General features: G+C 41.3%; 10 protein-coding genes and 1 long non-coding RNA gene across 22 annotated transcripts in view; 7 read left to right on the forward strand and 4 right to left on the reverse strand.

The window, feature by feature from the left end:
* Positions 1-13,927: 13,927 nt before the first annotated feature.
* On the forward strand, positions 13,928-18,906 carry LOC118364418 (uncharacterized). 2 transcript variants are annotated; one of them, XM_052489564.1, is made up of 2 exons: positions 13,928-14,303; positions 16,816-18,906. In XM_052489564.1, the coding sequence occupies exon 2, from the start codon at positions 16,885-16,887 to the stop codon at positions 18,067-18,069; it is 1,185 nt and encodes a 394-aa protein (XP_052345524.1). In that variant the 5' UTR covers positions 13,928-14,303; positions 16,816-16,884; the 3' UTR covers positions 18,070-18,906. The 2 variants fall into 2 exon arrangements, with proteins under 2 accessions (XP_052345524.1, XP_035601834.1); XM_035745941.2 differs by lacking the exon at positions 13,928-14,303 and adding an exon at positions 14,568-14,883.
* Positions 18,907-19,264: 358 nt separating this feature from the next.
* On the forward strand, positions 19,265-35,188 carry LOC118364419 (protein rapunzel-like). The gene is made up of 3 exons (XM_035745942.2): positions 19,265-19,407; positions 33,114-33,203; positions 33,703-35,188. Exon 3 carries the CDS (start codon positions 33,753-33,755, stop codon positions 34,926-34,928), a length of 1,176 nt encoding a protein of 391 aa, XP_035601835.1. The 5' UTR covers positions 19,265-19,407; positions 33,114-33,203; positions 33,703-33,752; the 3' UTR covers positions 34,929-35,188.
* On the reverse strand, positions 25,646-30,011 carry LOC118364421 (uncharacterized). Its single transcript, XR_008087911.1, has 3 exons — positions 29,710-30,011; positions 29,389-29,481; positions 25,646-29,276 (listed from the first exon to the last, which is right to left on the reverse strand). It is a non-coding gene; the product is annotated as an uncharacterized LOC118364421 (long non-coding RNA).
* Positions 35,189-56,630: 21,442 nt separating the features above from the next.
* Positions 56,631-74,063, reverse strand: LOC118364424 (uncharacterized). 7 transcript variants are annotated; one of them, XM_052489566.1, is made up of 8 exons: positions 73,913-74,063; positions 73,212-73,265; positions 58,601-58,799; positions 58,374-58,487; positions 58,063-58,119; positions 57,656-57,880; positions 57,234-57,356; positions 56,631-57,084 (listed from the first exon to the last, which is right to left on the reverse strand). In XM_052489566.1, exons 3-8 carry the CDS (start codon positions 58,772-58,774, stop codon positions 57,019-57,021), a joined length of 759 nt encoding a protein of 252 aa, XP_052345526.1. In that variant the 5' UTR covers positions 58,775-58,799; positions 73,212-73,265; positions 73,913-74,063; the 3' UTR covers positions 56,631-57,018. The 7 variants fall into 7 exon arrangements, with proteins under 7 accessions (XP_052345526.1, XP_052345527.1, XP_052345531.1 ...); XM_052489567.1 differs by lacking the exon at positions 73,212-73,265 and having other exon boundaries at positions 73,913-74,036; XM_052489571.1 differs by lacking the exons at positions 57,656-57,880; positions 58,063-58,119; positions 58,374-58,487; positions 58,601-58,799; positions 73,212-73,265 and adding exons at positions 71,549-71,773; positions 71,956-72,012; positions 72,265-72,378; positions 72,492-72,689 and having other exon boundaries at positions 73,913-73,927.
* On the reverse strand, positions 60,103-75,154 carry LOC118364423 (1-phosphatidylinositol phosphodiesterase). Of its 4 annotated transcripts, XM_035745946.2 has the most exons (4): positions 69,257-69,275; positions 62,238-62,290; positions 62,009-62,096; positions 60,103-61,243 (listed from the first exon to the last, which is right to left on the reverse strand). In XM_035745946.2, exons 3-4 carry the CDS (start codon positions 62,086-62,088, stop codon positions 60,403-60,405), a joined length of 921 nt encoding a protein of 306 aa, XP_035601839.1. In that variant the 5' UTR covers positions 62,089-62,096; positions 62,238-62,290; positions 69,257-69,275; the 3' UTR covers positions 60,103-60,402. The 4 variants fall into 4 exon arrangements, with proteins under 4 accessions (XP_035601839.1, XP_052345525.1, XP_035601838.1 ...); XM_052489565.1 differs by lacking the exons at positions 62,238-62,290; positions 69,257-69,275 and adding an exon at positions 75,096-75,154; XM_035745945.2 differs by lacking the exons at positions 62,009-62,096; positions 62,238-62,290; positions 69,257-69,275 and adding an exon at positions 61,561-61,884.
* A 3,928-nt stretch (positions 75,155-79,082) lies between these two features.
* Positions 79,083-84,772, forward strand: LOC118364422 (ubiquilin-4-like). Its single transcript, XM_035745944.2, has 11 exons — positions 79,083-79,447; positions 80,403-80,554; positions 80,657-80,808; positions 80,942-81,204; positions 81,539-81,697; positions 81,797-82,022; positions 82,187-82,326; positions 82,455-82,538; positions 82,694-82,809; positions 83,064-83,241; positions 83,478-84,772. The coding sequence occupies exons 1-11, from the start codon at positions 79,301-79,303 to the stop codon at positions 83,628-83,630; spliced, it is 1,770 nt and encodes a 589-aa protein (XP_035601837.2). The 5' UTR covers positions 79,083-79,300; the 3' UTR covers positions 83,631-84,772.
* A 1,038-nt stretch (positions 84,773-85,810) lies between these two features.
* Positions 85,811-87,528, forward strand: LOC118364427 (ragulator complex protein LAMTOR2). Its single transcript, XM_035745955.2, has 4 exons — positions 85,811-86,102; positions 86,271-86,433; positions 86,696-86,785; positions 86,971-87,528. Exons 1-4 carry the CDS (start codon positions 86,035-86,037, stop codon positions 87,025-87,027), a joined length of 378 nt encoding a protein of 125 aa, XP_035601848.1. The 5' UTR covers positions 85,811-86,034; the 3' UTR covers positions 87,028-87,528.
* Positions 87,529-88,118: 590 nt separating this feature from the next.
* LOC118364426 (ras-related protein Rab-25) lies at positions 88,119-93,758 on the forward strand. Its single transcript, XM_035745954.2, has 5 exons — positions 88,119-88,267; positions 91,304-91,499; positions 92,183-92,376; positions 92,851-92,931; positions 93,210-93,758. Exons 1-5 carry the CDS (start codon positions 88,231-88,233, stop codon positions 93,335-93,337), a joined length of 636 nt encoding a protein of 211 aa, XP_035601847.1. The 5' UTR covers positions 88,119-88,230; the 3' UTR covers positions 93,338-93,758.
* Positions 93,759-95,938: 2,180 nt separating this feature from the next.
* LOC118364428 (ras-related protein Rab-11A-like) lies at positions 95,939-104,748 on the forward strand. Its single transcript, XM_035745957.2, has 5 exons — positions 95,939-96,272; positions 99,406-99,601; positions 100,058-100,251; positions 101,194-101,274; positions 103,027-104,748. Exons 1-5 carry the CDS (start codon positions 96,233-96,235, stop codon positions 103,164-103,166), a joined length of 651 nt encoding a protein of 216 aa, XP_035601850.1. The 5' UTR covers positions 95,939-96,232; the 3' UTR covers positions 103,167-104,748.
* Positions 104,749-110,631: 5,883 nt separating this feature from the next.
* On the reverse strand, positions 110,632-117,953 carry LOC118364429 (RNA-binding protein MEX3A). Its single transcript, XM_035745958.2, has 2 exons — positions 117,461-117,953; positions 110,632-113,787 (listed from the first exon to the last, which is right to left on the reverse strand). Exons 1-2 carry the CDS (start codon positions 117,882-117,884, stop codon positions 112,661-112,663), a joined length of 1,551 nt encoding a protein of 516 aa, XP_035601851.2. The 5' UTR covers positions 117,885-117,953; the 3' UTR covers positions 110,632-112,660.
* Positions 117,954-132,584: 14,631 nt separating this feature from the next.
* LOC118364431 (lamin-A-like) overlaps positions 132,585-144,179 on the forward strand; it is a 30,199-nt gene continuing 18,604 nt past the window's right edge. The window contains exons 1-3 of one of the 2 annotated variants that reach the window (XM_035745960.2): positions 132,585-132,750; positions 138,187-138,322; positions 140,279-140,661. In XM_035745960.2, coding sequence (XP_035601853.1) covers positions 132,674-132,750; positions 138,187-138,322; positions 140,279-140,661 — 596 coding nt within the window. In that variant the 5' untranslated portion in view covers positions 132,585-132,673. Of the gene's footprint in view, positions 132,751-137,705; positions 137,762-138,186; positions 138,323-140,278; positions 140,662-144,179 lie in introns of those variants that run through there. The other variant, XM_052489573.1, reaches the window with a different exon arrangement.

The following is a 144,179-nucleotide window of genomic DNA, read 5'->3' on the forward strand; positions in this document are numbered from 1 at the left end:
GTCTGGTGTGGACTGTTCTGCTGTGGTGTCGAAACTTTTGTCAGGTGCTGGGGTGGGCTGTTCTGCTGGCTTCTCTGTGGGGGTGGCCACCTCTCTAGTGGGTTGTTCTCTGTCACACGCCATCCCCCTCAACCTCTCCTCCGTCCCCCTCAACCTCTCCTCCGTCCCCCTCACCCTCTCCTCCATCCCCCTCAACCTCTCCTCCACCAGCAGTCCGATCCTCTCCTCTAATGCTCTGTTCTTCTCCTGATTCTGCTCTTTCTCCTGTTGAAGTTGTCTCACCACAGTCCAGAGTGCAGATATGTCTCTGTCCACCTCCAGCTCTCCGGGTCTGGTTAAGGGGGTGTTGTTGTGCTGGACTGTTGTCTGGGTCTGTGCTGACTGAAGTGTAATCACCTGCTGTTCCAGCTCCACCTGTCTTACCTCCAGCTGGGTGAATTTGTCCTTCATTTCAATGAGGGAGTGGTAGTCCGTGCTGGGAGGTTGACTCTCCGCTGGGGGTTGCTCGTCTGTGGTGTTACATAATGAAGAGCTCTGGTTTGACCCGCTCGGGGTGGGGGTATCTTTATCAAGGGAGAGCTTCTCCTGTTGGGCTAATTCTTTGATTAGGTGAAAGTCCAGCTGAAGCTGTTTGTGGTTACTTTGTACGATCACTGTTCCGGACTTATAGATATTTATATTACATGACTCAGAGTCCTCGTTATCAAGTATTCTGAGTTTCCACCCCTCGGTAATCCCCGCTCTCGTAACAGAGGGGTAGTGTGCTAATATAGCACTGTGCCATGCCCGGGGATGGTTTGTGTGGAAGATAAGGTTGCTGATGTTCCCATTTTTGTAATAGTCAGCAAAAAGTGTCTCTTGATTTTCCATAAGGAGCTTCATTTTGTAATCTTTTCTTGACTTCTCATTCTTTACATACATCTCTCTCTCTCTCTCTCTCTCTCTCTCTCTCTCTCTCTCTCTCTCTCTCTCTCTGTCTGTCTGTCTGTCTGTCTGTCTGTCTCTCTCTCTCTCTCTCTCTCTCTCTCTCTCTCTCTCTCTCTCTCTCTCTCTCTCTCTCTCTCTCAATTAAATGTAATTAAATTCAAGTCAATTCAGTGGGTTCTATTGTACATTAACAAAGCAAGTGAAATAGATCATAAGCAAAAGTGAAATAAACAAGATAAAATGAACAGTTAACATTACACTCACAATAGATCCAAAGGAATAGAGCCATATCAAATGTCATATTATGGCTATATACAGTGTTGTAACGATGTGCAAATAGTTCAAGTATAAATAGGAAATTAATTGAAAATAAACCACTGCGACTTGTATGCTCTAGTCGGCTGGCCCTTGCTACATATTCGTCGCCAGACCCACTGGCTCCAGGTCATCTACAAGTCCATGCTAGGTAAAGCTCCGCCTTATCTCAGTTCACTGGTCACGATGACAACACCCATCCGTAGCACGCGCTCCAGCAGGTGTATCTCACTGATCATCCCTAAAGTCAACACCTCATTTGGCCGCCTTTCGTTCCAGTTCTCTGCTGTCTGTGACTGGAACGAATTGCAAAAATCGCTGAAGTTGGAGACTTTTATCTCCCTCACCAACTTCAAACATCTGCTATCTGAGCAGCTCACCGATCGCTGCAGCTGTACATAGTCTATCGGTAAATAGCCCACCCATTTTTACCTACCTCATCCCCATACTGTTTTTATTTATTTACTTTTCTGCTCTTTTGCACACCAATATCTCTACCTGTACATGACCATCTGATCATTTATCACTCCAGTGTTAATCTGCAAAATTGTATTTATTCGCCTACCTCCTCATGCCTTTTGCACACAATGTATATAGACTCCCCTTTTTTCCTTTTTTTTCCTACTGTGTTACTGACTTGTTAATTGTTTACTCCATGTGTAACTCTGTGTTGTCTGTTCACACTGCTATGCTTTATCTTGGCCAGGTCGCAGTTGCAAATGAAAACTTGTTCTCAACTAGCCTACCAGGTTAAATAAAGGTGAAAAAAAAAACAGTTCAGTTTCATAGTTAAGGGTATGAGTTCCATAAGAAGGGTCTCATTGATCATACATTTACCACCATTGAAAAACAGGTGGTGTTGAAAAGAGATAGAATGCTGCAGACCGATGGGTGTCAAATATTCACCATGAAAGAGCACTTCTCTTCAAACACACCATAAAACCTGTCCTGCAGACCACTGGTGAAATGCATCGTCACAACAGGATAAATAATACCACAAAGTTGAATTCCATTGCCAACTTTTTCCCAGGAGGACGGGAAATTGGAGTTAACAGGGCATCCCTGGACTAAATTTTGCTCTTTATGCAGCCTAGCATGGTAGGCTAAAGTATAGTATATAAGTATGGAAATAATTGCAACGTCTCAATTCATAGGCTGGTGGGGTTTATGTTTTATTTTTTTAAATACAGGAGTGAAGCCATGTTGTCACTGCCAATGATCTGTTTATCACTGCTGTATGTTAGTAGTTAGTGCAGCTCTTATTACATAAACCATACAGCATAGGCCCATGGAACGTGTTGTATTCATTAGTGGTTCTGTGTCTGCTTTTCCTGGGTAACGTCTATGGATCCATGGAGCTCTACTCTTGCATTAAGAGCTTTCCCTGTGATAGCACGTCAATTCCAACTGCCAATATGGAACAATCAAAGCTTCTGTTTGCGAGCCTGATCTATTGAGGGAGTCTGCTTTGTGGTGAAGGAGCCAAGGCTACCTTGTTCATCTGATTTCTCCATAATGAACGAGAAAGGTTGAATGGTGACATGGAGCCGGTGCTACTCTGAAGACAGAGGGCGCTATCACCAAACAGATCAACAGTCTTCTCATTGGTCTTTTCTAAGACTCCCTCAGAATGACAGATTTTGCATGGTGATTCTCCACAATCTGCAGCTGTCTCAAAGCAGTTAGGGATTAACATTTGAGGGTTTTTACCACATATTGTGCATGAGCATGTTTGATTTTTTTTATACCAGATTATTTGCAATATGTGCTAAAATGTTAAGCTTTTCAAACCCTTAAAATAATACTACACTGAACATATTTTTCAAAGCTCCTTGATTTTTACTTTCACTTTCATAAAGTATTCAACGATTCCTGTAATTCAACAGGACCACGTGTAGCTGATGTAAGCAGTGGCACTGCTGAATGTCAGAGTATTGATCCCTGTCTTCCATCTCCAAATCGCCCCAAGATACGGATGAAATAGAAAAGAAGCGACGGCTGACATTTCCATTGGAATCTATGCCTATACACTTCTACTCTGTGACAATCAGCATTGAGGAGACAGGACACGAAACACATCATGTTGTTTGCACAGAATGGCTGAGCCCCCTAATGTTAGGAGACATTAACAAACAATCAGCAACAGGTTTGTTAGATTTAATATTTTAACCTGCTCAGGAATTCTAATAAACCCTATCTATTAGATCCAAAGGCCTGTTTGGAGACATGTTCTTCTCCTACTAGCCACGCAGAGATCGCAGCCACGCAGAGATCGCAGCCACGCAGAGATCGCAGCCACGCAGAGATCGCAGCCACGCAGAGATCGCAGCCAGGCAGAGATCGCAGCCACGCAGAGATCGCAGCCACGCAGAGATCGCAGCCAGGCAGAGATCGCAGCCAATATCAATATTTCATAAACAAATGAGTGATATGATGGAGGACAGCATCAGAGTGGCCCTGCAGTGTCTGGATCAATGGCAGGATGGTTCTGCCTGGCTGTCTCTGCCAATCCCAGCCCAGGATAATGTTATTAACAATCAGTCCGAGTGGACCATCGACCAGCCCACTGCTCTTTAAGAGGGCTAATCTGATAAAAATCATCAAAACATTTGTTCAGTGACGAACAGCAGCAGGTCCAGCCCAGCACTCAGGATCGACTCTCTAAAAGGTCTCTCTCCTGGCTGGAGGTTCTGCTTTTAGAGGTTGGGGCTGTAGTTACTTACGCACTTCTCTAGGAGTAGTGGTATATGGGACTCTTTGAAATAGTGTGTGTAATGTTAGTAGAACACATCTTTATCGTGAAAAACCATGGGGAAAGTGTTTCCAGTGAATACAAAACATGTGTTCTTGCCATCTGTACTGCATCAAACAGTTCCCTCATGTTGGACAACACTTCCGGTCTCCCCCCATGCCTCAGTGCCGTCCCTTTAAGGCCCCATGAAGTTTGTGTTCCCAGAAAAGACTAGATTTCCCCCAGCCAAATTCCTCTCCTCATAGCTGTTCATACAGCACATCAGAATCTCAGCAGATTTGTCTGTAATCTCTCTCTCTCTTTCTCTATGCCACCTCACTCTCTCTCTCTCTCTCTCTCTCTCTCTCTCTCTCTCTCTCTCTCTCTCTCTCTCTCTCTCTCTCTCTCTCTCTCTCTCTCTCTCCATGTTCTCTCTCTCCCAATTCAATTTCATTCAAGGGCTTTATTGGCATGGGAAACACATAACATTGCCAAAGCAAGTGAAGTATATAATCACTCTCTCGCTCACTAGCTCTCTCTCTCTCTCTCTCTCTCTCTCTCTCTCTCTCTCTCTCTCTCTCTCTCTCTCTCTCTCTCTCTCTCTCTCTCTCTCTCTCTCTCTCTCTCTCTCTCTCTCTCTCTGTCTCAGAGATAAGAGCCAGAATTTATTGTTTGCCCTCCTCCCCCATACTTACCCACCTCCCTAAACTACACACAGAGTAGTTCCAATTCAGTTAGAGGACTCATCCACTGTAACCTTGTATGAGCTGGGAGTTAGGGGCTATGGAGTGTGCGTGGGGAGGTGGCTAAGAGGCCTTCCCCCTGGGGAGTATAGGGAGTGTGAGCGAAAGCGTGAGAAAGAGGAAATGGAGGAAGGGAAATCAGGAAACCCCACATCAGCGATCTATGATAGTCAACGCACAGGAAGTAATAGTTTGGAATCTACATAGAATCCCCATCTAAACAATCCACGTCATAACTGGCTGTGTGGCTTCATAGGCAGTAGACTTTAAGGGAAAATGTCACATGTTCAACCTCAGTCTGGGTGGTTCCCTGTAGCAGGACTATAAATAGTCCTCTAGGCTTCCTTTTATTTGTCTGTCCATACAACCATTAGCGAATTAAAGTTGTACTGTAATCTGTCTATTGATCTGTGCTGTGAAACATGTGCTCTCTCTGTTCTCTCTCTCTGTTCTCTCTTTTTCTCTTTTCTCTCTCTTTAGCTCTCTCTCTCTCTTTACTCTCACTCACCCCCACACGGACTCACATCTCACTCTCTTACATGCACATATACCTTACAATCAGTCACTCCAGAACTTCAGCATGGATAAAATACAATTTACTGTATACTCTTCAAATTGTTTCAATTTCTTACCTTGTCCTTTGAGAATGATACCAATGATCCACATTTGCAACTTGTATGGTGTAAAATTGTCTGTCTGCAAAACAAATTAACATTCTGTAACACAACACTGGTACAAGTACAACTATATATACCTATTTAGCAGACTTTGGTGGACACTCATGGTTACCCTATGTGACCTCTCTATTAAACCCAAACTGCTACAGACCTATATCTATCCTTCCCTGCCTTTCTTAAAAGCCAAGTTAACAAACAGTTGTGAATCATGCAGCGCCTTTTGTCACCGTTGCAGATTTTAGAGAAACAACAAATGTCAGTACATATAAGTGTCTTATATTGGCTAAAATATTAAATTCTTATTAATATAACTGCACTGTCCAATTTACAGTAGCTATTACTGGGGGAAAATGCCATGCTATTGTTTGAGGAGAGCTCCTAACAACAAAACACTTTTTTTCACCGTGATAGGTTTGATAAATTCACCTCTGAAGGTGAAATGCGTACTTACATTCTGAAATCTTGCTCTGATTTATCATCCAAAGGGTCCCTGAGATAACATGAAGTGTCTTTTTGTTTGATAAAATCGTTTTACATATCCTAAAAAGGTCCATATAGCATGCATGATCGATTTTGCTAACCTTTTGCGACAGCATGCCTTTTCCTTTTGGACAACAATTATAAGATTATTCAGTCATGAAGTTATGAAAACGGGTTGTTTTGCAAATGTTGAACTAATAATATGGCTACTAATAAGGAAAAGCAAAATCAAAGTCCAAGTATGCAGGTTTGACGATATTCTTCCTGAAAAATGTAATATGAATGCCAATGTCTCCTTCACGATTTGCCCAAATGTACCTGGGTGACTTCACACTAAAGGTCATGTAGTTGCCTCATGCTTCAAGTTATCCATCTGAAACTTTGCACATACACTGCTGCTTTCTTGTGGGCACCATCGGAATTACAACTAGAGTGATGGCTAGAAATGGAACCTTTCTCTTGCATTTCAAAGATGGTGGTAGAAATAAAACGGTTGTTTTTATCTTTGTATTTTCTTATACCAGATCTATTGTGTTATATTCTCCTACATTCAATTCACATTTCCACAAACTTCAAAATGTTTCCTTTGAAATGGTACCAAGAATATGCATATCCTTGCTTCAGGGCCTGAGCTACAGGCAGATAGATTTGCTATGTCATTTTAGGCAAAAAAAAAATTAAAAAGGGGGCTATCCCTAAATGCTGTGGCAGTCCTCTCTTCCTATGAATGGTATTAGTTGTCTGGCTGGCAGAGTGGGCCTGTGTGTGGAAGAATGGGGTCCACAGCAGGAGGCCATGGCCAATGACACTGGAACAATGAGGCATGTGAAGGAATCACGTCACTGTTTGGCTGACCACCTCCCCCACTCAAATACTGATGAGGCCAGATTCTAAAGAGAGCTACACTGCCTCACTGGGTTGTGTGCAACTCAATCAAGCAAATAGACCTCAGAATATGTTTTGAGACACAATAGAATGAACAATCTGGTTACAATGAAACAGTTTATTGGGATGTAGCTGTTGTCCACATTTTCTAACATTGCTCCCACCTGCGTGCATCAGAGACATTTTAATGTATGAGCCGCTCTGCTGAAACTTCCAGTAAAATCCAATCCTGAAATTGGGGGGTAAAAACATATGCTTAAACAAGATTTACAACAGTCAGAGTAATTTAATTTAAAAATTTGTATGAAGGTGGTTCGCTTGGTTTTTTAAGGGCAAGAATGACCTTTCGGATGAATTTGTCTGCAATCAATAAGCTGCCCTATCCCAGCCTCTGATCCATTATCTGCTTCCTCTGATCTACCCTGAGTTTGTATCGATCCGTGGGAGTGGCTGATGGCTCGGGCCTGTTTGTGTGGTTGTGAGACAGACTTAGCGTCCCTCACCACAAGAGTGTGGCTGTGTGCATACAGATCCGTGGCTTCCCACTGGGCACAGACATCAATTCAACGTCTATTCCACATTGGTTCAATGTAATTACATTGAAATGGTGTGGAAACAACGTTGACTCAACCAGTGTGTGGCCAGTGGGTTACGACTCAGATTGGTCAAAGTTCTGTTAGAGCGCAGCATTTATGGATGATTAACCTACTCTATTTAATAACACATGACAGAGGGAAAGGGAGAGTGAGAAATTGTATTTGTTAGTGGCGTTAATCATTATCAAATAGTTCGTTGCCATAGCAGCATTGTTTACCTTGTGTCCACAGAACATATTGAAACTGAAAAAGGTCCAAAGTAAAAGCAATGTTTTCTGTAACACACAACATTTTAATGCATTGTAGCCTATAATTATTTGAATAATGTTGCCTCACTGTGAGTACAGTTTGTTCAACACCATTCCTCAGCCGTAGTGCAGTGAAGTATCGGCACAAAGGAGTGGTCCTCGTTTTTTTGTCACTTTCATTTAGTTTCCTGTGGGACCTCCCTCATTCACCAGAGGAAGCCTTAAATCAACCAAGTGGTGCTGAATCTCCTGAATCCAAGTTGTCTGTCATCATGTTACGTGTTCTGTGACCTGGAAACATCTGCAGGACAGAGGACAGCGAGACGCTATCCTTGCAGCTGAAGACAGAGCAGTACACTTCAACTTTAACCTATACTTTTCTTGGTACATTGAGATATCACAGTTTATGCTCATATTAGCACTCACACACAGTGCCTTTGGAAAGTGACTTATTGACTTATTTCACAATGTGTTGTGTTACAGCCTGAATTCAAATTCAACAAAATATTTTAAGAAATCTCACCCATCCACACAAAATACCCTATAATGACAGTGGTTTTTTTTTTTACATTTATTAAAATGAAATGAAGAAATATCACATTTACATAAGTATTCACATTGCTTACTCAATACTTTGTAGAAGCAGTGATTGCATCTGTGAGTCTTTCTGGGTAAGTCTCTAAGAGATTTCCACAACTGGATTGTTCAACATTTTCCCATTATTCTTTAAAACATTCTTCAAGCTCTGTCAAACTGGTTGTTGATCATTGCTAGACAGCCAGATTCAGGTCTTGCAATAGATTCTCAAGTAGATTTAAGTCAAAACTATAACTTGTATACTCAGGATCATTCACACTCTTCTTGGTAAGCTACTCCACTGTAGATTTGGACTTGCATTTTAAGTTATTGTGCTGCTGAAAGGTGAATTAATCTCCCAGTGTCTGGTGGAAAGCAGACAAAACCAGGTTTTCCTTTAGGATTTTGCCTGTGCTTAGCTCCATTCCATTTATTTTTTATCCTGAAAAACTCCCAGTCCTTAATGATTACAAGCATACCCATAACATGATGCAGCCACCACTATGATTGAAAACATGGAGAGTGGTAGTCAGTGGTGTTTTGTATTTGATTTGCCCCAAACATAACACTTGGCACATTTTTTGCTGTATTACTTTAGTGCCATGTTGCAAATATGATACATGTTTTGGAATATTTTTTATTCTGTACAGGCTTCCTTCTTTTCTCTTTGTCAGTTAGGTTAGTTAGTACTGTGGAGTAACTACAATGTTGTTGACCCATCCTCAGTTTTCTCCTATCACAGCCATTAAACTCTGTAACTATTTTAATGTCACCATTGTCATCATTGTGAAATTCCTGAACGGTTTCCTTCCACTCCGGAAACTGAGTTAGGAAGGATGCCTGTATCTCTGTAGTGACTGCATGTATTGATACATCATCCAAAGTGTAAATGGATATTCAATGCTGCCTTTTTTACCATCTATCAATAGGTTCCTTTCTTTGTGAGGCATTGGAAAACCTCCCTGGTCCTTATGGTTGAATCTGTGTTAGAAATTCACTGCTGATGAGGGACTTTTACAGATCATTTTATGTGTAGGGTACAGAGATGAAGTAGTCTTTCAAAAAGCATGGAAAACACTATTATTGCACACAGAGTGAGTCCATGCAAGTTATTATGGGATTTGTTAAGCACATTTTTACTCCAGAACCTATTCAGGCTTGCCATAACAGAGGAGTTGAATACTGATTGACTCAAGACATTTCAGCTTTTCACTTTTTTATTAATATGTAAAAAAAAAAGTTCTAAAAACATAATTTCCCCTTTACATGATGAGGTATTTTGTGTAGGCCAGTAACATTTTTTTTTAAATTCAGGCTGTAACACAACAACACGTGGACAACGTCAAGGGGTGTGAAAACGTTCTGTAGGCACTGTATGTTGTTGACACAGGCATATGTTGAGGCACCTACAGTATCTGGCTTTGATCCAACCTTGGAGCCTCAGGCTTTATCTCACGTCTCATAGCACTCACTATGCCTGAGAAGCACTTTCATGGCTGTTGATCAACCCTTTCTCTAATGGACTGTCATTCCAACCCACATTTGTGTTCCCATGGGAGTTACTCAAATCCGGGATGACGGGTGCTAAATCCTCTCTTAAAGGTAACAACTTTTTGTTTGCAGAGCAATCCCTCATTCCAAGTAACACAACTGTGGCCATGCAGAATAAAGGATGGTTTATTTTTATATTAACAGCAAACAGTTCTGACCTACAACTGCATTTTCATGTGTTTCTCAAAGGCCAGTTTTGTTGTCACTATAGGCTGCTTAGTCATAGTAAATAACTGTATAATCTTTCTAAATGTCCTGCAAATTAAAAACCAGTGAAGTCAGGGGCAACAATAATCCACAAACCAGACTATTCATGACATGAAAGGCTCTTCCAGTTTACCCTCAACCAACCATATTCAAGACAAACTATTTATAGAACAAGTACATCATGTCTATCCCCATTATTCCCCAAACACCGCCCTGCGTCAATTTAATCCCTTCTCTGGCAAAGTGGCACCTTCTGTTTTAGAAGAGACACTGGGGGGCTTTCCAGTGAACTAAAGTGACATCTTGTGGCAAAGAGGAAACACTAGAGCTGGACTCCAAGGTCAGAAAGATCAAGTGTGGTCAATAGCATTGAGCTAATCTTCTATTTCAACAGCCATTCAACATGATAAGAGACAACCGTTTTTGATAACCTTTCATTTGAGGAAATATAATGTACATGCTAATCAAGTCCACACACGTCTCAATATTAGGAAGGTGTTCCTAATGTTTGCTATACTCAGTGCATGTAGCCTATTGTCTATTTTTAGTTGAACCCTGGGTTGAATTGAAACAATGGCTATTGATGTCTTCACAAATGTTTTATATGCCTAAATATTGATGATATATGACTTAGAAAGTATGGTTACATTTCATTTGCTCTGTTAAACCTACCCTTTGAAATTACTTTGATAGCAACAGGGAATCTATTTAGTTATTAAACAGGGAAGCTATTTAATTATCATTCTCACGATAGCACTGGTAATAGTCAGTGACAAATATAAGCAGGGCTTGGATATAATCTTGGATGGGAGACCAAATTAATATCTGTACGTAGATCAATTCTCCAGTAGGGGGTGCTGCCCAGCCTATTGTTTTTCTTTTCTGATAGTCGATATACAGTAACGTTGAAGACCTGAACATTGTTTCGAAGGTACATATTCAACGTATTTGTCTATGTTGGAAATTGCTTACCATGATGACATAATCCTGTATTTGATATTTCCATGTCACAATAGCTTGACAAATGATCTTGAAACAAAGTTGATTCAACCAGTTTGTGCCTAGTGGGGTGTAGGATCTTAATTTGACCAGTTCCTTCTCAAGAATAAATAATCCTGCAGCAGCAGGATTTGATTATTTTAAAACAAAAGGGATGATTTCTAACTGGAAATTAGTTTTGATATGCTACAGTAGGCTATAGTTTAGGTGTAGCCTATGGATGCATTTCAGATTCACTTGTATGTAGTGGAAACCAATATCTATCTTGTCTTATTAAGTTATATAAAATAATGGTTGTTAATGTGTATAGCTGCATTTCAGATACATTTTTGTACATTTGAATGTAGCAGTTGTAGGAACTACAATAGTAGGACATTTATTCTGTCTGGTGCTTTAGCGTTTGATCGAGCGAGAGAGAAAGAAAACTGTGAGTTTTCAGTGAATTTATGTAAATCACGAGGCTCATTTGAATGCGGTGAAGGAATATTCTCAGCGACAACAAAGTGATCAAATTAAAATACCACACCTGTACATGACATAAGTGACCTAATAACTAAGCAGTACGCCATGAAATTATATTATATTGTGATACCACAGTTTATGCTCATGTTAGCACTCACATATGTTCATGATGCAGACATATGATGTTGATGCACCTACAGTATCTGGCTGTGACCAAACCTTGGAGCCTCCAGCTGAATCTCACGTCTTATAATGTAGCACCCACTATGTCTGAGAAGCAATTTCATTTTTGTTGCTCAACCCTGTTTCCAGTAAACTGTCATTCCAACCCACATTTGTTTTCCCATGGGAGTTGTTCAAATCCAGGAATGACGGGTGCTAAGTCCTCTCTTAACATTAACAAATGATAGACAAAGGACATCCTGTCTATCCCCATTATGCAAAAATATGTATAATTATTGCCCAAACAGGCCCCTGCCCCCTCTGGCAAAGTGGTACATTATGTCTTGGATGACATCTTGTGGCAAGGAGGAAACACTAGAGACCAAGGTCAGAAAGTGTGGTCAATAGTATTGAGGTAATCTTCTATTTCAACAGCCATTCAACATGAGAAGACACAACTGTTTTTGTTTACCTTTTGTCGTGGAAATTCTTACACAGGGACACTCAAAGTCAATCTTAATGAATCATTGTTTATTGCCAGCGTGCTGGAGAGGCTCCAACCAACTCAATGCACCATAGTACACATGTCAATCAGGAACTCTGCCTGGGAAGTCACAGCCGTTGTCGTATATATGACTATACACAGACAAGTTATATTTGTATGATTTAGCATAATGAATGAATCATTACCGTTTTGTTTCATCCATGTGAACGGCCAATACTGGTTCATAACACGTGACAGACCAATACCTCACGAGACTTCATTCTCTCTATGCTGAGACCTTGAAACGGAGATATCTTTCGTTCGTTCTCAAAACATGATCTGGGCGTACTGCCAAATTGCAGCTACTGATAGTGAGGATTTGTACAGTCAGCCACTTCTGTGCCATGAACACAGAAATTAGTTATTTAGAACAGCACATGAATAGAACACAGAAATGTGTTATAAGAATAGCACAAACATAAACATTTCCCTTACACTTTCATTTGACATAAAATACTGCACATCCTAATCAAGTCTGGAATTATTAGAGATAGAGCAGCTAAAGCAGCTAAAACATTGGACGTGAGCTTTTAGTTATCTAGACTAAACCGGCATAGAATGATCATCAAAGAGAAGACAAAGAAGTTCAAAGTGTGCCATAATGTCTGCAGATTCACTATGCACATAAAATAATAAGAGAAACAATGCTTATTCCACCTGTTTATTAACATTAAAGCTGTTGAACAGGAATGTTAAGTTGATATGGCTATTAGCTGAGTAAAACCAGACAAAACATCAGCTAACAATACACTGACCTGTCTGGCACACCTTGTTCACCTGGTTGTCATTATTTTAATGACTTTACCATTGTTCCACCATGTCTGCTTAAATCCCCTACAAAGGCCATGATTTATAATGAGGCCCTATTTTCCATTGATAACATTTTATGTGAGATGGAATCTTTCTGAAGTTTCCAGTCTGTTGTTTTTTGTTCTCTTTTCTTCAGAAATGAACTACAAAACCTGTTGGCAAATGGGTAATGGGGGATGAATGAATTTGGATTTTCACACACTGGATAGTGAACTGTAATTTTTTTGACAGGATAGGGGACATCTCAAATGACGTACTGTGGAATATTTGGGAAGTAGGATTCAGGAAGTATGCTTTGCTTCATCACACTGATGCCTCCTAGTCAGCGTGTCTCCCACCGTCAGTCAATACCACCCATCACGCCACCTACCTGCGAAACATATCCTCCCCTTTCCGATGGTAATGACTTAGCATAGTGTGACATCTGAAAGCGGGACGATACAGGGAGACCCAAAAAACACTGGGGGTAGCCGGCGAGCTCGCCAACTCCTCCTCAATATGACTGACCGTCCTAACTTCCTGACAGATATCCCCTCCTCTTCCTCTATCTCCTCCTCTTTAGGGTTCAACTGGACTGATTGGTCATATCAGGCAGTGTGTGTCACGGTCAGAGTTGAAGCACAAAGACAGTGGGTGAGCGCTGTCTCCCATGGTGTGGATACAGAGACACAGAGGTCCTTTCACTGCTCTGCTCAGCACTGTGACGGAGTGACTCTGAGAGCACTGCAGCTCCAGGGTGTATTTCAACTCCATTATTACGCGTCAATCCAAATGTCCAATAACTTGCCTTCAATGACAATGCATTTCCAAGGTTCAAATATTTCAAAATGTCACACGTTTTAGCTCTGATGTCCCTTATGTGTGCTATTTTGAAAATACCAAAAACTGCCTCTGTTTAGGGAACTGCAATTGCTTATCTGTCTAGCTTACTTTACAGAACTCAGTGGCCTTGTTTAGCAGGCAAGAGGCAAGAAGCAGTGGCCATAGCAACCTCAGTGGAGACAGAACAAGCCGGGTTTTGTATTTGTGGCAAAGGGCTGCTTGGCGTTCCCTGTTTCTGCTCTCCTGCACACTTGCACGGTTGGACGCACACATGCACACGCACACACACAATCCTCCAGACCCTGTGTATATGGCAGTGTGGTGTCCTTGCATGGGCAATGTTTACAGGATGTTATCTGTCTCAGTGCCTGCCCCTCGTCCCTCTGAGTGGGTTCCCGTTGGAATGCAGAGAGGGGATGGAGGAGTTCCAAAGGGGGAGTGACGAGAGAGAGAGAGAGAGAGAGACTACATATACATCCCAACACTAGGAGGCTGGTGTTCATAGGCACAGCTGGACTGTTGGATAACTGGACTTCACCCCCCTGTGTACCTTATTGGACTATTAGAGGTGAGTTTCTTCCTCTTTTCTTTATCGTGCTCCATTTTGTCTGTCTCTCCAGGAAGTTTGAATTACCATCAAGGGTGTCAAGTTTTGTTTACACAGATTTTCTATTCTTTGATGGCCTGATCTTGTTTGAGAAGTATAGAGTACCCCTGAGACCTATATGAAAAAGTGAGGAACTGGTTTTGAAAGATCATTCTTTTTGTGCACTGACAAGACAAACAGGTGAAATTGAAGTGCAATTTGAGATGTTGGGAAAGCATTGTTAACGGATGTAGTCTTGCTGGTATCTCATGACTCAAGGATGTGGTCTCCATAAGAGCTCTATAGGCTGGTTTCTTCCCCAAGTGGCAAGGAAAATAATGGGTAGCAATACAATTTTACTCAGCACTCCTATGTTCAAAGTATTTGAGAGAAGTTGAGTGATATTGAAAAGAAGGCAAAATGCCTCCCGTTGGTTACAAAAATAGTTTGGGCTCGCCTTTTTCTTCCTCTTAATTGTACCCTTGGACTACCATTCTCACAGTCAACCATTTTTGTTTCGCTAGTGAAGACTTGACATATCCTAAACCAGGACAATTGCTCAGTAAGTATTTTCCTTCACTATTTTTTTATTAGAATGCCTTCAGTTCAATGTGGTGATGAGTTACAAGTGAATTCTACAAAATATTTCAAAATTCAAATTATTTAATGTACTCATAACAATTTTCTTTAACATGTTATAACTTAAAAATGGGATAGCAATAACTAGTGATGTTAGCTTATTTAATAGGACTAACGTAATTAGTACAGTGGTAGTCCTTGGGAAAGCATGTAAAATGACACCATTCATCCTGCCATGCAGCAATACCTGGTAATCCCACGGTCTATGGGTGTACACAGGAATCTGTATTTTGTGTTTTTCCTCTAATGTAAATGACTGATGCTACATTGCACATAGACTTGCTGTGAATTCAATGACCCAATTGCTTTCAATGAACTGACATTTTAGTGTGTGGGAGAAGAAAAAAAAATTCAGTACAGAACAAGTGCAGTGGTGGATTTTATTTTCCTTGGATCTGGGTGTGCCTTTTTTCTGTATTGGATATTGTCTCAGGGGAATGAGATATGTTTGAGTTCATCTCTTTTGTGTATTTTACATTGAAAATAATATGTCCACAAAGTAAATCCCCCTTTTCCCCTGGTTGTGGACATCTGTGTTTGATTTGGGTCTTGGCTATTGTTAGGCTTGTCAATTCAACTCCAAAAAGCCAGCACTGCAGTGTTGCGCAACTCTCCACGTCATAAAGCGAGAGTACACACACTGCTTTTGATATTTGCTCTGAGTCCCCATAAACATTCAGTATGTTAAGTTTAAATCATGGTTTGAAGTGAGTCAGTGCCACCGAAGCTGTGATCGAGTCCTGTCATAGACCTGTCATAAACCTGAGACTCTGGGTGTGGCATGAAACTAGACTCTTGCATGTCCCAACATGTTCTCCATCTGTTTTATTGCTGAGAGTAGCTTGTTCTATTTGACTCCAACTGTCTGATGTAATCTGTGTTAGATGCTGTTGTGTTTTTTGTGCTAGATACTATCAGTGGTGGAAAAAGTACCAAATTGTCATACTTGAGTAAAAGTAAAGATACCTTAATAGAAAATTACTTGAGTAAAAGCGAAAGTCAACCAGTAAAATACAAGTATTTGGTTTTTAAAATACTTAAGTATCAAAAGTAAATGTAATTGCTAAAATATACTTAAGTATCAAAAATAATTTCAGATTCCTTATATTAAGCAATCCAGATGGCACCATTATCTGTTTTTTAAATGTATTTACGGATAGCCAGAGACACACTCCAACACTCAGACATAATTTACAAACAAAACATGTGTGTTTAGTGAGTCCGCAAGATCAGAGGCAGTAGGGATGACCAGGGATGTTCTCTGACCATTTCCCTGTCCTGCATTCAAAATGTAACAAATACTTTTGGGTGTCAGGGTAAATGTATGGAGTAAAACGTATATTATTTTCTTTAGGAATGTAGTAAAGTAAAAGTTAAAGTAAAAGTTGTCAAAAATATAAATAGTAAAGTACAAATACCCAAGAAAATGACTTAAGTAGTACTTTCAAGTATTTTTACTTAAGTACTTTACACCACTGATGACGATGATGATCGAAATGTAACAAATACTTTTGGGTGTCAGGGAAAATGTATGGAGTAAAAAGTATATTATTCTCTTTAGGAATATAGTAAAGTAAAAGTTAAAATAAAAGTTGTCAAAAATATAAATAGTAAAGTACAAATACCCAAGAAAATTACTTAAGTAGTACTTTCAAGTATTTTTGCTTCAGTAATTTACACCACTGAAGACGATGATGATCGAGTCATCTCCAACACAAACTTCTTCAAACTAATAGCTAGCTAATCCTTAGAAATAAAAAAGACCAAATCTGATGTTGCTGCCTTAACACATGTATTATTTCACCTCAACAAACATTCACAAGGGTTTTATCGTTTGTTCCTCTTTCTCTTTCAGACATCAACATAGTCAAAGAGTCTTTGAAGACCTAGTTGGCCATTGTTACTTTGTGACAAAGCCCTCAAAATGACCAGTGTGGCAGAATGGCTCGTGCAGAACAGGGGCAAGATCGAGAAGGGGGTGGAGATCATGGGACAGGCCTCCGCAGTCCTGGCAGCCACTGTGGGTCAGCTCCATCCCGTCCTGGAGGCCGTGTTTGTAGCCTCCTCTGAGATCCTCAGCAACCCGGAAGGGCAGGATGCACGTTACCTGACTGAGCAGTTCAGCATGGTCAACCAAAAACTGGAAGGCATCCAGGCTGAGATCGAACAAATCGCCCTGGAGCTGCAGAGGACCTCCTTGAATAAGCAGAACTTTGACCGTGAGGCACAAATGCTCAGCCAGTACGAAAAGTTCCAGGACTTTGTCAACGCCAAGCCCAAGTTCAAAGAGAAGAAGATGGAGAAGTTCCTCAGCCATTATGAGAACACGGAAACGGACTTGAACCTGGACGCGCTCTATAATGTCGTTACCGGGGACAATACCTCAGGTGACCCCATGCTGGAGACAGTGGTTTCCACAGAACAAAGGAGTAGAAGGGCGGTAGAAGATTTCTGTGCCAGGCTTAAGAAGCTCTTTGTGGTGGGCATCATTGCTGTCATGGGTTATGCCAGCCTCAAGGAAGGGGTTGTGGGGGATGAGATGGTGAAGAAGTGGCAGGAGCGTATGGAAGATGTTGAGAACCGCATGAAAGCAGCGGTGGATGATTGCACAGAAAACTTCGCTGATCAAGCCAAACTGGACATGGAAAACCAGCTTCAGGAGAAACCTTGCAGTGTTGACCTTGACTTCACCAAATCCCTATTGGACACACTTGTTAAGAAATATGACTGGGTTAGCTGGTCTATCAGGGTCTTCAATGACAAGGAGCGAATTGTTTTTTTCAACTGGCTAGCTGGAAAGAAGTACCATGGCAGGGGAGGAGGAGCTAATTACTTTGATGTGTTGACCAAGAACAACATCAAAGTGGTGATCTCTTTCAGTGTACAGCCTAAGCCTATCAACAAGGGTCAGATTCAGCAAGAAATTGAGGGGCAGAAACTGAAGGGGAACATGATGGATGTGGCTCAGGTCCTCAGCAGAAGTCTCCCCAACTGCTTGGTGCATGCTGTCAGCCACTATAAGGAAGTGGTGGAGACCAACAACTTCCAAGAGGATTGTTACTACTATGGAAAACACAAAAAAGCGTACTTATGCATTCATCCTGAGTAGCTTTTTTTAAAACAGTGCAATGCAAAATAGAGTAGACATAATGGGGAAAACTACAAATGCAATTCATGAATGTTTATAACTGAGCTTAGAGATGTTTTTATTGATATCTCAAACCTAGTTGACGCTTTAGTTAGTGATTGTGTGAAATATAATCTCTTGTTACAGACTGCAAGATGTTTATTTGTTTATCGACCTTGTATATTTTTGTGTAGTTAGTTATCATTTACCAGGGGTGTCAAATACATGGCCCGCGGGGTCAGATTTTTTTTGGGAAAAGCAATGGATAGTGGACTGTCTTGTGCAAAATTTCAAGGCAAAGAAATATAACCAATTTTCAGTATGGCGCCTCGATCTCTTTGAAGATTGAATGTGGCCCCCTGGGCAAAATTAGTTTGACACACCTGGTTTAAACTATCAGGATTTGCACATGTGTATTAATGGACATATATGAGACATTTTATGCCAGGCTGTGGCTATCTACTCAACAACAGTGACAACGCATGAGAACCTGGTACTTCCTCCCACCAAATAGAAGAGTAGGATACCTTGTTTAACCTGCATTCCATTGTTTCATGATGACCATACTGTAAATTAGCACACCAGCCAGCGTAATAATGTGTTATGTAAGCTTACTGCAAACAACTATTTCTCCTCATCAATGTACTGAGGACTTACTCAAGCTCCTTTGAAAAATGCTGTTGATAGACACACCACACGGTCCAAATCTATAGCCTTACCACATTACATCTCTGTCTATATTCACACATTTGATATCCTTTATACAGCTATAAAATGTTTATGGTCTTCTTTATTCATAATAAACCACAATTTAAAGGACATTGTTATCACTGGTCATCATTATGCAATAGTAAATTATGACTTGTATATTCTATCTCCACCTGCAGCTGAGGAAATGAGCCTAATTGGCATGATAACATAATTTTAGAGGGTACTTTATGTAAAAATGTTTAAGCAGAGGTACGGAGTCATAAACATTGATAGTGATAATGTATGACAGTTTATTTACATTACTCCCTAAACAATCATCAGCCCCAGCAATATAAGCACAGTTACCATCAGCAGATGTTTTAATAGCATTGGTCAAATTCTATTGTCAGTTATTTGTCAAAGGAGTGTAAGTTAGTATAGTTTCCATGTTGACCAGGAAAATAAGCTGACATTTGTTCAACAACTTGTTTAACCACCACCCAAGTTTAGCTCTCTCTCTATGGGTGTGTCACTTTAACTGTAATATGATAACCATATGACCAATAGGAAGAGAAAAACAGATCATACAAATTATTTGCTTTTCTTCCTCAAACTACAGCGAATGAAAAGGTGAGTTTTTAGACAAACATTATTGCATATGAACATTTCAATGTTTCTTCAATAGGCTTATACAGTTATTGGGATGTTTTCCAAAAGTTTTCGCAGCTGTTTTCATTAGTTAAGCAATTCTTTAACGAGTCGTCTGGTAAACTTAGCTATGACATTTTGAGATCCGACGACATCTTTGAATACATTACTTTATAATGTCATGTGCGCATTTAAATAATATCCATTTTTTTAATGTAAATTGCGCAAAACACAATGTGAACTTCTGTCAATACAGTAGATGGGCGTTGGTAGCCTAGAATATGTGACATAATGTGCTGGCTTTTTCCAGGAAGTGATTCTCGTGGTCATAATTATATATTGTCATGATTAAAGTACTGCAGTGGCAACAGAGCTGAATTTAATCAATTGACGTATTGTTGCAAGGCCTTATCATATTAATCCACGAGGTATGCTGGCTGTATAGGGAGTTAAACAAGATACTGAAATAAAGCAATTAGAGCCCTTGTTGAACGAGCTAATCGATGCATTTCCCGTTAAGAGGCCACATGAACAGCTTTTAACAACAACAACTGTAATATGATTGCACTTCTCAGCTTGCAAAGATCTATGTCCATTTGTTAAATGCAGCCAGTCATGGCCGGTCAGTGTTTATGTGGGCAAACTTCACAGGATGATTTGACCACCTCCCTCAACTAGTCCTTAATCTACATAGATACTGTAGCTTACTGCTCGTTTGGGCCACTCAAATGTTGCCATTTATTCTTGCAGCTTGAAATCATTTTTATTTAATTTAGGACTCAAACCATGAAAAGAAGAAACTACCAAATATCTATCTTGATGGCCAGATATTGATATAGAAATGGATAAGTTATGATGTTGACATTATTACTTCAGTAGGCCTAACAGTAGGCTCTTCAGTGGACATCAGTTAATGTACATTTTAAGGTTGACTGGCCTGCTTGTTATTTGGTGAATTGTTTGGCCTGAGATATGCCTCCCTTGTAGAGCTACAGATATAGCCCTTTTGACTCTGTACCCACTGGGCACAGATGTAAATTCAGCGTATTTTCATTGAAATGACGTGGAAACAACTTTGATTCAACCTGTGTGTTGGCCTAATTCTTTCACATCTGAAAATGTACAATCACCATCACTTTACCCTGGATAATTTGTCTGCTTTAGTGCGGTAGAGATACTTCACATACACTCAGACCACGAGACAACCCCTGGGAGTTAGGGTTTTAGTGGAGAGCTGAAATGTCTCATATTTTTTTAGCATGGCAGCGTGGGTGGCTAAATCAAATGAGATGGATGTTTTTCTATCCTAATGCATGCCATTTCACTTCCATCCATCATTGAACAGGCTTCTATTGCAGATGTTCTATCAATGAGAGCTGTGTCTTTTTCAAAGCCATTTGCACCATCATGTTTATGATAGCTGCTGATCTAATAGTATCCGGCCATCTGCTGGATTATAAATTCGAATCAATTACATTTGACAGGGCTGTCAACTTTTGAAGAAAGCGTGGAGTGAGATTTGCAATGCAAATTTAATTTCCCCCTGGGACAACCCCTAGCTGAGGGGTCTGTGGGTCCTTAGGCCTATGACCAGAGTGCAAAATTAAAACCACAGGTCAGGATGCTTTGAACATGAAATGAACACTCAAAAGAACACTTTTTGGGGGCTGAAATTGTAACGATATTTAGTTGGTTTGACACTTTATTCAGACAGTAATGAAATGAGATGGGAGAAACAGTGGGAAGGTTGGAAGCAGGGATTGATCCCTGTTCTCAGGTGGAAAGTTGTATGTGACACGTGCCGATGAGTGTTATCACTTTTCAAATGCTCTGCACAAGAAATACTTATATTAATGGTTGATGGCAGTGGGTAACCAAATCATAGATTGCAGTATACAGTTGAAGTCGGAAGTTTACGTACACTTAGGTTGGAGTAATTAAAACTATTTTTTTCAACCACTCCACAAGTTTCTTGTTGACAAACTATAGTTTTGTGGACGGCTACCCAAAACGTTTGGCCCAAGTTAAACAATTTAAAGGCAATGCTACCAAATACTAATTGAGTATATGTAACTTCTGACCCACTGGGAAGGTGATGAAAGAAATGAAAGCTGAAATAAATCATTCTCTCTACTATTATTCTGACATTTCGAATTCTTAAAATATAGTGGTGATCCTAACTGACCCAAAACAGGGAATTCTTACTTGGATTAAATGTCAGGAATTGTGAAAAACCGAGTTTAAATGTATTTGTCTAAGGTTTATGTAAACTTCCGACTTGAACTGTACTTGTCCATAGACTGCTTTCAAGTTAAGGACACAAACATTTTGTATTTTGTAATTAGGGCTGGAAGAAAATGCTGCTTGCTTTCCAGGAGGGTAGGCCACTCCTGATCTATGCTTCCCAAGTGCTGAAAATGTTGTTGTTATAACAATGCATTTCTCAATCACCCAACCTTCAAGAAAAATCTAATGAATGTCAATATTTGGGTGGTTTATGTCTACTAGTTGAAGATCCTTGCCATCGTCTTACTCTACCTAGACAAAATATGTGCACAATACTAAAATGAAATTCTATTTGTGACTTATTCCAAACTTATTCCAAACTGTCCATGAATGGCTGCAAAAATACATAGTCTCATATAATTCATTTTCAAAGACACAAATAGGCATATCAGATTTCATATGTGTGATTACACTGGCAAAATTGGAAGAAGTGGAATAATAAAATAACTATGGGGGAAAACAGTGTTCATGCTGACAAGCACACTAATTTCCCTATATTTTACCCCATTATGAAGAATGAGAATTGTTCCACTGATCAGACTAAATAAAGTAAATAGATAATACAATCTCCTGAAGACACAATTACATAAATCTGCCCCTACACCCTCCCTTACCAAATCATGTGTATATTTATGAGTTCACAATCTGTTTGACAAAATTATTTTCATAGTTACAAATCAGGTCACCCTACCAAACCTCTCTGCTAAAACAAGTGGACTAATACAAGTGTGGATTAAATTGACTTTAGTACGTGCTGTCAAAAGGCTGCATTCTGCAATAGAGCTCACCAGCTTGTAGACCTAAAACCCAGAAATGAGTTACCTCTGTTTCGTTCAGCCATCCCTATTGGGAAAAAAAATATGGTGAAAGAGTTTTTGAATAAACCCCCAAAATAAGGTCTGAGGTTAACACAGGCTTATGAGATCTTATGCATTTTATTCTATGAGATAATAGTAGTCAGTTAACATGACCTTTATGAATGAATCCAAAATGTTTTTTTTTTAAATCACAAAAAGTCATGTTGGCTGATGAATGTTATTTCATAGAACAAAACATATTAGAGCTCGTAAGTCTTTGTTTACCAAAGACCTTATTTTCGGCATTTATCCCAAAACCCTACAAAAACGCCATTAATCTTTCCCATGGGCTTTGTCCGACCAACTATGGGGGAGTTGGTGCCGAAAAAAAGATGGCATTACTATTTCCCCCTTATAGGGACGGGAATAATAACAACATCATTTTGTTGACATTGTACATAAACCAGAGCTATCATGCCGCTCTTTGTACACTTTTACAAACTCTGCGGAGAACGCTCTCTCTCCCCATTCAACTCTGCTCTAATCTTGAGGGGAATTTCTTTAAAGCCCGCATCCAATCCCCTTGATCCCTTATATAACTAGACCAATCATATGCTTCAATGTGCCGCAGTTCACAGTGCTGTGACAAGACAATGGGCGGATTCGATTATGCTGAGCCGCGGGGCACCGGGCAAAGGTCCGTCTCGTCAATGGCCGAAAGCAGGAAGGGAAGAGCGCTATTCTCAAATAGAACAGTAATATGTGCCACTCGGTCATTTTGTCAACAAGGCAGCATGGTGCATCTTCCAGAAACATACATCTATTTTCCATAAAATCCATGTTAGAAAATTCAAACTATTTTTCATTGGGGAGGCAGATAACGCGTTTTTATCAAAAGTAAATCACTTTTGCATGGGTAAACACACAATCCTACTAATTCCTACACGTGCATAATTATGTCACTTTTGCTTTGAGCCAACTTAACCATGGGCTTTGAACAGGGCACCTGGCTCACTCCCTGGAGGCAGCCCGTTCTCTTATCGAATGCAATCAACTTTGAGCCGATGCAAAACACACCTATATGGGGGGTGATTCATGCCAGAATTAAGTGTAATGAAGCTAATAATACCTCTCACCAAGTCAGCTAATGTCTTCCTAGCGCCGTGCTGTAAAATAACACCATGAATTAATATGGACTGTCAATGGAGACAAGTTTGTTTCTAACACATTCATGTCACAGGACATGTACACATACATAGTGTTCACGTCATGTCACGTGTCAGTTTGCGTGTACTTTTATTAAGAATGAGCATACCATGAACGCCTTAAAAACGTCTACATTTGTTACGCGTTATGTGTTAGTTTAAGTGTCTGTTTGGTTCATCAATTTCATTTGTCGATTTAGCTAAAATAGGCCTATCACCTCAATGCAAAAATTACAAGGCTAGTTGATATCGCAGCCACCATTACTGTGTAGATATTCCTATTTCTTGCATCCATACGAAATCAAGGGCTTCTTAGTAGCCTAGTGGTTAAAGTGTTGGGCCAGTAACCTAAAGGTTGCTGGATTTAATACCAAGGCTGACAAGATTAACTTTTTTGCCGTTTTGCCCGAGCAAGGCAGTTAACCCACTGTTCCCCATGCGACTGAATACGCGTATTTCGATTAAGGCAGCCTCCCGCACCTCTCTGATTCAGTGGGGTTGGGTTAAATGTGGAAGACACATTTCAGTTGAATGAATTCAGTTGTACAACTAACTAGATATCCCCTTTAATTATCTTTGTTGGAGGTAGCCTAGGTCTCTAGTGGTGCATTGAAAACAACTTCCGACTTCAGTGCGTTCAAGACAACTGGGAACTCTGGAAAAAAAACAAGCTGACGAGGATTTGTGTTTTGTTTTGAACAGTCATCCAACTCGGAATCTCTGGCATCTTTCTCTGACCTGAAAATCACTGATGTCATGATTTGACCTTGTTTCCCCCCCACTTCCCAGTTTACCGGAATAACAGACACAATCACTGTCACCATGCAATCCTTCGTCTATACATTTCTGTTGAGATGTCTTATGATTAATAGCAGGGTTCGATTTGAGGGGGTATGTGTGGATATCGGCCTTGTTATAGATGTGCAAAAAGCATATGCTGCCACATTTACATTACATTTAAGTCATTTAGCAGACGCTCTTATCCAGAGCGACTTACAAATTGGTGCATTCACCTTATGACATCCAGTGGAACATCCACTTTACAATAGTGCATCTAAATCTTTTAAGGGGGTGAGAAGGATTACTTTATCCTATCCTAGGTAGTCCTTAAAGAGGTGGGGTTTCAGGTGTCTCCGGAAGGTGGTGATTGACTCCGCTGTCCTGCCGTCGTGAGGGAGTTTGTTCCACCATTGGGGGGCCAGAGCAGCGAACAGTTTTGACTGGGCTGAGCGGGAACTGTACTTCCTCAGTGGTAGGGAGGCGAGCAGGCCAGAGGTGGATGAACGCAGTGCCCTTGTTTGGGTGTAGGGCCTGATCAGAGCCTGGAGGTACTGAGGTGCCGTTCCCCTCACAGCTCCGTAGGCAAGCACCATGGTCTTGTAGCGGATGCGAGCTTCAACTGGAAGCCAGTGGAGAGAGCGGAGGAGCGGGGTGACGTGAGAGAACTTGGGAAGGTTGAACACCAGACGGGCTGCGGCGTTCTGGATGAGTTGTAGGGGTTTAATGGCACAGGCAGGGAGCCCAGCCAACAGCGAGTTGCAGTAATCCAGACGGGAGATGACAAGTGCCTGGATTAGGACCTGCGCCGCTTCCTGTGTGAGGCAGGGTCGTACTCTGCGGATGTTGTAGAGCATGAACCTACAGGAACGGGCCACCGCCTTGATGCCACTTGTTTGCTTAGCCATAGGAAAAGCAACGGACCAGATTTTATAAAGCGATCTAGGCTATAACAATGATAGACTCCACGATTATTTCCGCAGTCTACTAGGCTATCGAAGGTCTTGCGCAGCCTAAACATCCCAGGAAAATGTGGTTGGTTTATTAAATGCTCTGCAATGTAGTGCTATGCCTAATGCAAAATACCAAAATGTTAGAATTGGTATGGGTCTATACATTGACCAAACAGCTTAACAGATAAAAGCATGAATTATTCAGGAGAATCCCATTGAATCAGGCTATTCATTTCAGTGCAGTTGCGTTCTTATGCATATCCTTAGACTAAACGGAACCGAAAACACCCCAGCCTGTTTTGATCACAGATCATGATGAAGCCTGAACATTTAGGCTGTTTGTCATTGATTTAGCCCAGAATTGCCTACAGCTTTGCTGAATTGACAAACAAAATCCTGACTAGGATCCCGATTTATACATTTTTAAAACCTTTATTTAACTAGGCAAGTCATCTACACTCAAATCATTTCAGTCCTCAATTATGAAAAAAAAAAATCATAGCTCATTAGTGTACCCTTGTGGTTGAATATATATATTGTATGTCTTAAGATACAATTAATAATGTTGAACTAAGAAATACCATACGTTACAATTTACAGTACCGAACACGTTATGAAGCTGCTGTGAAAACCATTCTAGCAATATTTTAGATTTAAATACACTGCTCAAAAAAATAAAGGGAACACTTAAACAACACAATGTAACTCCAAGTCAATCACACTTCTGTGAAATCAAACTGTCCACTTAGGAAGCAACACTGATTGACAATAAATTTAATATGCTGTTGTGCAAATGGAATAGACAACAGGTGGAAATTATAGGCAATTCGCAAGACACCCCCAATAAAGGAGTGGTTCTGCAGATGGTGACCACAGACCACTTCTCAGTTCCTATGCTTCCTGGCTGATGTTTTGGTCACTTTTGAATGCTGGTGGTGCTTTCACTCTAGTGGTAGCATGAGACGGAGTCTACAACCCACACAAGTGGCTCAGGTAGTGCAGCTCATCCAGGATGGCACATCAATGCAAGCTGTGGCAAGAAGGTTTGCTGTGTCTGTCAGCGTAGTGTCCAGAGCATGGAGGCGCTACCAGGAGACAGGCCAGTACATCAGGAGACGTGGAGGAGGCCATAGGAGGGCAACAACCCAACAGCAGGACCGCTACCTCCGACCTTTGTGCAAGGAGGAGCAGGAGGAGCACTGCCAGAGCCCCGCAAAATGACCTCCAGCAGGCCACAAATGTGCATGTGTCTGCTCAAACGGTCAGAAACAGACTCCATGAGGGTGGTATGAGGGCCCAATGTCCACAGGTGGGGGTTATGCTTACAGCCCAACACCGTGCAGGACGTTTGGCATTTGCCAGAGAACACCAAGATTGGCAAATTCGCCACTGGCGCCCTGTAATCTTCACAGATGAAAGCAGGTTCACACTGAGCACGTGACAGATGTGACAGAGTCTGGAGACGCTGTGGAGAATGTTCTGCTGCCTGCAACATCCTCCAGCATGACCGGGTTTGGCGGTGGGTCAGTCATGGTGTGAGGTGGCATTTCTTTGGGGGGCCGCACAGCCCTCCATGTGCTCGCCAGAGGTAGCCTGACTGCCATTAGGTACCGAGATGAAATCCTCAGACCCCTTGTGAGACCATATGCTGGTGCGGTTGGCCCTGGGTTCCTCCTAATGCAAGACAATGCTAGACATCATGCTGGAGTGTGTCAGCAGTTCCTGCAAGAGGAAGGCATTGATGCTATGGACTGGCCCGCCCGTTCCCCAGACCTGAATCCAATTGAGCACATCTGGGACATCATGTCTCGCTCCATCGACCAACGCCACGTTGCATCACAGACTGTCCAGGAGTTGGCGGATGCTTTAGTCCAGGTCTGGGAGGAGATCCCTCAGGAGACCATCCGCCACCTCATCAGGAGCATGCCCAGGCGTTGTAGGGAGGTCATACAGACGACTGAGCCTCATTTGGACTTGTTTTAAGGACATTACATCAAAGTTGGATCAGCCTGTAGTGTGGTTTTCCACTTTAATTTTGAGTGTCACTCCAAATCCAGACCTCCATGGGTTGATAAATTTGATTTCCATTGATCATTTTTGTGTGATTCTGTTGTCAGCACATTCAACTATGTAAAGAAAAAAGTATTTAATAAGAATATTTAATTCATTCAGATCTAGGATGTGTTATTTTAGTGTTCCCTTTATTTTTATTTGAGCAGTGTATATAGCTCTTGATAGTATCACTGATATTTAATAAGCTTACATATTGGCCTCACTGCCTTCGTCACAGCTTTTGTGAATTTTTTTAAATCAGCACCCTTATGTAGACCTAGCCCCACCCACATCCGTTCCACGCATGGAAAGGGGTTGGAGGCAACGGAAAAACAAATAAGTCCTACCAAATATAACAATATGCATTTCACAAACACTACAAAAGTGTATAAATAAGATGCTTTAAACACGTCCATAAAACCACAATGAGGACATAGCAAATTTTCATTAATCATTGGGTACATCGTACGAAAAACATCAGAGTAATCTTAAATAGGCACATAATTCATGTTCAAATTCACAACATAACATACATAGGCATTTCATCATTAAGTCCTTTAGGAAATAATGTCTGGAGGGTGAAAATCCAAAAACATTCTCTTTTGCTCAGAGTATTATTAATATCACCTCCCCTGTCTGATATCTTAACTTTCTCTATGCCACAAAATCTAAAGGTAGAAATGTCATGTTTAGGTCATTAGAATGTACTGCGACTGGATAATCCCTGTCGTTTCTCCTGATTGAACTTTTATGTTCACTAATTCTCTGTTTGAGGGAGCGGGAGGTTTTACCGACATAGCAGAGCCCACATGGACATTTAATAATGTAAATAACTTGGGTGGTAGAACACGTAATGATGTCATTTATTTGGAACCGTTTTCCTGTGTGTGGGTGGCAGAAATATTCACACTTCATCATATTGTTGCACTGTGCGCATCCTCTGCATTTATAGCTACCATTTGGTAGAGCGTAAAAGAGCCTGGCTGATTTTCTTTTGTGGCTGGCAGTTGGCATGAACCAATTTACCGCTTAAATTGCGACCTCTCCTATACACAATAAGTGGTGGATTTTTAAATTCAGCCTGCAAAGCCGGGTCCGATTGATAAAATATGCCAGTGTTTCTTGACCACACCTCCCACTTTTCGCGAATTCAAAGTATATGTGGTTGTGAACATTACGGAGTGTTCTTTAGCTTTAGCGGGTCTTTGTTGTAACAGTTCATCTTGTGTTTTCCCAATGCCAAATTAAGAGCTTCATCCACACATTGTGGCGAATAGCCTCTTCTTAGAAACCTAATGCGCATCTCCTCTGCTTTTTCTAGATAGTCCTCTGTGGAGTGGCATATAACAGCGCAGTCTGAAAAACTGTGTGGGATCAACACTCAGTTTTCTATAGAAACGTTCATTACTGAGTTGTCTTTGAATTTCTTCTTTACATTTTTCATGTAATGAAAAGTTGGAGGGTGGTTGATAATGGAGAACATCAGGTGGATCCATGTCTGGGTGTTAGACATAGATCCTGAGAGAAACTCCAGCGTGGGGTCATGACCACTGGAGTCATACACCCAGTATCTACGTGGAAGTGGAGGTTACTTAACGTGACCCAGTGGTTAACCTTGAGATTGACTATATGGCGAAAAAGCACCAAGCTTTCCCAGGTCTCGCCTTCCTTTCGTCCTTCTTCCAACCCAAGTCATTCACCCAGATGTCGAAGCACTTGGTCCCCTTGATTCTTCTCAGGTGGCTTTCCTTCTCATGTGCCCTGTCCATGTTCAGTCTCACCTTGATTGAGAATATAAATAAATGCAATTATATTTCATATTATTACAAATACATCTCTTATATATCTCTTGGAAGTCCAGAAAATAAATTAACAGCGGACACTAATTTTTACCTGGTCAAAAACCTCAGTCCGTGCCTGAAGGTGGCCTTCGAAGGCGTTCTGATCTGGTTCGACAACTTCCACATCAGGTGGAGTATCAGTGACCTCAAAGTACGTTATACGAAAACAGCAAAAGAAAAACACTAAGTCAATAAAAGAAGAATATACTACAGTATATGCAATAATGTTATATACAATTGTATTGTGGTGAAGAAATATAATACACCTAGAATGTACCACATTTTCCTAAGCTAACAAAACCAGGCTCTATTACGCTGCTAGCTGGTGCTCATAAATGTATAAAACATGTACTTTATACATTTGTCAAATTACCTGTAGTCATGGGGGGGGACACAGTATGGATGAATGATGAGTAGTCGACCGGATATAAATAGCACTCCTAAAGAAGATGCATTCAAGTTCAAGTTAGCTACCAACTTCAAAGAGGGAACTTTAGCTAGCATAAAACCCACATGGCAAACTGAGATTCGGCAAATAACATATAAAGATTGGCTTATTTGACGCCAAACCAAAAGCATTAGTTACTAATAACATAAATTGCTAATGTACGATGTAAAAGGTGGATTTTATGATGTAATGTCAACTTTACACATTTCTATCCCGGGACCAATCAATTTTCAACTCATCCACAGCAATTCTCCATAGATCTGCTGTGGATTACCCAGAATCCCATACCTTTATCACTGAGTGTATTAGACAATGTAAACACACTAATCCACCAGGAGGTGGCATAATACCCATTTTATGCAGGAATTTAACAATTTAATTACACCATTACACTACAACCATGACATTAAACTGACATTGACTGAAACCAACTAGGCTAGAGCTAACTACTATAGTGCTTAGCCAAGCAAAATTTGGTTAGCATCAAGCTAGCGAACTGTTAAATGCTATTTTTGTACAAATATTAACACTAACACATTTTACCATGCCATCACATATTTACGTATATTACCTAAAGTAAACGGAGCCTTTGTTCATATAAAATAAAACAAATTGTATCTAAAACGTTGAACAAAAACTTTCTGTACTTTGGACGCCATGTTAATCCCTTCTCATTCATGTAAACCATTAGCAACCTTCCCTAACTCCATTAACTTAATTACAATGGGGGAAATACCAACCAGTTTTTCTGCCTTCAAACATCACCAAAACCTGCCTTCAAATATCACCAAACGCATGGACTATATAGTTAACCATGTTACCTCAAAATGTTGAGTCATATTGCATTTTTGCACATTTTTGCACATACCTGAATTAATAGGGTAAAATGATGAGACGGAAAAACTTTCATTTTCAGAACTAGTCATTCTCCATAATGAAGAAGAAATGTTAAATATCTCACTAACTCACTTCATTGACGTCACAGCTCCCCTAGCAGCAGTAATTATATACATACATTAAATGAAAATACCTGGGAGGCAAAATAACAAAATAAAACATCAAAAATATGACCGCGTGGCATATGCTTGAGTATCACCTTGACATCTCTGATCTGCTTGCCTCAATAAATCAATGCTAGAACATCGGTAGCCAGGATTAGCTATTTCAAATCAAACTTTGTCACATGCGCCGAATACAACAAGTGTAGACCTTACCTTGAAATGCTTACTTACAAGCCCTTAACCTACAGTGCAGTTCAAGAAGAGTTTATGAAAATATTTACCAAACAAACTAAAGTAAAACATAAAATAACAAATAATAAAAAGTAACACAATAACATAATAACCAGACTATATACAGGGGGTACCGGTACTGAGTCAATGTGTGGGGGTACAGGTTAGTTGAGGTAATTTGTACATGTAGGTAGGGGTGAAGTGACTATGCATTGTACAAAACAGCGAATAGCAGCATTGTACAAAACAAATGGAGGGGGGTTCAATATAGCAGCAGCAGTGTATCTAGTCTCCTAATAAATGCATAACGGTGCAAGTTAGACAGACACACAAATCATTTCTGCCGCTTGTAAAACAAAACCAAAAAAACATTTTATGTCTGTGTCACCGCCAAGCTCTCAAATACCGCGCCAGTCTCTCACTTTATGAACGGTCACTGCAATCCAGATTCCTTGGGACGTCCTTACCCTAAACTAACACTAAACTTAACTCATTTACATTTATACTTGATAGAGGTGTGGACATCCCAAGGAGCCCGAATAGCACGGACCGTCTCGGAAAGTCTATGAGCTGCTCTATTCGACTGAAGGGACCTTTTGCACAAAACATCCATTCAACTATTAATATAAATGTTGCTGAGGCTGTTTTATTTTTTATTTTATATTAGTAACATTTTACATTCATCTAATGTCTGCCATATGTGTGTGGCGTGAGAAAATGGTCAAATGCGTGTGTCTCACATCCAAGGCGTTGTCAGCTTTGAATCATTGATGATGATTTAATAGAGTTAAAATCTCTTATTTTTTAAATTAACTAGGCAAGTCAGTTAAGAACAAATTCTTATTTACAATGACAGCCTCGGAACAGTGGGTTAACTGCCTTGTTCAGCGGCAGTTCGACAGTTGTTTTACCTTGTCAGCTCGGTGATTCGATCTAGCAACCTTTGGGTTACTGGACCAACACTAACAGCTTGGCTACCTGCCGCCCCAGGTAGCCTAGTGGCTGTATTGAGATTGTTCTAGAGTTCTTGGATTTTCTTAGACAATTCTCTCTCAGTAGTCTCTGTTTTCTATGGGCAAAAGACTGTGCCTCCCCTGACAGCTGTAGGTGAATAGATCAGGTTGAGAAGAGAGTGACATCTTCACTGATCTTATGCAGTGTAAACCCACTTGGGACAGACCTCAGCAGCAGACAAAGGCAGACTGAGACGCTGACAGAATAGTTTCCATTGTCTTGTTGCTGTGGTTACTGGCATTACTGTGGGAAATGCACTCCTGCTCAGCAAGTTTAATCTCCAACAGACAGTTTATCACTCCCACACCCTCTGTGGCATTGGTTGGACTGGCTGAGCGAGCGTGGTGGGGATGGTGGTGGTAGTTGAAGGGCCAAAGGAGAATGTATTCGGTTTTTATTAATAAACTGTGAGCTTATAACATTGTACTTTGACCTGGAAGTAATTTTATGCCAATTGTCAAATACAATTCACCATGATTTATTTCAGCAGCGGTGTATACTTTATACTGTATAATAAATGTTCTTTAACTTTTTCTGTAACACATATAATGATAGTATTAAATCTAAAATGGCCTCCAGGCTGAAATTAGTATTATTTCCTGCTTGCATTATGTTATTCCAATGGTAGATACTGTATGTGATTTCCTCAAATGTACACTGTTACAATGCACTTAGCACCACCCCTTCAGTCACAGTCTACTCTAGTACATCATAGTGTTTGAAGTTACTAATTGGCTTTCTGTTTGCTGTGCATGCTTCATACTGTAGATCAGAGTATCATTAGTTGGTTGTTTTTTCCCCATTTGGCACTTTGTTGATGTGTTATACAACACACTTGAATTGAGTGTATAATGCAGACAATAAATGGTAAATACTTAAAACATTTCTATAACATAAAACCATTAAACCACTACCTTGAAATACACATTTGAAACTCCATAGAGTATCTACCCCTATGTGTCATCCCTCACTGGTGAATTCTCTTTGCATTGTTGCCTTATTGCTCACTGGGTGTGTCCAGCTGTAATCCCAGCAGGCTTGGTTACTGAAATGTACACTGATCCCTCTCTCTTTCTTTATCAGTTCTCACTGTGAGGCCAGCAGAGATCCACTCTAGTTGAGAGTTTGAGCAGGGAAGCAAGCTACAGTCCAACAATAGCGGAACAGCTCTACGTAAGTTCAGAAAATAATATACTGTACGGAGGGAGGGAGGTAATCAACTATATGGGCCTAGCTTTTAAGACTTTGGTATTGCTGTTGAACTTTTCCTTCATTTTAACTAAGGCCTTGAACAATTGGCCCAGTGTTGTCTGGGTTTTGGGAGGGATTGTCTGTGTCCCATCGTGCTCTAACGACTCCTGTTGCGGGCCGAGCGCAATGCACGCTGACACAGTCGCCAGGTGTACAATGTTTCCTCCTACACATTGGTGCAGTTGGCTTCCTGTTTAAACGAGCATTGTGTCAAGAAGCAGTGCGGCTTGGCGGGGTTGAGTTTCGGAGGACGCATGGCACCTGGCCTTTGCCTCTCCCGAGTCCGTATGGGAGTTGCAGCGATGGGACAAGACTGTAACTACCAATTGGATATCACGAAATTAGGGGAGAAAAAGGGGTAAAAAAAATGTATAACAGTTCCGACCATCCTTTTGACCATGCCCTTATGCTCTTTTTTCAGATGTTGTACTGGTATTTGTTGTGCACTGAATAATAACAATACCAGCAAAGATGGCCAGCCAGCTACAGAAGATTGTATCAGAGAAGAAGAACATGGTAGAGACTGTAATGGAAGTGTTTGAACAGGGAGCTGAGGTGGTGGCCAGTATTGCAGGTGACCTCTTCCCTATTTTCGCCATCGCTGCTCCCATCGTGAAATTGGCCCTGGACAATGTGGAGAGTAAGGAAGCTATGTTCATGAAGGAGCAGTTCCAAAAGGTTCGTGAACACCTGGAGGTGATTTCAGAGGAGATGCAGCGAATTAACGAGGAAATCAAGAAGAGCGGTGCGGACGCTGCCTACTTTTCTGTAGAGGAGAACATATCTAACCAGTTCCGCAAGTACATGGACATCCTCAATGCCAAACCCAAGTTTCGTGAGGTCAAAAAGAAGCTTTTCATGGAGCATTTCGTCAAAACAGGTTGCGACAAAAACCTACATACCCTCTACAGTGCCGTGACGGGAGACAACTTCTCTGGAGAGTCAGTGTTGGAGATTACTCTTAACTATGAGGAGAAAAGTCGACGAGCCATGGAAGACTTCTGTGCCAGGTTGAAGAACCTCTTTTGCATAGGCCTCATCGCTCTGATGGGTTACACCGCACTAAAGGACTGTGATGACGAAGCGAAGCTTCTTCAAGACTGGGGTGAAAAGATGAAGGAGGTACAGGTGAAAATGAATGCTGTCATCGAGGACTGCATCACCAGCTTCTCCAAGCAGGCTGAACTGGATTCCCGGAGGTTGGTTAGGGACCATTCTGACCTGAGCAACCAGCAGCTGGCTGACGCCATTTTGGAGAAGCTTAAAAAAAAGTATGACTGGGTGTGCTGGTCTGTCCGTATATTCAGCTCCCCTTCGGGCCTGTTCTCAAACAAAAATAACATCCAGTGCCCCACAGGAAAAAATCGCTTTCAGGTGCCAGCGACAGACAAGAAGCTGAACATCATGGTGTCCTACAGTGCCTCACCCGAGCCTCTGAACAAGGCCCACATCCAGCAGCTGATCCAGGGTCAGAAGAAACTCACCGTAGTGGGTACAGCTGAGCTCCTGTTTGAGCAGTTGCCAGGTGCATGTGCAGTCCACACGGTCAAGACTTGCAAAGACCTGGCCTGTGTCTGGAGCTTTGCCGAAGAGCTACACTACTGGGAGGAGCACAAGAACTTCTATGTTTGCGTTCACTGCAATTGACGTTAATAATTAACCATAGATACCAAGATTATAATAATTCCAATTTGGTCTTTGCACTAAGACTGACATTCCCAAGTACTTTCTCTCTTTCTCAGTTGAATTCTGATCCTCAGCTATAGCAATGAGGAGGAACACTGGCTAACACTTATTATAAAGCATGATACTTACCAAAGACTGTTTTACCTGTTAATCTATTCTTTGTAATGTAAACTCTGTGTTGCCTCTGATAATGTAAATTAAACTTTGGGTCTTGATACATATTCTAAATTGATCAAATCATAGAGTTTTTAGGAAGTGTGTAAATATAAAAGCCTGATGTTTGTATTGTCTGTAAGAAATCCCTCAACATTTTACATAACTACAACTGCATTTTCCCTCTTTATATGCAGTTGAAGTCGGAAGTTTACATACACTTAGGTTGGAGTCATTAAAACTATTTTTTCAACGACTCAGATAGGATATCTACTTCGTGCATGACACAAGTCATTTTTCCAACAATTGTTTACACACAGATTATTTCACTTTCACATAATTCACTGTATCACAATTCCAGTGAGTCAGAAGTTTACTAAGTAGACTAATTTGACTGTGCCTTTAAACAGCTTAGAAAATTCCAGGAAATTATGTCATGGCTTCTGATAGGCTAATTGACATAATTTGAGTCCATTGGAGGTGTGCCTGTGGATGTATTTCAAGGCCTACCCTCAAACTCAGTGTCTCTTTGCCTGACACCATGGGAAAATCTAAAGAAATCAGCCCTCATAAAACAATTGTAGACCTCCACAAGTCTGGTTCATCCTTGGGAGCAATTTCCAAATGCTTGAAGGTACCACATTCTTCTGTAAAAACAATAGTACGCAAGTATAAACACCATGGGACCACGCAGCTGTCACACCGCTCAGGAAGAAGACACTTTCTGTCTCCTAGAGATTAACGGACTTTGGTGCGAAAAGTGCAAATAAATCCCAGAACAACAGCACAGTAAAATAACCTTGTGAAGATGCTGGAGGAAACGGGTACAAAAGTATCTATATCCACAGTAAAGTGAGTCCTGTATCGACATAAACTGAAAGGCCGCTCAGTAAGGAAGAAGCCACTGCTCCAAAACTGCCATAAAAAAAGCCAGACCATGGTTTGCAACTGCACATGGAGAAAAATATTGTACTTTTTGGAAAAATGTCCTCTGGTCTGATGAAACAAAAATAGATCTGTTTGGAGGAAAAAGGGGGATGCTTGCAAGCTGAAGAATACCATCCCAACAGTGAAGCACGGGGGAAGTAGCATCATGTTGTGGGGGTGCTTTGCTGAAGGAGGGACTGGTGCACTTCACAAAATAGATGGCATCATGAGGTAGGAAAATCATGTGAATATATTGAAGCAACATCTCAAGACATCAGTCAGGAAGTTAAAGCTTGGTTGCAAATGGGTCTTCCAAATGGACAATGACCCTAAGCATACTTCTAAAGTTGTGGCAAAATGGCTTAAGGACAACAAAGTCAAGGTATTGGAGTGGCCATCACAAAGCCCTGACATCAATCCCATAGAAAATTTGTGGTCAGAACTGAAAAAGCGTGTGCGAGCAAGGAGGCCTACAAACCTGACTAAGTTACACCAGCTCTGTCAGGAGGAATGGGCCAAAATTCACCCAACTTATTGTGGGAAGCTTGTGGAAGGCTACCCAAAATGTTTGACCCAAGTTAAACAATTTAAAGGCAATGCTACCAAATACTAATTGAGTCTATGTAAACTTCTGGCCCACTAGGAATGTGATGAAAGCTGAAATAAATCATTCTCTACTATTATTTGGACATTTCACATTCTTAAATTAAAGTGGTGATCCTAACTGACCTAAGACAGGGATTTTTTACTAGGATTAAATGTCAGTAATTGTGAAACACTGAGTTTAAATGTATTTGGCTAAGGTGTATGTAAACTTCCAACTTCAACTGTATAAAACAGCACCTTAGAGTGAACTTTCACTTGCAGATTCAATTTCAACTGCTGCAATTTACATTCATATGGCACAGTGGAGGCTGCTGAGGGGAGGACGGCTCATAATAAGGGCTGTAACGGTGCAAAGGGAATGGCATCAAACTATGTGTTTGATGTATTTGACACTATTCTACTCATTCCTTTCTAGCCAATCCCACGAGCCCCTTCCTCCCCAATTAAGGTGCCACAAACCTCCTGTGATATGACTACAACTCAACTGACATTTTATCATTCCTGTCTCTGTTATTTTGACACATACTGCTTCACTGAACGTGCTCCCATTCCATGTGATTTGATCAACCAACCCACTACACAGGCATGCTAAGACATATTATTGCTGTGAAGGTGGAGGAAGATATGCTTGTTTACTCATGAATGCCTAGCATAGATATGCTCGTCACATCTTTTTACCTGTTGTGATGTGCAACAGAAATGGTGGTATCACAGGTCATCTCGACTCAGTCCATAATTCCACAACCCTATGAACTACTTACATTTAGTATCATAATGTTTAACCCATTCCACTTTCCATGCATTCATTCTATTTTGCACCTTTATTTTCTGAGAAATGTTACTTGTTTTATATATTATCTTTTACAAAACATGTGGTAGATGACATCTGGATAGGCGCTATATACACTACCAGTCAAAAGTTTTAGAACACCTACTTTTAGAACACCTACTCATTCAAGGGTTTTTCTTTATTTTGTAAATATTTTCTACATAGTAGAATAATCATGAAGACATCACAACTATGAAATTACACATGGAATCATGTAGTAACCAAAAAAGTGTTAAACAAATCCAAATATAGTTTAGATTTTAGATTCTTCAAAGTAGCCACCCTTTGCCTTGGTGACAGCTTTGCACTTATCCTCTGCAGCAGAGGTAATTCTGGGTCTTCCTTTCCAGTGGTGGTTGTCATGACAGCCAGCTTCATCACACTGTAGTGCTTGATGGTTTTTGCATCTGCACTTGAAACTTTCAAAGTTCTTGAAATTATCTGGTTTGATTGACCATGTCTTAAAGTAATGATGGACTGCCGTTTCTCTTTGCTTATTTGAGCTGTTCTTGCCATAATGCACTTGGTCTTTTACCAAATAGGGCTTCTGTATACCACCCCTACCTTGTCACAACACAACTGATTGGCTCAAACGCATTAAGAAGCAAAGAAATTCCACAAATGACCTTTTAACAAGGCACACCTGTTCATTTAAATGCATCCCAGGTGACTACCTCATGAACCTGGTTGAGAGAATGACAAGAGTGTGCGAAGCTGTCATCAAGGCAAAGGGTGGCTACTTTGAAGAATCTCAAATATAAACTATATATAAAAAATGTTTACACTTTTTTGGTTACTACATTATTCCAAATGTGTTATTTCATAGTTTTGATGTCATCACTATTATTCTACAATGTAGAAAATAGTAAAAATAAAGAAAAACCCTTGGATGAGTGGGTGTGTCCATACTTTTGACTGCAATCAATAATTATGAAGTGGGGGTTTGATGTCTATGGCCTGCATATTACAAACTAGCCATTGCCAATCACTTCATCCTTTTTAAAGGGGATGAAAAGAACACAAGTCATGGCACCCCCTTAAACTAAGTAATAAGGAAAAAAAATAATATATTTTTTACCCCTTTTTCATGGTATCCAATTGTTGTAGTAGCTACTATCTTGTCTCATCGCTACAACTCCCATACAGGCTCGGGAGAGACAAAGGTTGAAAGTCATGCGTCCTCCGATACACAACCCAACCAGCCACACTGCTTCTCTAACCACAGCACCCGTAACCACTGCGCCACCCGGGAGGCACAAGGACTCCATATTCAATGTTATAAACTGGCTGGTTTGAGCGCTAACTGAAACTAACTGAAACTAAAGTGCATTTCTAATTAAAATAAAAAATGAATAGAAATAAAAACTCATAGAAAATCACAAAACTATAATAAGTTTATTTTCTATTAAAAAAATCCATGATTAAGCATGAGTACAAATAGTCTCTTGAATTCAACAATGCTGGACAGTATTTGCTGGACATTGATGTTTTTGTAATTTTTTTGTTTTTTTAAATGTACCCCTTTTTCTCCCCAATTTCGTGGTATCCAATTGTTTTAGTAGCTACTATCTTGTCTCATCGCTACAACTCCCGTACGGGCTCGGGAGAGAAGAAGGTTGAAAGTCATGCGTCCTCCGATACACAACCCAACCAGCCGCACTGCTTCTTAACTGCTTCTTAATCCAACCCGGAAGCCAGCTGCACCAATGTGCCGGAGGAAACACTGTGCACCTGGCAACCTTGGTTAGCGCGCACTGTGCCCGGCCCGCCACAGGAGCCGCTGGAGTGCGATGAGACAAGGATATCCCTACCGACCAAGCCCTCCCTAACCCGGACGACGCTAGGCCAATTGTGCGTCGCCCCACGGACCTCCTGGCCGTGGCCGGTACAGTAGCACAGTAGCAGTGCTGCACAGTAGCATTGATGTTTTTGTTAAGATATTGGCCAAATCAGAGAGACCTGCAGACAGGCTAATAATGAACTCCACATATCAAGATGTTTGATCATGATATTCTTTGATAGGAATAATCCAAATGTGGGTATGTGTAATCAGAACTGACAGTTTGGGTAAATGGACTGGTCCTTCTAAGGCCAGTGGGCCTGTCTAAATGAGGGGAATTGTGCAGAATTATCATTATTTGCCTAATAATACGGGCCTCAAGGGAAGAAATGGGCCGGTGTGTGGGTGTCATGCCTGGGACAATTTCTGGTGTGTAATCCAACATGACATAATCCAGAGCAATGTAATATCATGATGGACATTCTGGAGCACCTCAAGGCTTCTGTTGAAGGCCCATCTCTTTTCCCCTCTGAATCCTGGTTAATTTCTATTTTACCTGTTAGACAGTAATTTGGAATCTTCTCTATTGATCTGGACTTTTTTCACTTTTTGTCCTTACTGTTTTGTGTCTACCTAGACTCATTGTTAATTTCTCCTTCCCGTGAACAATCTAAAATCAAAAACAGTGTTGATTAGACTGACTTAATGGCTGCCTTTTGATTTCTGTGTCCATATTGTGAAACCATTCTCATCGTTTCTTCAACAACTTTTTGAACAATCTGAATGGAATTGTGACATAATATTCATAAATTCTTTAACCTCTATGGGATCTGTGTCCCCCCCGCAAGACGGTTGAGCTAACGTGCGCTAATGTGATTAGCATGACGTTATAAGTAACAAGAACATCTCCCAGGACATAGACATATCTGATATGGGCAGAAATCTTAAATTCTTGTTAATCCAACTGCACTGTTCAATTTACAGTAGCTATTACAGTAAAATAATACTATGCTATTGTTTGAGGAGAGTGCACAGTTATGTACTTGAAAATGTATCAATAAAACAATTAAGCACATTTGGGCAGAGTTGATATAACATTTTGAACAGTAATGCAATGGTTCATTGGATCAGTATAAAACTTTGCACATACACTGCTGTCATCTAGTGGCCAAAATCTAAAGTGTGCATAAACTGCAATAATTAATGGTGGTCTTTCTCTTGCACTTCAAAGATTATGAAAAAAAAATATGAATGTTTTTTCTTGGTATTATCTTTTACCAAATCTAATGTATTATATTCTCCTACATTAATTTCACATTTCCACAAACTTAAAAGTGTTTCCTTTCAAATGGTATCAAGAATATGCATATCCTTGCTTTAGGTGCTGAGCTACAGGCAGATAGATTTGTGTATGTCATTTTAGGATAAAATTGAAAAAAGGGTCCGATCCTTTTTAAGTAACAATGGGGACGATCAACTCCAGTCCTCGGGGGCCAGAGTGGTGCCACACTTTTCCCTCATCCCTAGCAAACACAGCTGATTAAACTAATTTCATTCTAAACTGAAGATCATGATTAGTTGACGATTGGAGTCAGGTGTGATAGCTGCGTCAAAAGTGTGACACCAATCAGGCCTCCAAGGTCTGGAGTTGCCCATCCCTGACCTAACACAAAGTGTCCTCTGCATTCATGGGATGGCTTCACTCTCATGCTAGACTTTGTCTATATTCAAGAGAGGGCTGACCATGCAAGACTGGTGAATAGGCTGAGAGGTGCTTTCAATCGGACCAAAATTACTCTTCCATAGATATGATTTGTCCACACAGTCCGTAATTGAGCTGGCCCATTAGGTGACCTCAGGAACGCAGAAAAACATCACAAGGTAACGAAAAGATGTGTCCGCCATGCAGGGATATATTGTGCTGGCACTTATCTACCTTAACGTCACCCTGTCTCTTGTTTCATCTCCGTGGAAATGACTTTATTTTCTCCTGGAAAATAGAAACCCGTAAATGGTTATCAGATGGTGGCCTCCAGACATTCACTGGCAGCATCACAAGGCCCTCACAGAGGTACTGCACAGAGAAACTAGGAAGTTAAGCATTTTGAAGCTGTATCACAAGGTTATGAGACTAAGTACAGCCAAGTTTAAACCCTTTGCAGAGAATATATTGAGTTTTCACTATGAGGAACCTGACAGTCTATTTATGTAAGGAGGAATACAGATAACCCATGTGAGAAGCTTCAAAGGGAACTGATTACGTTTAAATGTAAGTTTGCCTAAGTTACAGTCTATCCTTTGCATCCTTTGAATATTACAACATGTTTACAGAATATAGTTGAGTTATTTTTCTCCAATCCTTCATTCATTGATTGCACTTTTTTTCCTTCTTTTTTTTTGCTCTCTTTATTCTGGCCACCATGGTTAGAAGTGCCCATTATTATGGCTACCATGGTTAGAAGTGCCCATTATTATGGCTACCATGGTTAGAAGTGCCCATTATTATGGCTACCATGCATGGTTAGAAGTGCCCATTATTATGGCTACCATGGTTAGAAGTGCCCATTATTATGGCTACCATGGTTAGAAGTGCCCATTATTATGGCTACCATGGTTAGAAGTGCCCATTATTATGGCTACCATGCATGGTTAGAAGTGCCCATTATTATGGCTACCATGCATGGTTAGAAGTGCCCATTATTATGGCTACCATGGTTAGAAGTGCCCATTATTATGGCTACCATGGTTAGAAGTGCCCATTATTATGGCTACCATGCATGGTTAGAAGTGCCCATTATTATGGCTACCATGGTTAGAAGTGCCCATTATTATGGCTACCATGGTTAGAAGTGCCCATTATTATGGCCACCATGGTTAGAAGTGCCCATTATTATGGCTACCATGGTTAGAAGTGCCCATTATTATGGCTACCATGGTTAGAAGTGCCCATTATTATGGCCACCATGGTTAGAAGTTCCCATTATTATGGCCACCATGGTTAGAAGTTCCCATTATTATGGTTAGAAGTGTCCATTATTATGGCTACCATGGTTAGAAGTGCCCATTATTATGGCTACCATGGTTAGAAGTGACTGAAATAGGGGCCTCCCGAGTGGTGCAGTGGTCTAAGGCACTGCATTGCAGTGCTAGCTGTGCCACTAGAGAGTCTGGGTTCAAGTCCAGGCTCTGTCGCAGCCGGCCGCTACCAGGAGACCCATGGGGCGGCGTACAATTGGCCCAGCGCCGTCCGGGTTATAGGAGAGTTTCCCCGACAGGGATGTCTCATCGCGCACTAGCGACTCCAGTGCGTGATTAAATGTGATTTAATTCTGCACACACCTGAGTTGAAAAGGACTGCAGTAGATCTTCAGAGTCTGAAAGTGTTATGATTTGCACATGTGAAATGTTATTTGTGTGGTTTTGGAACATGTGATCACTTAACCTTTCTCATTGGAAACCCTTTGATTTTGGAACACTTCACATATGAGAATATTTCACATGAAGTTTCACGTGGATTTTTTTCACATGAAATTTCACAGGTGATACCCTGCAAACAAAAAGGAGTCGCTAGGATGTCCCATGAATGTCACATAGTCTTCAACTTATGTATTTGACATACATTGTGTATGTTTATTTATACAGTAATTATTATTCAACATGTCCTCGCCTTGAACTTACAACCTCTTGGTTCACGGCATTCTGATCTTCCTGCTACGCCACCATGTCTGTGTCAATAACTAATTTCACCTGTATTCCTACACTTTGGACTTCAAAGTAAATCCCAGCTTTGTTAAAAATACACTCAAGAAAAACTATTATATTTATCATAGTGATTCAAGAGTAACATCAATACATAATAAAAAGGCCCACCACAGTTACAACTAAAAGAACACATGAAAAAATCACATCTGAAAAGAACACGTAAAAAAGCAAGTGGTTTTCAGACATGTGAACAAATCACCTGAAAATGTTCACAAGTCAGACATGTGGTTTTTGGACACGTGACATTTCACATGAATTTTTTTACATGTGAACAAATCACATGAAAAACAGCAGGTCTTTTCCCAACATTTCACATTGTGATATTAAAAATGTAATGTGTGATCTTGTAACTGGCAGGATTAGAACCCAGATTTCCCACGGGAGAAGCCGACATCATTAGACCAAGAGGGCCTACACTAATTATTTATTCGCAGGTGGGGCTACCTCATTACATGACTATAAGCAACCATGACCAACTCATGTCCGCTACACTTTAACATGTGCATTTTCACATTTGAATGTCTTCTATCTCTGACTCAGATCAGGCCCCTCTGTTTATTAACACTGTTGCTGATAAGCATGCTCCATATACAAAACTAAGAGTAACGGATTGAACAAACCCTTGGTTCATGCATGAATTGTCTGAAAAATTACAGGAAAGAAATGCCGCTTGGGCTAAGGCTAGATTGACTGATACTATGTCTGACTGGCAGCCCTTCAGACATTTGAGAAATAGATGTCTGGTCAGAAAAGCAAAGTCAATATACTTTTTGAACGGTGTATCTGAGAATGGTGGGAATCCAGTGAACTTCTGGAAAGTAGTCAAATCTCTGAAACAACGTAACTACTGTCTAATTTCCAAGTTCTTGCCTTTCCACCGTTTTAGAATCCCTGGCCAAGTTTCAGCTAAGAACTTTTTTCTCTTCTACATTCTATTCTAAATGTGCACCAGTCTAGTTTTAGACCTGGCTAAACCACCGTTTAGTGCTGCGCTTTTTCTAGATTATGTGTTAAATAGCTTAGATTGTAAAAACCATTGTGCTGCCTTATCCGTAGACCTTTCCAAGGCCTTTGACACGGTTGATCGTTACATTCTCATTCAAAGGCTGACTGAAATAGGCCTGGATCAGGCTTCTTGCAAATTGATTGAGAATGATCTGTCAGATAGGACAGAATGCATGATTTCTGATGCCGTCAAGTCTAGATTCCTGGATATTACAAAAGGAGTACAACAGGGGTCTGGACTGGGACCTGTTCTCTTTACTATTCATGTACATAATATTGGTGTCAGGATTTGGCCAGGGTTGTTCCGGTTTTTGGTCACTAGATGCCCCCATTGTGCTTTTTGACCTTTTGTTTTCCCTTGATCCCCATTATTATTTGCACCTGTGCCTCGTTTCCGCTGATTGTATTTAAACCCTTAGTTTTCCCTCAGTTCTTTGCTCTGTGTTTGTATGTTAGCACCCAGCCCTAGTATTCTGTGAACTCTTGTTGATCCCGGTGGACTCTCTTGTGGAATTCTTTTTTTTGTTCTTGTTTATTTATTTTTGAGTATCTTTTGAGGCTTTTTATGCTATACCTACCACCTTGTGGATTTACCTTTTTGTCTTGGAGGATTACCTTTGTTCTTGTGGAATTCCTTTTGAGGTTGTGGAGTTTCATGTTTTCCTGAAGGACTTCACTTTTTACTTCATTAAATACACCGTCTCAAGTACTGCTGTGTCTGCCTCATCTTCTGGGTTCTGCCGACTATTCGTGGCTCAGTTGGTTAAGTGACTGTTTCTCACTCCGGAGACCCGGGTTCGTAACCGGGCCCTGACAATTGGTCTATCTGTTAAAACGTGTCATATTAATCTGTATGCAGACGATGCTGTTGCATTTATGTATGCCTTTCCCCAACTGTTGACCAGGCTATGTTATAGCTACAATCTGAATTTGTTGCTTTACGGAAAACCCTGGTTGGTTTAAAACGACTTATTGTGGGAAAAATTTAAATGTGTTCTCTACTTCTTGCAAAATTGTTTCAGATGGACTACATATGTATTCATTGGTTCTCTTAAACCTTTGGATGCCGTCTACCATAGCCCTTTATCACGGGTGACCGTTTTAATACTCACCACTGCATCCTGTAGCAAATGTTTGCCTGGTCCTCATTAAAGTCCTGTATACTTCATTATTCCTTTTTTCTTTACAAAGCCCTATTAACACAAGCTTACGACTTACCTAACTTCTCTGTTAAAATATAGGTAAATCCGCTTTTAGTTTTAAAGCACCTCATTGCTGGAAGCAACTACAAAATACATTACAATTGGATGTTCTGGTGCTTATTGGGGACGTTCTTATTTGAGGAATGTAACAGATTTTCTGGAATATTTGTATTATGCTGTATTTTACTTGTTTTATACTGTGTTTTTTTTTGTCTCATGAAATTGTATATGCAGGGCTCCCTTATGAAAGAGACCTTGGTCTCAATGGTGACTCCCTGCTTAAATAAAGGTAAAATACACAACAATGAGGTAAAATTCCAAATTTGCTCAAATGTAGTTGAAATTTTCAGATTTTGTATAGAAAAAGCATTAAAAGAAAATTGACGTCTTGATTTTGTACAAAGTAATGGTTCTCAAAATCAGGTAAATTGATAAACACTTTTTTTAACCTCAATGTCAACTTGCTTTGACATCGTATTGTTGTCAGCTGTATAGATGATGGATTTTGGATGTTTTCAGTGTATTTTGAACGCTTTCAGACAATGCAATAAAGAAAGAGCACTAAAATGACAAAAGTTAACTTGCGTTAACTGATTTACTTTAACATGTTAAACGGTATAAATAAGGAGCGCTAGCTTCTCTGTTCTTTTCACCGACCTTCTTCCAACGACCGCTGACCAACGTATGAGGAAGAGACTTTGTGCGCCTGCAGCAGTAACACCCCAAATTGATGGCTCAAATAGGAAATAATTATTTTTAACACATTTGAATTATTATGCTTAGGTAGGCTAAGTTACCTTTTTACCGAATGGCATTGCAGAATTAGCTATTTCATATCTAGAAACATTGCTACTGCTATGTTTACACTACCTTTTCACATGTAAGGAGAATAACACTATTTCGCCACCACATGTGAACTTGAAATTCCACGTGTGAAAGTTAGATTTTGACGTGGAGTTTTCTTACATGTGAAACTGCTGCAAATCAGATTTTCACATGTGAATGGTTTCCAACTTCCATTTCCATATGTGAAAGTGAGATTGATGTGGTGTTCTTACATGTGAAACTGCACATGGGATTTTTACATGGGATTGTTTTTTACATGTCAAAATCCAATTCCATGTGTGACATTTTCAAATGTCGAGTTTTCTTACACGTGAAACTGCAAATTGTATTTTCACAAATGATTGTTTTTCATATCAGAACATGCAATTCCGCATGTGAAAGGGAGATTCTCACATGTTAAGTTTTCTTACATGTGATACTGCAAATGTGAGTTTTACATGTGATTGATTTTAAAATGTGAAACAGCAAATTTTACATGTGCAACTGCATTGAACATGTGAGATAAAAACATGCTTTTTTCTCACATATGAAAAGGTGATGTTAACATGTTAACATATGACATTTAAGATTAATAACATGTGAAAACAGCTATTTCACATTTTTTGTAAGGCCAACATTAGACAACTATACAGAAAAAACTCAAATTGTTTAAATAAGAAACTGAAATCCATGTTGAGAGAATAGTGAGATTAACCAATTACTAAAATAGCGGTGCAGATGGCATACCTAGTCAGTTGCACAACTGAATGCATTTAACACAATCCCTCTAAATCAGAGGTGCAGGGGGCTGCCTTAATTGGCATCCACATCAGTGCCCGGGGAACAGTTGTTGGGGGTTAACTACTTTACTCAAGGGTAGAACAACAGATTTTTTTCCACCTTGCCGGCTCAGGGATTCAAACCAGTGACCTTTCGGTTACTGGCTCAACACTCTAGGCTACCCCACAACTGCTAGGCTACCTGCTGCCCCGTTAGTTAATCAAATAAAACAACAGTTTTCTCATTGTTGTTGCTCTAAATTGGCAACTCAGCTCAAATGCGCATGTGCCAATTGAATCACAACAATAAATGAGTTGTTGGTGGTATTCGATTAACAAGTATGGACTTCAGCAAACAAGAAAGCCACGCAAATACAGAGGACAAATATGGTGGGCATTTCATTTTTTTAAAGTATTGGATCTATGTAATCGGAGCTAGATTCCACAAAGCCTGGTCTCGGCTCCACGTCATTGGGGAAGTTCATCAGAAATTTCCTTCACCATGTAATGGAGTTTAGTCTGCTAAGCATACCACAAATACAGAGGTTGTGAGTTCAAATCTAAGTGATCATGTCAAATGTAATTATATTGATTAGAGATGTTTTCACAATTTTAGCTGAACAGCGTACCACTTACCTTAAAAACCACAGTGGAGTAAAGTAGTTTTAAGTAGAAATACTTGAAAGTACTACTTAAGTAGTTTTTTTTAGGTATCTGCACTTCACTTTACTATTTATATTTTTGCCAACTTTTACTTCACTACATTCCTAAAGAAAATAATGTACTTTTTACTACATGTTCCCTGACACCCAAAAGTACTCGTTATATTTTGACAGGAAAATGGTCCAATGTACACACTTATCAAGAGAACATCCCTGGTCATCCCTACTGCCTCTCATCTAGCGGATTCAATAAACACAAATGCTTTGTTTGTAAATGATGTTGGAGTGTGCCCCTAGCGATACGTCAATAAAAAACACCAAAAATAATTTGCCGTCTGGTTTGCTTAATATAAAGGAATCTGAAATGATTTATACTTTAACTTTCTTTTTGCAATTCCATTTATTTTTTATAATTATGTATATTTAAAACCAAATACTTTTACTCGAGTAGTATTTTACTGGGTGACTTACACTTTTACTTGAGTCATTTTCTATTAAGGTATCTTTACTTTTACTCAAGTATGACAATTGAGTACTTTATCCACCACTGAAAACCCCCATACCATTTCATTACGTCCCTTGAAAAAAAACCATGTGAAATAGCTGTTTTCACATGTTATGCTGAAATTGTCACGTGAAAACAAGAAAAACATGAGGTCAGTTGTTCACATGAAACCACATTTTCACATGTATTAAACACGTTAACACCACCTTTTCACATGAGGAGAATTTCTCATGTGAAAATCAAATTCTTACATATGGAATTGCATTTTCATGTGTAAAAAACATTTACGTTTGATGGTTTGATGGTATCACATGTTGAAATTTTGCATCCCCATGCTGTGACATTTATTTCACATGCAGTCATGTTTTCACATGTGCAGTTTCGTCACCAGTGCCTATGGTATCCCTATTCTCAGATTGACTCCTTCTTGCATACCAATCTCCCAACATTGCTAGACTCAACACACTTACCTGGAACTGCCTCAAAGACATTTCCCACAATGGAATAGTATTGTGTATTAAAGTAAGCATTGGTAACAAAAGATACCCTGAGGCTTATTTCAGTGGCTTTCATACTTACATGTTTTCACGTTCAGTGCAAACACTACGCATTGAATGTTGTCAGTCTATTGTGTCCTAGCTACAACGGCAGCTCAATAACCTTCAGCTCATGAAAGCACAAACATCTGAAGGAGACCATGACTGCACTAAAAGTCAATATAGTGTCCTTCCTTGGTAGCTTTGACTCAATGCCAAGGTATTTTTCTTAGAAATACATGTAACCGCCCACAGCCTTACTTTGACAAAATGTGAGAGGTTGAACACAGAGGCAGACACATTTCACATTTGGGGACTGGTACTTGATGATTTTAATCCCTCCAGATAATTGTGTCTGAAGAATAAAGAAGACAAACCGTTCTTTGAAAAAGTGATTGAGACACACAGACATACCTGAGGTCACGCCTAAAACCACACTCAAACACTTATTATAAATGTATTGTCTTTGGATTTTCAACCAACAACACTGGATCCAATGGAGGCACCTGCTACAGACACACTAGATACATTTGAAGGTGTGTGAAGAAATTTGCTCCAGATTGTGCAATTTGTGACAGGTGTATCTGACACATTCAGGGTTGTTGGTTACATTTTTGGAGAAATATGGGCTTGAATCATTTTTTCTTGGATAATATATCTTAACAGACTTGAGTTTTATGATACATTTGACTGTTTATAAAACTGAGCGGACATGCAATGTTTCTCAATATTGGTTGTCAGCCATATCTGAATCATTTCAGACTGCATTACTGCTGGCAACAGAACAGAAGTTTCCTACCAGAGTTTGACTGACAGCTGACTCAGGCACCGGGAAGATTAGTTGGCATGATAACCTCAAAGCAGTTTCTAAAATGGAGACAGATGTTGTAACTGCAGGCAACAGATATTAGCGAGTGTGTTGCCCTTTTAATTTGGGTTTGGGTTAGGGGTTAAAACTGAATTGAAATAAACTAATCACAGATAGCTTTAAAAAAAATCTAGGAGTGTGTATCAGAAAACCGGTCAGTATCTGGTATGACCACCATTTGCCTCATACAGCGCGACACACCTCCTTCGCATAGAGTTCATCAGGCTGTTGATTGTGGCCTGTGAAATGTTGTCCCACTCCTCTTCAATGGCTGTGTGAAGTTTCTGGATATTGGCGGGACTCTGGAACATGCTGTTGTACACGTCGATCCAGAGCATCCCAAACGTACTCAATGGCTGACATGTCTAGTTCTCTCACGTCACCCCGCTCCTCCGCTCTCTCCACTGGCTTCCAGTTGAAGCTCGCATCCGCTACAAGACCATGGTGCTTGCCTACGGAGCTGTGAGGGGAACGGCACCTCAGTACCTCCAGGCTCTGATCAGGCCCTACACCCAAACAAGGGCACTGCGTTCATCCACCTCTGGCCTGCTCGCCTCCCTACCACTGAGGAAGTACAGTTCCCGCTCAGCCCAGTCAAAACTGTTCGCTGCTCTGGCTCCCCAATGGTGGAACAAACTCCCTCACGACGCCAGGACAGCGGAGTCAATCACCACCTTCCGGAGACACCTGAAACCCCACCTCTTTAAGGAATACCTAGGATAGGATAAAGTAATCCTTCTCACCCCCCTTAAAAGATTTAGATGCACTATTGTAAAGTGGCTGTTCCACTGGATGTCATAAGGTGAATGCACCAATTTGTAAGTCGCTCTGGATAAGAGCGTCTGCTAAATGACTTAAATGTAAATGTAAATGTATGCAGGCCATGGAAGAACTGGAACATTTTCAGCCGCCAGGAATTGTGTACAGATCCCTGTGACAATGGGCCGTGCATTATCATGTGGTGGCGGCGGATGAATGGCACGACAACAGGCTTCAGGATCTCATCACGGTATCTCTGTGCATTCAAATTGCCATTGATAAAATACAATTGTGTTAATTGTCCATAGCTTATGCCTGCCCATACCATAACCCCACCTCCACCATGGGGCAATCTGCTCACAACGTTGACATCAGTAAAATGTTCGCCTACACGACGGCATACACGTGGTCTGCCAAATTCTCTAAAACTGCCTCGTCTTATGTTAGAGAAATGAACATTAAATTATCTGGCAACAGTTCTGGTGGACATTCCTGGATTCTCTTGGCAAAGGAGAAATGCTCACTAACAGGGACGTGAACATATGTGTGACCAAATTTGAGAGAAATAAGCTTTTTGATACAGTCAAAGCTTATTTCTATTAAATTTGGTGCACAAATGTATTCACATCCCTGTTAGTGAGCATTTCTCCTTTTTTAAATTTTACTAGGCAAGTCAGTTAAGAACAAATTCTTATTTTCAATGACAGCCTAGGAACAGTGGGTTAACTGCCTTGTTCAGGGTTAGAATGACAGATTTTTACCTTGTCAGCTCAGGGATTCAATCTTGCAACTTTTCAGTTACTAGTCCAACGCTCTAACCACTAGGCTACCTGGATGTATTCTTTTTGCCAAGAGAATCAACTTTTTTGCCAAGAGAATCCACTTTTCACTTGCATATATGCATTATGATTGTTTAAACAGTTGATGTTTTGTGCAGTACAGTACAATAATGTACAATACAGTACTGGGTGATAGGCTGTGTGTGTGCGTGTGATTTAATGTGAGTGCGTGTGATTTAATGTGAGTTTGTGTGATTTAATGTGAGTGCATGTGATTTAATGTGAGTGCATGTGATTTAATGTGAGTGCATGTGATTTAATGTGAGTGCATGTGATTTAATGTGAGTGCATGTGATTTAATGTGAGTGCATGTGATTTAATGTGAGTGCATGTGATTTAATGTGAGTGCATGTGATTTAATGTGAGTGCATGTGATTTAATGTGAGTGCATGTGATTTAATGTGAGTGTGATTTAATGTGAGTGCGTGTGATTTAATGTGAGTGCGTGATTTAATGTGAGTGCGAGTGATTTAATGTGAGTGCGTGTGATTTAATGTGAGTGCGTGTGATTTAATGTGAGTGCGTATGATTTAATGTGAGTGCGTGTGATTTAATGTGAGTGCGTAAGATTTTTCTATTTATTTATTTATTTATTTGAATTTTACCCCTTTTTCTCCCCAATTTTGTGGTATCCAATTGTTTTTTAGAAGCTACTATCTTGTCTCATCACTACAACTCCAGTACGGGCTCGGGAGAGACGAAGGTTGAAAGTCATGGGTCCTCCGATACACAACTCAACCAAGCCACTCTGCTTCTTAACACAGAGCCATCCAACCCGGAAGCCAGCCGCACCAATGTGTTGAGGGAAACACTGTGCACCTGGAAACCTTGGTTAGCGCGCACTGCACCCGGCCCGCCACAGGAGTCGCTGGTGCGCGATGAGACAAGGATTTCCCTACACGAGGAGGAGGGAAGTACATGAAGTGGAGTGAGGAGGAACATTTATTATTTATATTAACTTATACAAAGATCAGCTCTGTGATAATAAATATATGAGACAACATATTTATTGTATTTGAATACGTCTGGTCTAGGCCTTCTGGGAGGAAAGGGTTTACCTTAATCCTAAACTCAACCCAAACAAATGAAAACTGGAATTATTTGAAAGAAATCATTCATACGGTGTCTTATCCATGGTTATTTTTCATTTGGTTTCCAAGGTGTAATATTCAAGGCACGTGGAAGGTTTATTTATGTACATTTGACCAGTATTGTCTTTGCAGAATAATCCTGCAGCAACAGGATTTGAACGTTCAGTCCATAATGTTGCTTGATGGGTAGTTAGGCTATTAGCTGGACAATGTGCAATACTGTTAATATAACCATGTGTTAGTATGGTTTTTGAGTAAATATTCCTGCGGCATAGGAACATTCTCAGCAACAAAAGAGTAGTCAAATTTAGATCCTACATCTGTATGAACTAGTTAGATATAGTACCATCATGCACATTTTTTGCATATAATAATAATAATAATATATGCCATTTAGCTGACGCTTTTATCCAAAGCGACTTACAGTCATGTGTGCATACATTCTACGTATGGGTGGTCCCGGGAATCGAACCCACTACCCTGGCGTTACAAGCGCCATGCTCTACCAACGCGTAGCACTTGAATGTGGGTGGCATCTACCAAATCTGGTGTTGGATTTTGGGCTTGTCATTCCTTACATTTTTAACTGGGCTTTACTAGACTATCTATTACACAAACTGTTATGCAGTTTATTCAAATTGAAGCAAGGTAAGAATGATGATATTGATATTACATCAATTTCCTCTCCTTTAATTTCCTCTTCTCTTCACTAAAGACAATATTTATCATAGATCCTGCTGCACCCTGTGTTCTGGGATTGTAAACAATGTGCAGAATGCCAATGATATTTATATAACTCAAGGTTGTTACGCAGAGTGGAACAGGGGAACCCAAGAGCAGACTCAGACGAGGGGACTTGGATGAAGTAACCAAGGTATTTATTGAAACACCGGGGGAAGATGGAGTGCAGGCCAGGGGAAGCTCGTTGCAGGAAACCGGGTGCAGAGGCTGGAGCGAGAGGGGCTGGGACAGGGTAACAAACGTCTGGACACGTGGACTGACTGAGCAGCGATTACGATCTGGCAGTGTGGAAGTGGCAGGACTGAGTATTTGTAGAGGTCTTGAACATGGAACAGGTTCACACACACACACACATACATACACATACACAGAGAGAGAGGGAGAGAGTACTGGGGGAGTGGCGGCAGGTCAAGGAGACACAGGATGAGCAGTAGAGGGCGTTGCAGGAGCAGATGTGAGAAAAGTGTCATTTATTCATGATTTCACTGTTATTCTGTAATGGTAATGGTTACTTTTGTGATGAGGGCCTTTTCAAAATTATTTGAATTCCTTAGTCACACGACTGCAAAGCCTAGTTTCACTGATCTATTCACTTTGTATGTACAGGTAACTGACAAAATAAAGGAAAAACTTGAGTAAATGAGGGCTACAAAGCATATTAAAAGCAGGTACTTCCAAGTCTGGTTCCTGATTTAATTAAGCAATTAACATCCCATCATGCTTAGGGTTATGTATAAAAATTCCCGGTTGGCCATTATTTTGGCTACCATGGTTAGAAGTGACTGAAATTGGGGCCTCCCGAGTGGCACAGTGGTCTAAGGCACTGCATCGAAGTGCTTGCTGTGCCAATAGAGATCCTGGTTCCAGTCAAGGTTCTGTCGCAGCCGGCCACAACCGGGAGACCCATGGGGCGGTGCACAATTGTTCCAGCATCTTCCGGGTTCGGGGAGGTTTTGGCCGGCATGGATGTTCTGGTCCCATCGCGAAGTATTTACTCCTGTGGTGGGCCAGGCGGTCGCCAGGTGTACGGTGTTTCTTCCGACACGTTCTTGCGGCTGGCTGTTGTGTTTCGGAGGACGCACGGCTCTCATTTACATTACATTTACATTTAAGTCATTTAGCAGGCTCTCGACCTTCGCCTCTCCCAAGTCCATATGGGAGTTGCAGCGATAGGACAAGACTGTAACTACCAATTGGATACCATGAGATTGGAGGTAAAAAATAAATACAAGTGACTGTGAAATAAGGGTCTGAAGTGGTGCCTGAGACAGCGTTTTCCACTACCATCAACAAAACACAAAATTATCTAATTTGTTGTGGAAGAATGGTGTCGCATCCATCCAATAGAGTTCCAGACACACTAGAATCTATGCTAAGGCGCATTGAAGCTGTTCTAGCTGCTCGTGAAGGCCCAACGCCCTATTACAGTCGATTGACGCACCCGTGCATCACACGGTGACATCATTTTGGATGTTGAACAGCTCCCTGTGTGTTTATGCTAGAGACTTACAGCTTTATTGTAGTGGCTGCAGCGCAATCCCCTCTTTCTGCCGATATAAAATGTATGCTTATTCCAAATCATGAGGCTTCTGAAAGTGGTCTTTTTCTACACGTGAGAGGATCTGGACAAGAAAATCATTACAAAATCGTGTGTAAAACCCGAACCATTTGAGATACAACTAATAAGTCCCCACCATTGAAAGATGAGACTCTCACGAACAACAGTGTCGGGTGTTTGGCTCTATGACATCAACAAGCTTTACGTCTGAACTCTCTGCTGTGGACGTCCTCATTTCGAAGAGGTCTTCTCACAAAACCGACACTCTCATGAACACAAATGTGTTGGCTGTTCTGCTCTATGATCAACACAAGCTTCAGGGGAGTCATTTGAAGATAACCCTGTACTGGGCTGTAAAAATGGCAAAAAGTGCATTGGGGGTAAAATCTGCCACGAATAATGTGACCAAACATGGGTCGAGATTATTTTGTTCAAGTGTTTTCTTATATTTCTCAGATATAGACATTTACATTTACATTTAAGTCATTTAGCAGACGCTCTTATCCAGAGCGACTTACAAATTGGTGCATTCACCTTATGACATCCAGTGGAACAGTCACTTTACAATAGTGCATCTAAATCTTAAAGGGGGGTGAGAAGGATTACTTATCCTATCCCAGGTATTCCTATATATATATAGGGCCTCTGGCGTACCGGACACCCCTCCACAGTTACAGGTATTCTTTAAAAACAGCTTTATTGCCGTAGCAAAATCAGGTAAACTGGGCAGAAGGTAGTGGTTCTTCAAATATTGCAGTTCTGCAACATCTTTAATTGAGTCTCTTATTCTCTTTAATTGTGACGTCAACATGTTACAGAAAGAGATAAATTGTATAGGTAGCTCTGGGACAGGTCGTCTGGATATTGGACAGCCAATAAATTGTCAGATACAAACAGATTATCATTTTTAGTGGACAAAAGTTGTTGAGGGCACAAACAAAAAAAATCTGTTTCTTCATACTGGTGAACCGGGGTTTGAGTTGTGTGGTTGTAATATCAACAGTCCTTTAGAAGACCAGAGGAGTCTCTCAAGTTGGATTTAATCTAATTGACTTTGATTGCAGGCCATTTGTGTATGCTATTAGCCAGACAACCTGCTGAGATCAACAATAAATAATGGCTACATTTATCCTCAAGCGGAATACTTTTTTCCTCATTGTTAGGCTATTTGATGTGTAATTTTCATAAAAAGTTTATAAATAGCAGCTAAATAAAATATATAGCTGTAGATAGTAGGCTACTGTCGTGGAAACTCAGTACTGTGAGAGATTTGGTCATTTCTTCAAACAGTCATCTTTATTTAATATAGATGAATTATTGCAATAATGAGGCTGGTTGACCCCACACTCTTGCGTTTTGGACCGAGTAAACTAACCTTTACACAAATGCAGAGTACTATATATAGCTGACACTAACGATGCTCAGACGTGGTTGGTTCAACCCCCCTCATGCTGACCAAGGAGCATCATAAGTCACTCTGGGTTCATCCTGTTGTTATCTGCATCTGGGTTGTTGTCGTTCCACTTCATGATTGTGTCCCACTTGTTGTTGATTCTTCACAAAAAAATACAGTTTTATATCTTTATGTTTGAAGCCTGAAATGTGGCAATAGGTCTCAAAGTTCAAGGGGGCCGAATACTTTCGCAAGGCACTGTAAGTGAAATAATCTGTCTGTAAATGATTATAAAAATTACTTGTGTCATGCACAAAGTAATGTCCCAATTTCAGCACCATGGACAGAGGTTGGTAGTGGCTCTCTGGCTGACGCATTTTATGTTTATGGTAGGGAGTGGGGGCCCACTCCAACCTTGCAGGGGTCCAGAGAAACTGAGCTACGCCGGCGTATAAGACAGGCACTTCAAAACCTTATTCCTGACTATTTATTTTTGGACCATCTGTTTTGCCATGTACAAATGTGTTTAAAAAATGTGTTTCTATGGGTTATAGCAGTAAAGGCCAAATTCAATGTTTCATCAAATATATATATATTTTTTAGACCGACAGGGTCCTCAAATTCAAAATCAAGTGGCTAAATTATCAATTTGATGACCATGATAAAACAATTCCATATATTAACCTTGTAGATAAACAGTCACATTATGTTGGTGTTTTCTTTATTTTGGCAGTTACCTGTATATACCTCCAAGAAAACCTATGAGCAACCAATGGTTCATGTTTGTATGGGAATGACTGCCAAAAAACTGGAGACAAAATAATAAAAGATAGTAAGAAATAATCCAAATTCAGAATATTTTTTATATATATATATATATATACAACAGCCAATTCAGTAATTAATAGTCCCTTTTATAACTGTCCTTTCAGTTTTGGAAAAATGACAAATACGAAACGCATGAAGACATACAATCAGTGTCAGTTGTCATTTGCACAAAGCAAAGTCACAGTAGCCGTTACAGTAAATTAAGTAAGTGAACTATATGTACAACATACTGTATGTATAACAACAAATGTGTGGGTCTGGAGGTGGTTGTAGGATGATCCATTTATGTAGAATACATTTGATTCTATTTATTTATGTATTCCATGTGGAAGCAGCACCACTCTTTAATCGTCCATGACAAATTTCCCCACGTGGTCAATAAAGTATATCAGATCAGAGCTCTTTAAGCTGCAGGGTTAGTGGTGACCTCCTCCAGCAGAGGCTTATACTGCTCCAGGTCCTGGATGTTCTGCAACATATCAGAGCAAAGTTACACATTACTTGGTAGGACACAACAAACATTACCTTGGTTGTGTGTCTGTGTGCATCTACATATCCGTATTCTACTTCCATTTGTATGGCCGTTGTATTCGCTCTGTTCAAGGGTTTTGTTCATACCTCTTTTCCCTCCTTTCCATTCTTGTACAAAGCCTTGAGACCAAACACCGCAGAGCTTATGGTGACACAAAGCTGAAGAACTGCAAGGACGATGAGCACAATGTCCAAGGCATTCATCAACATCTAATGGTAGAACAAACACATGGAGGAGGATTTGAACATATTGACAGTTGACTGGATTGTTTAGCAAGATAGTGGTGTTGGTGAACACTGGAAAATCCAGAAATAGACTGGTATACCAGCTATTAGAATGTGCTTTAAACATGGCACCCACTATCTCTGTTTATGGACACATGTTCATTGCTAAATTAAGCAGTTTGATCTATCTAATCAAATGTTCATATATTTTACTTAGAACAGACCAGGGACACCTTCCTCACATGATGAATATCATTTAAAAAACTTCATTGTAAAGCACTCACCTGTGCAATCTGCTTGGCATCTTTGCATTTCGCCAAGAGTCTATCCCTCTCCGGATCACTGGGGGGTTTTGTCACCTGGCCACCATAGTAGTCATCTTGCCAGTTGTAGTGGTCATCATTGCAAATCCACCAGAAATGGTTGTTTGCCAGGTCTACAGCATACAGCACAATTCCAGTAATGGCCAGAGCAGCACCTGACAGGTTCATCAACACATTGATGCCCACCTAAAACACAATCAGGGAATATAAAACCAGTTTGACTCAACTGAGTAAGTACTAGATGTCTCAGATATTCAGTTGATGATTATAATGCAGCTAGATTAGATTGAATGATTGTTCAATGGAGGAAGGGAATGAGGCTAAGGAATGACAGGAAAGAGTTAAGGTATGTGCATCAGTGAACTCACCAAGCAGGGACTGGGGAACTTCTCAGCCAAGATACACATGATGCCAACTGCTATAAACTAAGGAGAAGGCACACATATCAAAATCAAATACGAACAACCTAAACAATCGACACATTATTTGTCCTAATAAATAAAACATTTTGACTTTAACCCTGCATTTTTTTTTTTTTAAAGACTACTTAAGTGTGGGTCAGCAGTTACTTATATGTTTCCTGGTTTTGTTTACTGTGGTTATAACTCCAAGTGAAATCATGTGCTTGCATACTAAACATGATGACATGGTAAACGATAACAAAATAAAGTAAGCTTACCACACCACCAAGCCAATAAGGAACCCCAATCCATCGCAGTGAGCTAGAATAATCAGTGCTAACAAGGATCGCTCCCAAGCCAATGGTGAGTACTCCCACCATGATCTGTATAGTCTGTTTAAATAAGAAAATAATCATTTGAGAAAACTCTCACTTCAGTTGACAAATGCAACCCAGTGACGAAAGACATGTATGCTGTGGTGTGTGTGTTATTTTAGTTCACTCACCCCCAGAGCTGACTGGGAACTTGCTTGGAGCCTACTCAGTCCCTGTGACACAGAGCATGCTGGGCTGTAGCACAAGGTCCCAAGTATTTGACACAGCAGGGGCCAACTGCTTCCTTCATTAGAGTTCACTGTAAATACAGTCACCCCTCCACCTTTGGTCACAGTCACTGACATGCTGGCCACTCTTGGTTACACAGCTCTGAAACAAAAGGCAGAACAATCATCTTAATGTTAAAATAAGTGTATGCCTTATACTGTAAGTCATGATGTTAAAAGGTGCACATTCATTCCAATAACATCTGATGAAGTCTGTGTTGTATCTGTAGATGCAATACATTCTCAAACAAAATGGATAGTTGGTCCTTAAAAAAAGAAGTTGTATTGTACCGCACTGAATTTGCCCTAAATAAAGGCTATCTTCCTGTCACTGCTACAGTGTGTATTGGGTAATAGTGACAAACAGGTTCCATCCCATATGGACAACATTAAAGTGAATCTACCCATTATTTGGTGCTTTGCTTTCCTTCACTGCAGTAATCTCTTGCCTAATTGAAATATGATAGGAGATAGGGCAGGTCATAAAGTGTGGTGATGAGTGGGTGTAGAGCCTCTGCTACACATGAGCAGGAAGGGCACAACATAAAACAGCAATTGTATTACCATGTTGCTCAATTAACTAATGAATTCAATCAATTCAGTACAGCACAAATTTCTGCAGTACTTAACAGTAAAGCATTTAGGCTACTGATTGTTTACTTAGATATGCGGGAAACTCACGTCATCCACTTAAAATGTATAGCACCCACCTGGGTGATGCCATCAATGGCAGCCATTTTGAATTAGAAAGCACTCCACCCATTTTGTACCAAGTAGGCTACAGGTATTTACAAATAGTGTTTATTTTTAGTTAGCAGAAGAAAGTACCCATACCATATAATGTCCCAGTAAACCAGATTAAACAGTAGTGTAAAATACAGTACTACCAAGGAGTTATACATCTGTCTGACAGTGGTGGAGTTCGTTTTGAATGTCCCAGTGCCCCGGGTGTGTAGAGATTTCACTTAAGGACCAATGGAATGGTCTAAAATGAGCAAACTCTGCCCCCCCAGGCCCACCCGGCCATGCAAAACAAACTCAACCATTGGTTGTTCCCCAATCAAATCCATCCCCTGACTCACGAGAGAATGTAAACCATGACAACTGTTTGCATAGATTATAACTGCTGAACTTTGCAGTGTGAATTGTTTAATATAATCTATTTACATAATTTCTTTTTGAGAGCATGAAACAACTACACAAATATTTAAGATTTAAATTCACTCAAAACGTATTATTCTACAACACAAATTTTAGAGAAAGTCCTCACTTGAAAGTCCTCACTTTAAAGAGATCCAGGAAGTTAACCATTCCCTCACTGAATCATAAACATATAATGGATTCCTGTCATTTCCTGCCATACTGAAGAACCTCCCCACCACACACACAAAGTAAGGACTCAACAGTTGTTCTTTGCCATTTTAATGATTTTCTTTGTTTTTAATACAGCAAGCAGGGGCAAAGTACAAAGACGTGTAGTGCCAAGACTTCATTATTGTTGTTTAAGAGCGCATGCCAATACTACGTTCCAATCACTAAATTCTTTACTTTGTCAGTCTTCTATCTCGCTCCTTTTCAATATGAGCACAATCAAGTATAGTATGTGTCATGTGTTGTTGCTGCACTTAATCTAATTGCGTCAACTAACATTTCAGAAAGCAATATAATCATGACTTCCATGGGTGAACATTCCAGGGGTGAACACTTCACCAATCATTGATCTTAATGACTGTTTGAATGAGGTCGATACCAGGAAAGTCCATGGCAATCACCCCGAAACATACACTGCTGTGGTCCCTGGAGAACTGTCTCAGATACTGATCGAGCCATGGGTCAATCTTTTCAGCCACCTTCTTGGGAGTTAGAAACATGCCCAACAATGTGCCAATGCCAGTGCCACTGGAGTAGCTCAGAACAATATAATCCCCACCACAATCACCTGAAGCTTGTGTCAAGTGTTTCACTATTTTGTTCTCCTTGTCTGCAATATGAGTAACTTCATAGTCACCTTTGCTGTCTGTTTCCAAGAGAGGAATGCCCAGCTTAAAGCTGGATTTCTGTACAAATATCATCTTTCCTCTTGCCTCAGCCATAGTTGGCATGTCAGACTTCACCCATACATCTGTATCATTAATAATCATTTTTCCAACCAGCTCCTCAACATTCTCTTTATCAAACAAATCAGGCTTTACTCTAACGAGAACCGCCTCACTTCTGAATTCAGACAAAAATGCTCTGATCGTGTCAAGGACCTCATAGAACGACTTGTGTTGGTAGACAACCCAGTGCATGACATAGAGTTTGTTTTCAAAGGCGAATATCCTGAGGTCCAGATAGCGTATGCCGGCCCTCAGCTGATCCCCCAAATCCCAGGCCTGACACTCTGCCGCTGGGCCTCCATAGAGAGCCATGGTGTCATGGGTACCAGGTATGGTGATGTCAGAGATTAATTTGTCATCATCAATAGCCTCCATCCAGCCAATCTTGTAGGATTCTGGGAGTAGGAGTCCTTTGTCATTGAAGAGGTCATTTCCTTGGCAAAAACCTCTAAAAGTAAATCATACAACAAAGGATTGACTCATTTGTCATCGAAATATTGGAGTTTGAGGGTTATGAGTGGTGTATAAGCTCACAGTAAAACATTTTTTTTTAACTAACCCTAACCTTGCACTTTCCTGAGCAGTGTACTCACTTTACCAACATCACCTTGTTCTGCAATTAATGTCGTAGCATTTATCAAAGGTCATCAGCTAGATAGAGACTGAAATGTTGGAGGCTTTACTCAGGTAAAGCCAAATAAAGAAACTTTGATTAAAAAAAATATTAATACATTTTTTAAAACAATCAGTCCAGACTATGCTTACTTTTTCATTAAATATCTGTGTATCCCTGGAAATGATGTCATTGCACCAAAGCCATATGTCACGTACACTCCCACGCTGGTGCTCGGGGTCGTCAGGCTGCTCATTATTACACACACCTGTCATCAGACTCACCTGGACTCAATCACATGCCTGATTACCTTATATAATCACTCCCTTTAGTTCAATCCCTAGGCGTTAACGTTTCATGTCGGTGTGCCACTCGCTTCCCAACTCCCAGTGTACACGTTACACCATATGTATGGTATACCACAAAAACATGAATTGACTCACAGGATTCTGCTCACTTTTCATAAACTTTATTTGTTCCATTAAGTTCAAACTAAAATAAAAAATGGTATGTTCAATTTAGAGTGGACAATGTAAACCCCTACAATACACATTCTGGAATTAATGGGGACTTATTTTAAATACCTGTAGCCATACTTACACAAAAAGCAGTAACATGTAGAGGTGGCAAAACAGAGCATTCTCAGCAGTCCTCATGGTCACGTTAAAGGAGGAAAACATGCAACAACCTGCCAAAAAAACATGAATAATATAATGCAAATCCAAAAATCATACTCCTGATTTCCTATATAGCCTACCTTTTCTAGATGGCTTTCCTATACCAAGACTGAAATAAAATGTTTCACCTGGCTAAAGACTGGGATACTCACATACAGCTCTGGCCTAAGGAGTTTCACACAGGTGCTGGCTGGTGTTCTGACCTCTGCAGATTGGCAACAAAATTATAGCATACTGATAAAGGATAGGTGTGGCCTTGTAGTGTTTACATACTGTTTTTCCTTTGCGAAAGATAAGCAAACTTTAAAATAAAATAAACATCAAATAGTACATTATCGCCTTTGATCTGCGTCACCAATGTGAGACGAACGTCGATAGCTAGGTTTACAGCATATTGGCAACCGATTTTCATATGAATATTCTCAAATACACAAAGAAAGATATGCACATTTTCCCACCAGTGGTGTTTCCACCAAACAGGCTTGTTGTGGATAAAAGTCCATACGTGAGGATGTAGTGCACACAAAATGTACTTCTTCGCTTAAAGCTGCAATATGTAACTTGTTACTGTCATTCCCATTGAAAGCAAGTCTACGATGTTTTACATGTTAGTCATTTCGCAAACACTTACAGTAGTGAGTGCATTCTTTTTCCTACAAAGAAGCGGTAGAACAGTTTTATGTGGGCTATGGCTCCTGGTTTTAAGGTTAGTTGTTGCGTCTTTTACATTTGGTTATGTAGGCTACTCCAGCTTCAAACAGATGAAAAGTATATATTTTTTGGTTATGGAAAATATATATTTCACAGCAGTTTCGTTCACGTGTCAAACTCATTCCACGGAGAGCCGGGCTTTCGCTCCACCCTTGTACTTGATTAACTAATTACGGTTAGTAATTAGAATGAAACTGCCTTGACCTGGTTGTCTAGGTCTTAATTGAAAGAAAAAAACAAATACCCGCAGACACTCAGCCCTCCATGGAATGAGTTTGACACCCCGGTTTAGGTAGTATGCCTACAACGATTATCTACACCAGGGGATCCCAACCCTTTTCACCCGGGACCCCCTTCCCCCTGCGCGCGCGCCACATCAAAATGTACTTTCATATGATAATTATTATACCAAATCAATATTTGCGCATAAAGGCGTTTCCACCGCATTTTCTTGCGTAATTAATTTTACCGACACAAAAAGATCCCACCATGTCCAATGAACAAAGTATCTATTGGCGTTTATAAAAATAGATTTAAAAAAAATAATAAGATATGACTTTAGGTAAAATGCATTAGGGTCGTACAGTGCTTTGATTGAGTCATTAGGCCTAATAGGCTGTTATTCACATTCTAAACCTAATTCTGATGTCATTAAAGAATTACATTAATGCATGTGGGATTTTATGCTCATTGCCGCACGAAAAAAAACTTCCACTAATTTAAAGGGCCAATCTGCAGTTAAAACAATAACAAAGTAGACACCCCAACTCTGTAATGGTATGGTAAAAAGCTGAGGGATGGGCCAGGAGAAATATAACCACTCTCACATTCATAAACATGATGGTGCAAGGACTGACCATCCATGATATTAACATTTTCTTTTCAACCAAGTTTTTAGAATGCAGTGTTTGTTTACATTTACATTGTTTACAAATATTGGAGTAAAAGAATCTTATGTTTTGGATTTTGATAGGGTGTCATAGTTGAACTAAGACCATGAGGCATAAATTATATTAATCAAAAATCAATTGATATAATTCCTTATTAAGTCCAAAAATGTATGTAGCAACTGTGGATTGCCTCCTTTAAATATTATATTTTATATATAAAGTATAGTAGCACACATACATTTTGGTCAAATGCAATGACACCCCCACACCACTAGACTTCAACGTTGCAAAAACCTCAGGTAATACTGCTTTCATCTCAGCTTGAGAATTTTCTTAGCTGGTTTTGTGATGTAGCAAAGATTGTTTGTTATATTGAGAAGATAGTAAAGTGACCGCTATGACAATGGAAATACATGTCCTCGAAGATGGAAGGCGGGCGATTCGAGAGCAGGTGGAACCATTCTAGCAAATGAGAGGGCCGACACACGTGTGAACAACAGGCCATAGATTTAGATTGAGGACTCATCTTTGTGTACGTGAGATTATAGTGTCTGTGACAGCCATTGGCAGTGCCTTTGAGGCTATCTCCATTTTAATGTAGTAAATTATCTTATTCTTCATCGGCTGATTGCTCCCAACTCATAGGAATACCCACCTCGTTGACCGCTTTAATGGTAGAAGCCCTCAATGGCAATGTCCATGCTTGAATGAGTCCTCTATCTATCTCTATGACAACAGGCCCAACTCCGACATCAAGTCATTTTTTTCAAAGTTGCCGAAATGCCACGTCCGTATACCATTGCGAAACTTCTATTTGATCAAATAATCCTGACATGGCAAATAAAATATACACAGTTTTGTTGACAAAATTCGACGCTCAATGGCCATACAAACAAATGTTATTTTCGTGGACGGATTTTGGGCTGAGTAAAACCTCTCACTTCGCCTCTTCCTCTCTAGATGTAGCGAATTTGAAGAGGAGTAAAGATGGCGGAGAACAGCGGCACAGGTCACACTGTGGATTCCAACGTTGTTGAAAATGCTGCTTCAGACGGGACCATGATCTTGGTCACAGTAAAAACTCTGAAAGATAAATAGGAGATAGAGATCTCGGAGTATTCTTTTGTCGCACAGGTTTTCCAATTTATTTACACAGTCAGTTATGCAAGTAATGCTGTGGCTAACAAACATAAATCGAAGTTAGCTAACCAACTTGTTAACTATTACCTTGCTAGTTTACGATGTTAAGTGGTAAGAATTATCCCAATTTCCTGACGAGTAATCTTTCTTTTCACCTTGTTCATTTCCTTGAAAATCGGTTCCTACGAGCAGTTTGACTCGTGTTTTGCACAATCAGCACTGTGTAAATACATATATATGAAAACAAAAGAAAAACACGGAAATAAATGCATATGTTAAAAGTGATTATCGCTATAATACAGAGTGCTTCTCAATTGTATATATATATATATGTATATATGTATATATATGTATATATGTATATATATGTATATATATGTATATATGTATATATATGTGTATATATATATGTGTATATATATATGTATATATGTATATATATATGTGTATATATATATGTGTATATATATATATATATATATATGTATATATATATATATGTGTGTGTATATATATATGTATATATATATATGTGTGTATATATATATGTATATGTATATATATATATGTGTGTATATATATATATATGTGTGTGTGTATATAGCAAGCATGAGCTAGCTAACATTAGCTTGTGAGTATTTTGGCTACCATGGTTAGAAGTGACTGAAATAGGGTCTTCCTGAGTGGCGCAGTGGTCTAAGGCACTGCATCGCAGTGCTTGCTGTTTCACTAGAGGTCCAGGCTCTGTCGCAGGCGGCCGCGCCTGGGAGATCCATTGGGCGGTGCACAATTGTTGCAGCGTCATCCGGGTTAAGGGTCGGTTTGGACGGCAGGGATTTTCTTGTCCCATCGCGCACTAGTGACTCATGTGGTGGGCCAAGCGCAGTGCACACTGACACGGTCGCCAGGTGTATGGTGTTTCCTCCAACACATTGCTGCGGCTCGTTACCGGGTTAAGCGGGCAGTGTGTCAAGAAGCAGTGCAGCTTGGCTGGGTTGTGTTTCGGAGGAAGCACGGCTCTCGACCTTCGCCTCTCCCGAGTCCGTACGGAGTTGCAGCAATGGGACAATACTGTAACTACCAATTGGATACCATGAGATTGGGGAGAAAAAGTGAAGTGACTGAAATAGGGTTCTGAAGTGGTGCCTGAGACAGCGTTTTCCACTACCATCAACAAAACACCAAATTATCTAATTTGTTGTGGAAGAATGGTGTCGCATCCATCCAATAGAGTTCCAGACACACTAGAATCTATGCTAAGGCGCATTGAAGCTGTTCTAGCTGCTCGTGAAGGCCCAACACCCTATTACAGTCGATTGACGCACCCGTGCATCACACGGTGACATCATTTTGAATATTGAACAGCTCCCCGTGTGTTTATGCTAGAGACTTACAGCTTTATTGTAGTGGCTGCAGCGCAATCCCCTCTTTCTGCCGATATAAAGTTTGGGCTTCTTCCAAATCATGGGGCTTGTGAAAGTGGTATGTTTCTACACATGAATCCGGACAAGAAATTCGTCACAAAATCGGGTGTAAAACTAGAACACATCATTGAAAGATGAGACTCTCATGACAGTGTCGGTTGTTTTGCTCTTTGACATCAACGAGCTTTACGTCTGAACTCTCTGTCGTGGACGTGCTCATTTAGAAGAGGTCTTCTCACAAAACCGAGACTCATGAACACAAACGTGTCGGCTGTTCTGCTCTATGAGCCACACAAGCTTCAGTGGAGTCATTTGAAGGTAACCCTGTTAAAATGGCAAAAAATGCATAGGGGGTAAAATGTGCTACGAATAACACGACCAAACATGAGTAGATTATTTTATTTATTTGTTTTGTTATATTTCTCAGATATAGGGCCACTGGCGTACCGGACACCCCTCCACAGTTACAGAGAGGGTTAAAAAACGCTTTATTGCCATAGCAACATCAGGGAAACTGGGCAGAAGGTAGTGGTTCTTCAAATATAGCAGTTCTGCAACATCTTTAATTGAGTCTCTTATTCTCTTTAATTGTGGTGCCAACACATTACAGAAAGAGATTAACTGTAGATGTAGCTCTGGGACAGGTCATCTGGATACTGGACAGCCAATAAATTGGCAGATGCATTGTTAGGCTATTGGATGTGTAATTTTTTCTTAACAAACGTGTATAAATAGCAGCTAAATAATGTATATAGCTATAGGCTATATAGGCTACACTGCTAAATGAAACAATCCATAGTAAACTAGTGTTTTGAGGGTGGACTGACTGTGTTATTTGGCATTAATAGACTGGTTTTACACCCAACAACTTTCTATCCAAGCTGGGAGAGAGCATGTGGACTGCTCATGTCATGCAGGTTCAGGTAGGATATACAGGACAGTTGTATGTCTTTTTAAATAAATTGGTTGCTGATTAGTATTCTGTTGTATCGAAAATAAATGTTAAAATCTGCAATGTTTAACCTTTTCACACTACCAACAAACGGGTGTGATCATTCTATAGTGGTCCCTGTTACGTAAGATCAAACCGGTGTGATTAGAACGCTTATTTAGAAAGTCCATTTTCGATTGACGCAACCATCAGCATTTGAGCTGGCAACACTTTTTTCACAGAAACATTTTGCACAAACACAAAGTTATGTCCAAAATGTGACCAGTTTATTTTTGGATGCAATGTTCAGACATTCACCGAAGTAGCTAGAATATAACACAATCATCCAAACCAGAAAATGTAGGCCACATTTGTCCTAGCACTAACGTCTCGGCTGACAGAAACTACAATATGAATTAGCTAATAGCAATTACTATTTAGAATTAATCACATCACGGGTGAGCTCACCATTGATCTAAATAATTGAGTAAAACACTTTCTAGAAACCGAAAGTAATCCGACGATGGGTAGTTTGTGCGCACCTGAATGTTTATTTTTTCTCATCAACCAAAGATAATAAGAGGAGACAAGATGAGTTTGGTCTGTTTACAGTATGCATGTTGAAGGGGGTGGGTGTGTCGTCTACCATCATTCACTTCCGGAAGTGTACCCGAAAGATGAGTGGACCGTTCCTTAACCTCATAACATCTTTGGTCACACAGAATGCATGGTATAATGTCAACAAACATGGTAGCTGGCAAATAGCTTAGCTCATTATAATCAGTACAACCTTCAAAAAAGTATTTTACACACATCATAGGTGTCCATTACAATATATGCAATAATCGGAATGCATTATTTGTCACCAGTACTTGTGAATAAAACTGTAAATACATCATGCTACATTGTCCATTTGGAAGACCCATTTGCGACCAAGCTTTAACTTCCTGACTGGCGTCTTGAGATGTTGCTTCAATATATCCACATCATTTTCCTACCTCATGATGCACTCTATTTTGTGAAGTGCACCAGTCCCTTCTGCAGCAAAGCACCCCCACAACATGATGCTGCCAACCCCATGCTTTACGGTTGTGATGGTGTTCTTTCACTTGCAAACCTCCCCCTTTTTACTCCAAACATAGCGATGGTCATTATGGCCAAACAGTTCTATTTCTGTTTCATCAGACCAGAGGACATTTGTCAAGAAAGTATGATCTTTGTCCCCGTGTGTAGTTGCAAACTGTAGTCTGGCTTTTTTATGGCGGTTTTGGAGCAGTGGCTTCTTCCTTGCTGAGCAGCCTTTCAGGTTCTGTCGATATAGGATTAGTTTTACTGTGGATATAGATAATTTTGTACCCGTTTCCTCCAGCATCTTCACAAGTTCCTTTGATGTTGTTCTGGGATTGATTTGCACTTTTCGCACCAAAGTACGTTCATCTCTAGAAGACAGAACGTGCCTCCTTCCTGAGCGGTGTGACAACTGCGTGGTCCCAAGGTGTTTATACTTGTGTACTATTGTTTGTACAGATGAACGTTATACCTTCAGGCGTTTGGAAATTGCTCCAATGGATGAACCAGACTTGTGGAGGTCTACAAATTTGGGGATTTCTTTTGATTTTCCCATGGTGTTAAGCAAAGAGGCAATGAGTTTGAAGGTAGACCTTGAAATACATCCACAGGTATGCCTGCAATTGACTCAAATGATGTCAAATAGCCTATCAGAAGCTTCTAAAGCCATGACATAATTTTCTGGAATTTTCCAAGCTGTTTAAAGGCACAGTCAGTTTAGTGTATGTAAACTTCTGACCCACTGGAATTGTGATACAGTGAATTATAAGGATAATAATCTGTCTGTTAACAATTGTTGGAAAAATTGCTTGTGTCATGCACAAAGTAGATGTCCTAACCGACTTGCCAATGCTGTAGTTTGTTAGCAAGAAATTTGTGGAGTGGTTGAAAAACGAGTTTTAATGACTCCCAACATAAGTGTATATAAAATTCCGACTTCAAATGTACATGCAGTATGCGCCTTCAGTAGAAACGACAACACGATATACAGAAAAGAAGGAACTTACTTTGATAGGAACTCATATATGTCCAAAGTCATTATTTGTAAGGAAAACAACAAGTTAGGCAACGCGAGCGCCAGCAAGAAAATGTTCCAATTCTTGCAAGACTGAGCAAATATATGCATACATGATTTGCACAAGCATGAGTGAAGTGCGGTGGGCTCTCCTCGAAGAGAAAAGTTTATCTGGCTCAGTAAAGCCTCAAACATAAATTGTACACAACACTGAATGTGAATTAATGAGGAGGCTTAACACACCTCTATTCAAACTGTTGTTAGAAAATACAACTTGTTTGAAAATAATTCGAAACTGACAAGTTGAAACACAGCCTATAGATAATTAGTAGGCAGCGCATGTTAACTGTCCTGTTGCATAATAATCGCATTTTGGAACAGTGAGTGCATTCTGACATCACATGCATAAAACAAGTCAAACTGGCGCGACCGTTTCACACTCACTGTGTGAAAAGGTTATATTTCCTACTTTAATTACGTTGTTGCCACCAGCCAGAATGTTAAATCATGGCAGCCTTGCGGCACTGTGCACAGCTTTGTGAAATTTTAAGCTTAACATGAGAAAATGACAACCAAATAGGCCTACCAATAAACATGTATCCATTTGCTAAAGCAAAGCTGTACGCTACATGCCCTGGCACCACAGAAACCCTATCATGAATCCGATAGGCAACCGCATAGATATGTCTCAATTTCAGCTCCATGGACCGTGGTTGGTAGTCTAGTTTTTGTGAGTAGCTCTCTGGCTGATGCATTTGATGTTAATTGTAGGGAGTTGGGGGCCCACTCCAACCTTGCAGGGGTCCAGAGAAACGGCATAATCCCAGGGTATAGGACAGATACTTCAAAACCTTATTCCTTATCATTTATTTCTGGACTGTTTGTTTTGCCATGTACAAATGTGTTAATGTTTCTATGGGTTATAGCAGTAAAGGCCAAATTCAATGTTTCATCAAATATATATATTTTTTATATACCTACAGGGACCCTCATTCAAATGGCTAAATTATCAATTTTATGACCATCTTAAAACAATTCCATATATTAACTTAGTAGATATTGCGACCTATGGGCTTAGACCTTAAGACACTGTTTTCTTTATTTTGGCAGTTACCTGTATACACCATTGGTTGCTCATAGGTTATGTTTGTATGGGAATGACTGCCACCTGATGTCAATGTTTAGTAAAACTGTTTTGAAACTTGAGCGAAGAGAGTTTGTTTATTTTTTTTTTGAAGGGGGGGGGGGGCAACAGAATAAAAGATAGTAAGAAATTATCAAAATGCAGAAATAAATGTATATACAACAGTCAATTCAGTAATTAACTTGATATAGTCCCTTTTATAACTGTCCTTTCAGTTTTGGTAAAATGACAAATACAAAAAGCATGAAGACATACAATCAGTGTCAGTTGTCATTTACACAAAGTAAAGTCACTGTAGGCGTTACGGTAAATTAAGTAAGTGAACTATATGTACTACATATTGTATGTATAACAACAAATGTGTGGGTCTGGAGGTGGTTGTATGATGATCCATTTATGAAGAATACATTTGATTCTATTTATTTATGTATTCCATGTGGAAGCAGCACCACTCTTTAATCGTCCATGACAAATTTCCCCACGTGGTCAATAAAGTATATCAGATCAGAGCTCTTTAAGCTGCAGGGTTAGTGGTGACCTCCTCCAGCAGTGGCTTATACTGCTCCAGGTCCCGGATGTTCTGCAACATATCAGAGCAAAGTTACACATTACTTGGCAGGACACAACAAACATTACCTTGGTTGAGATTAACTGTAACTCTACTTCCATTTGTATGGCCGTTGTATTCGCTCTGCTCAAGGGTTTTGTTCATACCTCTTTTCCCTCCTTTCCATTCTTGTACAAAGCCTTGAGACCAAACACCGCAGAGCTTATGGTGACACAAAGCTGAAGAACTGCAAGGACGATGAGCACAATGTCCAAGGCATTCATCAACATCTAATGGTAGAACAAACACATGGAGGAGGATTTGAACATATTGACAGTTGACTGGATTGTTTAGCAAGATAGTGGTGTTGGTGAACACTGGAAAATCCAGAAACAGACTGGTATACCAGCTATTAGAATGTGCTTCAAACATGGTACCCACTATCTCTGTTTATGGACACACATGTTCATTGCTAAATCAAGCAGTTTGATCTATCTAATCAAATGTTCATATATTTTACTTAGAACAGACCAGGGACACCTTCCTCACATGATGAATATCATTTAAAAAAAACTTCATTGTAAAGCACTCACCTGTGCAATCTGCTTGGCATCTTTGCATTTCGCCAAGAGTCTATCCCTCTCCGGATCACTGGGGGGTTTTGTCACCTGGCCACCATAGTAGTCATCTTGCCAGCTGTAGTGGTCATCATTGCAAATCCACCAGAAATGGTTGTTTGCCAGGTCTACAGCATACAGCACAATTCCAGTAATGGCCAGAGCAGCACCTGACAGGTTCATCAACACATTGATGCCCACCTAAAACACAATCAGGGAATATAAAACCAGTTTGACTCAACTGAGTAAGTACTAGATGTCTCAGATATTCAGTTGATGATTATAATGCAGCTAGATTAGATTGAATGATTGTTCAATGGAGGAAGGGAATGAGGCTAAGGAATGACAGGAAAGAGTTAAGGTATGTGCATCAGTGAACTCACCAAGCAGGGACTGGGGAACTTCTCAGCCAAGATACACATGATGCCAACTGCTATAAACTAAGGAGAAGGCACACATATCAAAATCAAATACGAACAACCTAAACAATCGACACATTATTTGTCCTAATAAATAAAACATTTTTACTTCAGCCCTGCATTTTATTAAAAAAAGACTACTTAAGTGTGGGTCAGCAGTTACTTATATGTTTCCTGGTTTTGTTTACTGTGGTTATAACTCCAAGTGAAATCATGTGCTTGCATACTAAACATGATGACATGGTAAACGATAACAAAATAAAGTAAGCTTACCACACCACCAAGCCAATAAGGAACCCCAATCCATCGCAGTGAGCTAGAATAATCAGTGCTAACAAGGATCGCTCCCAAGCCAATGGTGAGTACTCCCACCATGATCTGTATAGTCTGTTTAAATAAGAAAATAATCATTTGAGAAAACTCTCACTTCAGTTGACAAATGCAACCCAGTGATGAAAGACATGTATGCTGTGGTGTGTGTGTTATTTTAGTTCACCCACCCCCAGAGCTGACTGGGAACTTGATTGGAGCCTCCGCAGTCCCTGGACACTGAGCATGCTGGGCTGTAGCACAAGGTCCCAAGTATTTGACACAGCAGGGGCCAACTGCTTCCTTCATTAGAGTTCACTGTAAATACAGTCACCCCTCCACCTTTGGTCACAGTCACTGACATGCTGGCCACTCTTGGTTACACAGCTCTGAAACAAAAGGCAGAACAATCATCTTAATGTTAAAATAAGTGTATGCCTTATACTGTAAGTCATGATGTTAAAAGGTGCACATTCATTCCAATAACATCTGATGAAGTCTGTGTTGTATCTGGAGGATACAACTTTTTTTTAAAGGACCAACTATCTATTTCGTTTGAGGATGTATTGCATTGTACAGCACTCTGAATATGCCCTAAATAAGGGCTATCTTACTGTCACTGCTACAGTGTGTATTGGGTCATATTGACAAACAGGTTCCATCCCATGTGGACTACATTAAAGTGAATCTACCCATTATTTTGTTGCTCTGCTTCACTAAATTGCAGTTATCTCTTGCCTTATTGAAAGATGATAGGAGATAGGGCATGTCATGAAGTGTGGTGATGAGTGGGTTTTGAGCTTCTGCGACACATGAAGGAAGTGCACAACATGAAACCCCCTCTTCTGGGAAACTCACATCATCCACTTACAATGTATAGCACCCACCTGGGTGATTTTATTTCATCTCACCTTTATTTAACTAGGCAGGCTAGTTGAGAACCAGTTCTCATTTACAACTGCGACCTGGCCAAGATAAAGCACAGCAGATTAACACATACAACACGGTTACACATGGAATAAACAAACATACAGTCAATAATAACGTTTTTTTTTTAAAACATCAATGGCAACCATTTTGAATTAAAAAGCACTCCTCCCATTTTGTACCAAGTAGGCTACAGATATTTACAAATGGTGTTAATTTTCAGTTAGCAGCAGAAAGTACCCATACCATATAATGTCCCAGTAAACCAGATTAAACAGTAGTGTAAAATACAGTACTACCAAGGAGTTATACATCTGTCTGTCAGTGGTGGAGTTCGTTTTGAATGTCCCAGTGCCCCGGGTGTGAAGAGATTTCACTTAAGGACCAATGGAATGGTCTAAAATGAGCAAACTCTGCCCCCCCAGGCCCACCCGGCCATGCAAAACAAACTCAACCATTGGATGTTCCCCAATCAAATCCATCCCCTGACTCACGAGAGAATGTAAACCATGACAAATGTTTGCATTGATTATAACTGCTTTACGTTGCAGTGTGAATTGTTTAATATCATCTATTTTTATACTATTTTGTAATTACATTTATTTTTGAGAGCATGAAACTACACAGATTTAAATTCACTCAAAAATGTATTATTCAACATATATTTTAGAGAAAGTGAGCTCACCCGTTCCTGCAATTGCTTGTTGCGCAGTTTGGTTTTCTTACAGGGAAGTAGCTTGTAGGGAGGGCTCAGCCAGTCTCAGCTAGTTCCCAGCAGGCCCTCCTCCTCACTTTAAAGAGATCCTGAGAGGTTAACCCTTCCCTCACTGAATCATAAACATATAATGGATTCCTGTCATACTGAAGAACCTCCCCACCACACACACACAAAGCGAGGACTCAACAGTTGTTCTTTGCCAGGTATGGTGATATCAGAGATTCATTTGTCATAAACAATAGCCTCCATCCAGCCAATCTTGTAGGATTCTGGGAGTAGGAGTCCTTTGTCATTGAAGAAGAGGTCCTTTCCTTGGCAAAAACCTCTAAAAGTAAATCATACAACAAAGGATTGACTCATTTGTCATTGAAATGTTGGTGTTAGAGGGTTATGAATGGTGTATAAACTCAGTCTAAAAAGATGTGTCACCTTGCACTTTCCTGAGCAGTGTACTCACTTTACCAAAGTCACCTTGTTCTGCAATTAATGTCGTACCATTTATCAAAGGTGATTAGCTAGATAGAGACTGAAATGTTGAAGAGAGGCTTTACTCAGGAACCATGCTGTTTCATACACAGATGGGAGAATATAAATCAGCCAATGGAGCATGGGATTGAGGGTGGTAGTGGTGGTAAAATATTGAAAAGCCAAATAAAGACGCCATGATAAAAAAATATATTAATATCAGTCCAGACTATGCTTACTTTTTCATAAATATCTGTGTATACCTGTGAATTACGTCATTGCACCAAAGCCATATGTCAGTACACTCCCTCTCTGGCGCTCGGGGTCATCAGGCTGCTGAGTATAACGCACGCCTGTCATCAGACTCAATCACCTGCCTGATTACCATATATATTATATATATACACACACACACACACACACACACACACACACACACACACACACACACACACATACATACATACATACATACATACATACATATATATATATAAACAGACATTTCTCAGTGGTCACGTTAAAGGAGGAAAACATGCAACAACCTGCCAAAAAACATGAATAATATAATGCAAATCCAAAAATCATACTCCTGATTTCCTATATAGCCTACCTTTTCTAGATGGCTTTCCTATACCAAGACTGAAATAAAATGTTTCACCTGGCTAAAGACTGGGATACTCACATACAGCTCTGGCCTAAGGAGTTTCACACAGGTGCTGGCTGGTGTTCTGACCTCTGCAGATTGGCAACAAAATTATAGCATACTGATAAAGGATAGGTGTGGCCTCGTAGTGTTTACATACTTTGAGAAATATATGCAAACTGTTTATTTTATAAAGTCAAATGGTACATTCTCAGCTTTGATCTGCGGTCACCAATGTGAGACGAGTCTCGTTAAGAACGTCGATAGCTAGGTTTCCAGCAAATTGGCAACAGATTTCCATATGAATATGCTCACACTGCCCTACCCTGTGCTCTGACCTCTTTCTCCCCTCTCTCTCCAGATGAAATCTTGCGTCTTGTGACGGCCGGCCGCCCAACAACCTGCCCGCTTGACCCTATCCCCTCCTCTCTTCTCCAGACCATTTCCGGAGACCTTCTCCCTTACCTCACCTCGCTCATCAACTCATCCCTGACCGCTGGCTACGTCCCTTCCGTCTTCAAGAGAGCGAGAGTTGCACCCCTTCTGAAAAAACCTACACTCGATCCCTCCGATGTCAACAACTACAGACCAGTATCCCTTCTTTCTTTTCTCTCCAAAACTCTTGAACGTGCCGTCCTCGGCCAGCTCTCCCGCTATCTCCCTCAGAATGACCTTCTTGATCCAAATCAGTCAGGTTTCAAGACTAGTCATTCAACTGAGGCTGCTCTTCTCTGTATCACGGGGGCGCTCCGCACTGCTAAAGCTAATTCTCTCTCCTCTGCTCTCATCCTTCTAGACCTATCGGCTGCCTTCGATACTGTGAACCATCAGATCCTCCTCTCCACCCTCTCCGAGTTGGGCATCTCTGGCGCGGCCCACGCTTGGATTGCGTCCTATCTGACAGGTCGCTCCTACCAGGTGGCGTGGCGAGAATCTGTCTCCTCACCACGCGCTCTCACCACTGGTGTCCCCCAGGGCTCTGTTCTAGGCCCTCTCCTATTCTCGCTATACACCAAGTCACTTGGCTCTGTCATAACCTCACATGGTCTCTCCTATCATTGCTATGCAGACGACACACAATTAATCTTCTCCTTTCCCCTTCTGATGACCAGGTGGCGAATCGCATCTCTGCATGTCTGGCAGACATATCAGTGTGGATGACGGATCACCACCTCAAGCTGAACCTCGGCAAGACGGAGCTGCTCTTCCTCCCGGGGAAGGACTGCCCGTTCCATGATCTCGCCATCACGGTTGACAACTCCATTGTGTCCTCCTCCCAGAGCGCTAAGAACCTTGGCGTGATCCTGGACAACACCCTGTCGTTCTCAACTAACATCAAGGCGGTGGCCCGTTCCTGTAGGTTCATGCTCTACAACATCTGCAGAGTACGACCCTGCCTCACACAGGAAGCGGCGTAGGTCCTAATCCAGGCACTTGTCATCTCCCGTCTGGATTACTGCAACTCGCTGTTGGCTGGGCTCCCTGCCTGTGCCATTAAACCCCTACAACTCATCCAGAACGCCGCAGCCCGTCTGGTGTTCAACCTTCCCAAGTTCTCTCACGTCACCCCGCTCTTCCGCTCTCTCCACTGGCTTCCAGTTGAAGCTCGCATCCGCTACAAGACCATGGTGCTTGCCTACGGAGCTGTGAGGGGAACGGCACCTCAGTACCTCCAGGCTCTGATCAGGCCCTACACCCAAACAAGGGCACTGCGTTCATCCACCTCTGGCCTGCTCGCCTCCCTACCACTGAGGAAGTACAGTTCCCGCTCAGCCCAGTCAAAACTGTTCGCTGCTCTGGCCCCCAATGGTGGAACAAACTCCCTCACGACGCCAGGACAGCGGAGTCAATCACCACCTTCCGGAGACACCTGAAACCCCACCTCTTTAAGGAATACCTAGGATAGGATAAAGTAATCCTTCTCACCCCCCTTAAAAGATTTAGACGCACTATTGTAAAGTGGCTGTTCCACTGGATGTCATAAGGTGAATGCACCAATTTGTAAGTCGCTCTGGATAAGAGCGTCTGCTAAATGACTTAAATGTAAAATGTAAATGTAAGAAAGATATGCACATTTTCCCACCAGTTGTGTTTCCACCAAACAGGCTTGTTGTGGATAAAAGTCCATGCGTGAGGATGTAGTGCACACAAAATGTACTTCTTCGCTTAAAGCTGCAATATGTAACTTGTTACTGTCATTCCCATTGAAAGCAAGTCTACGATGTTTTACACGTTAGTCATTTCGCAAAGACTTGTGGGGAGTGCATTCTTTTTCCTACTAAGAAGCGGTAGAACAGTTTTATGTGGGCTATGGCTCCCGGTTTTAAGGTTCGTTTTTGCATCTTTTGCTTTCGGTTTTGTAGGCTACTCTAGCTTCAAACAGCTGAAAATTCTATATTTTTGGTTATGGAAAAATATTTCACAGCAGTTTAGGTCACGTGTCAAACTCATTCCACCCATTTCGCTCCACCCTTGTACTTGATTAACTAATTAAGGTTAGTAATTAGAATGACACTCCCTTGACCTGGTTGTCTAGGTCTTAATTGAAAGGAAAAAAAAAATACCCGCAGACACTCTGCCCTCCATGGAATGAGTTTGACACCCCCGGTTTAGATAGTATGCCTACAATGATTATCTACACCAGGGGATGCCAACCCTTTTCACCCGGGACCCCCTTCCCCCTGCGCGCGCGCCACATGAAAATGTACTTTCATATGATAATTATTATATCAAATCAATATTTGCGCATAAAGGCGTTTCCACCGCCATTTATCGCGTAATTAATTTTACCGACACAAAAAGATCCCACCATGTCCAATGAACAAATGATCTGTTGGCGTTTATAAAATTGAAGCCTCCCGAAAGTTTCCATCACAGCTTTCATTAATATAAAAAATAAAAAAAGATATGACTTTAGGTAAAATGCATTAGGGTCGTACAGTGCTTTGATTTAGTCATTAGGCCTAATAGGCTGTTATTCACATTCTAAACCTAATTCTCATGTCATTAAAGAATTAAATGAATGCATGTGGGATTTTATGCTCATTGCCGCACGAAAAAAACCCTCCAATAATTTAAAGGGCCAATCTGCAGTTAAAACAATAACAAAGTAGACACCCCAACTCTGTAATGGTATGGTAAAAAGCTGAGGGATGGGCCAGGAGAAATATAACCACTCTCACATTCATAAACATGATGGTGCAAGGACTGACCATCCATGAGTTAACATTTTCTTTTCAACCAAATTTTTAGGATGCAGTGTTTGCATTGTTTACAAACATTGTTTTATATTTTGGGTTTTGATAGGGTGTGACAGTTAAACTAAGATCATGAGGCATAATTCATTCTTAAGTCCAAAAATGCATGTAGCAACTACAGATTGCCCCTTTAAATATAATATTTAAAGTATTTACCCACTTTTTTTCTCAGCATTACAATTTTAGATTTGACAGTGTTGGACCAATGATTTACATCTGTGTTTATATACATCATTGAGTAGCACACATACATTTATGTGAAATGCAATGACACCCCCACACCACTAGACTTCAACGTTGCAAAGACCTCAGTTAATACTGCTTTCTTCTCAGCTTGAGAATCTTGTTAGCTAGTTTTGTGATGTAGTAAAGATTGTTTATTATATTGACAAGATAGTAAAGTGACCGCTATAACAATGGAAGTACATGTTCTCAAAGATGGAAGGCGGGCGATGTGAGAGCAGGTGGGAACATTCTAGCCAATGAATGGCCCGAACGAGTGTGTACAACAGGCCATAGAGATAGATAGAGGACTCATCTTTGTATGTGCGATTATAGTGTCTGTGACAGCACCTTTGAGGCTATCTACATTTTAAAGTAGTAAATTATCTTCTTCATCGGCTAACTGCTCCCAACTCATAGGAGTTGACCGCTTTAATGGTTGAAGTCCTCAATATGGCAATGTCCAGGCTTGAACGTATATATGATGAGTCCTCTATCTATCTCTATGACAACAGGCACAACTCCGATATGAAGTCGTTTTTTTTCAAAGATGCCGAAATGCCACGTCCGTACACCATTACGAAACTTCTATTGATAAAATTATCCCCCACATAGCAAATAAAATATACAAAATTTTGTTAACCAAATTTGACACTCAATGACCATACAAACGAATCGTATTTTCGTGGACATATTTTGGGCTGAGTAAAACCTCTCGCTTCACCTCTTCCTCTCTGGATGTAGTGAATTTGAAGAGGTGTAAAGATGGCGGAGAACAGCGGCACAGATCCCACTGTGGATTCCAACGTTGTTGAAAATGCTGCCTCAGACGGGACCATGATCGTGGTCACGGTAAAAACTCCGAAAGATAAAGAGGAGATAGCGATCTCGGAGGATTCTTCTGTCTCACAGGTATTCGCATTTATTTACACAGTCAGTTATGCAAGTCATGCTGTGGCTAACAAGCATACATCGAAGTTAGCTAGCCAACTTGCTAACTATCACCTAGCTAGTTTACGATGTTAAGTGGGAAGAATTATCCCAATTTCCCAACTAGTAATCTTTCTTTTCACCTTGTCCATTTCCTTAAATCGGTAGTTTGATTCGTGTTTTGCACAATCGGCAATGTATAAATACATATAACCACGTAACTAGCTAACGCTAGCTTGTGAGCAAGCTAGCCAGCTACGTTTGTCGCTGTCAGTCTCATCTAGCTAGCTAATTTCAGCTGCGGTCAGGCTAGCTGATAACCGGCTAGCCAATGGAGGCTCCGGCCATTGCGAAAGCCAATTGGGAAACTGGTGAGTATAATTTGTGGAACGTTCCAACAGGAAACAACGCATACAGTAGCACGATCAATGTAACTAGCTGCCGAATAGGCATCAACTCACCACGTAGCTTATTCTTAATGTTTGTCCACCAGAGTGACAGACGTTTGTCGGAGTAAATGTGGTTCGTGAAAATGTTTGAAATAGCCCACATCCTACCCGGTATCTTATTCTGGCGATATACAACTTTGTATGCGTTGTTTGTGGGCAACCTTGTTATGGAACATATTCATGTTGGAAGGTTCCACAAATTATACCCACCCCCTGGAATCTGATCGTAATCTTACGGCTAGCGACATGGTTAATGCTGTATTTGGTGACTTCCTAAACCATTAACATTTGACCTCATGGTTCTTATAAAACTTAAAGCGACAGCTAGCAGATTCACGTAGTTCGCTAGCTAACGATAGATTTCGAGATAGCTAAGCCAATTTAACTTTTAAAATTGTATTACCAACACTGAATGATTTGGATGTGTATATATCCTCTTTATTCCTATTTGTCTTCACCTGCCACTTCATTCTGTCTCTTGCATACAGTTTAAAGAGGAGATATCCAAAAGGTTTAATGCCAAACAGGACCAGCTGGTGTTGATTTTTGCTGGCAAAATCTTAAAGGATGGAGACACACTGAACCAACACAGCATCAAGGACGGACTCACTGTTCACCTTGTCATCAAGACTGCTCCCAAGTAAGACTATTTGCTTGCCCACTATTCTAGTAACACCATTGTATGTGTGAGTGATTGATAATGGGAACATTTAGGTTGATAATGACCTTGCTTTTTCTCCAGGACTACAGTTGGTGGCACATCCCAGTCCTCTGCATCCAGCTCTGGGACCCCCCAGGCCAACAGCAGCATCAATCCTAGCGCAGTGCCCAATGCCAGCACAACACCAGGCACTGGGCCTACCCCAGCCTCCACACAGCCACCCAACTTACTGAGTTAGTGACCCAGTCCCCACTAAACCATCTCACAGAAAGACGACCATATCGCCTTACACCTACTCAACATCCACACAACTAGGCATTAACCTATATCCTTCCAGTAATCCACCGCCCCCTTGTGTCTGCATAGGTGGGTTTGGTGACCTATCTAGCCTGTCAGGCATGGGCATGGGCTCAGCCAACTTCATGGAGATGCAGCAGCAGATGCAGAGACAGCTGATGTCCAACCCAGAGATGCTGTCTCAGATCATGGACAACCCTCTGGTGCAGAACATGATGTCTAACCCAGACCTGATGAGGCAGATGATTGTGACCAACCCTCAGATGCAGCAGCTGATGGAGCGTAACCCTGAGATCTCCCACATGCTCAACAACCCTGAACTTATGAGACAGGTCAGGTCTGGTGCTCAGATGGGTCCTTTTCCCAAGGTGTAATAGACTTGGTTTTGGGTTATCATTGCGTGTCTTGTCTTTACTTGAATCCCTCTAAAGAACCAATGCTTGAAGAGCATATTACTCCAACCATTTTGCTTTTTTATGTAGTTAGCTTGCAATGTAGTTTAAATGTAAAAAGGGGTCTATGTAACATTGCAAATGTACATAGGCCCAAACCCTTAAACTATACTTTTTTTAAACTAGACTTAAACCGCACCACTCTCAAATTGTGGGAGGAATGGATGTGAGGAGGCTCATGCGCAGATGCATAATGTTAACTCCCTCTCTTCAGACCATGGAGTTGGCAAGGAACCCAGCCATGATGCAAGAGATGATGCGTAACCAGGACCGGGCGCTTAGCAACCTGGAGAGCATTCCTGGGGGATACAACGCCCTCCGGAGGATGTACACAGACATCCAGGAGCCTATGTTCAGTGCCGCTAGAGAGCAGGTAGCTATTATTCCTGAAAATATCATATGTAGACAATTGTCTTGAATCAAGTCCGGTTGTGTGATTTAGTCCACTTCCCTTTCTTTTTTTCATCAATAGTTTGGAAACAATCCCTTCTCTGCTTTGGGGGGCAACTTAGACTCTGGCGTGCAGCCCTCCAGAACAGAGAACAGGGAACCCTTACCAAACCCATGGGGACCCCCTGGAACGTCCCCCTCAGAAAGCAGGGGGACTGGCGCTTCCACGACGACAACCTCCTCCGCTGGCGGGACTGCACCCAGTGCCTCCAACCCCCTGGGCATCAACGCCTCTGGGCTGGGCAATGGTAACACCACTACCTCAGAAGAAGCACTTTCACCTTTTTGTCAATCTGCAAAACTATATTTCCCTTTACATCTGTATTAACATACCACCCTTGAGTATAACCCTTGTTTTGCTGCTTAGCTGATCTGTCTGTTTCTCTCATTCCACTCCCTATAATCTGTCCAGGTGTGTTCAGTAGCCCTGGCATGCAGAGTCTAATGCAGCAGATCTCTGAGAACCCCCAGCTCATGCAGAACATGCTGTCTGCGCCCTACATGCGCAGTATGATGCAGTCGCTGGCGCAGAATCCTGAACTCGCCTCGCAGGTCTGCACAACTTTATCCCTCTCTGCAGTAGGATTCAGAAGTCCTGAATCATACTGATAAGATGAATATTCTAGGCTATTTTGTGTGACGAGTAGAATCATTGCTTAATCCTTTACTATTTTCCTCAGGCAATGCTGAACAACCCCCTCTTTGCCGGAAACACCCAGTTACAGGAACAGTTGAGACATCAGATGCCGGTCTTTCTCCAACAGGTCAGATTTCTGTTTCCAGTTATGCACTTTAGTTCCACATAGTGACAAAAAGAAGAAAAAAAAGAAAGATGACAGTGTTATGGAAGGCATTGAGTTTCTAACTGTGACTAAATGGAAAATCATTTCGATTGACGAAATGGATGGTTATTTTACAGATGCAGAATCCTGAGTCACTGTCTGTGATGACTAACCCCCGGGCCATGCAGGCTCTCATGCAGATCCAGCAGGGCCTGCAGACCCTACAGACGGAAGCCCCCGGGCTCATGCCCAGGTACTGTACCATCTGTTATCCAGTAGATGTTTACTGGAGAGACTCGTGCTTTATACATTTGATTTTCTTGATGATGCCACTAACTTCTTTGGGACCGTTTATCTTTAAAATGGTGTGAAATACTTGTATGTTTGATTTTTAACTATGTGATTTTTCTGTTTTGAATTTGGCGCCCTGCACTTTCACTGGCTGTTGTTGAGGTGGGACACTACCGTCCCGAATATCCCAGAGGTTAACTGTGGTTCTTCTCCTAGTTTGGCTCCTGGTGAGATCCCAGTGATTCCTCCAACCACAGGAGGCAGTGTGGCCCCAGAAAACCTTCCTCCCCCAACACAGGGCTCAAATCCCACCGCTGCCACTAACCCATCCCAGCAACAGCAGCTCATGCAGCAGATGTTACAGATGTTTGCTGGGGGAGGAGGCGGCTCATTGGTATGTCATTGAGCTGTAAACACAATTTCTGACTTTCTACTTGGTAACTATACTTTGCTATTTGCTATTGTCCAGTGGCTTAGCATTAGCTTTGTGTTTCAACTGGCTTCATTGACCTAAAACCAATTAATACTGGCACTGAGACTTGTCTCCTAACAGTCACTCAAATAGGACCCTAGCAACATTTTTCATGCAGGCTCATATAAAAATGACTTTGGCTATGCTCCCTTTCACAGACCCTAACCCCGGAGGTGCGGTTTCAGCAGCAACTGGACCAGCTCAGCGCCATGGGCTTCATCAACCGTGAGGCCAACCTGCAGGCCCTCATCGCCACAGGGGGAGACATCAATGCTGCCATTGAGAGACTGCTGGGCTCCCAGCCCTCCTAACTTCCTTAGCCCCCTGAGATTACCAGGAGAGAAGGGTTAGGGGGGGGGGGGTGCTGGAGTGGGAGATGACAAATGAACACAGTCCATCACAGTCTGACAAGCCCCTCAGACTCAATTGAATTCCAATTACTATTCATCTCTTTGGTTGATCTGTGAATTGTAGGAAAGATATGGGGGCAGGAAGTGGGTGTTCAGATTCAAGTTTCTATTGGAGAGACCTCATATCAACCCTGTGGAATGATGACATCGCTGCAAAATGACGCCACCACTAACATGACTACTTCCTCTGTTGACTATGGGAGACTATTTCTGAAATGACTGTGCCCATTTGCTGGAAATGCATGAGGTTGCCAACTTAACCCATCTTAATGGATTGTGTTTAGCCGGTAACAAGTTGAAATTTGGAGGGATGTGAGTGTTGAAATCATAGAATGAGGGATTCCTCTGACCTTTTATTTTCATGAGAGCCTGCTTGTTTTTACTTAATTTCACTCTATCATGCCTGATTGGCTAGTATTTATTATAGGAGCTGTAGAAGTTACCTTCTCTTTTCTTTACCACTCACCTTCAGTTTACCTTCTGCTTTAAGAATTTCTTGACATTTTGATGATTCCTTTAAAACTGATACAGGCTGTTGGACTCTCTGAGCACTATTAGCGCCCCTGGTTCAGCTGTTTGCTTATACTTTCAGGTTTTTTGGAAGGGATGATTTTCAGATTGGAAGGTCAAACAAGGTAGCTTGGTTAGCTCTGTAGTTAATGCTACATTGAGTCAATGAATGCTATTGAGTGTAAATTCTTCAACAGTTTAGGCTCTGGTTAAGTGATCAGACCTCCAATGTTTTTAATCTGAGCAATGATAAAAATGCAGACACCTTTTACATTAACCATTTTGTGTATTTTCATACAAGCAGTGGTGTAGTGCCTGATAAAAAATGTATGTATTGGTTTCAGCAATATATTCCAAAATAATTTGTTGAATCGATAATGACAAAGTGTGCTAATGGCATAGAGAATTATTTTTCTTAAACCCATACATATTAGTTGCAGTACCTACAGTTAAAGAAAATCTGTTCAGCTCTGCATTTTCTTGGAGTCCCTTCACTCTGTTATCTATTCTAATAATACCTTTCAAGAAATGTGCTCAAGTGTGGTGGTGATTCATTTAATTCAAAAGCATGGTCTACACTAGTAGTCTTCACTCCTGATCCTGGAGGGATGTACCCTATGCTGAATTCAGATGATCAATCCTTCTCAAAATGCACACTTGTTCATCACACATCAGATTTAAAAGCACTAGACTGGACTGCAGTGAGAAATGTGGTGGAAACTCCATTTAGCCCAAGCTTAGGCCAATCTGCACCCTTTTGGCAAAGTAAAATTGAAATTGAGTGCAAGCCCAGCACAAACACAGCTGATTCAGCTTTTCATGATCTTGATGAGTAGTTAGTGTTGTAGACTTAGCCTGTTCACACTGACTGCAACCCTCTAGGACCAGGTGTGTGATTAACACTAGTCTACATTGTCTATGTTATGAAATTACATGAACTTGATATGGATGATTTGTTCAACGTGTACGGGATTTGTTGTGTGTAGTCTGAGAGGTGGGAAAGTTAGTGGTGACCATGCATATTTGGTAGCTCATTAAAGGACCAAGCTTGAAAATATAAATTGTGAACTGTAATAAACATTGAAGTATCTTAATGGAAATTAAGCTGTTTTAACATTCACCAGAGTGGAGCTTGGATTTGTTTATGTTCCTCCATTGATGACCAAATGAATAATTAGCATGGACATCTTAGATCTTCAATTTATGATAATTTCATAACTTTGAAGATCCTGGTCTAAAATGGTGGCTCAAGGAAAGCTGTGTAAGTTATAAACATGACTGGCTAGTTCAGTCTCATCAACTATGCTTGGGCTGTTAAGTTTAAAGCAATGCTAGTGTTAGACTCATCCGGCCTCTGCAAAGAGATTACTCAGGGTAGCTATTAAGAATTTTCAACTGATATGCCATTTTGTTCCTTTCAATAATGGCAATTAGCCACAGTCAGGATACTGCAGTTAACTCTGTTCTTCTAATACAGATTCCCCCCCAGTCCTCTTACTCAGACAAGTGTTTAACATCTCAGGAGCAACATGAAAAGGATATCAATTCTATAATTGGGGCAGATCTGAGCTGAAAAGGTGCACTTTGAATATATTATTCCAGTGACCGGTTTCAATCGTCTGGAACGCACCCACTGCAATTCCCATAATGCATTACGATTTGTATCAGGAAGTTGAAGGAGTCAGCTGACTGGATTGTGTTGTTGTAGAAGAAGTCACTGAACTGGATGGTAAAATACACTTCATAATTTCGCCTAAATTAATTCAGTTGCTGCAAAGTATTACTCACTCCAACCATGTTGCGGCCAAAAGCATTGACGCAAGTTCTCAGCCAGGCAAATACAAGCGGAGTACAAAGCACACTGTAAGTACTGAGTGGCAGAGGCACGTGAATATAGCGTTATTTTCTTCTAACTAGCTAAATCGGTTAATTATTTGTTCTTAAGATGACTTGTAACGACAGCTACCTGCATGGAGGTAAGTCTTAGCTAACACTCTCTCTGGCTAACTTATTTACATGTTCACCCCGCAGATTGTTAAATAATGAGGGGTCTCTTTTGGCTTACTCTGGCTATGGGGACACTGACGCTCGAGTGACCGCTGCCATTGCAAGCAACATCTGGTCGGCCTATGACAAGAACGGGCATCAAGCTTTTAACGAAGATAAACTGAAATTCATTCTGATGGATTGCATGGTTAGTTTGAACTATATGGTCTAGTTACCATGCATGAACAAAATGTTTGTTACATCATTCTGCCTTGCGTTGGTTATCCATTGAGTATCACAGTCAGAGGCTCCAGAGAAATTAAGCTGTATGCTCGATAACGTTAGTTAAATAGTGGTAGAAAAGGATGACCTAGGCTATTTGGCAGCTTGGGAGGTAGTACCACTAAAGGTCAATTGAAATTCAATGTACATGCATTTTTATCAATTCCTTTCTTATCTTATCTTTGCAGGAAGGCAGGGTGGCCATCACACGGGTAGCTAACCTACTGCTGTGCATGTATGCCAAAGAGACAGTGGGCTTTGGAATGCTTAAAGCCAAGGTGAGGAAGAATACTTTGAGTGTGGATGACATTGGTGTGCAAATTGTGTTGTATTTGAAATGACAAAACACCAATGACTAATTCCTGAAGAGAACAAGTATGTATGTCGTTTAAAGAGCCATGAGCACAGACCATGTCTGCATACCATACTAAGCATATATCTCCTGTCTGTATGGTATTTCTAGGCTGAAGCATTGGTGCTGTACCTGGAGGAACCTTTAACCCAAGTTGCTGCATCATAGGGGAAGTCTGGCTGGAGTGTTGTCTTCAATTTTGTATCCCGTGATAATACATGAACACTTGTTGCTTATGTGACTGCTTCACCTGGTCTTCATGAAACGCTGCAGTCTGTGTATGAATGGACTGAGTATTTTTCTTCTGATTACTGTATTTATACCCCGTATGTTCTAACTTAATGCTTGAGTTTAGTAATTTGGCCGTTTGTGGCATGCAGTTCAAATGTCAAGTTCACACATTGTGTAAGGCGGGCTATGTAAATCTTCAATGAATTTCACTGCCTGTAAGAGGACTCCTTTCTCAACTGCTGAAAATGCTGACACATTAACTTTAAGGCATTCGCTGTTTACCCTAGTCAGAATATTACATTTATCTGTTGTTGCCACGCAATAACATTTATGATATCCTTTTGTAACAGGCTATCCATAAACTCTTTTTTTTCTCCAATGAAAAATCAATATGTATTTGTCTTCAAAAATATGAAATACATAAAACCATTTGATTCATATGTTAGATTTTTAGTTCCAGGGGTACCAAGGAGTTTTTTGCAGAACTGACATTACAGATTTACTGAACAGACCTAATATTGCATTACCTTGTCAGTTGTTTGACAGTATTGTTATTACTGATATATTTGTGTTTGTCAATTCAGAACTTTATCAATACTGTTTCTAGGTCCCTTTTGCTGTTACTTTGTGTTCCTGGTTTGAGATGAACAGAACCAGGGGTTTATTCATTAGTTGCATACCGTAGTAAAACGTTTTGCAATAAATTAGGTTCTATTTGACAGGTAGGTCCTGTGAATACACCTCAGAGGAAGCAATGATTGTCTTTCGCCATGTAAAAGGGATAGGGAAACAGTAATTTCCTGAAGGCAATCATTTTGTTTGTCCAGCAGGTGGCATGTATCTATTTTTTTCATACAGTTGCTCATGTGGTTGTCCTACCTGTTCAACCTGCCATAGACTTACACCAAGCCACTCCCCCAACCCCCATCATTCCTCAGCAGAACTACCTGATGACACAGCGGAGCAAGTTCCTTGTAAACAATCTAGGTTTCTATTAAACGTAGAGGGGGACAGGTGACTTGCAAAGTGTTTGTGCGGCTCTTTTAAATCTGAAGATTAGGGTGAGTGGCTTCTGGGGAAGTGTCATCTTTCCTTTCTCCCCTCACACTCTTGAGAGCTGGACCACTGAAGGTGTACCTCATGGGTTCAGATGAGGCCTACAACTTTGTCTTTAAGGGTGAGTCCTTGTTCTTTCACATTTAACAGATTGATGTCCTACATTTACACAATGTAGCACACACTCTTATTCAGTAGTGATTGCATACATGTTCAGACTTTTTTTGCTTACTGGTCTTTTATGGGAATTGAAATCACAACCCTGGTGTTGCAAGTGCCATGCTCTACTAACTGAGCCACCATGATGATATAATTTGTATGTCAACAGAGTGACTCTGAAACCTACTTCGTTTGTAGTTAGAGCTAGTGCAGTGTTGCTCAGTACCGACAACCATTGAATTATGTTACTTGGTGTGTGTGTGCTAAGGCTAGAAGCTAAGTGCCAGCACAGTATCAAAACCACACTGTAGATTGTTAGTAACACATACCACACAGAAATTATGCAGGTCACTCCCACCTGTGTTGAAATTACAGAAAAAGTCTAGGGTGTGTCCTGAAACAGGGCTGTAGTACAGGGTGTCTCAGAGTAGGAGTACTGATCTAGGATCTGTTTAACATGTTAGGTCATGATGAATATGACTGTATGAACAAATCCTAGATCAGCATTCCTACTCTTAGACGCTTTGTGGATACGAGCCCAGGTCTAGGAGTTTTATCCATTACTTTTAAGAATGCATCTAACCTTGAGGTTCATTAATATGCTACTGTTGGTATTTTACAAGTCAAGACAGTGCTACTTCAAGAATGTTGCTATTTCTATGAACTTGAATGCTATTTCTGTATGTAACTGAATACATTCTTGACCTCCAACTGTTATTGTGGTGAGTTTCACAAGCTTGTCAATATCATTCCATGAAAACACACATTCCTGAATATTTGATCCTATCACTCTTTCCATTATGTCTATAGTCACACCAGAGAAGCATGTGTACTGTTTCACTACATGACTTACTAAGTCCTATATGCTACAGGCATGGTAGAGGAGGTGGTGATGTGCATGATGAGGTGAAGTAATTTGTCGATTAGGGAAACAAGAAAACCCAGTTAGTTGGGCCCGGGGATGTTGATGACGTTAAATTTGGTGTTTTCGCTGAACCACATGGAAGTTTCTGCCATTCATTCTGGAACGAAGGACTAGGCCTAATTCTACATAGCTTTATTTTTTAAACTATCCAGACATCATGAAGTAAAATCTAAATGAGTCCCTGCTTTGATTGTCTAAACGTAAATGAAGCTTTTATATGTAAATAAGTTGAGGGAACTGCTCAGTCATAAATCAATTCAAGTAAATCTGAATTATTATTAAATTAGGAGTTTTTTCCCCGCAACTTACTTAATACCCTTTTGCCTCAGAACAAAGTCAAACCAGGCCAGTAAAGTGCTTCAAGGCCTCTTATCCTATTTGCCATGGAAACCAGGGATATTGTTTGCATAAGAGCTTACTGAGTATGGGAGGGGTAAAATGGCAACATTTTCATCTCGCCTAATAAAAACCAAAAGCAGAACAATGATCTGCCAATGGAGTGAACAATTACCCAACACAAACCAAAGTAAAACATCTTGTAAATGTTCTTTCCTGCTGCCTGTTTTACACCTCAGGTTAAATCTAAACTGGGTTCGGAGACCAGAAACTGGATAGTTGCTTTAGAATGTAAGTCTGGGAACATGAACAGGCATGATCCCAACATTTTTGCTTTTGACAAATATCTTATTGCCTGTTAAAAGCTCTGTAGCATAAATCAGCATGCAGGGAAGATACTCAATACTTGCTAATCTTTTCCCCACTAGTGGTTTGGAGGGCAATAAATAGAATATGTATTAAAGGTGACCGTACTGAATAAACATGTCACTTTATTTTAAACCTTCTGCACACTGCCGTTTATCACATTCTTGGTTTCCTTATATCTTTCTTGCTTGTGCGCCATGGAACTTGGATGCTTATCTTGGTTCAGCTCACATTCTCATGGTTGAGATTAAAGCAGAAATTGGTGTTTGGCTCAGCTCAGTCAGCTGTGGTGAAATCATGGTGTCATTGTGACATGTGGTCATATTTTCCTATATGTTTGTCAAGTAGGCCAAGGCTGGCTTTCTGAGTCAGCTGCTCACACTCTAGAAGCAAACACATGAGTCACTGAAACATATAGGGGGGCATCATTGTTCCTTGTACCTCTTCTGTTTGGACTCAGTATTGCTCACAGCAAGATAGATAGAGGGAAGTATCAGTGTGAACTGTACCACCTGATTTTATTAGTTGCTTCCTCTTTTGAAGGCCTGTTTCACTACAGGAAATTCCCCAAGAGCAATACAATAACCCCCCCCCCCTCACTCACTGGTTCAACTTTGGTTCTCTTCAACAACTGACACCTCATCACTGTATATACTACAGATCTCTTAACCTACACAGCGTGATAATAACAAATTAGCTCCCATTTCCTAGATGATAATTAACACGAACAAGCATGATAATTTATTTTTAAAGACACCTGAGCCATGATTTTGATGCTACTTCTCAGATGGTTTGTTCTACATTCCTCACTTAACATAATTGTCCCTGTAACTATTTGCACAGGTGTGGTGCTGTTTCTGTCATAGAACACCGTTGTGAAGAGAGTACTAATGATATAATGAGCAGCAGACTAAGACTGAGGGTTTAGGGTAGGGTTAGTGATATTGAGTGGGCTGTTTGAGGACACACCTAGGACTCACCTAAGAGTTATGCTATGTGCATGAAGTTCAGGGAGCAGCCTTATTGTAGTTATGAGTTTGTGTTAATCAACGGGATGACATGAGCTGGATTTTAACAGTAAAGAAAGGGGGACATTGAAGAATCATTGTTTTTGTGTGGAAAAAAAACATGACTTAATCTCATTATTGTAATTCCATATGTGTTGTGCCCTGAAATGGCACCTTGAGGTTCTACACCTGATACTATTGTGCGTCTGCACTATGGCAATATAAAGTGTTCTACATCTAGGATGAAACACCCAGTCCCCTTCATTCACATAATAGAGACTCACGGGAATGTAAAGCACATATTCAAACATGTTTCTGGTGCACTAGAACTCATGCCCTCCTCTCCCCCTTCTTTCTTCTCCAGTGGTTCTCATAGGTGAGTCCGGCGTTGGCAAGAGCAACCTGCTCTCCCGCTTCACCAAGAACGAGTTCAACCACGACAGCCGCACCACCATCGGGGTGGAGTTCAGCACACGCACAATTCAACTGAAAAGTCTCATAATTAAGGCTCAAATCTGGGACACGGCTGGGCTGGAGCGGTACAGGGCCATCACCTCTGCGTGAGTAATCTGGGTGAAACTGTGGACCCACGTACACGCGCACACACAAAGGGACCATTTCTCACTATTGTGTGGGCATCTTGGGTGGTATTTTTGGCCCAAACACTCCACGTGGAGAGGCACTGGTTTCACACTTTGCCCAGATAGCCTGGAGGAATAAACAGCAGGTTCACTGTTCTAGTCATTTACTACTTGTGCATTTTGGTCTAAATATCCATTATGGCTGGGCATTTTCAATACACATCCAGACCCAAACATGTTTCTTCTCTGACTTAAGAAATTCCTGACTAGTTCTTTTGTAAAGGCGCTGGAAGGGTTAATGGCATGGAAACACGTTTCAAAACAATAAAACTGTGTCCATTCAATTTAATGACATGGAAAATCTGAGGATATGTTATACCACAGCAGGATTAATTCTTCTCTGTCAAGAGTTTAGTAAATACTTTACTGAATAATTCCCTCATGCACATTTCCTTCCCTAGAAATGTCTTTCTGCAATCAAAAACCAAGTCTATTAGAATATTACAATGCTTTTGTCGGTTCAATGTATCGTACTATGGAGGCCTACATGGCATTTCAAGAGAAAAATGGGATATGGATACTCAGAAGGTATCACCCATCACATATTTTATAAATATGAATAAAAACATCAGGTTACATATTTTTTCATATTTTCTCCCTAGTTATTATAGAGGAGCTGTCGGAGCGCTATTGGTCTATGACATCACCAAGCATCTGACCTATGAGAGTGTGGAGCGCTGGCTTAAGGAGCTATATGACCATGCAGACCCTCACATCGTAGTCATGCTGGTGGGCAACAAAACTGATCTGGGGTCAGAGCGATCAGTGCCCACTGAGGATGCCAAGGACTTTGCAGGTACAGCTGCCAAGACTCTGACACCATGAATATATCCTAGGATAATAACAATGATTCCATTGTAATAAACATAATAAATTGCATAAACTTCAAACTTCAAAATTTTGTTCCCTTATATAGTGAATTGTGGTTTTGCCTTGTTAATATACTAATATTCACAACAGCCAATAGGCCAATAGCCTTTATTGGTTCAAATTTGTGGCTTGAGCAGTGCTTGACTTGGGATCTGAGTACCGCCACTGCAAATGTTCCACTGCTTGAGTGCCTGTTCCTCTTATAGAATATTAGCTCAAAGGTATTGTTGAGCTCCTGCACCTATTGTAAATATAAACAGTATCAGCACCCAAAATGAGTACCAGAACCTATTTCAGTCCATATCAAGCACTGGGCTTGAGTCACTAGTTCACCCCAAATTTGACAAACCTACATTTTGAGAAAATACTCAGTAAACACTACCTCTCTTGCTCTATGCAGAAAAGAATGGCCTATTGTTCTTAGAGACATCAGCCTTGGAGTCCACAAACGTTGAGACTGCATTCCAAAATGTCCTTGGAGGTAATTGACTTTTATATATTTACAGTACCAACCCTATTATTGATTTGTTTGTTTTTAGCTCTCTAGCTAACCTTGTTTTTTGGTGTAAAAGTAGTGCAATCAATGCTCAGTAATTCATCAGTTAAACTGAGTGGAAAGTTGGCATTGCAGAACAAAATGCTTGTGCCACATTTATTATTTTGTGTAAGCAGTTGTCACTGGCAGTTTGTGGTCAATGTTTTTTTGTCACTGTTTGTTGCACCAGAATTCACACTATATTCCTGTGCCTCTTCCATCAGAGATTCACAGGAAGGTGAGCAGTAAAGAGGTGACCCGGGGGTCCATTAGTGCCGTGTCTCTGGCCAGCCCCGTCCCCAGAGCTGCAGGCGACCCTGAAGAGAAGAAGCCCTGCTGTAGGAACCTCTGATGGGACAAACCACCCCCTCATGTGGAATAGAGCACTCCATCTTCCTCTAGTTAGTGTGCCCAAAGGGTGCAAGCCTGATTGAAAAGAATGATGCTGAGCAAGACCACTCTGATGTGACATAGTTACATGTTGGCAGACAGAATGAGGTTTCCATTCCTAAAGATGATGTAATGTGTATGTACATGGCTGGGGGTACATTTTACCCCCAAAGAATCCAGCAATCATTTGAATATAAAAATATATCAAACAGCTTTTTTTGTGTAAACTTCTAAGATTCAACGTTGCTTAGGATGATTTTATTTTTAAAGGTAGTCAACTGATGTACAGAATATTTGCATTTTTAGTGACTGAGGTTGGACAACAAGTGCCAAAACCATGTTTTTACACAAAGCTTGATTTAATTAAATTTGCTGTCACTGTTGTTCGTGCTCTGTTTACTTAAAGTACAGTTTCATGTCATTTTTTATCTTTTGCTTTAATTGTTCCAAAACTGTGTATTCTTATTGTGGGGTGATTTTACAACAATACAGGAATATTTTTTTTGCACTCAAATGCCAGGTTCATTATTACTTGCCTTATAATTAGCACTTTTTACATTTGATTTCCTTCACAATAATTGCCAATTCATCATAATACATGTAAAAATGCATATGCCAATAAGTATAATACACAAATGGCAACTGATAGACAAGAACATAATGGAATAGCCTACATTTTCCATCTGTGAGGATTACTTTTGATTATAATGAAGATATCCCATTAATGATCAGACATTGACCATATTGATCTCATAAGTCGCCCTTAGCTAAACCTATAATAATTCATTTGTAAAGTGCTTTTTTTCAGACCCAAGGTGCAAAAAAATACAATAAATAGGCCTACATCCAGACACAAAAATATATATTAATTGCATTTATTTAGCTGCATAAGCATAGCCTGCAGTTCAAGTGCTGCAGTGCTGTGATGTCATTATGATACTCTGCTAAGGATCCATTAAACCTGAGGGTCATGGTGCTTTCAAGACAGCTGGGAACTTTGAAAGAATGTGGTCAAATCCTGACGTCGGAGCTGTAGAAAGAGGTCCGAGTTCCCGACCTGGAATTCCGAGTTGGATGACCGTTCAAAAAGATTTGTCCCAGTCAGAATTATTTTTTCCTGAGTTTTGCATTTGTATTTATTATGAATCCCCATTAGCTGCTGCCTACTACTGTGGTCCAGCAAAATTATGATAGTAATACGTTTAAAAATGTGTCTCCTGACCCCTCCTGTCTCAGCCTCCAGTATTTATGCTGCAGTAGTTTGTGTCGGGGGGCTAGGGTCAGTTTGTTATATCTGGAGTACTTCTCCTGTCCTAAGTGTGCGTTCTCTAATTCTCTCCTTCTTTCTTTCTCTCTCTCGGAGGACCTGAGCCCTAGGACCATGCCCCAGGACTACCTGACATGATGACTCCTTGCTGTCCCAGTCCACCTGGCCATGCTGCTGCTCCAGTTTAAACTGACCTGAGCCCTAGGACCATGCCCCAGGACTACCTGACATGATGACTCCTTGCTGTCCCCAGTCCACCTGGCCATGCTGCTGCTCCAGTTTCAACTGACCTGAGCCCTAGGACCATGCCCCAGGACTACCTGACATGATGACTCCTTGCTGTCCCAGTTCACCTGGCCATGCTGCTGCTCCACTTTCAACTGTTCTGCCTTACTATTATTTGACCATGCTGGTCATTTATGAACATTTGAACATCTTGGCCATGTTCTGTTATAATCTCCACCCGGCACAGCCAGAAGAGGACTGGCCACCCCACATAGCCTGGTTCCTCTCTAGGTTTCTTCCTAGGTTTTGGCCTTTCTAGGGAGTTTTTCCTAGCCACTGTGCTTCTACACCTGCATTGCTTGCTGTTTGGGGTTTTAGGCTGGGTTTCTGTACAGCACTTTGAGATATCAGCTGACGTACGAAGGGCTATATAAATAAAATGTGATTTTATTTTATTTGAAAAACATTACAATACATTCATAACATATTGTGTGGCCTCTACTCTACTACCACATATATATAACACAAAATCCAAGTGTATATGTGTGTATAGTGCGTATGTTATCGTGTTTGTATGCATGTGTCTATGTTTGTGTTGCTTCACAGTACCTGCTGTTCCATAAGGTGTATTTATCTGTTTTTTAAATAAAATTTTACTGCTGACCTGAGTTACTTGATGTGGAATAGAGTTCCATGTAGTCATGGCTCTATAGTACTGTGCGCCTCCCGTAGTCTGTTCTGGACTTGGCGACTGTGAAGAGACCTCTGGTTGCATGTCTTATGGGGTATGCATGGGTGTCCGAGCTGTGTGCCAGTAGTTCCCAGTTGTCTTGAACGCACTGATATCCGAAGTCGGGGATTTCCGAGATCCGAGTCCCCAGTTGTTTTGAACGCAGCATCAGCATACCTGGAAGGCTTGAGACTGATGACGTCACCCAAGAGGCGATGAGTAGGATCAATGGAGGCAAATCATGAATGACCACAAAATAGACCAATCACAGGAAAGCCAGTGACCGGTATCTGTCGTCGATTGGCCAGTCAAAACTGGGTAAAGGGCGGGGCTAGAAACTCGATGTTACGTCGCTCGGAAATGGCAAATTACAAGTGGTAGGGAAGAGGAGTCGAAAGTTTGGGAAAGGTAGTTTCTTGTCTTTTAAAATTTCACAGTCAAATATGAGACCTATAGTCGAATAATATATTCGAGACGTTGACATAGTGATCATTTACCTTTTTGACCCGGTTGTTCGTTCTACGGAAGCGGTCGGTTGCGATATAAATGGTCAAGAAGTTTTGTCGAATTGAACAGAGAAACCACCACGGGAGGGTTTGAACATTTCACATTCCATAGGTAGAAACGTTGAAGAAATGACGAATAGAGAAGACGAATATGACTATCTTTTCAAAGGTGAGTGTGTTTACAATACTTTACTAGGACATTGCCATGTCGTGAGTGTAGTCATTTCGACCTAGAGTCGGTTCAGCGCCACACCGATTTCAATATAATACATTTATTTTGTCGCCGCTTCCGCCCTGTCAAAAGTAATCGGACTGTGTTGCTGCAACTACGTAACGAGCGCTGCCAAAATCAATTCTCAATGACATACGGTAATGCGTAGCAGTTACAGTAACAACTTCACTCTGAATTTCTGTAACTATTGTTTCAATTCAGTAGAAATATGGATACAACTGTGTAGTAGGCTAGTTGATTGCAACAGCACTCACTGCACACAGACATTTAATAAGCACCATGTAGCTATCCAAAGTGACATCTGTTTAGTCATCTTGTGGTGGGCCTATGACGCAATCATCAGGAGAGGAAGTATTGGTCAACAGGAGTCATATTGCCCACTGATTATTGCAGGATGACACCTCAAAATATATTTACTCAAACCGATTGCCCTAAGGTGACCAGTGACCACATGGTTTAGCCTTTAAGCACTATTCTGTTTGTAGGGATTCCATTGACCTGGTGTTGTGGTGGGTCACTCTGGGTTTAGAGAAAGCGGTCATCTCCATGATCTGTTTACATCTGAATGAAGTAGAGTAAAGATGACCTTGGCCAAATGATGCCTAATTCATCTAACCGATAGCATAGAGTGAAAGCTTATTGGCCCCTTCTCAACATGACTTGTCTGGTCCTTGGGTTCTATGTTGTCCAGTCGTACCTTTCCCAGACATTTCTGTGCACATGCAATGTAGCCTATTGTTTGGAGAATTTGTAGGCCTACATTTGTAAGAATACATCAACAATTGGTGTTTTACAATGATAGTGGATACTTACTGCTCCCCTGTACTTACTTACACTAACTACTTTCATTGTGGGTTGTTTTGTCCTGGACAAGGGAAATAAAGTGCACAGTGTCCTTTTGTTTGTTTGGGGTTCTACATTTGAACATGCGTTGTCAAACTGGAAAGACCTGCATGATTCAAGTGAGTGTGTGTGTGTCCCTATACAGAAGGGCTCTGACAGTAGGGAAGATGAGCATAACTTCACTTTCAGATAAAATACCTTGGTGCTGGCCAAATAGCACAATTATCTGAATTCAGTGCTACACAGCTAGAATGCACTGCCCCATAGAGCCTAAAGTGAGGACTGTCAGTAGGCCACATAACCAGTAGGTTCCTCCCCCTCCAGTTTCCTGCGTTTAGTTTCTTTCTTTACTGCACCCTCACTGTTTAGGCATGAGTCAGTCAGGTGAGTGGTTGAATCACTGCTTCCGACAAGGAGCCTGTAAATGTTGCACAGCAAGTTGACCAGCTTTATTGTTTAAATGACTGAGTGCTTATTTAAACTGAGTGCTCTCTTTACAGATAATGACATGCTTTCTTGTTGATTCGACTTCTAGATCAGATAGACCTACTTAAAATAACTTCCTTATACTGTATTGGGAAATATAATTTAGATATATTTTTTTGTACCCTATTATCTCCCTCATTTTGTGGTATCCAATTGGTAGTTAGTATTGTCTCATCGCTGCAACTCCGGTTATGGACTCGGGAGAGGTGAAGGTTGAGAGCCGTATATCCTCCGAAACACAACCCAACCAAGCCGCACTGCTTCTTGACACAATACCCACTTAACCTGGAAGCCAGCCGCACCAATGTGTTGGAAGAAACACTGTGCACCTGGTGACCGTGTCAGCGTGCACGGCTCCCGGCCTGCCACAGGAGTTGCTAGTGCATGATGAAACAAGGACTTCACTGCCGGCCAAACTCTCCCCTAACCCGGACAACTCTGGGCCAATTGTGCGACGCCCCATGGGTCTCCCGGTCTTGGCTGGCTGCGATAGAGCCTGGACTCAAACCTAGAATCTATAGTGGCACAGCTAGCACTGCGATGCTGTGCCTTAGACCACTGTGCCACTCGGGAGGCCAGAATTGAGATTTTTAAGGAAGAGGGACTCGACTGTTTAGGCCTAAGCAATGTGATGATGGCGTCCAATAATTAAATAATGGTTGTAGCTTTAGAACTCTGAAATGCAGCCTACACAATACCGTAGCCTAAATTGGTGATCTTATGTTTCTGGTGACAAGTACACTAAAAGTTGCATAATGCTTTTGTTCGTTCCTCAGCCACCGTATTATCACGGTTACCAGATAGGCTAGTCTAATGGAATTGTAGTTCAGAGTCCTTCTTGCAGCTGACAAGGATATTCTTGGAACTACAAAGTCACAGTTCTCATGTTACTAACTTATATGGAGTGTTGCTGATGAATTGCCTGTGGAACAAGTTAACTTTTGTTAGGTTCACCTAGCTTGAGTCAGTCGGCGCAATTGTCAATTGGTAGGCAGGTTTCTACCTGTGTCTGCTGCACCACTAGTATTTTCATGTGATGAGCTTTGCCTAAATTCTGTGGGAGATGTGTCAATAAGGCCTCGTCAACACACAACCAGTTCCTATTTCCTAATAACAAGGTGGTGAGCTTATGAGTTTAGGATTTTCCTCCTGACTCACCTGGATTTCAGTCCTTGTAAAATCCTCTTTCCCAACACACCCCCGTTTATGTTTGGAAATGAATGGGTGTGAAAACGGGAACATGTGCCAAATGTTTCATTGCTCCATAAGGGCAGGGTTCAGAAGTGAATAGGCTGAACTTCACAAGGCATCATCTTCTTGGTCAATTAAATCAATCTTTGGTCATTCATGACAATACTTAGCCTAGGCGCTCCCTCACAAAGTTTGAAACTTCATGTCATGGGTCTTTTGTCTATAGCAAAAACAAGCCAGATGGCCTGTGTTTTGCACAAATATTGTTTATTGAATTACAGTCAAGTACAGTCATGCCCTCTCAGTAGAGCAGTAACAGAGCACTAACAGAGCAGCAGACACATGGCACAATGCTCTTAGACCCAATCAGGAGCTGTCGTCTCTTCTACCATGATTGTCTTTGTCAGACCTGTTTTACCCCCACTGAGTGTTCCTATTCCTACATCGTAGGAAACAAGTTGTCAACACCTGTACAGTGGGTAACATATTGTATCGTTATTCTGGTGGTGTCTGTCTGACTCATGCCCTCACTCCTCTCTCTGTGCTCCAGTGGTGCTGATTGGGGACTCTGGAGTGGGGAAGAGTAACCTGCTGTCCCGCTTCACCCGTAACGAGTTCAACCTGGAGAGCAAGAGCACCATTGGGGTGGAGTTTGCCACGCGCAGCATCCATGTGGAGGGCAAGACCGTCAAGGCCCAGATCTGGGACACGGCAGGACAGGAGCGCTACAGAGCCATCACCTCCGCGTGAGTATTAACACAGCTTGCACGCATAGAGATTTTTGTTTTGTGTCTGTCTGCCAGGCATCTTTTGACATATTTGCAACATTTAGACAAGTAGCCCAATTCTGATCTTTATTTAACTAATTAGTCATATGACCAATCCTGTAGATCTTTTCACAAATGAGCTCTGAAAGATCTGATGGGATTGGTCAAATGACTGACGAATAGAAAAAATATCAGACTTGGGTTTCCTGTGTAAACCCAGCCATTGGGGATGTTTGTGCGTACAGAACATTCCAGCCTACTTCTGATAATTTACTAATGTTCTCATCTTGTTGACAACTTTGAGTCCTTTGCTTATGATGTATGCAGTAGCATTTCATGTAGGGAATGACAAACTAAATCTACCACTCTATTGACTCAGCCAATGCTCAGCTGCTCCCAGTAACACTTAGTTTCCTTCTCCTGTCCCCTGTGTAGGTACTACCGTGGGGCAGTGGGGGCTCTGCTGGTGTACGACATCGCCAAGCACCTGACGTATGAAAACGCTGAACGCTGGCTGAAGGAGCTGCAGGACCACGCTGACAGCAACATCGTCATCATGCTGGTGGGCAACAAGAGTGACCTGCGCCACCTCAGGGCCGTGCCCACAGACGAGGCCAAGGCCTTGGCAGGTACCCTTACATCAACTAGTTTTATAGCTACTTGATCTGTTTGTGTTGATTCTACTACAGCGTAACAAGCAAAGGGGACAGTACAGGAAAGTTGTTTCTCCCTCAATAATTTTTACTTTTTTATTTGCGATAGCAGTGGATATAAAGCGATGCGGCAAGTTGAACAACACAATACCATTTTTAAAATAAGTATTACCATAATCCTGCTTTCCCTATTGGAACAAGGGCATTTCAAACACATTTCAAAAATAATCTGGGCCTGGGGAAAGTGATGCACCTGAGCCTCGCAGTGGACAAGGGAATGCCCTCCACTCTCTGTCACTGTCTACTTCCCCCTTGGGGCTGCTCTTTGATGTGGAGACAACAGAGCTCCTAACAGGCTGCTTTTCTGGTTCTGAATGCACATCCCCAGCAATTGAAAAAAAGCCAGTTGAGTTGGCTCCATTATGACTTGTGATTTTAGCTACTCTACACACCAATGTGACATTTCCAGCTTATCACACTTATCATTTGTAGCTCTGCATAATGGTTCAAGTGTTTACTTATGACCTTGAGTCTTATTTCATGCATGGAATACACTTTGACTTGTAAATTGCTCTTGATAGGAGTGGCTATATATGAATGAATGTAATTGTTCTTGAATGGAATTGTTCTAGAAGACATCATTGTGTAGAGTAAACAAGCATACCATGTGATACCATAGGCTCTCGTTCAATTTCTGTTATTGATTTGTCACCAGGGTTGGCTCATGCAGCACGACTACGAAGGGTCATCGACATCATATCATTTTTATCAGTTAGCCTATTCTGTGGTGGCTGTTGAAAATAGCCTCATTGGTGACGTATAATGACTGGATGGCTGTTTTATGAAGTGCCTACTAGTACAGACAATGAATAATGCCTTTAACATTTTATTAAAAACAAAATTCTCCACTTTCCACAGAGAAGCATGGACTGTCTTTCCTGGAGACCTCGGCGTTAGACTCCTCTAATGTGGAGCTGGCTTTCCAGACAATTCTCACAGGTTAGTGTACACTGCACTGCCTATCATATACACTAGAACTGCTTGTGAATTTAACAAGGGGCGGTTCCATCGTTACGGAATTACACTGCTACTCCGATTTTATTTTTTCACTTTAAAATGGTTGCCAAACAAAAACCATTGATTACTTTTTTTTTACAGTAAATTATTGGAACAACTGCAGAATTATGGTAGAATCTCCCTCCGTTTTATTCTGTTACCAAACATTGTATCTGCAGAGTTCTTCCTGTAAATGTGTTTTTGTAACATTTTTGAAGGAAATTGTTACATTTAATTTTTATGTATAGGGTTCTATGGTTTGTTCAACTTTGAAATCAATGGTTTTTGTTTGGTATACATTTTAAAGTGAAATTGCCCCAAAGCAGCTTGTATTCACCCTGTAGTGCACACAGAATCATGCCATCTTGTGAAAGAGCTGGCCTACTCTAACACTTAAAAGGCTTAAAGAGTCACTTGTCCATGTAAAGGCCCCCCCTTCACACATCATTTTATATTAACGGCCATACCAAACGTTCCTTTAGTGTATATATATTTATTTATACTCTGAGAGCTTTGTAATCCATTTGTTCAGCGGTGATTCATCTTCCACCAATAGATGGCAGCAAAATCTAGGTTATTACGAGGCCTCTACTGTAAGATTACTCTGCAGTAAATTGAACAGTACCTGACATTTTTATTAAGGTCAAAAGCATCTGTAATTGGCATGCTCAAAGGACACTCTGAGGATCACACAAAGTGTGATTGTCTATCAGATCTGATGTTTGTCAGGAAACCACTAAAGCATTTATTTTGGGTCTGGTTGCAATATGTACATTGGAATGCAAATATGAGCTTTCCAGATGTCTCATCGTTTTAGGAAGACACAATTTAGTCCCTCATACCCAGAACAACTCACATGCAGTACTTCTACAAGAGCAACTTACTGACGTATTAGCCACACCTTAGAAAGGCCCTTGTTAATGTGTGGCCACTATAAAATAGAAAATGAGCAACGGCCAACTCAGAAACCCAAGAGTGTCTGAGGAACAAGCCTCTCACTGAGGCCTTCAAATCAGTTGATAAATGGCTGTCAGCATGCTCCCTGCTATTTGAGTTCTGCTTTCTCCCTCCACATACAATTCCCACTGCCTGCATTTGTACAATTAGTCATTCTACTCTTCAACAAATTCTTCATTCATAGAAACTTGCGCTAATGATAGTTCTAATTAGCTAATTTAAGAGAGGAGAACAGTGCATAGCCGTGCTCAAACACAGCCATGTAGGAATTGAACTAGAGACTCCCTGACCCGGGAAGCATGCTGACGAGCTAGTCGTTGAAATACCAGATCAAGGGTTAGCTTAGGTCATCTTGTGTGCTTGTTTTCAAGCTCTTGCTAATTTAGAGGCGGGAAGTGACTTGGGGATTCACCATCAGTCAGTGGCATGTATGAGTCGGTCTGAAGTTAGTTTTGCGTGCCAGACTCGAGTAATCCTACGGAAGGTGCAAGAGTTCAGTCCCTAGGAGCCACAGGGTGCTGCTGGTTTCTATGACAACTTTTCTCCATTTTATGTTTGTTTTGGTATTTATTTACACAACCCTGGAAATTGAAATGCTGTTAGGTCCCCATTGCATTACCATCTTGTTGTGAGTTTTGTATCCACTGTGGTGTTTGACGAAACACGCTCCCTTTCTCATCACCTAACAACCCAACAGCGGCTGTTGTGTTCTCACTTGTCTCTGTCTGTCTCCTGCAGCCATCTACAACATCGTGTCCCAGAGGCAAATGACGGGCCGCAGCGACACAGACTTCTCGCCCAACTCCAATGTGGTGCCGATCACGGTGCAGCCCACGCAGAACGCTGCCAAGTCGAGTGCCTGCTGCCAGAACAACTGAGGCCTCACCACCGCCAGGAAGAGTCAGGGACAGACAGGTAGACGGGGAGGGAGATGAATAGAAACCTAGAGACAAGGATACAGGCAGACAGAAACAAGGGGAGAGATACACAGGGAGACAAAGGGGGGGGCAACCAAGTGTTTCTGTAGCCTCTTTGCATTGTTTCTTCTGTGAAGTCTGTCCCCATCTAATTCAATAAGCTTTATGGTTATGCCTTGACTTGATCGGTTTTAAATATGAAAGAGGACATGATTTGAATTAATTTACATGAATTGAGAAATTGAGCATGTTAGGGCATGGTCCGCCATATCTTTACAGTTTTTGTCTCACTCATTGTGAACTGACCCCCCCCCCATTGTCAGCTCAATTTAATAAGCCTGTGAACACACCCAATTCCATAGCAAAAGGGCAATAAGATTCGGCAGCGAAGACCCGACTTCACTGAAGTGTAACCCCCCCTCTCCATTGTCAGTCAGCTCCTCCCAAACTTATTTGAGTTTGTCCCAATGATATTTATTTAACACTATATTGAGGTCTTCTTTGACCAAAGGGTATGTGCTAACATGCAACACTGGGTGGGTTTGATCTGAAGCTGCTTACTATATATGAAGGGTGTCCTCTATCTTTTTGTTCTTGATTTCACTGGTAATCAAATCCTTTTATGATGGAGTTATTAAATGTAACTACCCTTGGCTAATGGGGAAACGAGGAGTTATGCCATCTCATCCCAAATATACCTGGTCGAATGTCAGGCCAATCTAAACTGCACAAAATGGGGGTCCGTGGAGAACTTTTCATGTCCATTTTATCAGTGCACTTCGACTTCCCTTTGTCTTTACACAGAATAAAGTTTGCTCTTCTGATGAAACCCATTACAAAGTACTTTGTGCGCAGCAATTTTTCTCACATAAGCCTATATCTTCTTTGCTAACAAACCAGTCTTGCTCCTTTACCACTGTGAACCATCCTTTTTTTCTGGTTTAACTGAATTGCTGTCGTTTTCCCTGTGGCTGTGGAGATATGGGAGGGTGATGAGGGGATATTGGTTGTAGTGGTGCTGGTCATATACCATGGTCTCAGTGGAGCCCTCCCTGCTGTCCTGGATGGATGGACAGCTCATGTTGCAAGAGATGGGTAGTAAGGGCACTCAGCCTTGCCCGCTGCTGGGTCTCTGATGTACCCAAGATGGCTTGTTTTACTGTAAATTAACTCCATTGTAACTGGAACAGTATCATGCCTTCTGGGATATCCCATAAGAGTGTCCCAGGTCTCTTTGTATGGTTTTATTTTCTCTTTTTTTCTGGGTGTGTGTAGTTCTGTCATGTTAGTAAGAGTAAGCACTACGGAGGATGCTAGCCCTTATAGATCTGATAGATTAGCAAAAGAGGGGAGGTGTGGGGAAAGTTTCAGGGTGCCATTACCACAGCCAAAAGGTCAAGTGTAAACAGTCATTATCCTGCTGAGTTTTCACCCTTGTGGCATTCCCAATAGTAAATTGGGTAGTAAAGGTTAGGTTTTTAAAAATGTTAATTCTCATGTGTATATTTAGATTGCATATGTATAAATAAATGTCATTTCTTAAGTCTTGCTCCTTATTTTATGCCTTATGTGCCTACTTTTCATTGAAAAATGGCATACTGCGGAGTTACTGTATGGTAATTGGTGGCCATTTCACAACTGCAACTTTTTAAAATACTCATGTGACAAAGCAGAGCATCCATCGGAAGTGATTTCATTTTTGTTTTATTAGAAACATTTACAATACATCTTGAATCTTTGAAAAAAAACAGAAACCAAAACTAATATGGCGCAGATACAATAATAAAATATCAAATTATTCACAAAAACATGTGCTAAGAAATAAACCTGCAATATCACATGCCTCTTGCGGGCATGACACACTGTAACAGTTCAAAGAAGACTTTTTATTTTATCAAAGTGACGGCCAGCCACATGGCAAACCCTCTCTCACTGATCACAGAGAAACCAGAAACTAAAGCCAGGAGATGCTGACCCAAAACTAATGCACTAAGACCACTATAGACCGGTATGAAACACTTCTACGGTGCCGGGAGAATCTGAAGAAACACTACCAAAGACTGTCAGACTGTGGTGGCCCCTTCAGAAGAGGACGACGTGAAGGTCATTTCAGTCCCCCTGCTTCAGTCAGTTGTGGCGCAAAATACCGTCCTGACATGTTGAATTGTACAACAAATATTCACTTTTAACTACCTAGTTTTGAGATTAAATAAATACATTTTTATGTTCATCCATATGTGAAGGAATGACAATCAAGCTTTCCTTCCCTTTTTATAGAACTGGGATGAGATAATGAAAAGGGTCAAATACTGACCGTGTCACATGGGGACAGAAACGGCCTCTCTTTGCTTCACCTGAAACACTTGTCCTTTTCTGTTTTCTGAAGGGGCGCCAACTATGAAACTCTACAAGGAACAACCAGCCCCAGACCCCTTGTGTTAAAACCAAACACAAAGGATCTGTGGTGTTTATCCAGTCTAGGTGACCATACAAGATACATGCAAACTAGTACGGATATGAATGTGTTGGTGTGCGTGTGTGGCTGGTTACCATAGATCTACTACACAGTGTGCCTATGTGCTAAACTATTGATCACTCAGCTCAGTTCTCAGCCTGTCATGTTTTCACGAAGAAACTTGAGCCCAATTTTCAGGTAATCATTCATTAAGGCTTTGATGATGTCCTCTCTTGCCTTACCAATCACAAAGGGTCCCAAGTAGTAGACATATGAATGTGTTTATCTGAATGTGTTTAACATGTGCCCCTGTGGGACACCTGAATCACTCGTTCTCAGCATTGCAATCACAACTGAAGCTGTGTTAGCATAAAAAGTTAGAGATTAATAAAAGCAAGTTAAGACTCCAGAGGAAATGTGTAATGGGGCCAGTCAGTATGGGGTTAGTCAAAGGGGAAAAGGTAAGCAAGCAGCATAGTGAGAGTGCTGATGCAAGAAATACATGTGTAATTGAGGCACAATATTGATGCTCAGTGACTAAAACACCTCCAAATCCTAAAAATATTATATTATTTTCTGTCATAATTCCACTGTGAATGCACTGGTGTTCTTTTAAATAGTGCATATCGGAAGTTAAAATATAAGTTATGGGGAACCCATATCAGCTTATATTTCATTTACAATGAAATACAGTGTGGAGGTGAGTCCATAACTTTCATAAATAAAACGTATTTTATTTTTTTAACCGTTAGTAGAAACCAACTTTCCTGTGTTTAGAAATATATTAACTTCTTGTATTTTTAATTAAAAAACAAATTTCTTGAGTTTACTCATAAATATGTTTTCTTCATTTTAAGATTTTCATAAATAACATCCTGAAACTGACTTAATCCTCGTCTTTCTATGAAATAATAACCCATGTTAGCAAAATAGATTTAAGAAACTGTAATAATATTCATTTTTAAAGTTGCTTTCTATAAATGTATGTGGAAGAACTATATAGACTGCGGTGAAACCTTCTCACAAATTCTTTCCAGCTCACTTTAAAATGTATAAACCAAAAGGTAAAAAGAGTGCAATGGTAATTTATTTTACATTCAAATGCATTACTTGCTCATCTTGTGATTATGATAGGTCAGAATAATTGCTTAAGTGCGTCAATTTAAAGGATTTCCTATCACTCCTTGAAAGGGGTGCTATTATTGTTATACATAATGCATAAAGAGTTGTACATTTGTTAAAGAGAAGAAAACTGTTCATAGTTTCTACGGTTACTTTAATATATTATAAAGAACACTAACAATTGAACAAAAAAGTGAATGAAATAGACATCCCCCTAAGAGTTCTCACCGCCATCTTTATTTCTCCACTAAAGGAAGTGGAGTACTTCATATACTGGGTGACTGGGTGCATATATCAAGCTATACCTCATCTTATAAGACAGTCATTATTTGAATTTCTATATCAATTACACCTCAAGGTAAATATATGGAATTAAATACATGTCCATCTTAATTTCTTTAAAGCTTTTTATACACCTTGTGGTTATGTTGATGAAATATGTTAATGCCATGGGATCTTAATTTTACTCTTATGTACTGGACTAAACTTCAGCTATCATACTTCGACATGGAGAATAAAGTTAACTAGAAACAATATTAAATTAAAACCGCAGTATTATTTTTGAACTCTAACAAAGGTACTGCAGGGTATTTGTGTAATCTTAACAACTTTCTTATGCATTATTCAACTATTGTTCAGTCTGGGGTCTTTGAGACAAATCTAGCCCTTCAGCTGAAATTCAACATGAATTTGAACAGAATTGTAAACAAAGACAAATCTCTAACCCTTATTTTTCTCATTTATTATGTGTCCCTGCCCCATTCTGAAGAAACATAAACTTCCTAAGACAAGTCTAGCGTTTTCATATTAAGAGCTGTGATGAAACAAAACTTATTGACATCATTATTCATAAATCTAAGTTGGCAATAATACCAATATAAATACAACTTAAGAGGGTGATGCATTAGGACTGGTGTCTTTGGGCAGTGATTGGATAGTTGATCACTGAAGCTACTGTAGCATAAAAAAAGACCAAACTGAAACAGGATGTCTTTATTGAGACAAGCTCCATTTCACAGATATTGACTGAAGCTTGTATGCTGTATGACTTTTGACAAAACTATCACTAGTGGGTTATTAAAAACAAAAGCTGATTAATATTGTATTGACCTCAGCCACCTTCATCAATAAATCCAAACTATGATAAGGTCGAAATGTGTTAACATTCGTAGAATTGTAAGCTTACGATTAGCAATATAATTTCTATAGATGTCCTCGAACCTCTTCCAAGGTTTTGTTCTTTGGCTACCTTTTGACCTTTTATTTTAAATCAGCTAACTGCTGGATAATGACTACTTATAACAGACAGCATAAAGAAATAATTAAATTGTGCCATCAAATCAGCTACATATGTTTTGGAACCAATCTAAAAACTAAAATATATCTTCATGATATGCTTATGGTAACTATAAACGTTTCTCCCTAAACATGAATAAATACAGAGTAATACATGTTAAATAAATGCTACTTTCCCAAGTGATGAAAATGTTTGGCTCAATGCATTGGGCATCAGTATACGTTCATATGGAAGAGGTCTTAGATCCTATGGAAATAATCCAACCTTCTGTCTTGCCATTGTGTCTACTTTAGTGTGTGATTTAAGTTGTTATGACTTCCTGCTTTCGACAGACAGGAAATGCCTCAATTGTTCATGTTATGTTCCTGAAAAGCATTGTATGTTTACACTGAAAAGCTTACTTGTACAATGCAATTGGTTTCTTTCAAATAATAGGTATTGTGATCTCAAAATTCCACATATACTAAGAGGAGGAACTCTTGAGGTTGCACTGGTGTTGGCACACCCTGTATTTGAGGTATACTTGCAGTCTTATTAATATTCAATGTTAAAAAGACGGGATTAAGCAGTCAAAAATGTCTAAAAGCAAGACGTAGGAAAGCAACAAAAACATGCTATTGTGCCTGAAACTGTTACTAATTAATTACATTACTCATCCTACATTGGCATAAATCCATATGCATTTTTAGAAGATATTAACCAAAAATGGAATAATATTCAAATGAATCAAGGTTGCGTTATGGATGGTGCTGAATTCTATGAATTTACTACACTGGCTCTTTTGTTTACTGTTGCAGTATTGACATTATTGCTTTTCATCCTAATGTACATAAAACCTGATTCATCCAAAAGGATCTAGGAATATTTTAGAACACATTTCTTCACATATTTGAGAGAATATATTGGTATATGTCAGTGGAAACATCAATACAGCCCTGTATTCTTCATTACAGTATGTGGTATTGTGGTATTCTTATCTATATATTTGACTTGATGAAATGCTTAAGTTTATTAGATCCATACATATAAGTAGCCTATCAATATACGTCTTTATGTTTAAGGATGAGGGGACATTATATATATATATATATATATAAATCAAAGTGATCTTAAAAGTCCATAAACAAACAAATTCAAAATTATATTTTCACCTTGTAAAAATAATCAAAATCCCACTTATATAGCAGGCATTTGACTGGATGTAAGTTACTGATATATATATATATATATATATATATATATATATATATACACAGATGCGCAGAATCCTTTCTCATAAAGCACAATGCAAATTTCTCCCACAGCCTCTAAAACAGTGAGACTCTCTAAAAAGCCCTCTACATTAAACCAGTGCAAACTCAACCAAGTCATCAGTACTGACTGAATGGATGAGAGGTCTCCCATAATACCACTACTACAAGGAATAACAATAATTATATTATAAAAACATGATAGGGAAACCTTATGTGCATGTCATTCAAAATCTATGAAGAAATATTCACCATCAGTGGTCGGTTTGGTATTAATTATATGTGTTTTCTTATAATAAGGTGCTTTACTCTATATTTTAATGTAAAGGGTTTAAGAGTCTAATTTCCCAATTCCATTTAATCCCACCCAACTCGGTTGATTCACATTTTTTTCTGACAAATAGTTACGTGAAAGTTTTTTTAAGGGGCAATACTATTGAAGGCCTACTGTATGTCACTAAACTTTCATGCCAAAGTGAAAGCAATATTTATCTTTTAATACAAAATATTCAGGCTTAAAACAAAATAAAAAAAGAATAGAAAATACTATATTCAGTTAACAGCGTTATACTGCCTTGAAATTGTCATTGACAGTTCAGACCAAACCACTGTGCAGTTCTCCCCATTAATAAATGGTCAATTAATTTCTAAATATGTAATAGAATTTAGATACTCTGAAAGTACAGTTCTATTTCTTCACAGTCCATGGACAACAGGAGTGGTCTGCTGACAATACAATGGGGAAAAGGGGGGCTCTGTTGCTGCCTAGACTAGGGACAACAGTCTATTGTAACTATTCATTCTATTTTGATGGACAAAAGTTGAGCAAAAGAGTTCTCCAGAAAAAAACAACTTAATAGAGCGAGCTGATGCAGTGTTAGTGGGACACCAGCTGAATCACCAGCATGTCCTTGTTCACCTGCCACCACCAGCAAACATGAGGCAGCAGCCTTCTAACTACCCCTCTCACAAAGACGAGATCTGCAGGTTCTCTTTTCTTTGAGAGCAGCCTTCTCTCTCTCTCCACCCCAAAAAAAAAAACCCTCTTATCCACCAACGGCTCTAATCCCCCCTCCCTCCCTCTGAAATCCCCAGGCTGGGGCTAAGGCAGAGGCAAAGGGTGTGTAATTTGATTCAGCATGAGTGGTGGCTAAATGGGGCGTTTCCTCCGCTTTCCTGTCAATTACAATCGTCTGATTTCATTCTGAAAGCCCAGTGCTAGCCTGCCATTGGCTAAGCCTGTGTGTCTGTGGTGAGTGGGCAGCTGCAGGATGTCCCATACAGACAGGGGATAAAGGGGGGCTCTCTATGGAAACTTCGATCTGCACTCGCTCTCTGTCACAAAGGCCTCCATCCAAATTGGGGGGGCGATGAACTCCAAGTGATCAGACTCCTCGTACTCTTAAATGATATATGTCTGCATGTGTTCATACCCTTATGTTATTGAGAACACATGGAGACATCTAGTTCAGTGGGGCATTTCAAAGAATTGGATCTCTGTGTCAGAATTGTACACTAGGTAATTACTGAATCTACTGACACTGTAGATATCCTTTCTTTCTCCAAAGTCCCCTCACTCTCATTTCAGAGCTGGCAGCCTGTTCAGTTGGTCTCTTTCTTTCATATGCTGCTTTTTTCCTGAGTGTTGGGACAAAGGAGGCCCCTCTCCCCAGTAGGGATATCTCAGAGCAGCAGAGAAGGAAAGAGGGAGGGGGATATGGAAGGAGGGGTCCCATTTGCCCAGCTGCACCCAGACTGGACCTTCTGTGCCTGTGACAGAGGGGTGGGGTGGTCAGCAGCCCACGCCGGGACTCTGTCTCACCCCCCCATTCAGCACCAGGGTCGCCACACGGTCCGCACCTGGACCGGCCAATTTGCCTAATTATCAATGAGTCTCTCCGGGCCGTGTCCGAGCACTCCGGGCCCAACGATCGAACAGTAAGCGGGGGGGTAAGCCACTCCCAAAAAAGATAGAAAAACACCTGCTTCTGCACAGCTCTGATAATTAGAGGCCTCTGAGCTAAAATACAAAGCTGCTGGACGGGGGTGGCGAGGGAGCTCTGTGGATGGTGGTACTGTATTCTAGGAGCTTTTTGCCCATTTAGGCACACTCTATTACCAATTCAGAGAACAGCTCAGTGTTTTCCTCAGCTTCTGTCCACTCTAATGGCTGACGCTCTAACTGCGCAAACCTCAGAGAGATGCCTGTCAAAAGTGGCTCTCGTTTTTGTCCTACATCGTTCAGATAACAGCTAAATTACCACATAAGACAATAAAGTGGGTATAAGTTGGCTTTGAAACTAGTCCGTCGGGGAGACGGATCTCCCAAATTAGCCAACTGGACGAATTCCAAGGCTTTTGACCTCACAAATGAAATCAGTGCTTAACACCGGCGAAAGAAACATGCTTTTCAAGTGCCACGAGGAACAGGCATCGCTGAAACTTTTCACCAAACTGTAGTGATATTTCAGCAATACAATGTGTAGCATTCATTCATTCACCTCTTTGTGAAAAAGGAAATCTGTAAGACATATCTGCATAAAGAAAGGCGTTTGTCTGCTATTCGGTCCCATATTGTTACCATTCTAACAGGTGTTTAGGGAGGACTACCAGGTATAACAACAAGCTTGGGACACAAATGTCAGAAAGATGACAATGATGGAATAGTCTGTCCTTCGATTGGAACAAATGTAGACTTTCAATGACAATATCAAAGCTTGTTCCATTTTTTTGAGCCACATTGAGGGATTTGCCTTTTCATCAGCTACGTCATTTTTCTGGATGATTGACAATCATTACTCTGACTATCCGAAACTAAGACGATTATAAGGTGCAATGAAAGATTCAATCTTTTTCCTTCTGTTTGATTTTGACTTCCCATATCATTCAGGTACAGATAAGATACCAGGGAGTTAAACTGAACCTCAATTATCACCTCTTTCCTTTTCTCCATATAAAACCACTTCATGGTAAAATAAATCTGAATCGTAAAATGTTCACGTTCCTACTACTCCGCCCATACTGTGATTCGTGAATGAAAAACAGCAGCAGTAAAAAAACTGAAAAAATGCTAGGTACTATACTTTTCTTATAAACAAAACTTTTATAAAATATATATGTATATATATAAAAGAAAAAATTCAAAATATTTCTTATACTTTTTAGTAAAGCAAGCAGTGCCTTCTAAAATATCTGCTTGTTTTTTTAAAAAACATTTTCTGAGAAAAGAAAAGTATAATAATAATAATGATAATAATAATAATAATAATAGTAAATAATTGTAGAACAAACACTGTGATAAAACGAATGTTAAAAACTGACGTGGTGTTTTTTAGGAGAATATTCGGATAGCCTGAGAGACCAGGGTGTGGCACACCGGGCACTCTGGATGGTTGAGCTCACAGATGCGGATGGCACACTCCATGCAGAAGAGGTTGTGGCCGCAGGGCACCAGGGCGGCCGTCACTTTGCTCTCGAAGCAGGTCATGCAGTCCCGGAGGATGGCTGGTGGCGAGTCCGGTACAGGGAGGCGTCCAGGGAACCCCGCGCCCGAGGTTGGCTCGCTATGGGCACGGCGGGCCTGGGCATGAGGAGAGCCAGACAGAATAGTGATGCTAGTGCCCGAGGAGTTGCCGTTGTTCCCTCCACAGGGGTCAGGAAGGCCTGGAGAGAGTCTGGTCAGGGGCAGGGGCAGGCCTCCAAAGCTCTTGGAGCGCTGCTGGGCATAGAAGGCCACCTGTTTTGGGTAGTCTGGGTCTCCCCAACTCTGGGTGCCCTCTGAGCCAAAGTAGGAACAGGGCTTCTCTCCAGGGCTGTTGAAGTTGCCCTTGCTGTAGATTATGCCACCTCCTTCTCCTCCAACCATGGCATCAGAGAAGTTCTGGCGGAAGCTGCTGGTCAACGGCTTGCGCTGGCCCCCCTGCAGACCCCACACCTGCTGCAGGCGGCTCTCCAGACCCCCGGAGCCTACTGGGCTGCCGCCATCCGGCCCCAAGCAGTCATTCTCGTTGTTGTGGTCATGCAGACCTCCCGTTCGGAATGCGATGTGCGCCTCGATCTCCTCACGGGCCCTCTCGGCGTTGCTAGGTGATCCCGTGATCTCGAAGACGGGGTCACGGTCTCGGCTAGGGGTGACGATGTAGGTGCAGGTTTGCTGTTGGATACGTTTGATGGTGGAACCCTTGGGCCCCACCACCAGCCCCACCACACGGTAGGGCACCCTCACCTGGATGGTGGTCTGGCCCGGTAGGGGCGCAGGCGGGGAACCGCTGAAGGACACACCCAGCTTGTTGCGGGAAGCTCGGAGCATGGAGAAGTGCTCGGCGGCAGAGATGATCTCGCGCCGGGCCAGGGCCACATCCTCCTTTCGGCCCGTGATGAGAAACACAGGCTCCTCGCCCCTCACGGGAGTCTTGATGTAGGTGTTGGTCTTGGCCCGCAAGGCTTTGATCTTGCAACCTGCAGAAACAAAAGACAAAGTTTTTAAAAAGCCACGAACACAATTTTTATTCAATTTTCTGAAACACTCATCGAAGATGAGGAATTTCGAATAGCTAAGATTGTTACTACTACATGGTAATACAAAGCATTTTTTAATGTTTTTTCTTCTTCTATGGAAACAAAGACAGAATTTATAGTTGACCTTTGACATACCTTTTTAAAAGATGGCAAATTTTGGTCTAAAATGCTCACAACTTCAGAGTTTTTAGACAGTCCAGCAATGTTCACTAGTCATTCTCCCCTTTACAACATTTTACAGTATTACACTTTTTCCCCCCAGTTCTGCCAAGATTATCATTACTAAGTCACATGTTTTCACATGGCATCAAGTCTCAATCTGCTGTACAATCTGAAATAATTGAAGAGACTGTAGACCTCAAAGTAGAACACCCCATTATTTCATTTCCTATATCTAACATTGCTAAACAGATTAGTTATTGTACCCATTTCCAAAGGACATCAGAACTATTCTGTGCTATGGCTACAGTTATGGAGGCATTCAACAGTGTTGCCACGAACAACCTGCCCCTCTCCTTGAACTGACAAGTCTGGTACCTCCGGTCCACACATACATCATTTTTGGGTCATCTATTGCAGTGCATATGTTCTGATTTTGATCAGTGTGTAAAAGCTGACAATATTAAGTGCTTTTAGCGAGAGTCTAGATTTGAGAGAGTACAGGCTAATGCTATATCATGTCAAATTACCTTCGGCTCTAATACTGAGATGAGGTAATAATACAAGAGGGGAATAAAAAATGAGTAATTGTAGAGTAGGGTGGTTAAGAGCTCTTGAGGTCAAGAGGGATATGGTAAACACAGCCGTACACTGTATATTACACCCAACAGGAAACGGCATGCAACGCCCCACTACGGCAGCCTGTGGTGACATATACGCAGGTGTGCAGCTACCGTTCTCATTCTGAAATGCAAGTTTATGTTCCACCCCTAAGAATCCCTGAGTGTTTCCCCTTAGCAGTGACTTTAAGAGACTTGTATGTATGTCTGTGGTCTGGTAACAATAACTAGCAATTTATTCAATGGTCAGGTCTCAGCTCGTCTTTCTGAGTAGCACTACAAATCACAGCACACCATTACATCAGTAGCCTAAACACGCTTTACTTTACTTTCTTTATTAAAATGTTGTTTTACCAGGGACAGTGCACATTAATCAACATTACTATAAAAGTGCCCGTTTTAGACAGCCTGCTTATTTTCAACTGCAGTCCCTGGGCAGGGACTTTAGCAGTGTGGATCAAATGTCTGAACACCTCTAACCGAGGGAGATGTGCTTCCCTAATGCTACCAAATAGCCCCACTTACTAGTGCACTAACTTCAGAAGCCTGGATGGCACTGACTGAGTGACTCAGTGAGACTCTGAGGGCTGAAGAGTTCAAACTACATTTATTATTTATTTGGCGGTGGTGATATTAGTTGGGGTTCAAGCATGATGGTGTTAGATGGAACACTCAGGCTTTATAATATGTATGATAGTTATTTAACATATATGTATGACAGTTATAACTCATGCAATAACCACAATGTTATTATGTTAAACCATGTGTTAACTTAGGATAGATGTAAGGTTTTGTGATCCTTTGTAGCAGGAAGGTGAATATTTAAGTTGAGACCAATAAGCGAGGTAAAACTTAAAACTATGAACAGAGGAGACAAAGAAAGGGACTCCACTGAAACCTTTACAATTTCCTTCAGGCAAATGACAAAGATCATTCTAGATCATTCCACAACTGTATGCCATGTCTTTCATTTGGAGAGTATGCTTTCCAGAACTGTGTGCATTGTTAGTGGCGCATGCACAGCAAACCCACCCTTGACCTAAAGTCGTAATAATTACAAACCTAGACGACACAAAAAGCATCCCCCGGAATCAGTTCAAATGACTTTGACAAAGGAGAAAATTATAACATTTGCCTCTCCAGGACTGGACATTGACTTGCCAGATTCACCAGGCAGTAGTCGACCCTGGGAAGGAGGGCATTGAATGTGAACTAACTAACGAGGCCCTGAATCAAAAGAGCTCATCCCCAATCCCCCAAATCAGTACTTCTCAGTCAACACAAAGCCCTCTGCTGCACTTGTGCTCACTGGATCCACCCTCCGGCTGTCTTCAGTTACCCTATTAAAACACTTCAGAGTAACGAACAGGAGACGCACAGGAAGATGAGGGAACTTAACGGCACAACAAAAACCAGATCCCCACATCTGTGGGAAAATAGAGTTGAAGCAAATGGTCTTTGCTGCCTTGGACCCACTTGACATTGTGGGGACCTGTGGATTTGTGTAATCCCAAAAACATGAATTAGGATTCACTGGCTGAATTGGTTTCCCTTAACCCCCCCCCCCATTAGGTAAGGGAGTCCTTGGTTTGGGTGTGACTCCCTTTTAATGCCCAGTGCCTCTGACCCACCAACAATTGACCCATCCATTTATCCCTGCTTGTCTAACCAACCCCTCTGTATCGTTTGGACTCATCACAACAGAGCCAGTCAACAATAGGTGCAGTCAAACAAAAACAACCATGTAGCACAAAGCAATAAGTTGGTGGTTCTGAGAGTTGTACAGGTTACAAGCAATCTGGAGAATCAATATATTACAGTCTGATAAATAGCCAATTTGAGTTGATCACAATAACAATATGGGCAATAGGTTTTAAAAAGGCAACATATTTTGTTATTATTTGTTCTTATTTTATATCAGAAAATATAGGAACCGCACAACATTCAACTCGACACGTTGGTCCAACTTCTGGCTGAGTCACGCTTCGATTCCTATGATCATCCCAAGTGTCTACTGGTAACACTGCCTAATAAGGTACCCCTCCCCTCACTTTCACACCTTTGTTTGACAGCTGCTGTCATTCAAGTTCATGTCGAGGTCTTCGACAATTACTCAATACACAGATATATCCATCTTAAATCTGGGAATTCACTTTTAAACTGCTCAAGAAAAGAGAATATAGAGAAACACACTTGCCATTGTCTAATTGTGTCACTGGGCAGTCAGCAACAAAAACAATTAACATAATTTGAATTTACGAAACCGAAAACAACAGCTTGAAAACATCAATCGTCACTCAAATACAAGCTCCATTCACAATAAAGAGAGTAAAATAATTTGTAAACATTTCAGGGCGAACGAGATTCCTCCGTTACCAGCAGCACGTTGCGTTTTTTTTAACAGTCTCGCGCGTTCAGACGACAAAGGAAGCAAGTGCTATCCCTGCCTGAAGTGTGCGTCTGTGAGCTGACATTGATGGCTGGATGTAGAATAATGCGCCCATGAGGTAACGGTTACAGTCCTGCTTTGTGTCTCCCCACGTTTGAAATTCACTAGACAGACAATAGAACTGAGCCTAGTTGCAACAATGTTGCAGTTTCTGCCACTGTATGTTAACCTGAAACATATTTGTTACCATGGCCAAAGAGTGGTAAGGAAGCCTGTGTAGAAGAATACAACAAAAAATAACACCACTCCCTTTTCTATATCAATAACACCAGCTAACGTAACAGTTATAGAGCGTTATCAAAACACCCTACAAACTACTGTGAGACACATTAAGCTCAGAACTGCAACATAACTTTCAATAGGAACATTTGGTTGGAATCTTTACCTTGTCGCCCCACTATTTCGGCCACATGTTCTGAGCTGGGCACGGGGACGCATTCTGTTATGTTGCAGCCTCGTCCTTTCGTCTCACTTGAAGAACCCTCGTACAGGACACATAACTTGTTCTTCCCTTGCAAAAGCCCTGTGTCACCAATACCTCCGCCAATATTATTGGTATGGTTGTGATGGTTATTGTTATTGTTACTCCGATCCTGTACTCCCGTTCCAGGAGCCCCACCACCGTCCTCGCCTTCACCAAGCCCCAGTAGAGACAGCTGGCCCAGCGCGACCCTCAGGGCACGGGAGTCGTCTTCTTCCTCGTCCGGTGGCACTAGGAGACCTTCGCTTCCGTACCCGGAGCCGGCGAGATCCCCGCCGTAGCCCCCATTTTTCTCCATGATCCCTGCTAGAACCAGCAGGCTAGGCATGGCTAACAAAAGAGTGTGAGACAAAGACAGGGGAAAGAGACTGGAGAAACAGCACCCGTGCCGCCTCCCCGCCCCCTCCTCCTTCCAATTCTGCCTCTGCGCTAGTCCCTCCCATAGACCTGCCCCTCTCTCTGTCTGCTATAGGCCTACTTGCAATACAGTATTCTCTCAGCTCTAGGCAAACGGGACACAAGGCCGTCTGAACGGAGAGGGGCTAGGCGATGCATCACTCCACCCCGTCTGGTACACAGTCCCCTCCTTGCTGAGACAAAACGCACCGCCCTCCCGTTATACCATTCCGTCTCAGGTTCCCAAGCCTGTGGCATCTCAGAAACCAACCCCCGCGTTTTTCCTCACGTATGGAGAAAAAAATAAAAAATATTCCCTCCACCTTTCCTTTGTCCATATCAGCCATGTGTTAGATCCAAGCAACGCTACTCATTCCCCATCCCTGCAATGCAAGACCGCAACCGTCTTTTTACTGTAGGCTACTTGTACAAGGATGCATGGGCTATAGTTTAATAATTCCCCCTCAATAAAATGTCAAAAGTGGATGCATTTAGGATTGTTTCCCCATTCAAGTTACTATTTGGGCACCATAGCGTACTGTTTTGGTATATTGCCAATGTTGTATTATCTATGGTGGGGACGCAGTAGCCTACTGAGGGATAGATGGACTTTGGATGGAGTTTATTTGTGAAACCTTAACGACTTCGTTCACTGTATTGGGGAGGATTTGTGTTATTCTGTCTATCTAGGATGAAGGAGTTAAGTGACATATTTCGGGGTTCCGCCCACCCCACTCGTCGTGGGTTGCGGCAGGTCACCGCGTTGTTGTCTCGGGCGCCGTTGCGCATGGGGGCTGTAACGTAGGAGGAGGGGGTGAGGAGGAGAGGAGAAAGGGAGTTGTCAGACAGGCGTTGCAGACCCTGTGCAGCAGGGATCTTTAAAAAAATGTCCTTACATATTTCCCGTAAGCAGAGCTCTTGCTTGCAGCATTTCTTGCCTGGCGCGAACAAAGAACCGCGTTTGCCTCGCGAAATCTACATACCAAAATGTCCTCTAGAGAAGCCACGCCTGGCGGCATGGTTGTATAATAACACAAAGACACATGTGCTTAGTAGTAATAATAATAATACAAATAATAGTACAATTGAATAATACAATCTATCTCCAGTGTTTAAAGTTAAAATGTATCCAATGTCTCATTTCACAAGTGAACAATACAAACTCTCAATAGTGAATTGGAGCGGAACAGTAGTCTATATCTAATGTAGCCTATAGTGCCTGTCGCGGGCGCAGTGTGGGTGCGCATGGCAGTGTTGTGGTAACTGTGGGGGGCATCACTGCTTGTTCTCTTACCAACCACGATACGGTTCATTTGATCGGTAATTTACCGTTTCCATTACTTCTTACTGTGCACTTCGCATAAGCAATTATGTTCCCTTGCTGTTTCTGGTGTCCTTCGAACTAACTGTGGAAACCTTGACGTTTGTCACCAAAGCCACCCTCAAATGGGTGATATGTTCAGCACTGACAAAACTATAGTTAGCCTAACCGATTATGAATATCATCGAATGATTTGATGCTCTCATTGTATTATCAAAGTGGATATGGTTTGGCTGGACTGGTTTAACAACTCTCCTTCATTTGGGATGTGACAGACTGGGTATGTGATCAGACAGTCTGCCACTAATTTCATGGGCACAAATCCCTATACAATAACTATACCTAATAATGTGGTAATCCAGCAGTATTACATGTTCATATTGAATGTTTAGCCTAATACATTGATAAAACACTCATTTATAACCATGATGATGTTTACGCCATAATTGTTTTTACAACCATTACAATTTGAGTATGTATGAAACTGAGAAACAATTACTCAATAAATCATTATTTGATAAATGATTTATTTAGTTATATGCCATTTATTTAACAGGGACAGTTCACATTAATCAGTAAATGTTCCAGTGTTCACATTAATGTACTGTAAATGTGCCTGAGTCTGCAGATGAGCTCATTTTTTCATCCATAATCTCTGCAATTAATTTGTAAATAGTTCAAACATTTTTTTTTTTATCCCTCAACTTTCTCTTCTGTTCACATGAGACACTGACTGAGTCGCTACAGATGAGTAGGCTATGTCATGTGTTGAAAGACACTGTCACAACAAAGGTCAGTTCAGGTGTACCTGTGCATAATCATAGTCTAGAGAGTCTAGACTCTGACACCTGCCCTGGGTGCTAATCAGAAAGGGGTGCTCTCCCAAGGCTGGCCCATGAGGAGAGGGGAACTAATATGTACAAAGGAATACAGGATTAAAAACCCTGTATTAGTCCACCTAACCCCAAGGCCTCTATGACAACAACAGCACCAACAGCCGGATTGCTGCGGATGAATAAAGGACTGGGGGAGGGGGTCTGTATCCCCCTATCCGAGCAGAGAGGCTTGAGGGCTGGGGAGAGTGAGGATGGGGGAGAGGCTTTGTGGCAGACGCTGGAGCAGGAACAGCTTCTCAGTGACACACAGAGCCAGTGTTGTCCAAGAGGTCATCTGCCTCCATTAATGGGGTCTGCAGAGAGCCCAAGGCCCAATCAATAAAGAGGACAGATCAGGGATAATCTTTCCCCCCCACCCCAAGCTGTCTGGGTGTCTGGGGCTCTGGGTTATGGGCCTGTTTGTGATGATACTATATTCCTTACATTATTTCTCTCTATAAACCTACATTTAGGGATCCTGATCTGACCCCACCCAGTACAAGTTTCACACAGTATGCCGCTAAAAGGTCAGACACAGCAGGCCTGGTTTACATCCAGATGTTATTACCTAGTAGTTTGAGTGTACAAACTCATCAGCTGTGCGTGTATGGAGGATGCTTGATAAAACCCAGAGTGCTGAGGTCATGTTACATGCCCACATAAAAAACTCTCAATGATCTTGACCATCTGGCTGTTTGATTATGCCTGTCTCCCTTCTGCACCCTCTGAAAGGGAAGCTGCATCTGTGGGGAGGTGCTTTGGTTTACTGTGCCACAGAGACAGACAACAATCTCTTTGTCCAACAACTCATGCAAACACCGTATCCACCTATGGACAGTGTCTGTCTTTCAAAGTGGACTTAATGGAGTGTAAAGACGTCTTTAAGAAACCCCCAAGGGGCATCCCTTTGATTTTCATGTCCAGATGTCCTTTCATGACATGTTTGGTGCCCCGCTGTCTCCTGAATGATGCTATGAGCACAATGGAGATGTTGGCCTGGCGCCAAATGCTGATGTCATACAGTGAACCAGCACATGTGGATGACGTAACTCCTCCGGCATATGATGACACCATGTCATATCTTGCACTAATATCTCATTCTAAGCTGAATATAGCCTAAAATGCCCTGCATTGCATCAGCTTTGTGCAGACAAGACGGCAATAGAATCCTCTGTAAGAGGATCAGTTTAATATTGCAGATTATTTCACATAAACCATAATCAGTTATCTTGACTTAGACAAACATGACACTTATCAATATGTTATTCACTTAAACCTGGTCCTTACTGGTTTTATTTGCATCTTTGACTTTATCCACATGATTGTGTTTTTTCCCTGAACACTAGAAGTTGTCAATGAAACGGCAGCATTTTCTCAATGAACGGCAATCCATAAATACAGCCCCATAAAACTTCTTTGTGAGTGAAGCTGTTAATGTGTTTCTCTCACTACAAGGCAAGCTCCATTTACTGTATGTGAGGGAATGTGTTTGTAACAGGAGAGTGGTAGGATTGGTGTGACAAACATATCCACACCAAGGTTTATTCAACACCGTCTTTCGCTATTAAAGGCATGATCCTCCCCAACAACTCCCTGGACAGGCATACACTCACTCACTTTCTCTCTTGCGCACACACACACACACACACACACACACACACACACACACACACACACACACACACACACACACACACACACACACACACACACACACACACACACACACACACACACACACACACACACACACACACACACACACACACACACACACACACACACACACACACACACACACACACACACACACACACACACACACACAGGCTTATGGAGATTGGGAAAACTGGTCTCAGCTGGGAATATGAGTCAGGTGGCTATGACTTCATCGCTTTTCTTGGGTATTAGGTCACCCCCCCCCTCTCTCTCTTAGCAAACTGATCACATCGATGCTCAGCAGGTAGTGACACACCTAGTGATGAGTACGGTTCACCTCACCTCATGTTTTCCACTCTCTAATGACATCACCCATAAGAGACTGAAGTCAGATTGATATCAAATATGGCCTATAGTTAATTACAATGTGTACAATTGTTTTCCTTTCAAAAAACAGTAATGAAATATGTTAATAATACGTTTTTCTATGTTTTTTGTATACATATTTTTGTCACTGGCTATATGCACACTCACTAGACTCTACCGACACACTCACCACACATACTACACTGACACTCCAACACACACACACACACACACATCCACATTGACGCCAAACACACACACACACACACATACACACACACACACACACACACACACACACTCACACACACACACACACACATCCACATTGACGCCAAACACACACAGACAGTTTTTTATACTCTTTCACACTCCTCACATGCGCTGCTGCTACTCTGTTTATTATCTATCCTGATTGCCGATCCACTTTTATCCCTACCTACATGTACATATTACCTCAATTACCTCAACTACCTCATACCCCTGCACATTGACTCGGTACCGGTACTCCTTGCATAAAGACTCGTTATTGTTGTTTTATTGTGTTACTATTTTCCTTGTTTTATTTAGCACATTTTTATTATTACTTATACATTTTTCTTACTTTTAACACTGCATTGTTGGGAAAGGGCTCGTAAATAAGCATTTCACAGTAAAGTCTACACATGTTCTATTCGGCTCTTGTGACAAATACAATTTGATTATATTTGAAATGTTTCGGGAGTACCTCAACAACAGAATGGTGTGGGCATATACTGATCATAAACAATATTATTGACAGTAGACCGCTGATTGGCCAGCTGAGGATGACATCATTCTCTATGAGGAACTAGCAAGCATTTTTTTAAATGGTCTGTTTGAGATACAAGTGTTTTTTCCCACTTTATGCTTTCATTATTTGGGGTTATGAGTTAACAGAACAGAGTTAACAGAATATAAAACATTTAAATGGAGACTTTCACTGGACAGTTACCAGTTGTCACAGGCGTCGTAAGAAGGAGACCAAGGTGTCTCACTGGGTGAGCATACATTTATGTTAATTAGGTAAATGTCGCCAACAAAACACCGACATGACCGTGAAGCTTAACTTAGGCTATGATGCCTCTAACAAAGTAAACTACCCACAAAGACAGGTGGGAAAAAGGGTTACCTAAGTATGGTTCCCAATCAGAGACAACGATAGACAGCTGTCCCTGATTGAGAACCATACCCGGCCAAAATAAACAAAAAACAAAAACATAGAAAATCGAACATAGAATGCCCACCCCACCACACACCCTGACCTAACCAAATAGAGAAATAAAACGGCTCTCTAAGGTCAGGGCGTGACACCAGTGGTGGAAAAAGTACCCAACTGTCATACTTGAGTAAAAGTTAAAGATACCTTAATAGAAAATGAATCAAGTAAAAGTAAAAGTCACCCAGTAAAATTGTACTTGAGTAAAAGTCTAAAAGTATTTGGTTTAAAATATACTTAAGTATTGAAAGTAAAAGTATAAATCATTTAAAATGCTTTATATTAAGCAAACCACACTCCAACACTCATCATTTACAAACAAAGCATGTTGGTTTAATGAGTCCGCCAGATCAGAGGCAGTAGGGATGATATAGTATGTTCGGTTGATTAGGGCGTGAATTGGACTATTTTCCTGTCCTGCTAAGCATTCAAAATGTAAAGAGTACTTTTGGGTGTCAAGGAAAATGTATGGAGTAAAGAGTACAATATTTTCTTCAGGAATGTAGTGAAGTAAAAGTAGTCAAAAATATAAATAGTAAAGTACAGATACCCCCAAAAACTGCTTAAGTAGTACTTTAAACTATTTGTACTTAAGTACTTTACACCACTGACAGTTACTTTAACCTATTGTACTTTTTCTGGTCTTTTTGTGTGTTTTTTCTAGGTGAACAAAGTCATAATGCCTAACAAAGCAGTGTACATACATAGAAAGTTGGGTTACAGATGTAACTTTGGTTCTCTGAGTAGAATAAGGGGCCGCCAAATGACCTATGGGAACTCCTTCCCCTTCACGGGATGTGATTTAGATGCTTAATATCAAATATGTATACATCTAAAGTCACGCCACACCCTTACTGTACCTACGTGACCTATCATTATAAAAGGCAGTGTGACATACAGTCTATTACATCACTTGAACTCCACGGAGGTGGAGGAACGACATGAAAGCTTGGTGACCCATTACTCTACTCAGAGAACCAAGGTTACATCCATAATCCACCATTCTCTTTCATTTTCGTAACTGGTCACCAAACGACCTATGGGAAAGGCTGTACCAAAGAGATCTTTCGAACAACAGAGAGGGATGACTCACCATTTAACTTATTCCAGATGAGTCCCTGGGATGTCCTTATATCCCCCACAGGATGCAACATAATATAATTACTCAACAGGGTAACACAAAATTTCAACTGTGGTATACAACCGTATACACACGCAAGCTGAAAGCTAGAACTTACAACATGAGGCTTCAATTGGGTGCAACAGCACCAAGACTAGACGACCTCTGTATTCATTTTCTCAATGATGGTTGATAAGTACAAGGTTCACGGTGTGTTCAGTTATCTGTGTTCAAAGAGCATGCAGTGTCCAGAGACGCCACTGATGGTATGGACATAACATTGAGTCTTTAGTTCCTCATGAAAGTCATGGTTGTTGCCCAACTTGCAGCAGCACATATAGAGTCCAGTGAAACCCCTCTAAACAGTGCCCATGAAGTGGCTGTCTGGAGTTGGTCTACTTGCTGCAGCGTGTGATTTTGACACTGCATTGGTAATCCAATGTGCCAGTCTCTGCTTCCCCTTTGGTGTTAGCCCGATAACACACAAAAAGCTGTTCTGTTTGACAAACAGTTCTTGTTGTAGCAAGATAGGCACTCAATGCCCTAACCGGGCAAAGTGAATGCAACTCACAACTCTCCTGTGAGAAGTGGGGAGGTGGTTGAAATGCTGCTATGATTAAGGGCTGGTTAGCATGTGATGATGAAAGCACATTAGGAAATAATACTGGTTTTGTCAGTCTTGACTGAGAGCTCACATAGCTCAAGTGAAGAGTGGCTCAAATGGTGGGCCCATAAGTGATAGTAGGACAACACCTGACTCCCATGAGGGTACTGAAGGAGCCTTGGGGGGCCGTAGCCTGTGGGCACCTTTCATGAATTGCGATACTAGAGGGTGTGCCCATGATGATGCAACCACAATCTGGTCATGACCCATAGAGATGGCTTCCATATACACCTTCAATGTAGATGGGGACTTCCCTGCAGTCATAAGCTCCTGGAGGAAAGTCAAAATGACAGAAATTGGTCAGGAAGATGGCGATTCTGTATGGTCGACACATCACCTCCTGAACACCCTCCACTTTTAGGAATACAGGGTTCACGTAGAGCAGGCCTGGGCAATTCCAGTCCTTCAGGGGCCTGATTGGTGTTACACTTTTCCCCCATCCCTAGCAAACACAGCTGATTTAAACGAATTTAATTTTTAACTGAATATCATGATTAGTTGATTATTGGAGTCAGGTGTGTTAGTTGGGGCTGGGGTAAAAGTGTGACACCAATCAGGCCCCCAAGGACTGAATTTGCCTAGGCTTGGCGTAGAGGATGCTCTGGCTGCCTGAATTGTATCAATTACCAAGGAGGGCAACACTGCAGCTACAAGGCGGTCACGTTTGGAGGCCACACCCACAACTTCAGTATGCTGGGTTTGGGGTGCCAAAGCTTGCCGTTCGCTTGTGACAGGAGGTCCGCTCGAAGAGGGAGTTCCCATGGTTGGGAGGTTGTCAGTTATACAATGTCTGAAAACCAGTGCTGCTGTGGCCAATGTGGAGCAACAAGTAGAACTGACTCGCTCATGAGACTGATCTTTCTCAAGACCTGAGGGAGCAAGAGAATTGGTGGAAACGCATACAGCAGCCCCCTTGGCCATCTGTGTGGCCGAGGCGGCCTGGTTGACCCTTTATTGAGAACCAAATAGGACAATAGGTTGAGTCTTGCGATGCGAGCAGATCGACGATGGCCCTTCCGAAACGCACCCAGATCTTCTCCACTACTGTGGGCTGTATCCTCTAGTCTGAAGGAAGAGGGCCTCCTCTGGAGAGAAGGTCTGCTGCCTGATTCTCCACCCCTGGCAGGTGTATCACCTTTGTTATCTGGTGCAGTGCCATTGACCTCAGTCCGCCCCGGTGGTTGATGTGTGCAACCACGGATGTGTTGTCTGTCCATATCAGTACATGTTGTCCTCTCAGTACTGGGAGGAAGTGCCAGAATGCAAGGTGAACCGCATTGAGCTCCAGTACGTTGATGTGAGGCATTGTCCATGGTGCTGACCATACATCATGGACCACTGACTGGTTCAAGACTGCTCCTCATCCCTGTAGGGAGGCATCTGTGGTCATAGTAACCCGGTGTCATGTCTACTCCTGCTCCCCCGCTCCGGCACTCGACATCGCCGGTCTACTAACTCCCGGTCCTGGCAACTCATCATTAGGCACACCTGGACTTCATCACTACCCTGATTACTTCCACTTTATCTAGCACTCCGTTGTATCACCCATTAGGCAGTATTGTTTCTGTTTTCATGTTCAGACGCTTCTCCTGTTTTTGTATTCTCTCTATGTTCATTCTGGTTAAACTCACCGACTGCACCTGCTTCCTGACTCCCTGCGTCTATGTCACATCTGGTTGTGAACTGCACCTAGGAGAACTCCACTTGGAGTTTGAAATGCTAGGGGCCACCATTGTATTGCTCTCCAGAAACTCATTGAAATTGCCAGCGTTTTGTGTTTGTCCCTTCTGTCATACCAATGCTGTATTGGCCGCATGTGGAGCAAGCCTAATGGTACGAAATGGACTGCAGCAGCTAGGCGTCCTTGGAGCCTATGACTCTCTAGTGCTGTCACCTGTTTTCTCAGTTTGAATGTTGAAAGACAATTTGTCAAAGATACCACTCTTTCTGGAGAGTGTTTCTCGAAAGATTTGATTGTTCAATGTCAAGCCCAGAAAGTGCACACATTGAGTGGGGACTAGATAACTCTTTTCCGAGTGAATTGTTAGTCCCAACTCGGAGAGGTGATGTGAGACCATGGATGTGTGTGCCAAGGCTTTGTGACCCTGCACATATTACACATCGTGTGGAGTTCCCATAGGTTGTTTAGCGACCCGTTACGAAAACGAAAGAAAACCACAGATAAATGTAGGTAATAAAGTAATCAATGTAGCCTCCAGTATCAATATTAATGCAGATTCTGTATTCATACATTTTTTCTTTCAATTCTATGGGCATGGTCATCATTTTCTGGCATTTAAATTAGGTATATTAAATAATCCAGACCCTTGTTTCAAACAACATTATGGATAGATTTCAGTTATTGCATTTATGGAAATCGGATGACACCAAATGCTGTTATAATGCTAATTGATCAGTGCAATGGGAAAAAGTGAAAATGTCATCTCACCTCCTCTGTCTGGCCTTGCCCTTGACCCATGGTGATATGGGCCCGGTTTCCAAAAAGCATCTTAAGGCTAAATTCATCTTAGAATCATAGGATGTTATGGTTCTAACACTGAACTTAGCCTTAAGATGCTCTTTGGAAACCGGGCCCAGACCTACCATGGGATTTCGGGCCCAGATCAGAAACCGAACCCAGATGCCGTAGCCTACTACGTTGGCTGATAATTGAAGAAAGTCTTAACTTAAACTAAGAAACACACATAGCTTGCCTACAGATAATCTGCCTTATATTTAACCCCATTTTCTATTAAAAACAAACTGTTTTACTGTGAAATGATCGACAATTCAGTCAGGGTGCTCGCCTCTTGAATTGGAATTTGAACTAGTTACAAAGTATTTTTACGTAATCTACTACCTGCCACTTCAGGGACCAGTGGGAGGAAAGTTTTTAGAGAAAGTGGATCCCTGCCTTTTGGCTGATCCATATGTAGCCTTAGGCTGGGTAGAAAATAAGTTGGGTACTTTTAAATAGGTGAAGGTGTGAGGACAGATGCTGGGAGACGAGAAGCAAGTACATATGGAGTGAAGATTTAATGGATAAACGGACATATAACGAAACAAGAACAGCGTCTGAACCGGGAACAAAATGACATTAATGCAGACATGGGGAAGAAACTGAGGAAGTGACAGATATAGGGGAGGCAATCAATAAAGTAATTGCGTCCAGGTGAGTCCCATGAAGCGCTGATGCGCCTAACTATGGTGACAGGTGTGCGTGATGATGGGCGACATGGTGCTCTCGAGCGCCAGAGAGGAGAACAGGAGCAGGCGTGTCAGTACCTGACGTCCCACCTGGGCGAGCCTGACGGGCTTGCCTGCAGTGTGGAAGCCCGACGAGCCAGCTGAGGCTTGGGAGCCCGATGAGCCGGCTGAGGCATGGGAGCCTGACGTGCCTGCTGAGGCGTGGGAGCCCGACGAGTCAGCTGAGACATGATGTGGGATGGGAGCCTGATGAGCCGGCTGAGGCGTGGGAGCCCGATGAGCCGGCTGAGGCATGACGTAGGATGGGAGCCTGCCGAGCCAACCGAGGCAAGAAAACCTCTAGAGCCAGCTAAGGCATGGAAGCCTGACGAGCCAGCTGAGGCACCCCTGGTTCCTTCGGCAGTGGCACCCGGACCCGACGTAACCAACCCCCCCCCCCAAAAAAAAATTAAACTCCCTGATGCTTGCAATGTTGGTTTCTGCATTCTGTGTGGACAGACGCTGGGAGACGAGAAGCAAGTACAGGGAGTGAATATTTTATGGACAAACGGACATAGAACAAAATAAGAACCGCGTCTGGACAGGGGGAACAAAACAACATTAATGCAGACACGGGGAAGAAACTGAGGAAGTGACAGATATAGGGGAGGCAATCAATAAAGTAATAGAGTCCAGGTGAGTCCCATGAAGTGCTGATGCGCGTAACGATGGTGACAGGTGTGTGTAATGATGGGCCGCCTGGCACCCTCGAGTGCCAGAGAGGGGAGTGGGAGCAGACATGACAGAAGGTAGCTCGAAGTGGACGTGACGATTTTCTGTGTTTCTTCCGTCCAGAGGAAGCAGACTCTTCATGTCACATGACTAGGGACAAGACCTGTGACTTGCTTTGCTCTCCGGAGCAGTACACCTTTGAAAGGAGTGATTACTTGGGTGGCATTAATTGTTGAGATTAGACAACTGAAATAGAAAATTCCCTGTTTCTGTGATGCCCGCCATTTTTGTGAGGTGCAGTCCTTGTGGTGAAACTGAGAAGACATTACATTGTCTGTCCTTTTGAGTTTTGAAGCAGACCTGATAAAATAATGTAAAGATATGTAGTTATCCAGTGAGAGCTTTTGTGCCGAACACATTAAGGTGTTAGAGATGCCAAGCTTATGATCATGTTGCAGCAGTGTGTAGGAAGGAGATTCCAAGATGTCAGAAGTGTGTAGGAGGGCATGGGACGAAGGAATGTGTAGTATCGGTGTAAAAAACTGTGTGTCAATTGTCGGGGTGCCCATGTTGCTGGGGATCAGATGTGCCCGGTGCGAGAAAGACAGGTTGAGGTTGCCAGGGTTAGAGTAGAACAGAAAGTGTTGTATGCTGAGACAGTGAAAAGAGTAGAGGATGATGGGTCAAGTGTGAGTAGTAGGCCTAGGGTCAATACAGAGTGATACGAATTTGTGCTTCAGTAAGGTTGGCTTCTTAGTGTTCATTGCCATGGTTATCAACTGTACTGCAGAAATGGAACATAGATGTTGTGGTGGCAGCTGCAGAGAAGTACTTGGGTGTACAAGGTTTTACTGCAGAAGAGTTACAAGGTTTGTTGAACGTAAGAGTCCCGTCCTACCTGGCCATTGGCCCGGTGTAGGATCAGTTAGATGATTAATCTTCACATTTTACTGGTGAAACTGCATCTGCACGTCAATCATTTGATTGATCTCAACCAGTTTCATGGGAATTACCAATGCATTTCGATCTTCTTGAATTACTCTTTCGTGAGTGAATTAGAGTAGATGGTGTCATCAAACTATTAGCCTTTCTTGTATTTTGTTTCAATGAAAGCATATATCCTTCCCAGTGGCTCTGTTGAGTTTTGGCATAGGATGTTTTGTTGTTGGTTAGGATGGTTAGCTTCAGCTAACCATCCTAAAATCTAGTTTGAAATAAGGAGGTGTTTTTGTGTAACACTAACGTTGTAGATATGCTATGCTATTATATTCGGTTCTGTTATGTGATCTTGCGAGACAGTGATTCAGCTTTGACCTAACTTTACTAAACGAGCACCATTGTGAAAAGTGATAATCTTCTATTCGTAATAATATAATAAGTGATGAGCAGGACTATTAGGTATAGCCAACAGATAATGATGATTGTGATTTTAAATGATTGGAGCACCCTTGGTAGTTCTAAAAGGACAGCGCTAAATGAACTTTGATTTAATTTGCTTGAACACATGGTTACAATATACCCTATTACAGAATAAAATAAAACAGAGGTGAATGATCAATTCATAGAATTTATTTGCATAGATTTAATCATCAACATAATTTGCAGGCAATTCATTTTAAAACGACCATAAAATCAAGCTTTTGGTGTGGTGTAGCCTATTCATGCATCTCATTGGACTATAATCTAAATCCATTATTACCTCCATCTTGGCCCGATTCACATTTCCAATTTCCCACCCTGACATACCAAGCTAGAACAGGCCCTGCACAAGAGGGGGTCTTGAAGTTTTATTGAACATCAAAGTTGAATTAAGATTTTTTTTCAACGGGCCTTCGCAGTACACACATGTAGCCTACTGTTTTTCATCATTCTCACCACCGAGAGAAGACAGGGAAGAAACCATAATTTACACTACCTAGCCCGCTGTAGCCTACATATTTACAGTGCATTCGAAAATTATTCAGACCCCTTCCCTTTTTCCACATTTTGTTACGTTACAGCCTTATTCTAAATAGATTTTTAAAAATGTTCTCATTAATCTACACACAATATCCCATAATGACAAAGTGAAAACAGTTTACATTTTTTATTTTAGCAAATGTATTAAAAATAACAAACAGAAATAATCGATTTACATAAGTATTTAGACCCTTTGCTATGAGACTCGAAATTGAGCTCAGGTACATCCTGTTTCCATTGATCATCCTTGAGATGTTTCTACATCTTGATTGGAGTACACTTGTGGTAAATTCAATTAATTTGACATGATTTGGAAAGGCACACACCTGTCTATATAGGTTTCCACAGTGCATGTCAGAGCACAAAAAACAAGCCATGAGGTTGAAGTAATTGTCCGTAGAGCTCCGAGACAGAATTGTGTCGAGGCACAGATCTGGGGAAGGGTACCAAAAAAATGTCTGCAGCATTGAAGGTCCCAAAGAACCCAGTGGCCTCCATCATTCTTAAATGGAAGATGTTTGGAACCACCAAGATTCTTCCTTGAGCTGGTTGCCTGGCCAAACTGAGCAATTGGTGGAGAAGGGCCTTGGTTAGGGAGCTCCACAATTCCTCTGTGGAGAACCTTCCAGAAGGACATCCATCTCTGCAGCACTCCACCAATCACTCCACACCAAGCATTTTGGTAGGGTGGCCAGACGGAAGCCACTCATCAGTAAAAGGCACATAACAGCCCGCTTGGAGTTTGCCAAAAGGAACCTAAAGAACTCTCAGACCATGAGAAACAAGATTCTTTGGCCTGAATGCCAAGCATCATGTGTGAAGGGAACCTGGCACCATCCCTACGGTGAAGCATGGTGGTGGCAGCATCATGCAGTGGGAATGTTTTTCAGCGGTTTTGATAACTGTAAATATGTGTAACCATGTAAATTGCATGATGTCAACTTTGATGCTAATTAGCATTTTTGAATCTGATAGTAAATAGAGCAGAAAATATTGGTAAACATCACCTTGTCTGGGAGAGATTTACATGGTTATCAAAAATTCACGCCAGGGTAAGACTACACGAAATAAAGCCCCCTTTTAAGTGTTTCTAAAATTCCCTGTGGGAAAAATTAACGCTGAAAAAACTATTGGAACTATTTCCCTGTTTGAAACCAAGATTTCCACACCTCCACTGTGGATCTCTTTGGTTTGTCACTCTATTATTTTTCATGGAATTTTTGTGGTAATTGAATATAATTGATTCAGAATTTATAATAATTAATTTCCTGTCTATTCTCACAATGAAAAAGCTTCTTCAGCACTACACACCTGTTTATAGGTGCAGGGTTCGTGGTGACGTTTTTTTCCTTTTCCCCCTTCCTTTTTTATTTTTGTGTCACAAAATGAATATAACGTGATTGACCACACTACCGCACAGCAGGTGGCGGCATGCACAAACAAAATGAGCAAACGCCATGATACCAGAGAAGAAGACTTTAGCGGGCGCAGCAACGTAATTAAATCAAATTTGCAGATGGCTGTAACACCGTATGCCAGGCAGTTTATAATTAGGCTACATCAGTATTTCAAACCAATTGTAGGCTACTTACATTTCACTTAATGGTGACAAATGCGTATGTTTTTGAAGTGACTTTCTTTCATCAGTCAACAAACCAAAAAGTCCCCAACTGGTTGTGGTAAGTTTTACCATAGAAGCCAATCTGGTCATATTCTGTTGAGGTGAAATGGTTTGCTGTTTTCAATCAGCATGTTTCCGTCACAATTTTTCCTTCTATAATATGTTTCCTAAAATGTCATTCCTGCACTTCACGTCAGTCAGAGTTCTCATCAACAGTTGGCCGGTGGGTGGCGCCTATGCCTTTGTTTCTGCCTGTGTTTACTGAAGGAGGAATAATTGTCTTGACTGGATGGATAACTGAAGGCAGGGGGCGCGGCCACGTGTCTCTCAAACGTCAAGTACTACCTACCAAAATGTCCATTCCAGACGAATGGAATGATGAGATGAATTACTTTTTTTGCGAATTATGAGAGATTCATAATTTTTTTGGCGAATTATGAGAGATGAATTACATTAAATTCCCAACCCATATTTTGGGCCTGCTCATCAGCCTCAGTAGTCATTCACTAGATATTCAGCCAGCCATTAAAACAAGTGGTTAGGATTAGGAAGAGGCACATTGGAGTTCTTTTCCATTTTGAGCCCTATACCCTCTTTATCTGTTCCTATGGGACACTTCATAATCACATCATGTTCCTAATTATGCTAAATGGGACCTTGGGCTTGATCCTTTGTCCCTTGTGGTCCTGTATCTTTTGGACCCACCCAAAGGGAGGATGCCTGTACAAAACAAAGTTAGCACATCGTCTGCCAATGTAGTCCTACTGTACTCTGCTGATACACTTTGTAAATCAGGAGCAGAAGAGTAGAGCATCTGAAGTGAAGCCTGCCATTCTTCCCCTGAGGGTAAAGGATTTACAGTTAATACTAGTCGGACAATGCATCAAAAGCCATTCATACAACAGAGTATAAACAATTTTAGCATACAGTGAAACTTTAATACAAAGTAGGCTAATGTATCTTTACATGTATTTTTGTTTAACTTTGTAGAGATTGATCCTGGTCACAAAAATTACACCTGAGCAAACAGCCTAATAGCAACCTGTCTCAGCTGCATGTCAAATGATTTTCTGTAGCCATTTGTTCATTTCATAAGCTAACACAAAATAAACCAAGGTGGAAGTATGAAATAAACTAGGATATGCCTTGCAGTGAGAAATGTAACAAGTGATACTACTGTTAAGGGTGAATATTCCATACTTTGATTACTAGTTGCAGTTTTACTGTGGCCTTAGATGATATGTGACTCACCACCTGGATTCGGTCTTATGTAGCAAAATTTGAAATTGTGTTTTTTACTTTGGATAAAAGTAGAGACTCGAAGCTACAAAATTATATATCACGCACAGCATTTTTTTTAGGAACTATGGGAAAGTAATTCTGCTTTGAATGTTATGCTTGTAAAATCACTTTTGAGCAAAGGGCCTTTGAATATTTTGGTACCTACTGGAGAGCTTTCCTTTGTCTACACCCATTCAGTATTGTTCACATCCTCTTAAACCAGGCCCACCCATCTCTTTAAGGATTCACATGAGGTCATGTGCTAAACAGTGAGTAGTGTAGTAAAGATTAAGACTAAAAGTGGTAGTAGCCTACAATAAGGAAAAGTTCCAGGTAAACAAAGTGTCCAGATACAAATATTAGATGAAGTTTACCCAGACACACTTGTCTAAATTGATGCTTTAACCCCAGCCACATCCTGTACGTAGTGCATCAGCATTCAATCGAGTATCTCATTCCTAAAAAAGAAAACATTTAGATTGCTCAACAGTGTCTTGTTTTTTTTGCTGCCCTCTTGGAATGCTATAGGGGAATGGAAAGAGAATGAAGCAGAAAGAAAGGGCTGATTGCAGAGTTAACATGCCACAGGTTGCCTGTCATGTCTCGTAAGTTGCATCACAGGCTGTCATTCCTGTTCCTGCCTGTTGACTGGATGAGTGCCTCAGAGAGTTAGAGCATTCACTCCTGACCCTGGATTTCAGAGGACCCGCTTTGTGTGTTGGTTTTACATCAAGCAACAGCCTTCATCCAAAAGTCTGATCTCTCTGTTTAGGGCTGTGAGGATACCAGTATCATATTTTTTTTTTTTACATGGCAAAAATGAGAACACGAAGCAGAACAGTCTTTGGTCCTTTAAAACCTGATATACAGTTGAAGTCGGAAGTTTACATACGCCTTAGCCAAGTACATTTAAACTCAGTTTTTCACAATTCCTGACATTTAATCCTAGAAAAATGACCTGTTTTAGGTCAGTTAGGATCAGCACTTTATTTTACGAATGTGAAATGTCAGAATAATAGAGAGAATGATTTATTTCAGCTTGTATTTCTTTCATCACATTCCCAGTGGTTCAGAAGTTTACACACACTCAATTAGTATTTGGTAGCTTTGCCTTTAAATTGTTTAACTTGAGTCAAATGTTTCGGGTAGCCTCCCACAAGCTTCCCACAATAAGTTGGGTGAATTTTGGCCCATTCCTCCTGACAGAGCTGGTGTAACTGAGTTAGGTTTGTAGGCCTCCTTGCTTGCTCACACCTTTTCAGTTCTGCCCACAAACATTCTATAGGATTGAGGTCAGGGCTTTGTGATGGCCACTCCCATACCTTGACTTTGTTGTCCTTAAGCCATTTTGCCACAACTTTGGAAGTATGCTTGGGGTCATTGTCCATTTGGAAGACCAATTTGCGACCAAGCTTTAACTTCCTGACTGATGTCTTGAGATGTTGATTCAATATATCCACATAATTTCCCTCCCTCATGATGCCATTTATTTTGTAAAGTGCACCAGTCCCTCCTGCAGCAAATCACCCCACAACATGAGGTTGCCACCCCTGTGCTTCACGGTTGAGATGGTATTCTTCGGCTTGCAAGCCCCCCCCCTTTTTCCTCCAAACATAATTATGGTCATTATGGCCGAACAGTTCTATTTTTGTTTCATCAGACCAGAGGACATTTCTCCAAAAAGTACGATCTTTGTCCCCATGTGCAGTTGTAAACCATAGTCTGACTTTTTTTATGGCTGTTTTGGAGCAGTGTCTTCTTCCTTGTTGAGTGGCCTTTCAGGTTATGATGATGTAGGACTTGTTTTTACTGTGGATATGGATACTTTTGTACCTGTTTCCTCCAGCATCTTCACAAGGTCCTTTGCTGTTGTTCTGGGATTGATTTGCACTTCTCACACCAAAGTACGTTCAACTCTAGGAGACAGAAAGCGTCTCCTTCCTGAGCGGTATGACGGCTGCGTGGTCCCATGGTGTTTATACTTGCGTACTATTGTTTGTACAGATGAACGTGGTACCTTCAGGCATTTGGAAATTGCTCCCAAGGATGAACCAGACTTGTGGACGTCTACAATTTTCTTTCTGAGGTCTTGGTTAATTTCTTTTGATTTTCCCATGATGTCAAGCAAAGAGACACTGAGTTTGAAGGTAGGCCTTGAAATACATCCACAGGTACACCTCCAATCTACTCGAATTATGTCAAATAGCCTATCAGAAGCTTCTAAAGCCATGACATAATTTTCTGGAATTTTCCAAGCTGTTTAAAGGCACAGTCAACTTAGTGTATGTAAACTTCTGACCCACTGGAATTGTGATACAGTGAGTTATAAGTGAAATAATCTGTGTGTAAACAATTGTTGGAAAAATGACTTGTGTCATGCACAAAGTAGATGTCCTAACCGACTTGCCAAAACTATAGTTTGTTAACAAGACATTTGTGGAGTGGTTGAAAAATTAGTTTTAATGACTCCATCCTAAGTGTATGTTAACTTCCAACTTCAACTGTATGTAAAATATTATGTGCTATAGTTCGGAAAATAAATAACTGTTTCTCTGGATGACATAATGTTTGTTTCTGAAATTAGGGCTGTTTTCCTAAAGAGTTCAAATACATTTTGTGTTTGGTTTCCTTGCCATGATACTAATGAGTATTGTGATTCTGGTATTGTCTCGGTCCTACTATTGTTAACCCAAAGGGTTATATGGTTATATTATTTGTGCGGGTACAAAAAATGAAGTGAATTTTTATGTAACATTTTATTTGACTTGGCAAGTCCGTTAAGAACAAATTCTTATTTACAATGATGGCCTAGGAGCAGGCCATCAGTTGTTCAGGGGCAGAACGACAGATTTTTACCATGTCAGTTCGGGGATTCGCTCTAGCAACCTTTCGGTTACTGGCCCAACGCTAAAACCACTAGGCTACCTGCCGCCTCAATTTGAAGCAAACCCTGTAGTAGCTTCTTAGTACTATGTTTTTTTGAGTCCTCTATGGTTCAGGCACAGATGCAGTCCACCCAAAGAGTTGGCTATTTGCTGCTTTTTTAGTATAGTCCAATGTCCAGTATAAGAGTTTGGGGTGAATACTTCATTTGGAACAAGCTTGTTGTTTGTTAGGGGAAGTGGTGTAAAGTACATATGTAAACATACTTTTAAGTACTACTTAAGTAGTTTTTTGGAGTGTCTTTACATTACTTTACTATTTATATAGTACTCAAGTATGACAATTAGGTACTTTTCCCACCACTTTTTAGGGGGAATGCCTAAGGAGCAAGAACAGTGAGCGGGAGGGAGGGAGAGAAATGGGAGAGAGGAAGGGGTAAAAAAAAAGGGGGCAGCGCTGAACACAGTGAGCTGTTTGTGCTGGGATATGTGACTCAGAGAGAGAAGGCCACAAAATTACAGGCCCTTTCCACTGCTAGAGCTTCACCAGGGTACTCCCATAGCTACTGGGCCTGTCCAATGCCATGCCCACACTCTCCATCAACACACACACACACACACACACACACCAGAATAACCATCACCTCCTGACATTGGACTTGATTGGACCTGTTCTTTCATTAACTCCACCCCGAGGCAATAAATACAAGATCCATCTTCGAGCAGAGATGATAAAGAGACCTGGGAGCTTGAAGATGACCTATGGGAATTACTGTATTGCTGTACTGTGCTGTACCCTTCATTGGAAATATAGCAGTAACATAGACTATTTTCTTGGGGATTTTTTGTCTTTTGATTTTAAAAAATGGTGCAAACTAAATATTTTTTTTGTGAGCTGACAGTAAGGTGATGATTTGCAATTACAGACTAGACAAATTTGTACAGCTCCATACAGTTAAAGAATGGATCAGGACGGATTTTCCATCCAACCATTTTTCTCTGTCTGTTTGCACTTGAAAGTGGAGCTTTCACTGACAGGCCACATGTCCAAGCAGTTGGGATCACTGTGTCTGTGAGCCCACTGTGAATGAAAGAGAAAGGAAAAGAGAGTAAGAGAGAGAGACACCAGGGAGCTAAGTAGTTGCTGTGTTGTGTGTGGGCTCTATCTGTATTAGTCCAGCCTGGCTCCTCCTTGCCCCACCCTCTCCCTACTTCCCGCTCTCTTTCTCTCTTCAGCGATACATGTGCAGGGAGAGACTGTGACGCAGCCATTCCAGAGCGTGAGCCAAAGGCACACAGACAGCACTGATCCTCCTCCCTATACTCCACAGGGGCACCTCAGACCCAGAGAAGAACACCTATCTACAACACACAGCGGCAGCTGAACTTCCAGAGAGGTCCGGCTGTGCAGACACACACACTGCTCCACCAGGAGGCTTCCACTCACAACCTCACACTCTCACTAAGGTAAGGTAAAGACGTTTTGGCTCTGGTTGCACTTTGACTGACAGTTGTGAATGTCAGCCCACACTAACAGAGATGTGAGAATAGGTTCCTGCTTGTACATTGATCTTGACGGCTACAGTGTACAGTTCAAATTTCATTTCACTTTCGTTGTTGACCGGTTGGGGGTGTAGGATAACAACTCGGCTGTGACCTTTTCAAAGTATATAAGTCATTCAGTGTAAGTTACTCTAATGCATGGTTATTGGGGAAAGTAATGTAGTAGTTACTCTTTCCAAAAGTACCTCATTATCTATGGAAAGGGCTTGACACATGTGCATTATATGTAGTGCTAAGGTGTTCACATTCATCAGTTACTTATTTATCATAAATGCTGTATCATTGCACAAGTAATGAAATAGATTACATCTGAGTGATTCCTCACAAAACCCAGACAAAAAAGACCACGCTTTTGGGGATTTTCTCAAAATGAAATTCATACAACAGTCCTTTGGAAGAAGGATTGTTAACGTACAATGAGTGTACAAAACATTAGGAACACCTGCTCTTTCTATGACTGACTGACCGGGTCAAAGCTATAATCCATTATTGATGAAACCTGTTACATCCACTTCAATCAGGGCAGTTGAAGGGGAGAAGATGAGTCAAAGATGGATTTTTAAGCCTAGAGACAATTGAGGTATGGATTGTGTATGTGTGCCATTCAGAGGGTGAATAGGCAAGAGCATTATTTAAGTTCCTTTGAATAGGGTATGGTAGTAGGTGCCAGGCGCACCGGTTTGTGTGTGTCAAACTGGAACACTGCTGGGCTTTTCACTCTCAAGTTTCCCGTGTGTATCAAGAACGGCCCACCAACCAAAGGACTTCCAGCCAACTTGACACAACTGTCGGCACCATTGGAGTCGACATGGGCCAGCATCCCTGTGGAACGCTTTCAACACCTTGTAGCGTCTGTGCCCCGAAGATTTGAGGCTGTTCTGAGGGCTAAAGGGGGTGGAGTATTAGGAAGGTGTTCCTAATGTTTGGTACATTCAGTGTGTATTTAAAATGTGTATCTAAAAGCATAATTGAGAAATAATTAGTCAACGTTGGCATATTTATGACATTTCGGGCATACCAAGGCCTCCTTTAAGACTACATAATGTTTAATCTGTAGATGCTACAAAGCAAGAATTGGTGGCATAAGAAGCTTTACAGCGTGCTCTGTAATAGGAGTAGTATTTAGATTTCAATATTTATTTTTAACATTAATTTTTTAATATTGACAAATATAAACATGGATATTGAAAATATATATAATTTTTTGTATTGCTAATTGTCAATATATTGTGGAAACATAATTTAATCTACTGCGATATCAAAGTTCCAGAGTGGAATCTCAGCTAGTAATCAGGGCATCCTGCTGTGTTTGTTTATGTAGTGAGTCAAGGCCATGGTGTAATGACTGAGATTTAGGCAAGCCGAATGTAAGTGGAGGGAGACAACCATCGGACACATTTCTCCGAATTAGTGACTCTGGCATAATTAGCAGGCTGTTAGTACTTCTTCACTCTGTCTCAACAAGCAGTTGGCGGACAAGGGAGATGATGCAGATATTCTTTGCTTGTGTAATGTTTGTTCATTGTTTTGTATGCTTCTGTAGTTCTTGAATACATATTTTGTGTGTTATCAAAATTGTCTAATTGCCTGTTCACTGCAGACGCCAGACGGTGGGAATTAGACATGCTCAGGAGAGAGCTAAAGTTGCTTAACCACCCAATCAGCATTTTTAGTAGGGCTTCTCTGATGGTGAGAGAGATGCGTAGCTGTTATACGCCTAAGCCCCAACCCCCTCCTCCTTTACTATTTTCTATTTTGGCACATGCTAACTCGCATGGTTCCTCCCTCAGGCTTCGCTATACTTGTTCTAACATTTGCTGTATCAGATGTTGATTAACTAATTAATCCTTCCCTCCACAGCCTGTCTCCCAGCCAACCACCTGCTGGATGTCCACTATGGAATCTCCGGGTCAGAAACGAGCCAGCCGCGGTGGGACTGCCACCCCACTCTCCCCAACCCGCATCTCTCGCCTGCAGGAGAAGGACGACCTGTGCAACCTCAACGACCGGCTGGCCGTCTACATCGACAAGGTGCGCTCGCTGGAGATAGAGAATGCTGGGCTGCGGCTGCGCATCACCGAGTCCGAGACCGAGATCAGCCGTGAGGTGACGGGCATGAAGGTGGCCTATGAGACGGAGCTTGCCGACGCCCGCAAGACCCTCGACTCGGTGGCCAAGGAGCGCGCCCGACTGCAGCTGGAGCTAGGCAAAGTCAAGGAGGATTACAAGGAGCTCAAAGTCAGGTAGGACACATTGGGTTGGCAGGGTTTAGGTCATTTTTTTTGTAGGCAGCATGTAAAGGCTGCAAAAACAAATGTTCAGTTGAATTGAGGCCAAATGTTCTAGGTGTGGGGCAAGAGAGCTAGCAAAGATGGGTTTGCAGGAGTATTATTAGGGGAAACCCTGGGATGGGGACAGAAAGGCAGGAGGTTTATGGGTAATCCTGTATCAAATTGTGGTGTCATAAAGTTAGTCTATTGTCATGCTCCCTGTTGTAAGTGTCTGGCTGAGGGACACATTGGGTTTTGGCCAAGTGGCTAATTAATTTAGTCTAAAAGTGATTGTGATTCAGCATGTAATCTCACTGACACACATTTAACTGCCTACAACCTCCTATATGATGATAGGGAGGGGCATATGCAAACCAGAGGACGAGACACCATCTCATTTCATTATACCTAATTTGTGGTGACGTTATTTCCCTGTACTGACTCTGACTCATCAACCAGTGCAGGTCTGCTCTTACTCCAGTCCTTCACTCCAGTCATTCTCAATTAAGTAGATTTCCACTACTACATCATGTTCCTCTTTCTCTTCCAAACCATAAGTACACCAGCCCTGAAACCATTTTCACCCTGGACTGGATACCTAGTATGCTGGCACATTTGTCAGAGCGTTGGTCAGATAAGCCTTTACTAATAAATAATTGAATTTAACCCATTGCAACCTTTAATTCCAAGGCAGTTTGCCACTGAGGATGTGAGTGGTAGTGCTTCTAATCCACACCTGGGTGATGCAACATCCATTTTGCACCAGAATGCACACTACCTTAAACTCCGACTTCTAAAATCCTTTAGAGGTGTGGAGAGCGACATGCCTGACATTAGTTGTGTACATTCCTGGTGGTTTTCAGCAGGTTGGGTAGTAATACTCTATTCCCCTACATGGTAATGACAAAGGGCCCAGCCACGGGGCCACGCCCTGACAAACAGCTCGCTCTGTTTAGCTTGACATACGAGTGTAATGTCAGTCAACCCTCCCACAATCCCATGCATGCAATGCATTATTACACAGCGCATTTCAATCAAAGCCTGTAAGCAGGTTTCCAGGTTAAGATAAAATATGCTTTAATCCAAACTCTGGTGTTGGCACCATTCTCCAACCAACTGAGCCATCGGAACTGGCTGGGTAGGTTAGACTTAGACCTTTGGGAGAATGTTAAAGGGATCTGTCTACCAGAGTTAAGTGGGTAAATGTGCCCACAGACTAGACAATAGCTCACATCTCTCGCTCGCTCTCTCTCCTACGAGCAGGCAACGGCCTGCAATGACTCCACAGGAATGTTTGAATATCTTGCCAAAGTGCAAATCGGTTTGCAGTGTGTCTGAGAAAATGAAAGACAGTTGAAAGTGTTAGTTGTATTTACTTGTTATTTTACTATTTAAAAAAAAACGTATTTAATGTACCCTCGTTTATGCATGGGGCTTCCCTCCGCAGGGAGTAGCAAACAGAGAATAGGAATATTTTAAGCTATGCAAACACGGTCTTCAACAGCTTCTCATTGGCATGACTCTGGTTTTCAACACTGTGCAATTGCAATGTTGAAGCAATGGTGTCTGTACAGAGACGTGAGGGTGGAGTCTTACTTGTTCAACCATAGTGCCATTGTGTTTTCACTGGGTTAATGTTACACTGCAAACATTAATTGAATCTGTCAAGATGGAATGTACAGTGTTTGGTGTGCCCAACGTTGCAGGTGAGGGTGTGGCTCTGGGGTGGGTTTGTGTTTGAGTGCCGACCTTGGTCAGGGTGTGGACTTCTGGGTCTTGTGTTGAGTGAGTTGGGCTGTCTGAGGAGTAGTGACTCTCTTTAAAAACCAAGTCTGTTTGGTGAGTGAATGGAATTTTACAGTTCACTTAAATTCTCTTTCCCATTGTGCCGTAAGGTCCCTAGCTGAGTGAAGAATAGCAACAGCGCCTATAACTTCCGTTGGAAACCAATCATTTGTTGCACGTGTGGTGGAAATGTATCTCTCAGGCCTGCGTGGGCAGCCTCGGTCTCTTACGCTGCAGCCGGTGTGTTTGCCAGTGTTTGGTTGCCATGGCAGCTGGGGAGTCTTGGCATGGGCGTGTGACAGGGTGGTGACTCAGAGGTTTTTCAGGGCCTTGATTGTGGGAAGGGAGCTGCTGGCTGTGGCCTTTCTTTAGGTCTGGATTTCTGGGGCAGAGCAGCGAGCCATCTTTATTAATAGTTCATACGTATCATCTAGTTCCCTATCAACACCATGTTATTACCTTTGGCTGGTGCCCTATGAGGACTTGCAAGTAAATGTAACTTTCTTATCAGAGACAGAGCAGTATACCGTCCCAACAAATAAAGTGTGCATGTCCCTTTCAACAATATTCTTAGTCATTAAAATATTATAATACCCCATTACTGTAGGCCCTACATTATACAGTGCCAAGCCCTCTAGCCCTGTTTTGTAGTGTGCTGCAGCAGATGTAACTGTCACTTACCATGGCCTGTGACTATACACACCTGTTCTTAGACATGCCATTGGGCCACGCCACACAGTCGTCTTTGTCGCAACAGACACATGCAACTCCCCTGAGGACAGACCATCGCCATTGGGCTACTAGGATGTAAACTGCTCGTCTACAACCCAGTCTAGCTTGTACATGATTTGCCAGGGGGGATAAAAACAAACCTTATTTGGCTAAAGCATTTTCCACTGTTAGGATAGAGTAAGAATCGCTAGGCTAGAACACAAGCGGGCTAGCCTAAAAATATTGACTACCCACCTAAGACGCTGCTATGCTGCAATATGATTTGCTAAGCTTCAACATGAGCCCCAAGGCTTGGCCCACACTCCCACATTCGTCAAGGTCTACTTATCCACTGTGGATGCTCCTCCTCTGGAACCTAAGAGGGGCGGTGGATGCTAGTCTCATGCCACAGTGCCTTCCATCTGTGGCTGTGAAATAGGAGCATGTGTGGGGGAACCTGCTCCTGGTCGTCATTGGCAGGACAATCCCTTGTCTCCCCATCCAGACGATGAATAGGCTGCTTTGTGTTGACAATATACAGGGAGACCCATGCAAGCTCTGCAGATACGGTGTTCTTTCTAGATCTTATTGTTGGTTCACCTGTTGAAAAATGCCACTGAATTATATTGTCAAAACCTATTGCTTTTTGACTTTCACTCCCTGGAAGTAAAGATGGTTCGCTAATCTATTGCAAACTGTAGAACAATTATTTTTATGGTCTGAGTTGTAGGCATTCGGGATCAAAGGTGGTGGAATGGGCTAGATCATTGAGGGAGTTCAAAAGTCAAAACCCACTCCCATTTCCAGACTCTTTTCCAAGGTTGCTGTGTGTAACACCTGTTGGCAAAGAGTAACAGATAAGTGTAGCTAATGGTGGGACAGGACAGATAACATCTTCTAACACACGTAGATGTTTTTTCTGTTTATTGAGGGTACGGTATGCAGGATAAATGTTCATTAGAATTAATATGGTTGCAGTGTGAAGTTTCCCAACG

This window comes from Oncorhynchus keta, chromosome 31 (genome assembly GCF_023373465.1).
Source record: "Oncorhynchus keta strain PuntledgeMale-10-30-2019 chromosome 31, Oket_V2, whole genome shotgun sequence".
Taxonomy (NCBI): Eukaryota; Metazoa; Chordata; class Actinopteri; order Salmoniformes; family Salmonidae; genus Oncorhynchus; species Oncorhynchus keta.

Bases quoted from the DNA above. Each gene is read 5' to 3' on its own strand.
- LOC118364426 (XM_035745954.2), top strand. From the start codon at position 88,231: ATGGGTTCAGATGAGGCCTACAACTTTGTCTTTAAGG. The intron at 91,500-92,182 runs GTGAGTAATCTG...TTTTCTCCCTAG, and splicing joins TACAGGGCCATCACCTCTGC to TTATTATAGAGGAGCTGTCG. The intron at 92,377-92,850 runs GTACAGCTGCCA...TGCTCTATGCAG, and splicing joins GGATGCCAAGGACTTTGCAG to AAAAGAATGGCCTATTGTTC.
- LOC118364419 (XM_035745942.2), top strand. From the start codon at position 33,753: ATGGCCAGCCAGCTACAGAAGATTGTATCAGAGAAGAAGAACATGGTA.
- LOC118364427 (XM_035745955.2), top strand. From the start codon at position 86,035: ATGTTGCGGCCAAAAGCATTGACGCAAGTTCTCAGCCAGGCAAATACA. The intron at 86,103-86,270 runs GTAAGTACTGAG...TTCACCCCGCAG, and splicing joins AGCGGAGTACAAAGCACACT to ATTGTTAAATAATGAGGGGT. The intron at 86,786-86,970 runs GTGAGGAAGAAT...TGGTATTTCTAG, and splicing joins TTGGAATGCTTAAAGCCAAG to GCTGAAGCATTGGTGCTGTA.
- LOC118364423 (XM_035745945.2), bottom strand. From the start codon at position 61,664: ATGAGCAGCCTGACGACCCCGAGCACCAGCGTGGGAGTGTACGTGACA. The intron at 61,244-61,560 runs GTAAGCATAGTC...ATTTACTTTTAG, and splicing joins CACAGATATTTAATGAAAAA to AGGTTTTTGCCAAGGAAATG.
- LOC118364418 (XM_052489564.1), top strand. From the start codon at position 16,885: ATGACCAGTGTGGCAGAATGGCTCGTGCAGAACAGGGGCAAGATCGAG.
- LOC118364429 (XM_035745958.2), bottom strand. From the start codon at position 117,884: ATGCCTAGCCTGCTGGTTCTAGCAGGGATCATGGAGAAAAATGGGGGC. The intron at 113,788-117,460 runs GTAAAGATTCCA...TTGTTTCTGCAG, and splicing joins CGAAATAGTGGGGCGACAAG to GTTGCAAGATCAAAGCCTTG.
- LOC118364422 (XM_035745944.2), top strand. From the start codon at position 79,301: ATGGCGGAGAACAGCGGCACAGATCCCACTGTGGATTCCAACGTTGTT. The intron at 82,539-82,693 runs GTCAGATTTCTG...GTTATTTTACAG, and splicing joins TGCCGGTCTTTCTCCAACAG to ATGCAGAATCCTGAGTCACT. The intron at 83,242-83,477 runs GTATGTCATTGA...TCCCTTTCACAG, and splicing joins GGGGAGGAGGCGGCTCATTG to ACCCTAACCCCGGAGGTGCG.
- LOC118364428 (XM_035745957.2), top strand. From the start codon at position 96,233: ATGACGAATAGAGAAGACGAATATGACTATCTTTTCAAAG. The intron at 96,273-99,405 runs GTGAGTGTGTTT...TCTGTGCTCCAG, and splicing joins ATATGACTATCTTTTCAAAG to TGGTGCTGATTGGGGACTCT. The intron at 100,252-101,193 runs GTACCCTTACAT...CACTTTCCACAG, and splicing joins CGAGGCCAAGGCCTTGGCAG to AGAAGCATGGACTGTCTTTC.
- LOC118364424 (XM_052489566.1), bottom strand. From the start codon at position 58,774: ATGTCAGTGACTGTGACCAAAGGTGGAGGGGTGACTGTATTTACAGTG. The intron at 57,881-58,062 runs GTGAGTTCACTG...ATTGTGTTTTAG, and splicing joins AGTTCCCCAGTCCCTGCTTG to GTGGGCATCAATGTGTTGAT. The intron at 57,085-57,233 runs GTATGAACAAAA...GATATGTTGCAG, and splicing joins ATGGAAAGGAGGGAAAAGAG to AACATCCAGGACCTGGAGCA.